This window comes from Magnolia sinica, chromosome 18 (assembly GCF_029962835.1).
Source record: "Magnolia sinica isolate HGM2019 chromosome 18, MsV1, whole genome shotgun sequence".
NCBI lineage: Eukaryota > Viridiplantae > Streptophyta > Magnoliopsida > Magnoliales > Magnoliaceae > Magnolia > Magnolia sinica.
In genome coordinates this window covers 7916859-8061037 of record NC_080590.1, presented here as the reverse complement: position 1 = coordinate 8061037, position 144179 = coordinate 7916859, and the positions used below count along the sequence as shown (strand labels likewise).

Below are 144179 nucleotides of genomic sequence, written 5' to 3'. Positions count from 1 at the left end.
AGAATTCTGTCCGGGGTTATTTCCGAAAGGATCAGCACGGATGCTTTGGTTATGATAATTTCCTAAAATATTGTAATGACCCGGAAAATTTTGTGCTTTGACTCGAGTACTACCTCTATTTTTCCTTAGAAGTTATTTGTGGGTTACTTAGTGCTAAACTCGATTGCTTGTGAAATTTGTATCAATCACTTTAAATTTGATCTGCATGACTCAAAATATGTAGAATAGTTAGCGCTAGGTTGCTCTAAAATCTGGGATTCATTGCTAAATTCAGTTGTTCTTGGAAATTTTTGAAAGTTCTGGATCGAACCTGGACCGCGCGTCGTAAGTCTGATGGCGATGATCTTAAGCTGTTTTGGTCACCATGTTGGACTTGGCCATCACCTCAAAAATTAAGTCCAGATGATGTTCTGGGTCGATTTGATTGAGTACGGAGCGAAGAGTGTGAGAACGGTGGAAATTAAATGTGATTTTATGAAATCTGAGTCGTGTCGCTTGCGCGATGATTTTAAGCTATCTGACCGTTGGATTCTGACCCAATTTCACCCTCTGATCAGGGAAGGTGGCCCAAGCATGTCGTTATGCTTGTGGACCTGATCGAGTTTCGGTGACCGTTGAATTGAGTGTGGTCCGTCATGACTGATCTGAAGATCCGGTCGGTACAAAAACTCAGCTTGACCAAAATCCATGGTCAGTGAGCTTAAGTCCGACCTTTCGTGGAAAAATGCCCACCAGAAGTGCTCCGTTGGATCGAGAGAGGCCTGTTTTGGTTATAACCTAAGTATACCTTGGCCCTGGAATTATTTTCATCAATGTTAGGCCTATATATAGCCCTTAAAACCCTAGCTCTCTTTTCCATACGAATTTCCTAACCCTAGCTAAGAAAGAGAGAGGAAAAGAGAGAGAAAGTGAGAGAGAAGTTGGTGAATCATCTTAGATTCTTTCTTGTTCTTCTTCATCCTTAAACCTTCGCTTTAGAATCGTTATTCCGGCGATTCTGAGTTCATCCTTAGGTAAATTAACCTAACCCTAATCTGTGTTAGAGCTTAGAATAGTCTTTGTGTTGTTGTAGCTCATTTCTTTTCTTGCTTTAGGTTATCTTGTCGTCGTTAACGAAGACATATTGTCTGAATCAGTTCGGTGTTCTATTTCTGGTTAAGGTGCGGACTTTAATCGTATAGGTTATGGTTTTCAAGGCTTTCAATGTTAGCTAATGGTATATTCTTGCTATGGATGAGATTTCACATGTCAAATGCTATGTTTATTTTGCATTCCTGATATGCATGTGTTATATTGTGATTCGTGTATTCTATGTATATGTAGGAAGTACCGTATACGTATAAAATATGCACATGTGTTTGCCATGATTATTTGTCGTGTATTTATGCTAGATGTATGTGTGTCAACTCCTTGGCAAAAGGAATTGTCCAAATGCGTGTATTTTAACATGCATCATGTATGTTGTATTATGTATTCTAAGTGTTTGTAGAAATGTCTGAATGATCTAAAGTGTGATATGTCAACCTAGTATGGGCGTTGAGAAGTGATTCTCAACTCTCCTATTAGTGTGTATGATTTCCTTCATGCAAGTTACATTCTTTGTTGTTTAACTTCCAACATTACTTATGTGTAAATCTATGTTGAGTTGATATTCTTCAAGTGCTTACATACCACATGATTTGAGTTGTTGTTCCATTGCTATTCTGAATTGTTATTACGCATATCTGTTGTAGTGGAATGTGTTTGGGACTATGAATAGTCTAGGAAATCGGTAATCGGCCCTGAGATCGTGGTTGAGGTTGCTTTCGCCACAAAGGATGTGATTAGACGAACCTGAGTCGTATTAGAGTTGTCGGCAGTGGTTTGGCCACACGAAATGTTTGCGCACTCTATGTCGTACAACCCAACGTGCGCTCGTGTTAGTCGAGTTCGTCAAGTAACCCGATTGTCCGATGTATGTTCACCATGTATGGACGCTATTGTTTGAATCTAGGGTACCAAACTTACCAGTGCAAATCCTATAAACCGTTGTACCTTGATCCGCTAAGACTCATGAGCCAGACATGGTGGTATGGGACACCGTGGTCTAGCTGTCGGCCTACGCTGGGGTGACGAGTCTCCCCGTAGTGACCAGTGAGCAACCAAACTCGTGAGCCGATTATGGTGGTATGAGACACTATATTCGTGCTATTGGCCTACATTGATTGGTGACGAGCCCTTTGTAGTGACCTCGAGCATACCTGGATACCGCATTGAGGTGACGAGCCTTATTGTAGTAATGAAGGCATGATAGGCGTGCATTGATTGGTGACGAGCCCTTTGCAACGAACTGAAAACATATGATCGTATGAGATTGTCTAGGACTGACAACCATAGTATGGATCACTGTTTGGATGGTGATATGAGGAAGGTACCTTAGCTTTCCAATCCTGTTGTATGAAAAGGACTAATAACAACTTGGTAATCATGTTCATGCACCGCATTTGCATGTGCTTTGTAGATGTGGCGCACTTTGAGGCGATGTCATGCGTAACGTAAGATGAAGACGCTGAGGGTGTACGCGCGAGGGCACGCATCATTCTTCATACATCCTTGCATTAACAAGAGTACTTAGGACATGTTTGATTGTTCTGCTTTATCATTACTGCTTAATTGAATTGATAACATGTTAACCTGTGCTTTATTGTTCCACTGAGTTGATCACTCACTCCCACGTTCTGGGCGGTGTTTAAAAACCCACCAAACTCTGTCTTAGTTGCTGATGTTGCAGATATTGATGCGGCTCCTGAGGCAGAGCAGGAGTTTGATGATGATGAGGCCGCTTTCTCTTTTATGGAGTTTTCAGACGGGTTCTAGTGAGCCTAGTTCTGATGTGCGGGATGCTGGGATTTCTTTTGGGAATTAAATGATGTAATTTGATACTTGTAATTTTGATAGTAACACTTGTAAAACGACCTGGTATATATATGTTTTTCAGGGAATTGCACATGTACACATATGATTATATAAGTCTTCCGCTTGCATTTCTCACTTATCCCTAAATTATATTTGCAGTTTGGCTTAATCTATTCCATGTTTTATGTACTCATATAGACAACATACATCCATCATTTAATATGTTGCATAAGTGATGTTCTGAAACTCGGGAGCTAAGTTATGCTCGACCCCCGAATTTCAGGGCGTTACAAATATAAGCACACACAAGTGCTCTGTCTTGGGCTTTTGTCTATACGAGTTTGCATCGTTGCTCTACCATGGGCCATCTCCTAAAAGGACAAGTACACAGGTTTTTCTCCCACTCTTGTTCTTAATATTCTAGGAAAAGCTGTGTTAGAACAATTAATTCATTTATATTCATAAATAATAAATAATTAATTATGATTTTAAATCTAATACTTGCCTTATTTTAATTAATGTATTAAGCTTATATTTAGTAACATTTTTTAAAAGTTTCAAATCAGGATTAATGTGATCTTATTGAGTTGTCAACTCATTCTGTTTTAACCATTTCAGGATATGAATATTTCGAAGATGTTGGATGCTACTATTAGTACTTGGAGCATTGGATACGATTGGTTGCACATGATATTTCATCGTGTACGGAGTTAGTTTAAATTTCTTTTAGAATTATGTATATAATAAAATCTTAGATTTGAATTATAATTCTCTTAATTTGAGTTGAGTTACATGATTATGGGTTGAGGTAGTAGCAAACTATGGAATTATTTATATTAGTATATGGTTTGGATTTTAATTTTGTGCAAAATGTTGTGAGGAAATGAAATGAATGTTTCTTAATGATACTATATATATATATATATATATATATATATATATATATATATATAAACTTTATAAGGCCCGTTATAATATTTTTTTTTTGCCATCCAACTTATTAATAAGGTCACACAAACCTAAATGAAGGGATAACATCAATGTCAGCTTGATTTAAAACTTATAAGACTATAAAAGCTTTTTAATAGTCATTCACCTTGTTTTGCATTGTGTGGTCCCCTTGAGATTTGTATTGCTTTATCTTTTGGATCATGCCATACAATGAGTTCGTCAAAAGGAATGGATAATGCAGATATACAATGCATACATTGACATGAGTCTGGGTACCACCTACACTATTTGTTGGTAAGTTTGCAATCGAGTCACATATGAGTTTATGGACGTTTATTTATATGACTAGGTTGCCTTTTTGAAATGGCCACACAAAGCATTTTTTAAAGTGGTTTGGTCGAACATATACTTGAACAACATTAGTTCACCAGCAATGTGAGCGTCAAATTGGGGTGGACCAATCAAGTAGTGTCAAGGGTTAACCAAGTAGCGGCTCACCAAATCCACTCCCTCAATTGAGAATGTGACGGGAAGAAGCTATTGGACGGTAACCCAACCACAAGTATCTTTGCATCCTTAGTGACCGCGCTGAGTTTACCCACCCCGATGTTTGTATATCACCCACACCAAGATGGGCAATTAATAACACATTTTCGTTCAGAGATGACATCGTGGCATTAAAAGGACCATTATATGATAGACCCATGCATCCGTGTTACATGTGGCATGGTAACCTGCAAATCATTCCTAGCATTGATGAAACTCATGTTAGATTAAAAAGGTTTAAAAAATAGATTTGAAAAATCAAAGAAATTGATTTTTTTATTTTTTATTTTTACCTTTGTTAACTTATTATTATTATTATTTATTTATTATTTTTTTAAAATTGCATTTTGTTTAGTCTCATAATAAAAAGTTGCTAAGAAAATTAAGCATTTATATTAAAATCTCTCATTAATTTTTTGTACTGGAAGACAATGGTATATCATGGGAGCAATCTCACACATCTGCGCACAGGACAACAATGCAACATGGTGGGCTCATGTTTAGAATCAATGCATGACGTTAGTGTAATTGCGGTCTATAAAGAACTTCAAATAGAAAATTGAAAAAATTCTCATTTAAATTCACGACTGTCTAATTAAAATGAATGGATTAAATCTACCAAGGGATGAGTCAAATCCTTATTTTTTATAGGGCCCATAATTATTAAAAGAAATATTTTCTCTTTTCAAGATGAGCTGCAAGGGACAGCTATGACAAATTTCAGAGTTAAAAAAACTTAAGGACATATGGGCTCATGCCATAACTATGTCACAATACATGACTACTTGCACCAAAAACCCTAGTCCCGTCATAACTTACCAATACACAAACTTCTTGTGAAAGTCTTTCCCATCCCATGGCCCAGCTGAAAGACTAAATGCACATGTTCTTTTGTACCAAAAATATGAAGAATAATTTTTTCCACTTTTAGCTAAACATTACACAATATTTGCACTTTGCTTATAACGAGAGTGAAAGAATACTAACCATCTAAGAGATAGCTTTTAGTCATGGACAAGGCCTAGACGTGATTGTTTGTGAAGCCCTTTCTAATGCATCACATTAGTAAAAGTCAGTATTTCACATGTACATGTATGCCACCGTTAATCCTGAAATACTAAAAGATGCTACACCTATTGTAATATGCATATATAAATGTGCTGCCAGCCAATTTTTAAGTTACACATGCCACAATTTAATCTATGTTTTATGGCATTCGACAAATAAGTAACAGATCAGCTAGTTAACAACATACACTTAGATGCTCAAGTGGTAGACTGAGTGAAAGATATTTCGTTTCAACACTGAGGTCTTGGTATCGATTCAGCTCATTCAAGAATCTGTTTATAGTGGTGTTGCCCACTCGAGTTTTGGATCTACCTCATGTTGAGGTTTATATGGCTAAATGAGACAACGAAATAGATGGACGGAGTGGATACAACACAAACATCACAGTGGACCCTACAAGTTGCTGGAATCTACTGTAACCTCGGGTTACAGGGAAGTCGCGTCCCTTCGAGATATCCATGAGCCGCAGAAATAGGCCATCGATTGATTAGGTTTGGCGAAGCATGTACGTCGAATGTGTACAGCTGGCAAGTCTTTTCGACCTTTCCATTCTTGTCGAGTAAGGGTGGCCCACCTGATGATCAGACCAACTTGATTTTTTGCGTATGGTCATCTTAATGGTGGGGGCCACCTTGTATATGGTTCAGATGTTCCAGGCACTACTAACAGCATGTAGGGCCAGCCAAGGATGTTCAGAAACAAAATTTTGAACAGGTTATGCTAATCTAAGACAGTTCAAAATGTAGGCCCACTTGAATCAAGGCCCAGCCCATAGAGAGAGTGAGTTGTTCCTGGCCTAGAATTGGACTGCAGGGCACCATCCACATATTCCCTCGTGTGGACATCATATAAAGTCTTTCAGTGGGCCCCACCAGAGCTTGGAACAAGATGTGTAGGGGTGGCAATGGACATGATATGGCCGAGGACAAAGCTGGGAATATTGGTTGGACCTAGGCCCAACCCAGCCCAACTAAAAACTTGATAGAATACCTACTTCCCATTTGAATGTTCCTAATCTATCCGTTGATCAAGTGGGCCACACATTCACAGATAAATACACACTTAGATGAATGAAACAAGTATTTACATGGCATAAATGCAGGATTTGAATGGCATAAATTCCGGATATAAAACACGGAAACATGCGGTCAGGTTGGGCCCATCTAGGCCAGGCGTGGTTCGACAAAAATAACTCCATCCCAAGTCCAGTCTGAGATTTAATTGGGCCATGCATTGCTGGCCCATGGAGCTTTTCTAATAAGTCCAAGCCTTGCCCAAAGAAGGTTTGGGCTTGTTGGTCCATCAGAGCTATGGACCCCAATGCCACCCTTAAGGATGTAGTTGGGAAGATCCATGAGAGGGAAAATGAATCAAAACCCCATTGTAACCCCATTGTTTCAGGTCCCCAAGATGATGAAGAAATGGCCTGGCCCACAAAAACTGTCTCAGGTGGCCCTTAATACCATCACCACCTGTAGCTCAGATCAATTTGACAAAAGGATCGGGCTATGGGTAGAAGAGTGTTAATGAAACATGACATCCTAGTGGGCCATGCCATCAAGGAAAGGCTGGACGAAGCACCTTGGTAAGAAATGGAGGCCCAAGAACAAACGAACTGAGAAGCTCCAAGGTGGGCCCATGTTTTGGTGGCCCACTACATAATGGTGCATTTGGATTGCAGCCCCTGTACAGTTTCACTATAACAGATGAGCACCTGACGCAGGGATGAACGTGATGAGGATAACTACCCCGAATCCACGGAGCTTCTCTGGACTCCTCACAGAGACTTCTCGAATCCACGAGGAAAAGAAAGCAGAAAATAGAAATAAATTCTAATAAATTCGAAATTGATTAATTGATGATTAAAAACGAGTTAACAACCCTTTAAATAGGGCTACCAAGCAATGGGAAAGAAATTAGAAGCAAACTACAACTCAAACTCTTAGAATCCGCGACTTACTATAAATAGTAAACTTACTATTTATAGACGGTCGTGATGTCTACTAGTGCGCAAGGTTTTCGGCCAAAAATAGTAAGTGTCCTATTTGGCTTCACCAAACCGTTCTCCTAATTATTCTAAGCTCTTTTCACGTTGGGCGCAACTCCTAAAGCCCGACGGATGAAGAGTTATAATCAAACTAAAACTTACTATTTATAGTAAAAACGAAATTAAAATGGGGAAACGACCATCGATTCAGGGGTTTTTCGCAATTCCAGGCTGCGTAACCCAGCGTAGCAGGGTTGGTTGGCTTCAGTAGCTCGTTCTACCCCAAAATCATATATTTTACGTCAGATAACTCATTCCGGATTGCTAGATACGCCCAATTTAAGGTTCGATGGTCTGGATCACTTCTGTCGTCGACCGGGCCTTTTCTAATCCATCTTGGCCATGTAATTGTCTGCGACCCGCTCTACATCAGCACCGCATAGATTTTACCCGCTCAACTTAATTACACAAAATTGTCTAGATGCTCCGCACTTAGTGTCTGGTGACATTCTTTAGTGACGTGCACCATTCATTTGATGGGCCACAAAATAGATGGTTGGTAGCCAAAACATTCTTCAAGATTATAAGACTCTATTGATGACCCACAAAATAATGTTGTAATATATACTCCATGTTGAAAAAATAAGAGTTAAATGATAAAAGTGTTAATATATTTCAATTGGATAATTTATTGGAGTATTGCCGGTCTAAATTGAAGGTCATTATATAAATGGTTTTGATCATTAAAAAATATTGATGGATAAAGAAATTTACATTTTTTTTGGGGGGTTAGTTTGTTAGTGCACACCCATGTCAGTACACACCCTACATGTTAGCCAACCCCACTAGGGATCCATACCAAGACCTCAAGTGTTGAAACGAGGTATCTCCACTCAATCTGCCAGTTGAGTTATGGATATGGGTGTTAAAGAAATTTACATATAGATATAAGATTAACCATACTTTATATGATAAAATATGGGTAATTAATGAACAACATGTTTTTAGAATGAGCATAATCAAAATAAAGATGTTGAGACCCATGAGTGGGAAGACTTGAAAGGATAAAAATAAAAAACAAATGCATTTGATGAAACTTAAAACTAACAAAAATAAGTCATAAGATGAAGGAGAGTAGAGTTAGATGATTTGGTTACTGTGCTGGTTAAAAAAGGTGAGGTACTTCAAATCAAAAGCTCTTGCAGGAGGACACCGGAAGATACATAGGAAGAGAGGACAAAAAGTAGTTGGATTTAACAGAGGACATGGTTCATAATAGGGTAGAATGGTAGAAATGAATCCATCCGATTTAACAAAGGACATGGTCCATGATATAGTAGAGTGGTACAAATGGAGCCCATGCATGTAGTTACCCTAATTAGTTGGGATTAGACTATGATGATGAAGATTATGATCATTGAACCATGTCTTCAATTCAACGACAAGGGTCCCACGTAACAACGACTAACATGTATCATTGAGACATTTTCACTACTACATTTTCTCCCATGTCTTTCAAGTCACTTCTCTTTTCATATGCATTGAACGTCACTAGTCAAATAATGAGGACTTTTGAAAGCTAAATTTTAAATTCTAATTAATCTAAAAGAAATCTCCAAATCACCCATAAAACATGTGTTGCTATGAAAGGGTCCCCCAAATATTTTATACATGTTGGATACATAAGTGGGCCACAATCTTCGAGTCAATACCAACAGTAAGTACAAAACCGAACAGCACCGACATCACAAGTTGTGCTTGCATAAGAAAAAAGAAGAAGCTATTAAAATAATTTCACAATGGCACCCCAACACTAAAGATGATTAAACAGAAGTTCAAATTTTGGTTTTTTTTTTTTTTTTGTTACAAGAATGCTTATTTTCAATATATTGACTCTTTTTAGTCCCAAAAATGCTTATTTTGATGTGCAATGACTCCAATGCCCTTGTTTTTTTTTTTTTTGTTTTTTTTTTGTGGTGTACTGTTGTGGGCCCACTTGGTGTGTGTATGACATCCAACATGTCCAACAAATTCACATCATGATGATCTGACATACCAAATAAAGCCAATCCAATCATCTGGTGGGCCACATGTGAATTTCATGGTTTTTGGGTGGTGTGCATTGATTTTTATGGTATGGCCCACCTGATAATATGATAATCGTGATTCTTGTTAGTTTGATCATCAGGAACACACGTACTAGCACGGTTGGATGTCACGCATACCACATGGACCCACAACAGTCACTCTATTACCTTTTCAGAAGAAAATAGACAAGGCAATCAGGAACATTTCACCTCAAAAAGCACACCCTGTTACTTCAAAAATAGTAAATGCAGTGTTTGGTAAAATCATCATTCTAGAGTGATTTTGTGGTAGAAATCCCACTCGACAGGACAAAAGAAAGGAGAATGTTACCTCAAATTACCAATAATTGCGGCTTTAACCAAATAGTGCCTCGAGTAATAGAAATTCTTGGACGGTGCTTTTTGAGGGTTAAATTACCAAAATAACCTTTTATTTTTTTTAAGTGATAAATTAACAATTGTGAGGCTCACTTAGTTGGTGTATGACATCTAGCCTGTCCAAAAGATGTACTCGACCTTGATGATCAGATGAATATCACAATGGGTTGCATGTGTTGCATGTCATATTCACAACATATGGTCCCCATAGTTCTTGATTTTACCACATTTTCCAAGAAAAGAAAATGAGGCATTTTGTTAATTTTCTCCTCTCAGAAAACACTGCCTTAGAATCTCGTTTCTTCTAATTGATAAAATCTGCATTCATAAGGAATTAGGCATCAAAACTCCTCACAAAAGGGTATATATAAAAAGAAAAGAAAGAAAAAGTGCCTCTCTTTTTAAAAGTAGGACAGATTCAAGATCTACTTTAATAATTATATACTAGAAAACCTACCTCTTCTCCCCATCTCATTCATCACATCGACCCAATAATAGAGTGGGACATTTGGTGGGTCCCTTTTGTTTCCAACCCTAACCATTTTTCTAATCACCCCTAGATTGTGAACATGACCATTCATCGCGATATGCATGTTATAATATTATTATGGTAACATACCCCTGCATGTGAAGATGCCAATGTCGGCAATATTTTATATCGTGCGGGCAAGACCCAATAAAAAAAGCTACAAACATGAAAAGAAAGCCCTACAAAATGATATCTTCTCGCCCTCTTAACTGTCCACCTTTATTTAATGGACTAGAGATTCTAAACTCAAGTGAAAACTGAAAATAAGCCGGCAAAAGGCTATCTACTCTCCCTCTTTGCATGTTGGGCTTTATTTCATGGACTAGAGATTTCTAAACTCAGTGATTCGACTCGAATCAACCAGAAATCGAGCTGAGTCACTGTGAATCAAATTCACCCAAGCTGGCTAACAACATTATCAGCTGACCACACACTGGTCCTATGGTCAAAACTGCATATTTTTTATAGTTATTTTAGGTGTCAGCTATTAGGGTAACTAAATTAGTAAATTATGATGTATAGCCGGTTACTAACATGTTCATGTCCAGGATGGACTAGAGAAGGTCTGATTGGAGGCGGAAGTGAGCAGGACCGTCAGAACCCTAAAACATGCATATCACAAATTGGAATAAGTTATTCGACATATCATATATGATTTTCAGGGAGGAGAAGCTACTTTAGCCACCCAACTCCGCTATGTTGGGTTGTCCACACCAAATTTGTGAGATTCCATCAGATGGCGGTCCAAAGTCCATTTTAATTTCATTTTTACTATTGATAGAAATTTTAGTTCGATCATAACTCTTGATACTTTGAGCTTTAGAAGTTGTGCCTAACATGAAAAGGGCTTAGAAAAATTAGGCGAATAACGTGGTTGAGTCAAATTGGACATTTACTATTTTTTGCCGAGAACCATGATATCTAGTACGAATCATGACCGTCTATAAAAAGTACATTAACGATTTATAGTATGTCACATTTTGTTAGGGACTTTGAGCTGGAGTTTGATTCTGAAATTTCTTCTAAGGTTTGGAATCACTATTTAAAGGATTCTAAATTTGTTTTTATTCTTTCAAATCAATCCTCGAAGAATCTTTATGAGTACAGAGAAGCTCCATAGATTCAGAGTAATTATCCCCTTGAGGAAGATAGTGATTGACATCATCAAGTCCATCCCTACGTCAAATTCCTAATTTAGCTATTAAATATCAAGTAAATTGATCAATTGAGTCTCTGAGTCAAAATGACCCAGCTGGATATCGAGTGGGTCGAGTTTTCAGGTTTTTAAACTATGATTTTTTAATGCAAATCCATGCTCTATTGTATTAAAGGACATGCACCCAAGTCTATGAACCATCTAAAGGTGTGGCTAAAAAGATGCCGGCACCATGTAAAAGACTCGGTCCACTCAGACAAACTCGTTCAATCATGAGTCGAGTCAGGCACCTGAGTTGGAGCTGAATCAGCCAGACGTGCCTGAGTCAGGGGTGAGTTATGGTATTGAACTGGCTTGGCCCTATCAAGTCCAAGTCAAGTGGGACGATGAATTACATCAGACTCGTCCGAGTTACATCAAGATCATCACAAATTGTTGGTCCAACAGCAATTTCAGATACAACCAAGTTGCCCCTTAGGAATAAGGGCCAATATTCAACAATGTGTAGCCAATCCCTGGAGATTGTATTCTCCACGGCTGATGTTAATGATTAGATTGTGTTTGGGTGTCCCTCAATTTGAGTTTTAACATGTTTTCGACGGGACCCGCCATTGTGGCAGCGACACAGCGGCAATGGGAACTCAACTAACATTTAGGGCCTGTTTGGATACCACCAAATAAGTTACTTTTTCTACGTACTTACATTAGTAGATAAGTAACTTATTTAAGATAAGTGAGTTTGGTTTATGATTAATCATAAGTAACCTTTTAACTTAAAGTTACTTAATCACTTCAGCTAATTTTTTTAGCTTTTCTATTTTTTCATAAATTGTTGAAGAGAGAATCAAAAGAGGTAGAAGAGAGAAGACTGCTGATAAGGTTGTTTATCAAACATACTTATATGCTTAATAAGGAGAAATCAAGATAATTACTTGGGGCATACGTAGCCTATCTCAAGTAACTTCCGATCCAAACGGGCCCTTAATATCTAAGTAAAGATTGTGGTCTTCAAAATCATCCAACGAGGATGGTTTCTTAAGAGGGCAAGTAGGGTGAACGGTTCGGGTTTCAAACATGTGTCCCACATTTACATGTGTGCGCCTCACTATACTTTAAAAAGCTGGGAGGGAGCAGCTTTCACCACAAGTGCAACCCTTGCAGATTTGAAAATAAAAATGGATGGCACCAACCGATGTTTAAACATTAATATGGTCATAAAGGGTCCAAAAAGCTGGTTTAAGTCACTGTGAAAATGCTCGACTGGCTAACCTAATCTAGTTTTAAAACCTCAACCATGTGACATATGTGTTTGACGAGTTAGTCCACTTTTAGACCAGGACAGCGGGACCTGTTGCTGGACCATTCTCACAGGTTCATGAATCAACCACTAGATTGGAATCTTTGATTAGTTCATTTATAATTGCAACGTACGGAATTCAACTGTCTTTTGACTAAATTGGAATCTTTGATTAGTTTCTTTTATAATTTCTACCTAACACAAGTTGGTTATCTTTCAGTTTCACTAATTTAACTCTTCAATAACATGTGGTCCGGGTTCTTCCATGTGTGACACTTTCTTTTGACAGAAGAGGTGGTGGGTGTGAAAAAAAAGCAACGAAAAGGATAACCATATGTAAATGCCTTGAAATTTCACACGTGGTAAAATGTATGAAGAAAAAAAAAATCAATTTGGCGCCATTCGGCTCTCATGGGCATTTTCAGGAGCGGAGAAAAAAAGAAAAGAAAAGAAAATCAATTTTTGAGTTCCTACTCTTATTACAATTTCAAAGCCCAAATGGGGCTCTTTATTGTATTGTAAAGAAAGCTCTTTTCACATCCTCCCAATGTATCATTCACGATATTTTGAAAATAAGGTGGGATCCACTATGAAGCTTTGTACATCTAGTATAACCTACCTCACAATGTGTGGGGCCTACTGTGATGTGAGCATGACATTTAATCCATCCATCCATCCCTTCTTGTGTTCTCCTTGATACTCAAAAATTAGGCTGATCCCAAGCTCAGGTAGACATCAAAATGTAAAATCATGCCTAAAAGCTCTTATTAAAACACGACTCACCGAAATTGAATGCCCTTGCTTTTGGGGTGTACATTCGTCCTCATTCATCTTCTAAATGGATGGATGGCATATGAAGAATAGGTGCACCCCACACATAATCTAAAAGGTTTTTAATAATTGGTGCCCTCATTCCAACCGTTTCATGTGGTTGATCCACTTGAGTTTTGGATTAGCCTAATTTTTTATCACCGAGGAGAAATGAATGGGTGCATCTGATTCACGGATTGTATGTCATACACAAATCATAGGAGGCCCCACATTTCGCAATGTAGGCTCTCAACTTGGAATGCTACCACAAAATTGGTAATAATTTTTATTTTACTAAATAATGCATGCACAATTACAAATGCTAAGGAGACGCTTTTTGAAGAAGGAAATTATAAAAATACGCTTGTCTATTTTTCACCTTAAGAGGAAGTGAAGTCAAGATTTATGAGGCCACATGATGAGTATGACATCCAACCCATCCAATATATGCATCCCACCATGGTTATTTCATGAACCAAAAATCTGGTTGATCAAATGATCAAATAGGCCACACCTAAATTTAGATGCATTTGAGTGGTGTATATTATTTTTCATGGTTTGGCCCACCTTATGATTGGATTAACAATATTTTGGTTGGTCTAATAAATACTGTGGGGTGCATCTATCAGATGAATTGGATATTAGATACATATCACGTGAGCCCTATAATTCTCAATACCCCGCTTTTAAAGGAAAAAATAGAGGTCATTTATGGAATTTCATTCCTCAAAAAGTGCGACATGAGAGATTGAGTTCCTCAAGGTACTATTTGGTAAAATCTGAATTCTGGAAGGAATCTTGCAGTAAACATCCTTTTGGGAATTATACTCAAACCCAATATAAATCTCAAAATTCACAATTATTTTTCTTACAGCTTGGGGACAAATGCAGCACTAGGTTCCATGTGATTGAAATCGAGACTCACACTAATCCTCTAGAAGAGAGACTCTTATCTTAGTGATGTGAGGGAGTTGCATGTGGGAGTCCAATTTCATAGCCGTGATTTTAGAATATCGCCGATACGAAGCATATAGGGAACAAAAGTATCAATTGATAATATACACAACAGATGGCCCATGTCTTCCGATTTTATTTTTTATTTTTAATATCTTAAGGCGGAGAAATGATACAATAGGTCATGACTCACCTAATATGGTTGAAATCCAATCAGAGAGGGGCAAGTGGAGTTTAAAAACAATTTTCAAAATTTCTCCTTCAAAGTTTTTCAAAAGTCGCACATTGGAGATGAGTTGCCGCCTTGGTATCCATTGTTTGGCATCATGACCTAATGTATCATTTCCCTTTGAAGGCAGAAACTATGTTTACCCACTCCTAGTTATCCAATTCGAGAAATTGGGTGCAAAAGTGAGTAATTTGTAAGCCGCGATATATATATGTATATAAACAAAAGAAGAGGGCCATTTTTTTTTTCGGACCATTTTAGGGCCTGAGGCCAAAATTGAAGCATATCCAAAGCTCAAGTAGACTATACCACACGAAACAGTGGGGGTAATGACCCTTAAAACCTTCTTAGGGTCCACAGTGATGTTTATTTGTCATCCAACCTATTCATAAGGTTACAAAAACATGGACAAAGAGAAAACACAAATATCAATTTAAACAAAAACTTTCATGACAAGTTTTCAACGCTAGGTGTTCAATTAAATTGTTTCCTGTGGTATGGTCCACATGAGCTTTGGACATAACTTCAATTTTGGGCTTATAACCTACAATAAGCTGGTAAAACAGATGAACAGCCTGGATACGACACATATATCACAGTGTGCCCCAAACAGTTTACTCAATACACTATAACATACTAAGTAACTCGGTAATCATGAAGATCACCTTGGATTGTCGAACCTACGATTACTCCCCCAGAACAGCATTGCAAGAAGAATGCCTCTCTGTGGATCAAAATGGCCCTTAAAAAAAGAAAAGAAAAGAAAAGATAATTGTCAAGATCTCTAGTTGTGTAGACTAGATTTGACTAAGTGCAGCCAATCCGAAGATTGTATTCCAAACAATGCATGTTTATGATTAATGTTTAAATAAGATGGGACATGAACAAGAAAAGGTAGTTGTTTGTGTTGCTGAACAGATTTTAATAATCACAAGCTAGCTTAATTATCTTTAACCACTATGCTATTTTTTGTCGATTGGTCGCATTTGCTCCCCAGTCTCTAAAAGCTGGGAAGGTGGGACCCGCGGCCGACCATTCTAGCGCAATCATGAATTAACCACTAAAGTGTAATTAAATTGGAATCTTTGATTTTTTTATTTTTTTATTTTTATAATTCCAACATCATGGAATTCAATTATTTTTCAATTTCAATTATTTTAGTCTTCAATTGGATGTGGTCTGGGTCCACTCCCTTATATACACTTTCTTTTGCTGGAGGTGGAGGTTGTGAAAGAAAAGGAATGGAAAGAATAACCAGTGTAGGGGTGCTCTAAATGAAGATAGTTGAGAGCTCACAATAAATGTGTAGGGCTCGTTTGGATGCACCCATGCACTAAAGAAGTGTTTGATACCTGGATGCCATTTTCAGCCTAACTACATTTACATTGTATAGTTGGATGTTGTTATGGGGAAATCTGAACCGAGTCGAATCGAGGTTAACTCCGACATCAGTGATCGGGCCCCTGAGCAAACACATATCCGACCCGAGGCGAATGTCCGATCTGAGGATTCTGGCTAAATGATGACACTGACCCTGGACTCGAGATAAGTTATCCACCCTACAAGATAGGTCAGGCCTCAGAGCTGTGACATCGTGCCCGATCCGATTGAGACAACTCGGAACGTGGGAGAGCATCTGTTCAACCATTTTACTACCAAGCCGAGGGTCACTGTCCTGAACTGAGGACTAGTATTCCGAGCCGAGCTTCTTTACTTAGTATATCAATAGCCCACTTCCATACATCTGTACACTCGGATCATCGAGTAAGGTTCGGACTGTGAGATCGGCTCGAATAGAGACTAAGTCTCAGCAGAGGCAGTGCTCGCGCCATGATCAGGTAGTGCTCACGGCACGATCGACATGATCTTGGGATAACTATCAATTACCGCGCATGCGTAGCCCTCGCGTAGTGGCTATGACCACGCCTACATTATCGGGCACGTCCTAAGCGACACTCAGGTATAAAAATAGTACATTTCTACGGGAACAGGTATACAATATCTCACACCTTCTCTACTCTACACAACTTAGACCTAGATTCCATAGCCTGACTTAGGCATCGGAGGGTCCCCTGCTTGAGCCAGGGTCTTCTTTGCTTACCCTTCTGTGCATGACCAGGATTTTTTCCAAGCGCTCGGAGCTCAGCAGAGGGTGGTCTAGATTCTTGCATCAACAGATGCACTTTCGTAAATTCTTACATTATCCTCTGCTCAATGAAATCAATGCTTAAAAGCTCAATTACAAAAAATCAATCTAATTGATCTTTGGCGAGTTGACCAACCGAGCGGGCAAGAGTTTTTTTTTTCCTGCAGAAACCTCCTTTAGCAATGGTTGCATCGAAACCGGTGCTCATTTGTACCTCCTTCAAAAAGACCATTTGACCCTTAAATAATGTTTTGAGCCAAACCTTAGTTTGCTTGATGTATTTGTATGCACTTTCATGAATTCCATCTAATTCTCAGCTTGAAAACTGATGTAGAGCGGGTTGCAAACACTTTCATGTCCAAGATGGATCAGAGAAGGCCCGATCAGAGACAGAAGTCATTAAGACCGTCAGAACCTTAAAACAGGCATATCTTGCAGATCAGAACGAGTTACTCGATGTACCATAATTGATTTTGGAGTAGGACGAGCTACTTTAGCTAACCAACCCAGCTATGCCGAGTTGCCCACGCCGAATTTGCGAGATTCCATTAGATCAACGGTCAAATTGCATATTTATTTCCATTTTTACTATAAATAATAAGTTTTAGTTTGATTATAACTCTTCATCCGTTAGGCTTTAGGAGTTGTGTCCAACATGAAAAGTGTTTAGAATAATTAGGAGAATAATGTGGTTAAGCCACATAGGAAACTTATTATAAAAGGTAAATTTAATATTTATAATAAGTTACAAATTTTTAGGAGTTTTAGTTTTAGTTTGCTTCTGATTTCTCTCATATTGCTTGATATCCCTATTTAAAGGATTGTGAACTTGTTTATTTCAATTAATCAAAATTTTGAATTTATTAGAATTTCTATTTTTTTGCTTTCTTTCTTCGTGGATTCAAGAAGTCTCTGTGAGGAGTCCAGAGAAGCTCCATGGATTCAGAGTAGTTATCCTTAAGGAAGATGGTGATCAACCTCATCACATTCATCCCTGCGTTAATTGGTATTATTGTGAGGACTCTCCTCGGGCCGATGATAAACAACAAATGTATGAACCAAAATCCTGTAAACGGTGATTTAGGGATTCATTATCTTTTAGAAAGAATGAAAGTTTTCCACCGGGAGAGTTAGTTGACTATGTATGGGCTGCAGGCAACTCTCAACCGTATTGCAGATGCACTAATTCCGCCTTGAGCCCAAGACGATGCTCAAATGCCTGTGGTTGTTGTACGAAGTAACCCCAATTTTCACAAAGTACCCATCGATAATGGTGAATCGCAGGCCACTACCATGAACATGAGGAAGCCATTGTACATGTCAAAAGTAGAGATAAATTTACAACTACATAACATCTTTCAAATAAGGTGCACTGCATGCCAAAAAGTCTGCAATATGATCATTGATGTCAGGAGCGATGAGAATTTCGTGTCGAAAATAATGGTGGAAAAGCTACAACTGAAAACAGAAAGACACCTATCTCCATACACGATTGGATGGATCAAAGAGGTCAACAAAACAGATGTAACCGAACGATGTTGTATATCCTCTTCCATTGGTAAATATTATAAGGATGAAGTAATATGTGATGTAGTCGACATAGAAGTTTGCTATATGTTACTTGGTCAACCCTAACAAAATAATATTGATGCTACACATAGGGATTGGGATAATCTATTTATATTTATTAAAGATGGTAAAAAGATTATCCTTGCCCCTATGGGAAGGGAGAACCAACCAAAGACTTTTAAAGTTAAGGAACCGTCTCTCACAACTGAACAAACCTTTGTTAAACAATCTAATGAAACAAAAAATATATATGTATTATTTGAAAAGAAAGAATATATGGAGCCTGTGAACATCCTAAGAGATTTGAAACCAGTGTTGCAAGAGTTCAAGGTGATTGTGCTCGATGAACTCCCTAATAAATTGCCTCCCATAAGAGATATATAAGACCACATTGATCCCGTCTCAGGGGAAAGTTTGTCTAATTACCCATGTTATTAGAAAGAATGTAAGATCTTAAAAGCAAAAGTGAAGGAACTGATCCATACTAGCTAAGTTAAGGAGAGCATGAGTACGTGTATTATGTCAACTTAAGAGCCTAATGTCATGTCCAAGAAAATGGCTAATGAACATCGGCATCAAAAGTTATCTCAGAATCATTAATCAAGTTCCTTGAGTAACTCGAGGATGAGTTTTTTCCAAGCGGAGGGGTCTGACGTATAACATGTCACAGATACATTCCTAGCATGGTTGGACCAAAAGAAGGTGGACCGTAAATTGATTATAACTTTTGATCCGATTATCATTACGGCACACCAAACCGAGTATTATAAACCGAAGCAGCACGAGAACTCGGGGACGGGTACTTTTGAAGTGGAGGGGACTGATGTAGAGCAGGTCGCAAACACTTTCATGTCCAAGATGGATCAAAGAAGGCCCGATCAGAGACAGAAGTCATCAAGACCGTCAGAACCTTAAAACAGACATATCTCGCAAATGAGAATGAGTTACTTGACGTACTATAATTGATTTTGGGATAGGACGAGTTACTTTAGCCAACCAACCCGGCTATGCCGGGGTACCCACGTCAAATTTGCGAGATTCCATCATATCGACTGTCAAATTGCATATTTATTTTCATTTTTGCTATAAATAGTAAGTTTTAGTTTGATTATAACTCTTCATCCGTTGGGCTTTAAGAGTTGTGTCCAACATGAAAAGTTCTTATAATAATTATGAGAATAATGTGGTTAAGCCACATAGGAAACTTATTATAAAAAGTAAATTTATTATTTATAGTAAGTTACGAATTTCTAGGAGTTTTAGTTTGCTTCTGATTTATCTCATATTACTTGGTATCCCTATTTAAAGGGTCGTGAACTCATTTATTTCAATTAATCAAAAATTTTCAAATTTATTAGAATTTACTTATATTTTCTTGCTTTCTTTCCTCGTGGATTCGAGAAGTCTTAGTGAGGAATCCAAAGAAGCTCCGTGGATTCAGAGTAGTTATCCTTGAGGAAGACGGTGACCGACCTCATCACGTTCATCCCTGCGTCACACGGCCCTAAAAGGATTATTTGATTGTTATGTTGACTAAAGAATATGCATAAAAGCCCCTTCTGCTAAAACCCATTATGATAATATCCAATGAAAATTTCTTAAATGCGTAGAAGATTCAAAAGATTGAGTAATACAGCTGTAGCATAAGCTATAGTAGGACCATTTTCACCAACATAGCATATACATGGAATATCCCATACTTACAAAAGGTAGGCTATGCTATGATGAATAACTGGTATAAAATCAGGCCAATACACAGGTCAGGGCATTTACATCAAAATCCACTGAATACGATGGTATGACTGTTGTGGTTACCCGTGCCTAGGTTTTCTAGGGCGGCTATTATCATGGTGTACGTCTCAATGTTTGTACATGTAGGCTTTTCTACATTAGTCACGTGTTGTTGGTGAAAGAAAGGTTGAACTATAACCATTGTATCTGATCGTTTCACACGGATGATTAGACTGCGTTTGGGTGATGGCCATTTCAAAAGCAGAACAGAAAGAGATGCGATATGGTAGGTGGGAATAGATTAGGTGTTACCCTTACCATGGCCCCACCTTGATGATGATGTGTTCTATATTCAAGCCGTCTATCCTTTTTCCCAGCCCATTTAAGTAGGTTCTCTCAAAAAGTAAGCAGATCCAAATTTCATGTGGACCGCATGATAGGAAACAGTGGTTATTGAACACCCATCATTAAAAACCTCCTAGGGCCCACCGTAAGTAGATCCATAATGTTTATTTTACATCCAACCCATTGATATGGATGAATGGGAAATACAAAGATCAGAATGATCCGAAACTTTTGTGGCATAGGTCATTTACCACTTTATCCAGTGGTGGCTCCATTGGAGATTTGCATCTACTTAAATTTTGGGAACGTCCTAAAATGAGCTCAAAAAACAGATGTGCCGCATGGATATACAAAAGCTTCATCAAGGTGGGCCCCACATGGTAAGGGTAACACCCACCTAATCCACTTGATGGTAGAGCTGGTTGAACCCAAACAAAGCAGAGCCATAATGAACCAATGCACGTCACATCCAAAAAGCACTTAAAAAAAAAAAATCCTGAGCAGAAGCTTTTAAATTCTACTTGTCTGGAGGGGCATGACACATCTGGACTAGGCAAACTCAACTTGTCCAACTCATTCAGACCCGGCTGGACTTGATCTTAACTGTGTGGGTGAGTTGATCCAAACCGAGTAGACTGTCTAATCTGAACTCAAACCGAGTTGAATTCGGGGCACCCAGTAACTCAACTCAACTCGACCCGAAATCCAACTTGGTACTAACTCTACTCGAGTTGAAACCCGACTCATATGTGTGTGTGACCTTAGATTTGATGTTTTAGATATGAGATGTTGTGTAGTTGACGGAGAGGCTGCGATTCAGGCAAGGTTTTGAGTTGTGATTTCAACCCGTGAATACCCGCTGCACCCGACCCGACTCGGTGCCGACTTGACCCGACTCAGTATTTGTGACCGGTTCAGACTCGGTCTGGATTAGTCTAGGCTAGACCTGGACTTGGATTGGGTCAGGCATGCTGGACTCAAAACCGAGTTAGGTCAAGTTTGGGTCGTGTCTTTTCAAAACCTAATCAAGTTAGGTCAACCCTAAGTCGGTCTGACTCGACTCAATGCCCAGCTCTATACTTGTGGGCTTAATAGTCCATCAGCTCTACCATATCATCTCTAGAAGAAAAAAAACGCTTTTGAATTCCATTATTTCATATCTGAAAATGATAAGAAAAGAGTCTGTATTATCCTCGTCTAAATTGCAAGTGGAGAATTGTGTGGGCCCAGTTGATATGTCCATGACATCCAACTCGTTCAACAGATGCAATCCACATTTCTTTACACACACTCTCACACCCACACACACCACAATAGATACTCGAACAAAGTTGTGTTGAAACTCTTGTGACTCTACCATTAGGTCATGAGTAAGAATCAAGAACCAAGCTTTTGGATGATCTATAATAGAGGGCTGCACTATTGAAAAAACAATTAATACCACTCAAAATATCCCAATTCAAGTGCAGTCCATCTGATGATTTGATCAACAAGTTTTTTATTCGTATAATTCATTGTCATACAAATACCACTTAGGTCCAGAATCCTTGACTTTCCCTCTTTTCAATGGAAAATTAATAATAATTGAAGGCATCTTGGTATTTTTGCCTCTCATAAGACATGGCCAAGAAATTTAGATAGACAGGGACATTACTTGGTAAAATGAAATTCAGAGGATTTTTACGGCAAAAATTCCTCAAACATAATACCATTGTATAACCACATGGCTATTGCATCGTGATTTTTGTGAATTTTCCTTAGAATATAAATCCCAAAAATCAAAAATTATTTTTCTTGAAGCTAGAGCCAAGTCAACTTGTAGCTACGGCATGAATTTTTTAATTCACAAGATAAGCACATATTTTATTCATTCATTCATTTACTTTGTGCATGATGTCGAATGCATTAAATGTAGAATTTTGAAATTTTGAAAATTTGAAAACTAATGGTTGAACTTGAAATTTTGTAACTTATCTCAGCCAAATAAATGACTCAGCACCGTTCTGAAAATATTAAACAAATGAACCAGAACATTCAATGCAAGAAATTCATAATATAAAGGATGCTTGGTTGATGTTGGCAAGGATTAGGTCACTCCTTTAGACGAACCAACCTGAGCCAGTGTTAGGTTTTTGGGATTTGGGTGGGGCTTCGTAAGAAATCTTTAACATTTAGTCGGGTTTGGATTGGTCATAGACCAATCAGACCCACTCAAAGATGTCTACAAACTAATAGGTATGCCATGTGAAGAAAGGATGAGAGAGAGAGAGGGGATGTAGATACAAAAGATTGAGGTTGTGGGCTACACACAAATGAGATTTGGTGCAAGCTACAAGTAAGAAAGTGGGAGAAAGAGTGCATGCTACTACTCTGCGAGATGAAAAAAAATAAAATAGTTATAGATGTAAGATCCTCACCTTTCATTAACATGGATTGGCAAAATTTGAGCCATCCATTGATAAGCATGTACTCTTTTAAAATATCATAAACTTGTTTGACAATTGTTGGAAATCCCTTCTGTTGTCATATTAAGTTTTTGGGGCCATTTGAATTGTGACTCTCCTGAAACACATATAATTTGACTAAGAAGTCCCATGTTTGGAATAGTGTAGTAAAATCATAATAATAATAATACCATTATACTATTGAAATGTCGAAGCAATAAGAAAATATATTGATGTCTATGTTTGGATAGATGATTTCTATTACAACACAATATAAAATTATAATGATTATAAAATTTTTTACTTGATTTCTATTAAGATTTGTTAACTTATGTATTTAAACAAATATTATAAAATCATAATGATGGTTTTTACATTACAATGCCAATGTCTTTCGCAATCCGTATACGCCCTCTGGAGTTTATGACTCTCCTAAAAATAACTCAAGGGCAAATTTGTCTATTTGCCACTCATGTTATATATGATAGAGATTAATAAGTGGTGTTCAACAACTATTTGCTTGCTTTATTGGTGACTCTAGTTTAAGAAACTACTCATGGGTTAGGCCTGGTCATCTCAAAACTCTATGCTTTTGGAATTTCTATTATTAGATATCTGAAAATGATAAGATTGGGTCTTTGTTGAATTGACATAGGGTTTTTTGGCGCAAACTTCTCAAATAATTCTAATTTTACCAAATAATACGGAGCCTAGTCCAAATTGCAAGGAGGTGATTTTCAAAGGAAGTGTTTTTGGAAGGAAGATACGATCAAATGCCATTTTTTCTTTAAAAATTGGTAAAGTGGAGAATTGTGTGGTAACACTTGATATGTCATTCCAACAAATTCAACCCACCATCCAATAACCAAAAGTTTGGATGATCTAATAATATAGTGGGGCACATTATAAATAAAAGTAAAAATAAAAAACAATTAACACCACCTAAAACAATATTTGATCAGCAAGATTTTTGGTTTGTATGGTTCATTGTCATACAAATACCATGTGGCTATGGAAAAAATAAATAAATCTGCATCTTGGTATTTTTGCCTCTCATGAAGAATCATCCAAAAATTTAGATTAGCAGAGGCATTATTGTAAAACGAATTTTACAATAAAAAAATCTCATATACGGAGCACTATTGTACATCCACATGGTTATTGCATCATGTATTTTCGGAATTTTGCTTGGAATATAAATCAAAAAAATGCAAATTATTTTTCTTCCAGCCAAAGCCAAGTGCAGCTTGAAGCAACAGTGTGAATTTTTTAATACACAAGTAGAGCAAGAAGAGCAGATATTTTATTCATTTATTTATTTTGTTCATAGTGTCAAATGCATCATGCGAAATTGAAAATATCAAATAGTTGAATTTGAAATTTTGTAAATTATCTTGACAAAATAAATAAGTCAGCACCGATTATAAAATACTTAACAAATGAACTAGAACATTCAATGCACACAACTTTTACAGTAAAGGATGCTTGGTTCATGCTGGCAATGATTATGGTGAACCAATCTAATATAGTCAACTTAAAAGATGGCTGGTAAGATAAAAGTATGGTTGGTTGATGTTTGCAATGATTAGGTCGCCCTTGGGCGAACCAATCTAGTCAGCTTAAAAGATGGCCGGGTTGAGCACACGGGATTTGAATAGGGATCAGGTATGAAAATTTTGCCATTTAGAGTATATTTGATATTTCAATGCTGGTGTAAATACCTTGTAAATGGATAATTATTACTGTTTAACTTGTTTGAAAAACATTTGGAATTTCTGCCTTGAAAACCAGTTCAAAAGTGGTAGTTTAAAATTTTGATTCTAGTGGTGACATATATGACACATTTGTTCTGTACATCGGTTCTACTGCAACATTTTGAGATATACGCTGAAAAATAAAGTATATCCAGCACTCAACTGGCCCACACTAGAAGAAACAGAGTCCCTGAGAAGTTTTTAATGGTAAGTGTTTGATTCACTTTAATGGTAAATAGCATGATTCAGGATGCATGTGCCATCTGCAGATCAAAATGAACGAACCAGATTGGTGGCCCACTTCCTCAACGGTTTTTTCAGTAACTCGTATAAAAAGAAGGGTCCACTACGTACATTGGCCTACTGTCTTTTACTCTATTTATATAGATGGGCCACCTAGACGGGTATGTTTAGACTTCAGTCTCCACCATTTCTTAGATGAGGTGGGCTGTTATGGTACCGGTACCACAACTTGTAGTGGTACAGGGCTTCTGTGGGGCCATGTCAACTTTGGATTCAATCCACTCCATCCATCGTCTTCTCCTACTGATGCTCATCGAACGAAGCAAAAATCAGGTGATCGGCAATATAGGTGGGCCAAGCGGCAGGGAATAATATAAAATCATGCCTAATACCTCTAAATGCATGTGGTGTGAAATGGCCTATTTGGCATGACCGTTCATCCCAATGGGACGCGATGAATGGATTGGATGGCATATATACAACATGGTGGGCCCCTGAACACCGGGGAAGATTTCATTGGTTGGGCATCTCCTCCCAACTGTTCCTCATGGTGTGGCCCCCCTGAGTTTTTTATCAGGCTATTTTTGGTCCCATGTCTTGCATTAATTAAAAGGGTATATCTAATGGACGGGGTGGATCTGATGCACAGTTGACATTGCCCCACAACAGCCATATGAGTAAACCTTTGATTAGATATCATGCAACTCAATCCGAACCATCCAAATCTCGGCCTATCGCGAATGTAGCGTAAACATCTTAACCCTTGACAATATTCTTTCTCACCATCCAGTAAAATGGGCACCAAATAGATGGTTAATATTGCCCAACGAGTGTGATTTCTGGGACATGCTACATCGTGCCATGCACACGGTGGAAGAATCATACCACCATCTCAAAAATAGCAGACGAACGGCAGACAGTGGCCTGGCCCAATATGAAAATGGCATGTTGGTCGTTCGTTGGAAATTCAAAGAAGCACATAAAAATGCAGTACAATGGAGAAAGGTGCAAGAAATAGAGAAATAGTGGTTGGTATTGCTAGCTACCAATTGCATAAGGTTATAGATGCTTTTAAAGGTTCTTTACTTTGTTCGGTTTTGTGGTCCACGTGTAATGCAGAAACCATGGGTCCGCATGCTCCTTTTGGGGAAAGCAAATGGGTCGATTTACAGGGAACCATATGAGTTCATGGGTCCCATCACTCCACCGGTAGTGGCATGCATACTCGAGCTGGGAAGGGCCATGTTCCATGCACTTGTAATGATAATACACCGGTTGAGGTGGAAGACCAAAAAAGGCAAGAGAGAGAGAGAGAGAGCTTCATGCGCAAGGTTTTCACAGTTGCTCAGTGACTTTGTTTTTCAGTTTAATTACAATTAGTCATCATCACCGATTCACTTATAGCTGGAACCCTAAAGCTGACATTGACAACTCCGCAAAATGGGAGAATGTTTTGAGTGAAAAACTGTGGGGGCCACCATGATGTATGTCTCATGTCCTTACGGCCAATCTGCTCCACCAGCTCGTTTTAAGGCATGAGCCTCAATAATGTAGATTTAAAGCTCAAGTGAACCACACTACAGTAAATAGATGCTTACCGTTGGTAATTTCGTAGGAGTTATAGAAGTTTTAAATCAAACTAATATTTGTGTTTAACCATTACTCATGTTAACATGACCTTATGAATAAGTTGGATAACAAATAAATATTAGTGTGGCCTTAAAAAGATTTTAGCATTCAACGGTTGAGGTTTGTTACTTAGGACCACTATCTCATTATGATGTGGTTCACTTGAGCTTTGGATTTGTCTTATTTTTGAACTCATGCTCTAAAATAAATTCGTTAGACGGATGGACAACATAGATATAACATATTCAACGTGATGGGCCTTGTAATTTTTATCAGAATATGAACACGAGGGAGACTGTTCACATATATAGATGCAGCAAGTCCTCCTGTGCACAAACAATGGTATGAAATAATCATAAGCTATTTACATGTATTTACAACACAATTGGAAAAATAAAATGGTCCTTAACGTTCACTTCCATGTTAAACTGTCTAATGTCAACAGTATTATAAGAGAAAGGATTAGGTAGACAGATCTTTGATTTCATGCCAACTTTTTCCCGAACACATCACTTGTTTAGTACGTCAGCGCCATGAAAACGATAGGCACCAACATGATGATTGTCTTTCTAGAAAATTAGGCTAATCCAACTTACTACGTAGGCCATACTTGGATGTTGAGTTATCGGTTGTCCACTGATTTCATTGGTGTGGCCTAGTTGATGAGCATACCAACTTGATTTTTGTGGGAGGTGTGAACATCATGGCGGGGCTTACTGCTTTCATGACACTGATGTTCAAAAGTTCACCTGATCAAAAAATTTAGTAGGCGATAGTAAAGTAAAAGAAAATTTACTTCCATTAAAATTTTGAATCAAGCTAACTTTTTATCCTTAAAATATAATGAGGTAACTTATCTAATGGACAGTTCAAAAAATTTACTTCACATGTCAAAAGGTACTTACAAGTTCTCGTGAAAACTGGTTCCATGTGAGAATTACTCTAGTTTATTGTACTGAGGTTTAAAGTATTGTCCAAAAGTGGTACATATCATTTAATACATGTCAGTACTGACACGTCTATATCTGCCTATATTGGCCCAAAATAACCCGAAACAGTAGTGATATGGAGCCGTGTCAGTGGTAAATGATATGATACTTGATGCATCAATTTAAAACCTTCAGTCATATTAATTACCCTTATAAGGCTCTTTCATGCCGACACCGCGGTATCATTTATGTGCAATACCAATACATATAAGGCAATACTCTATACATCTTCCATGGTGATCCATTCTCAAGTCATTTGCATCGAATTTTCTAGATAAGTTTAATGAATTCTTATAAGTGGAGACCGAAGTCTGAGCATACCCGTCTAGGTGGTCCATCTATATAAATAGAGTAAAAAGCAGTAGGCCAATGTACGTAGCGGACCCTTCTTTTTATACGAGTTACCGAAAAAACCGTTGAGGAAGTGGGCCACCAATCTGGTTCGTTCATTTTGATCTGCGGATGGCACATGCATCCCGAATCATGCTTTTTAGGCATTCCTATCCAACTGACGAATGAATATTAAAGCAACGGTGGAAAACGCCTGATTTATAATTTATCCTGCCATGTGCGCCACGCAGTGGATCCTAGCTGTTGGACACTTGATTTGGCCAGATTCATGAAACAAATCACGTGCTTGGTAGCAACAGCAAACGTGTAGTTCGCTCACACGCATGGTTCTTACGCTTGGGGCCATCGTTCGTCGATTCAAACCGTTGAAATGATGGGCCTCGGAGCCTATTATGTCAAACGTCGGCACTACCGTACATAGGCTCCACTTGACAAAAAATCATTTAACGTCCACAGTTTGGGCCCACTTATGAACGGTCTGGATCTTCTATTGGAATGTCCAATTAAAAAATGTGAGGAAGATCCAAACCGCTCATCAACTGGCCATGGCTCCAAAATTGGATGACCAACCAATCTGTTGGAATAGGCCTCAAAAGTAGACGGTGGACATTTTTCTCTAACAATCCTAGATATTAGGAACGTCCGGTCAACCTAATTATTGGACCATCTGTCGGTGGCCCAAAATTACAAGCGGTCCGGATCCTGTACAGTATGCAACGTGTTCCATGCGGATTCTAAATGGTAAGCCGTTTGAATTTTGCAGTCCATGAAATATCTACAGTTTACCTGCGCCAAGGGGGGAATTATTTCATACTCCCGGAGAGTGTGATGCTTGATACTCATGCATTAAGTCTTTGTATAAGTGTCAAAATCTAACTCAAATTAAACCGTTCATATTGCATTAACTGCTGTGGATGGTTCATCAAAAAAAATTCATATAAATTAGATGATTTTAAAATCCAATTAATGGTCGATCGTTCGTCTGTCAAACTAGGACTATTGAGTTTTTCTAATCCAACCGTTGTGTTACTGTTTTTTATATGTTAAAACCAAGTAAGTTTGTGTTTTAAGATCCATCTAAAGGTATACCCACGATTTGGACGGTTTAATTGAAGGTCTCTATGATCCAAGTGTCAGTTCTTAGTGCCTGTATATCAACAACCAGCATACTCGGAGTATCAAAGCTTTTCTCACGACGAAATGACTTACCATGCTCGGTTGGCGCCGTGCGTACGAGACTATAAACCTGGACGGACGCGGATTAGTATTACCCCCGCCCGCCTATAGCCACGAACGGTCAGTTTTGTGGGCACGGTGGGCCCGCCACAGAACTGCCTCTTCGTGACGGTCGAGCTTAGTATCCAGTACGCGTCCTAAAAACCTTTTTGTCGTAAAAAGTTTGCCAACCCATGCACACGTATCCGTGATATCCCATTCGCCACGCGTCATACATGCAATCGTAACATACGTGTACGGGAAGGGCGTGGATTAACCGAGAAGTGTAGCAATAAGTGGGCGAGGCACCGACCTTATCGTCAGGCATCCATTTTCTCATATTATTTCAGGGCAATGTCAACAAACGAGGCCGATCCAAATCTCAAGTCGACCATACTCCAGGAAATGAACTCTCACCGTTAAAAACTCCCGGGGAACATAAAAGTTTTGGTTCATGTGTGTTCGATGACAAATAACTATAACAGCGGGCTTGGAAAGTTTTTAACGACCAGCATTCAATCATCACTGTTTTCCAGTGATACGGCCCACCTTGAGATTTGGATCTGCTTCATTGGTGAGATATCTATAAAACGGATGGGCGGCGTGGATATACTACGCATACAGCGAGGTTAGCCAACGGTCAGGGCCTTACCATGCCTCACGTAATCCGCGCCCCAACCGGAACCAAGATTTCAGGTGGGCCCCAAGACAGGATATTCCACTCATCCAAAAACGGATAACAAAAAAGGACGCGAATTTACCGGCGAAACTGACTGACGGAGTGTATGTCCCACGGAGATCTCGGTAGGCCCCACATATCTTACGCCCTGCAAGCGGAGGTCACACGAAATTCGCGCAGACATGTAGACCGTCCAATAGCCCACGGCCGGACGCGGATTTCCTGCGAAAGCACGAAGTTGCAGCGCCTCCGTGCAAGGTGGGGCTAACCCTGATTTTGATGAGAAATCCAACCCGTCCATCCATTTTTCGAGCTTATTTTTAGATTATTATGTAAAAAATTAGGAGTATCCAAAACTCAAGTGGCCATACGAGATGAAACAGTGGGAAAGGAATGCCTACCGTTAAAACCTTCGGAGGCTCTACCTTTATTTTTATGTGCCATCCAAACCGTCTACAAGGTCATTTTCACGGGGATGAAGTGAAAACACCGAAAACTTAGATCGATACAAAACTCGTGTGGTTATACAAATGTTTCAACGGTGGTCACTAAATCCCCATTGTTTCCTTGGTATGGCTCATTTGAGTTTTGGATCCTCCTCAGTTTTGGTAGGATGTTCTGAAATGAGCTCTAAAAATGGATGGACGGGGTGGATTTCTCATAAAGATCAAAGTTTACCCTACCTGTGTAGGAACTTCCCGCGAAAGGCATGCGGAGGTAATCCGCGTCTCCCACGGGGATTGTAATCACGGTAGCCGGTCTATTCACGTGTGTAAGACTACGAAGGCTCTTGCCTCAGTTTTTCTACCCTTTTGACCTCAGTCGTTTTGAAGTTATATAAAGAAATCACAGCCGTTAGATCTCATCGCCCAAACTCTACCGAGCTCCCCGCTCTTTCTCGAAAATACACCGCCAACGTTCAGATCGAAACCCTCCTCACATTTTCCTTCCTTTTGACCTGCATCGTTGGGCTGTTATATAAACAAATCACAGCCGTCGGATCTCATCGCCGAAACTCTACCGAACTCTCCGCTCTTTCTCGAAAGGTACACAGCCAACCTTCGGATCGAAACCCTTCACTCCGACTGCTTTCATCGTCGAAACTCCAACGAACTCCGCGTTCTTTCTCGACAAGACACCGCCTCAGTTTATATCGAAACCCTCTCGCCAACGTCTCTATCTGCAGGCGCCGGCGATTCTTCCGGCGGATTCTTCGTCGGGTAATCGCTTATCCGATCTCTCTTGATATCTACCTATCTCCGATTTGATTGTGTTGGTTTTATTTTTTCTCGATTTTTCCGGAGAGAATGGATTAGGTAACGAGATTTCTAGGGTTTCAATCTCTTGAAGTTAGAAGATTTTCCGATTTTCGTTCCTTTTGTTTGAAAGAATTGCTGGAATTTTGTTCGAGTTAAACCGCTACTGAAACATCTAACTTTTTGTCATTTTTTCAAATTTGGTACGGAAGATTTTTTTTTTCCCCCCTAATTCTTGTTGAGAACAAAGTATAGAAACTCGTTTCTTGAATTATTTTCTGTTTATTTTTTGTTTTTTAACGAATTCCCACTGATCAGTATTAAGATTTTTTCCCTTTCTGAGTCGTTCTTGCCTATAGATTAGGAATGATGTTCGGCAACATGGCCCCACTGCTTTCTGTTGAGCACTGAGTTGTTTGTTTTTTCAACTTTTGTTTAGTCTTGCATTTTCTGGTAATTGATGGTCTTAGGTTTCATCCACTCCGAAATGTTCGTTGTAAAATTATATTTTTTTACAAAAAAATCGGAAGTGCAGAAACTGTAATGTTTCATCGTTTGTTTGGAAATGTTTCTCTCTCAGATTTGATTTTTGCATGAATTATCCTATTTCTCAACTTTTGTTTTGGGAACTGATTTCTATGCCGTCTGTTTCCTTTTTTTTTCTTTTCTTTTTTCGTTTGAAAATTCAGGCAACCCTTCCGTTCATTTTGATGCTATTCTAGTATGCGTATATCCTTTCCCCTTTCATTTTCTTGATTTTTGGTTATCTTGTGGTTTTCTATATTTTATTTCTCTTTGCTGATGATGGTTATTGGTTTTTTTTTTTGCCAGGTCGCTATGTCTCCAAGATACTGTTTTTGAAGCCTTGGCTTTTATTATTATTCCTATTTTCCTTTGGTAAATGGGCTGCTTTCAGTCAAAATCTAGAAAACAGTTCCCAGGACACGAGGATCCCATAGCACTTGCTTCGCAAACAGCTTGTAAGTCAAAATGGGCTCTTGGAAAAACTTCTTCAGACTGTTGTTGGTCGTTTTCCATATTTATTTATCAAATCAAGGATTAAGCACGATTGATAATAACTGTTTTTCTAGTCATTGCGGGATTTATGTTATTTCAGTGGATAATGTTGTTAGGATTGGAAGAATTACAACCTGGTAGACAAGGATAACTAGAAATACCACTATTCTTTAAAAGGATCTTTCATAGTTGTGTCTTCAATGGTCACCGTTGTCATCATCATCTAAGGCCGTGATAGGATGCATAGGCATAAGCTACTTGTTTGCTGATGGAAGCAAATCAGTTGCTTATGCCACAAAAGTTAGTTTGGTAAACTGTCAAACAAAGAAAAGAAGTAGAAAAAAACTGTCAAAAAAGGGACAAAAAAAAAAAAGAAGATGTTGAACACCGTAATATTGCTTATGGCCTTAAGCAAAAAAGAAAAACTTGTTTTTTGGCTTTTGCTCAACACCTTCTTCCCTTTGTCATGGCTTCTCTATTTTCATTTTTTTAAACTTAGGGTTTCAATTTGAGAGAGAGAGAGAGAGAGAGAGAGAGAGAGAGAGAGAGAGAGAGAGAACGGAAGCTACCGTTGGGTTTCAACACTCTAGCGTGTTGTGATGCATCAAAGACTTTGATATTAAATTTGAAAGATCATAAAGATGTTTTCTGAGGCATTGTCAAGTTTCAAAGTGAATTTGGAAAAAAAGTGCTTTGGAGAGGATCGAGCTTTGGTGTGGATCTTGAAAGATGCCTCACCTGTTTATTAGGTGCAAGTTAGTAGAGTGGTAGATGATATATGCTTGGGCTTGCTGATGGCGATGCGGATGAACTCTTGATCGAGATCTATTTGATACCCAGTGAAAGCAAAGTTTCAAAGTGATTGGCTTCTTGGAAGCTTATTACCTCTATTGCGAAGGGAACATATCCTCACTTGCCAATGTTCTACCAACTTCCTATCTCTTCAAAATCCAGGGGACTGTCACAGAGAGATTAGAGAAGATTCAAATGAACTTATGGCAAGGAAGATGTTTGCCATCTTTACCACCTAATAAAGTGGCAAGATGTTCAAAAAGGAAAAATAAAAAAATAAAATGAAGAAGAAGAAGAAAGGGAAGGGGTTTAGGGATCAGAAAGATTTAGTAGAGGAATTGGGCTTTGCTTTATTAGTGATAGTGGAGATTCGGCTGAGAAATAAATGCTTTGGAGAAGCATCATTCATCCTAAGTATGGGGAGCATATGGTGGCCGGAACCTGGGAGGAGTTGAGGCAACCTCTGATGCTTCAGTTTGGAAGAATATTTGAAGTTGTTCTATACTTTATAAGGAGAGGAGTCGCACCTTGAAGGAAGTAGGGTGAGATTTTGGAAGGACATATGGGTGGGAAAGGTGGTGTTGAAATTTGCCTATCCAAGGTTTTATAGAGTTGTTGTCACCTAGATAGCAAGCGTGAAGCAGTGTTCGCATTGTCGACGAATTGTCGATAATATCGCCAATAATATCGGTGTCGCTAGACTAGCGACACCGAAACCCCCATTTTTCGTTTCTCTCTGGATTATCGGTAAAATATCGGCGATATCTTCGATAATTTTGGATTTTTTCCGACAAAATAGGTAAAAAGCGAAAAAAATCGAAAAAAAAAAACCTTTGATTTCGATAATACCTGGTTGATGGTTGATCAGAACTCGGAAGAAAAGAATCTCGTGGGTAGCAATCGACAGCGCTCGTCTCGTGTGACTCACAAATACATGATTTCGGCGAAAAATCAGGGATTTCGGGAGATTGTTTGAAACCCTCGGTCGAAAATCGCCCCTCTTCGCCGAAAACCCCTCTTGGCAGACAAAATCCCCTTTTTTGTTTTTTTTTCTTTTATGCTTCAGAACTACGGAAGCAAACCGGGCGCATGGTGCGCTTCAGCATACTGAGTAAACTTTTTGGGCCCACCGTGAATGAATGTGATTTATCCACGCTGTCCATTCATTTTTCTAGTTCATTTTAGGGGTAAATCCCAAAATTAAAGCATATCCACAACTCCAGTGGACCACACCACAAGAAATTATGAGAATAATGATTTTCACCGTTGAAACCTTCTTAGGCCCCACAGTGATATTTATTTGTCATCAAACCTTTTTTTTAAATATAAAAAGGCATGGATGAAGGGTTAAAATAAATATCAGCTTGATTTAAAATTTCTGTGGCCACTAAGAAGTTTTTAATTATATGCGTTCAATTCACACAGTTTCCTGTTGTGTGGTCCATTGAAGATTTGAATGTGGTTCATTTTTCGGATCACGCACTAAAATAAGCCTTCATATATGATGAACAGTGCAGATGTAAGGTACATACTTCATAATGGGTCCCACAATTAGGGATCCACCAGAAGCGGATTGGCTGTTGTACCTCACACCAGCTATATAGCTGTTGTAGGTACGTGTCGTGCGAAGACGAGCATTGACACTCCTCGAGCTCCGAGTTGTATGAACGGTTCAAAGGAGATCAAAGTTACATCGGCCCCACAGTGATGTATTTATTATATCTACACCGTTCATCTGTTTTTAGAGTTTATTTTAGAGCATTATCCAAAAAATGAATCATATCCAAAGATTATATGGACCACACCATAGATAGCAGCGGAGATAATGATTTTCACCGTTAAACAATTTGTAGGGCCCACCATAACGTTTATTTTGCATCCAATCTGTTCATAAAAACACAAATATTTGAATGAAGAGGAAAAACAATTTTCATATTGATCCAAAACTTCTGTGACCCCAAAAAGGGATTCAATGGTAAACGTTCAATCCCCCACTGGTTTTTGCACTGTGGTCCACTTGATAGTTATATCTATCTTATTTTTCATCTAAAGGCTTAAGACGAGCTCTTCAAATGGATGAACAGTTTGGATATAACACATACCTCATGATCAAACCCACATAACTTGATGACGTCAGTGTGAGATACACCAGCCAATCCGCTTCCAGACTGCGCCAGAACGAAAGTGAATTGCGTACTGAGTAAACTCAGTGGGCCCATTGTAATTGCATATATCATCCACTCAGTCCATCCATTTTATTAGATGATTTTAAGGCACAAGCCAAAAAATGAAGCATATCCAAAGCTTGGGTGGACCACACCACATGAAACTGTGTGAATTGAATGCTTACCATTGAAAAATTCTTGGGGCCACAAGTTTTGTATCAACCTGATATTTCTATTTTTTATTCATCCATGTCCCCCTGATCTTATGAATAGTTTGGATGACAAATAAACATCACTGGGCCTTATGAAGATTTCAATGGTGGAAATTATTATTACCACTGTTTCATATGGTGTGGTCAACTTGAAACTTAGATAAATTTATTTTGGTTATTATTAGTATAATTTCTTATGGAAATGTATGCTTTTTTGGGCCCCATTAAATGAAAACTTATTATTTAATACATTTTTTTTTACAAATTTTTAATTTCTAAATATGCAAATGTGTATTTAGGCATGTCCTGAAGTTTCATTAAAAAATTTCACCGTTATCTCCATGTTTTCGCGTTTTTCTCCGAATTTCCGGTTATCGGTGATAACGATATTATATCTTTATCTCTGGCCAGCGAAACTTGTAGCGATACCGACAACTCGAACACTGGCGTGAAGGACAACAATGAGTTTTAGGTGGCTAGTTTGCAAGAACATCTTGAAAGGAAATTTGAAAGCAGATGAAATGGGGAATTTTGAAAGTCTTTTGCAACTGTTGGAGAATGTCTTATTCCAGAGAAGGGATGGGTAGAAGTAATAGGGCATTGGAACATGAGCTACATGTTCAAATAGAAACGTTCTTGGCTAGGACATCCACTAGGATGAACAATACATCCCTCCTTGTGCTTGTGTGTGGGAAACCACCACTGCCTAGAGTTCTAGCTATTTGTTGGTGGGTGAAAAAATGCTTATTCTCAACACCACATACAGCATCACCATCACCACCTTCCTAAGTCTCTCAGAAGAGTCAGTAAATCAACTCTTTGTCAATTGTAGTGTTGCTGTTTTTATTCAGAATGAGTCCTTCAAGCTATTTGGCTTTGTTTGGGTTAGTTAGGATTTGGTTTCTGACATTTTCCAAGACAGGAGATAGCATTCCTTTCAAGGCTAGGGGTAATGTGTGACAGAAGCTTACCCTTATGGCTATCCTTTGGTGCTTGTGGAAGGAATTTCAAAATTGAGGAGAGGCCTTTGATTGAGGTGTTCACAAACATTTCCCTTTTTAGCTGGGTTCTCCCATCTGGAGAATTCGTATGCGTTCTTGGGAGGTATCATCTCTCCAATCAGAAGGGGATAGCCAGGATAAATTGGGAAGTCTTCTGTCCAGTAGTGATCAAGGTGTTCTATAACGGTAACGGTGGCCATAGCGGCCACCACCATTAGTCTGTTACCTTTACGATACGGGTTGTAACGGCTGTTACGACCCCCGTAACGGCCATTACAGTCTCCTTTTTTATTGAAACAAAAATCCCAAAAACCTGTATCTGCCCCGTAATGTTGATTAAAAAGTATAGAAAACCTGTATATTACCCATAACAAACAATTACGGGGTTGTTATGGCTTTTATAGGGGACATAACGTGCTGTTAACGGCAATTACGGGTCATTTTTTTTTTCCATAACGGTTGTTATGGCCGTTACGACCCCGTAACGTGTAACGGTTGCCCCCGTTACCTTTACATAATGGCCTTTACACCACACCATGGTAGTGATGCCTTCGAGGTTGTGGAAGCTTTTGTGTGGCCAGTTTTTCTTACTTCATGATGAGCCCATCTGGTCTTATTGGCATCCTTTATGACGGAGAAGGATCAAGATCTCCTTCTCCAATTGTTGCGGGAGAGGGAGATTCTTTTGAGGGAGAAGCTAAAACACTTTGGGAGGCACTTCACTATCTTTCCAGCTTTCAAGGTGATACTGTTATGAGGAATGCACCTCCAATAATAGTGTTTCTGGGAGAAAATGAACTTTCAGTTCCATGGAGATGGCCTTGCTTTTACAGTAGTTTGAGATGGTGTTGATGTTTAACATTTTGTTTTCCATAATATCCAGGAGACAGAATATAATGGTTGTCAATTTAGCTAAAGAGAGGTTGGATGATTGTTGCCTTGTGTAGGGGACTCATTCGCCCCTTTGTAATATTTTCTTTTTCTAAGTAAGACCTTATTTGTTAAAAAATGTGCAAATAAATTTCCCATAGAGCTACAATATGTATGAAATGGTTTCTGTAAAGCTTTTCTTCTGAGGTTCGCATCAACTGCAATGATATTTGAGGCAACCAGTGGATGGTGGTCATGATTTATATCTTGTTAAGAAGTGTCTCAGCCACTGTTGAATTAAGAGCTTGCTGAAGAATGGACCATAGCTCGCTGGATTGTGGATGGTGGTCGTGATTTGTGTCAAGAAGTGTCTCAGCCACTGTTGAATTAAGGGCTTGCTGAAGAAGGGACCATAGCTTCCTGCATTGTGGAGATTATACAATCAGTTCTTGTCTTACAAGAACAAAGTGGCTTTCATCAGTTAGTAGATTCGAAAATAACAGTAAACACACTTAAAAAAACCATTGTGAGTATCCTTAAGGAGTATCATACGCTTGATGTATACTGGGTTTGTTTCCTATTTTTAAACTTTCTCAACACAGATCTGTTCTTGCAAGTGAATGGTTGGAAAACTATTTTCGTGTGTTTAAGTATCTCACAATTGGTAGGTTATCTCTAATTTCGTTGATGTTTTTTTCTGGTGATCCTTTCATGGGAGACCTAATTGGACCACCTGAACAGTCAATTATCATGCTTTTCCAATCTTCCATGTGGAAATTTATTAGGACTGCCTGTTCTTAAGACCCAACTGCAAAATACTCTACCAAGGCATTTAGGAAGGTATATCTGTGACTAATTTGCTGTTTGATACTTTGTGGAAAATGTGCTGACCTTTCTTGTCGTATTTCCAGTCAGCGTTAGTGAAGTTGAGGCACTGTTTGAGCTGTTCAAGAGCATTAGCAGTTCTGTGGTTGATGATGGGCTAATAAGTAAGGTAATATAGAGCACAGCATATGCTTTGTTCGTTTTCTCTTGTCCTTAAATTTCTTGTTCTCTCGGATGCATGTTTGAGCCATTCTGACTATGTTCTCTACTGTTTGTTTCTTTTTAAAAAATGCTATAAGTTGTCCCTAAATTCACATCTAGTTTGTCTGTGCTATTGGCAATTCTCTGAGGTGTTCAGCATTTAGCAAGGGTAAAATAATGAGAGTTTGGAGGGTTTTACTGTAAAAAACCCTCCGTGTGCAACAATTGATCTCATGGCGCATTAACCATCTTGAAATTGCTTTTGGACTATTGGAACATGATTCTGAATATTGGTATCGAGGGGCGTATCAGCCTGGCAAAAAAATGATGTGATACAAGTGTCTTGTATTGCTATTGGACCATATCGGCCCCTACAGGTCGAATTTGTTTTAAGCCAAAGAATTAAGGAAAAAAGAGGAGAAATGAGATATTTAAGAATCTTTTCGTCTTTTTTTTTTTTTTTTTTGGGGGTATTTTGGTTATTCATCTAAAGGTTGTATCAAACAATTCTTTAATAAGAATGTTGTATGTCAATTTGACTTGTTGAAAGTCAACTGAATGGGCCCTAGTTTAATACAAATTAAGCATGATTTAGTGAATTAGGGCACATTAAATTGAAATACAACAAAAAGAAGATGAAAACATAAAAAAGAAAGTGAAGGTTTACCATTCTTTCCAATTTTTTCCATAATGGTCCACTTCACTTCAATTTGTTGAATCCCACTCAAATAATTTGTTTTCATCCCAAAATAGATCTCAATGTAGCCTAAAATGGCTTTCTAAGATCCATTCATGGATTAAATGGAAAAAAATAGAAAAAGAAAAGAAAACATGAATGAAATTTCGAAAAATAAATTTTAAAATTGGGCCTTTATGGGTGTATCAGCGCTAATACAGGTATTGGCTCATACGGCTCATTTTTTAAGGCTAAGCCGATTTGGTCCTGTATCATGTATTGTATTGGCCCTATACTGATGCGATATGGCCGTATCAGTCGACATGATACCAATATTGAAAACTATGTAGTGGAATCTGCTGCAATACTTCTTTGCCTGCAATCAATATATAGTATTTTCTAATGATGGTGAATTGTCTCAAATTTGAGATTATCATCTTTGTTTATGTAAATATGGTTTTCTAATATATGAATATTTTTTTGCAAATCTCAGCATTCAAGAAATATAAACTACTTGTTACCGATCAGAAATGCAAACAATATAGGATAAGCCTTCATTGGGATCTCATTGTCGTTTGTATGTGTACAGGAAGAATTTCAGCTAGCTCTGTTTAAGAACAGAAAGAAAGAGAACCTCTTCGCCAATCGGGTATTCTGTTGTTACTGATTGTGTATCCTTGTTATAATAATCTGTCTTGTTCTGTTTATTTAATTTAAGGAACCATGTGGATGTACTAACGTCAACTTTGTTCATGATACTGATGTCTTCGCCATGTGTGTAACAGCATGGACTGTGGAAGTCCTGGTGGATATTTCTCTATTTCTTGATTTGTTCTTCATATGTTTGACTTTTGCATGTCCAGATATTTGACCTATTCGACACTAAGCAGAAGGGGGTCATTGATTTTGGTGACTTTGTTCGAGCACTCAATGTCTTTCACCCGAATGCTCCTCAAGAGGAAAAGATTGATTGTAAGTTTATAGTAATTTATTTATTTACCTTCACTTGAATAGCATCATATTCTTATATCAGCTTTATGATTTTGATGGAACTTCCAGTTTCCTTTAGGCTTTATGATTTGGATGGGACGGGCTTCATTGAACGACAAGAGGTGAGTTGAAACTAGCTTTTGTGCTTACGTGCGCGCACTCATGCACATGTATGTAATTTTGTCTCTGATTCATGTTGTAACATTGGATGACTATTATCATCTCCTTAACAGTAAGTAATATGGTTTGGCAGGTCAAGCAAATGCTAATTGCACTTTTATGTGAATCAGAAATGAGATTGTCTGATGAGACTGTTGAGATAATACTTGATAAGGTAATCCACCTAGGATTTAGGAAACTGATGCAAGGAGAATCCAACTGTTCTGCTGTTTTTCCATCAGGCCTTTCAGCAAAGCTGCTTAATGACATCGTTTTATGTAAACAGACATTTTTAGAGGCTGACGTAAATCACGATGGGAAGATTGATAAATCTGAGTGGCAGAATTTTGTCTCCCAAAATCCATCATTAATGAGGATAATGACTCTTCCATATCTCAGGTAAATAACTTCATTCCATTTTCCTCTTTAAATTATGCATTTCATGACAATACAACGGAGCTCTCAATGGCTCCATGTTGTTTTTTACATTTGCATGCAAACTCGTGCTTTTTGTGTTGATGTGGGCCCAAAACACTATCATGGGTTTTGTGGTTTGGGCCTCAGTTTGATGCCCTGTTGAACTAAACTGCAATAATTAGTTCAATAAAATGGAAATGATCAAATTGCAATTTGTCTTCCTTGGATTCATGCTGAGGGACAAGGCTCATACTTGCCATTGCTTTGCAGAGGAAATTAACTGCAGTTTGAGGCCTACTTGTTTTGAATAGAAGATCACTGCAATGTGGTGATTTCCTCCCTATTGAATAATTATTGGAATTTAATTCAATATTGCACCTGCAACCCCATCATCATCATCATCATCTTCTAAGCCTTATCCCAATTAATAGGGGTCGGCTACATGAATCCTGTTCCTTCAGACACCTATGGAATGGTGCATCTGCAAGTGCAATTACTGAAATGACTCTGATTGTGATAAGGAGACTGGCTATAATATACTCTGGTTGTCTTTTTAGTTTTAAAACAGCAACTGGGGTAGTCAGTATAGTTATTTATTGATGCCCACTGACTAGTAAAATAATCGGTGCCCAAAAACAAAAGGCAATGGTAAAATAAACTTAAGGGTACCTGATGCAGGACATGAAAATTAAATATGATATGCGAGATTTCAGGCTTAAGATCACGTTAGTTCAGAAACAATTACACAAATTCCATATCCCACATGAAAGTCCAAACATTCAATTAAGGGGAATCTATGCGGGTCCAGGCCTATACATGATAGGGCTGGATCAATAAAAATTATGAACCAAACGATACTCAAAGATAAGAAATAATCATCCATACATGCATAGTAATCAGTCCCTAATCCAAGGGATTCATAAATTCTAATTCGAGGAACCCTAGGGTAAGAAAAGGGGCATTAAAATTGGAGATTTGGGTAATTTAGGGTTAGGTTTAGGGATTTTGGGTGAAAGCGGAGTGAAAGAGAGGAGAGAGACGAACCAGAGGAGTACTGCATGCGTGAACAACAACAATGGCCCAGACGCACGTGCGTGTGATCCCAGCCCCACGTGTGTGGGGCCTACTATTCAGAAAAAGGCCACCTTGACCCTGGTCGGCCAGGGATGGACTCCAAAACCCTCAAATCTCAGTTCGATCCAATGTACGGTTTGTGTATGATGCTCTGCCGAAGTTTCAGCCCTCCTGTAGGGCCAGATTCTGAAATTCTGTTGTGGGGAGGAGAATTGCTGCAATAGATGATTGATTCGAAGTGTAGATGATGGGGTGAGATGAGAAGAAGGGATGGTAGAAGATGGGTAATAGAGATGACGATGGATGGGGGCGAATCGGGATAGATGTGGCTTCGCACCACGGTAATTAACCATTCGATGAAGGGAGGGCTTCACACCTAATTAGGTTTTACAACTCAGAGAGTAGGAAAACCCAGAATTTTTATTAATCTTCAATCAATCAAAAGAACTACAAGGGGTGCCTATTTATAGTAAAATCCTATATCCCAAAACTCGTGCCATGTGCGCAACCTATTACTTGGCGATGAAGTAAACTGAAATAAAAACCAAACAAAGAAATCTAAAACGTTCATGATGTTCTAAATAATAACAATAAGCAAAACCTAAAATATGAAATCAATCTAATTAGTGGGCCACGATCATGAAATCCCATGATGAGCTTTTTTTTACTAACAGGCCCACTCTTTTGAATCAAAACTTCGTCTTCTAGATAGGAGGTCCTCCCTAAACGTCATTATCGATCTAGATCGACGGTGGGGCCCTCCTTCTGGCGTACGAGCGTAGGGGGGGTGGTGTGCATGAACGACGTGCGCGAGACGTCCCCATCAGTACCCATGCCTGCCATGGATCTGGTGTGGACCTGGATCTCCTTGGCCCATCTGGTATGATCTGGTTTAGGCTTGACTCGTAATCAAGCAAGGCTTAGGTAGAGCTCATTGGTTTGTAAGGTCAGGCTAAGCGGGACATATCAGCTGGGACAAGGCTATGATAATGATGATGATAATGACCCTACGTAAGCAATATCTATACAAATTGTTTGGTCCCTTTGTATTTATGTAACGTATGAAGTATCGAGAGGCTCTGTTTCAACACTGAGATCATGGGATTGAGTGCCCATGTGCTGTGTGTGTAGAGGTGTGCACGAGTCGAACCGAGTCGAGCTTGGCACAGCTTAACTCGGCTCGGCCACTAGCTGATCCTAGCTCGAACTCGGCTTGACTCGGTCCTCGAGCCTGACTGGCTAGCTCGGCTTGGTTCGATCAACAACTCGGGCCAGTTCGAGCTGAGTTCAAGCCACAATCGACCTGAGTTCGTCCGTGTAGCATTTTCACAAACACAGACTGCACCTTCAAATTCTCACTGTATGTAAAACAGCAGCAACAGTTTTATAGGTATTTCATCAAACACCTTGTAGGCAACATCAAAATCAAGAAAAAAGGGTATTTGTTCCATTTACATACCTTCCTTGCCACCAGCCGACACTTCATTGGGTCATTCCATCAAACACTTGGTGTGCAACATCAATATCAAAGTAACCGAGTCACCGAACTAGTTCGATCCGAGTCGAGTTGAGCTCGGGCAAGCTCAAACTCGGTTCGAAATTTTTTCGAGCTCAAAAAATTAGCTCGACTCAGCTCGAACTCAGTTCCGAATCGAGTCGAATTGAGCTTTTTTGAGCCGAGTCGAGCGAGCTAACCGAGCTAACTCGGTTCGTGTACAGCCCTATGTGGGTGTGTGTGTGCGTGTGGGGTGTGGGTGCGTGTGTAAAAAAAAGAAGCTTTTGTGGTTCTTTTTTCCTTTTTTAAAAAAATGCATATCATTGTGTTAATGCATTTTTAATGGTGATATCTGTTGTATCGGTGCATGTGCTATTATCTACTTATATGCATTTGCGTTTTTGTGTCTATGCATAATGTATGTATGCATGTATATGCACGTATATATATGGTCATGTATAATCCTACTTTCTTTGTTATGTTACCCATGGCTCAGTGCATTTCAACCTTGAGGCCATGGGTTCGAATCCCCATATTACCTTTTTAAAAAAATGTTAGGGTGTGTTTGGTTGTGTTTTCGGATTGAATCGCAAATATTGGTCTAAAAAAAGCAGAAATAACCAACTTGTTCCTTAGGATTCCTTTTGGAACACCCCAGGCTCGAAATGGCAATCATGTTATATTGAAGATTGACTAGAAATAAACATAATTGCAATTTGATGGCTACTTCCTCATTATGCATATGCAGGTAATATCAGTAATTTCTGTCATTTCCTTGTGATTAAGCTGAATGTTTGCAATTCAATTCACTCATTTCCTTGTGATTAAGCTGAATGTTTGCAATTCAATTCACTTGTGCTTCCAAACACATCCGTAGAGCTAGGGTGTTTGTAAGACAATATTATATGGTTATTTTAAAAGTTGCGATGCTGTTGCATGGAAGATCTGTTTGCTGTCTGCAAAGCCATCTGATTTTCATGTTATCAACGCATGTAGGGACATAACCACCACATTCCCGAGCTTTGTATTCAATTCAGAGGTCGATGAAATCGCTACCTGATAAACTGCCCCTCAATTCACTGTGCCATCCCATGCCAATCGGTTTTTAAGTTGGGTTTGAAGATGGTGAGAGGAAGCCTCAAAAGGGGTCTGATCAGGGGACTAAATGTGCGTTCGTTACCAATATTGTTGGCACTCATTTGTGGGCCCCACTGGGATTTCTCCCACGAGTCTCACAGGAGCATATTTGATATTCAACTGTTTGCATGCAGAGTAGGTGAATGTTTTTAGTAGATGATTTGCAAAAGGGGGTTTGTATCTAATTCTCTCTAGCCAATCAAATTAGTTGTCATTTTTTAAGGAAAAGAAAAAAGTTCTTAAAAAAAGGAAAAAAAAAGAAATACAGAACGCAACATATTAGAAAAATGGACTACTTGTCATTTTATTTTGACTTTTAGGCATTTCATTTCATTCTTTAATTTATAAAAATTCTGAAAATACAGAATATAACATATTCAGAAGACAAAGGAAGTGTTCGGATACAACATTATATGCGAACTTCCACATACTACGTTCTTTAGTATCTCACTTGAGTAGAACACCTGAGCCATGAAAAGGTGGGCCATATCTACACGAGTGACATGTACGTAAGTGATTTTGTGTTAAAATTATTGTTTTTGACAAAAATATTCTTATAACTTTTTGTAAATGACTACGTTGCCCTTTTTCTAAGTGACTTTCCATGCAAGCTTTCAAAGCATCCGGACGGTCGTACCCAGCTAGCACCATTCACTTGGCAAAGTTCTATAGCCCCACCTAGTGTTTGATGCATCGGCATTATTAAAAGTTTTACTAGTTGAGTATACGGAAACAATATTGATATTGTTGATAATTGAAAATGCGGGAAAATATATGAAAAAATGGTGGAATTTTTCAGTAAAATTTCAAGAGATACTTTAAATATGCATATTTATATATTTAAAAATAAAAAATTTGTAAAAAAGAAAAAAAGCATAAGTAATAAAATTTCATTTAATGGTACAAAGGCAGGTGGAATCATAAGAAACCAGTTCAACCATCCCATCCACCTTATCTATCCAACCATCCCATCTATCTACCATTTCATCCAAACATCCATTAACAACACATAATATTTTACTAAGAAATCGTCAACAATCCGAAAGGAAACAAAAACAAAAGATTGCCATCTTGATATCACTTATGCTGCAATATTGATAATATTACATACACTGCATATAACCATGTGCCTATATAAGCAAATTTGAAATGAAGGCTTCTTTTAATAAACATAAATGCGGTGATAATCTGAATGTATAACCTATACATCCAGACAATCCAATGAACAGAACCAACCAAACAATGGAATCGAACAATCCAATGAACAGAACCAGCCAAACAATGGAATCAAACTAACTTGTATGATGGTACAATCCGAAACCTAAATGTATAGCCTATGCATCCAATCAAACAATTTAATGAACAGGAGCAAGAGAATGCATTATATGAACAAAGTGCACATTGAGAATGCATTATATCAGAAATGAAGCTAACACATGAAAGCTATCAACTGGGTTTATAGTGCCACTACAAGCTGAGTCTATAAAGCCACACAAAAGTTAATTAATATAACAATCAACTAAAATTCAACCACACTATTAATAATTATATCAATTGTAATGTAATCATTGAAATAGTGGAGTGAAAGAAATGAAGATGGATAGCAAAAAAAAAAAAAAAATCATAAAAATTGCACGACACCCACATGTGCCATATACCATCCATCACATATTAGCTTCCAAAGTTGGATTTATATTTATTGATTCTACTTCATCCAGCACTGTTATTACAACATCCCGATGTCCTCTTCGAAAGTACTCTAAATGTAGTTCCGCTAGAAGTAGAAGCCTGTAATGGGGATGTTCCATTTCAACATCAGATTGGCATTGTCCCATCCCCTCTTTTAGCATTTTTCATGATGACTTGTACTTCATTTCTGTTTTCTCATTCTTTGAGGACTACATGCTCGACAATTTAGGTCCATAAAAGAAGTTGTCTAGGTCTAAATCAAATTAATTCACATTTCTACCAACATACTCTTTGATGGGATCATCCCATAATTTCCTTCCTAGTGTATTTGGATCACAACAATGTCCGCAAGTGAAGCCATCTTAATCACTTATATGAAAACACAATTTAATCTATTTCGATGTGGATACTAATATCCTAACTCTACATTTAGTTTCACTATTTAGCCCATTCAGTAACATATCATGTACTATTCTCTTATAATTTATATGTAAGAAAAAAATTCAGCAGCATCTCTCATAATTCTCTAAATATATGAATAATTATTCACAAATAAGGCATTAAATCAGTTAAGAATTATATTTCTGGAGAGTATTATGGTGGTCTAACGAATCTCAATATCACATGTAAATTATGATGAGAACAACCTATGTACAAGATTTGGTACAGAACTGTCCACACTTTGAACAGTTTAAAAATCTATACAAAGCAAACATCTCTCAATCCAATAGCATCTCTAAGTTATATACATTTGTTTTAGATATTGGACTATATATGGTGTTCTATAAGATTTTTAAATGGGTAAATATATTTAACGTGAATCTACACCACTAAGTGGCCTAACAGAATGAGATGCTACACTAAACAAGGTTAGAAAGTAATGATTATACAACACTTATCAACCATTTAGATATGTATGAAACGAGGCATTCGGTGCATACACTTGCAACATTACACATGTTACATAAGATGATGGTCATGAGTGAATACATACGGTAAGGCATACAATACAACAGTTACAACAGAACACATGTTACATAATATGTCAACCATCTAGCTATAAATGAATGCACACAGTGCATTGTAAACGAGGCACATAGTAAATTAGTTTTTTAACACGTACTCCTCACACACACCCCACACCCACCCACGCCGTAGTGAGATTTCACCACTTATGGGTACTCGAACTCTAGAGCGCGTGTTGAAACTCCTGGGAGTCTACCACTGAGGCAAGGATAAGGACCAATAAATCAATTACAGTAGTGCATATGTTACATAATATGTCAACCATCCAACCATCGTAAAATGCAAATTGTGCATTGTAAATAAGGCTTACAATGCATTCAAATAAAACCGCATACATTTTATATAAGATGCCAACCATCCAATTCATACAGTTACAATTGCACACATTTTTAACAAGAAGCATCAAACCATATATCAGTTAGAAGAAGCAGACATGAAGTGAATACAATTACATGAGAACGTACATATATTTAGGTATATCATCATCAGGAAGCACAATTATGAGTAAGAGAACCATAAAGTGCATACAGTTACAATAGCAAACGTGATACATTTTGCCATGTATATTATAGTCCCCAAATTAGGGTATCACAATTCCAATTTAGGATATCAAAATCTCCAAATTAGGGTATCAAAATTCTCCAAATTAGGGTAACAAAATCTCTAATTTAGGGTATCAAAAATTTCAAATTAGGGTAACAAAATCTCCAATTTAAGGTATCAAATTCCCCAAATTCAAAGAGTGGTTGAAGTATAGAAATCTCCAAATTAGAACAATGGTTAGGGTACCAAAATTTCCACAATCAAATTTCTTAAATTTTATTAAGGATTAGGGTACCAAAATCTCCAAATTCAAAGAGAGAGGAGGCTACAAAATCTCCAAATTCAAATAGGAGTTTTTTCCCCAAGTGCCACCTTTATTTTGTTAGTGTGTGCTCGGGTCATCGTATCTCACGCAATGCATTATGCCGTAAAAAAATGATAGAGTCCTAGGGCCCCTGCAAGCACAATAACACATGAAGAAAATTTGTAATACTCAAACGCGACATATGCTGCCAGTGCTGAAAAGCATATGGGCCTACACACAAAAACAATATTTATAAATATTCACACCATTGCAGCCACACTTGGCGTTTTACTTTTCTAGATGAGTTCATAAATAACTCTAAAAAAATATTAGTGATATCAATACATCAACTATACAAGCCACACTTGGAATTTATATAGTTGAAAATATGAATGATACTGGTGATACATTGACGATACCTAAAATTTATGAGACTGCCAAAGTTATCGGTATGTATCATTATTGGTGTTACGGTTGAGGTGGAGATATAGATGATATTGAAAATATTTCGATAATATCAGAGATTCCTGACCCCATCAAGATATATATATGTTATATCCACGCCATCTATCTTTTCTTTTTTTTCCACATCAGTTTAGGGAAAGAGCCCAAAAATGAAGGATATCTGGGGCTGACGTCGACCACACCACATAAAGCAGTGGGGACAATGATGCCCACTGGTAAGACCTTCCTATGGCCCACTATGATGTTTATTTGCTATCCTTCTCATAAGGTAACATAGGCCTGGATAAGGGAAAACACATCGTGATGGGCCCACAGAACTCTTTCATGTGAACACAGTACCAACCTGTGTGCTATGTTCCACACTACGCAGTCGAGTCCGAAAAAGCCCACCAAACGGGGCGTTGAAGACGAGTGTGACCTGGCCACCTGGATGTATTATATTCTCGCCGTCCATCCATTTTTGTCTTATCATTTTAAGGCATGAGCCCAAAAATAAGGTAGATCAAAAGCTCAAGTGGACCACATCATAGAAAACATTGATTTGACGTTGTATATCTATCCATGCCATTGGTTTTGTCAGCTTATCCCAAAAATAAAATAGATACAAATCTCATGTGGACCACACCACATGAAACAGTGGTCATTGAACGCCCACCATTAAAAACTTCCTACGCTCCACTGTACTGTTTATTGGACATCTAACCTGTTGATAAGTCACACAGACATTGATGGAGGGAAAACACAAATATCATCTTGATCCGAAACTTCTACCACAAGAAGTTTTCAATGGTAGGCGTTCAATCCCCAGTATTTTCTGTGGTGCGGTCCACTTGAGCTTTGGATCTGACTCATTGTTGGGCGTAAGTCCTTAATGATCTGAAAAACTATCTTTTGAGACAATAAGAGCAAATACAACAAATTAATAATTTTCCGACATTTGCGGTTGGCATTTATTTTCAGATCCCAGTATCTTTTTCTTTTAAAAAAAAAAACTTCTTTTTCAGTTTATCAAATAGCTCCAGGTCCAAAACACATGCTATCAAGCAGATTTTACTGAATGGATGATTCCGATTTAACCCCGTTTCTACAAGCCATGGATGGGATGGTTTCGATGGTTCAAATTGCTGGTTGGACCTTTTGTGTGAAATTATTCGCATGCGTTAGCTTTGTTGATGCTTTCATTGTAAGCCATTAAATGTTTGCTAGATCAATGGATTTGACTTAGTGCTGTTAATGGCTAGGCTTGCCTGTCGGGTTCCTGGGTTTGGCCGTCTTAGCTCTAGAATTGCTAGTATATGTGGCCCAAGGGCTGCACCCAGGCCTAAAAATGAAGCCCATATATTATCTAGGTCAGCATTTGGCTGCCTATGAAGGCCTGTCAGCCTTATCCATCTATGGTTTCCTTAGGGTAGATACAAAAATTCTTTACCTTGTATTTTCTTTAATTATTTAATAGCTAATTTGAATTTGATAGAAATAATCATTTTCTATCCATTGCCCATCTTCCAAACAAGAGTTAAGATGTGTTCCTAATTTAGAATTTCATTGTTAGGCCTGGAAAACGGACGGCTTTATTTGAATTTACAAGAAAAGCTCAGAGCATTGATTTGGAAAGCCTTCCCTCTGGGCTCACCTTGGATTTTCCATCTTCCAACCTTGAATACATCCTAAAAATAGTTCAGATACCAATACCTAGGAAGTTCTATGTATATAGAAAATCCAAGGTGATTTATAGACCAATCCATCCGATGGGGATGTCAGCCTTGATTTCCATATCTCAAAGGATACTGATCGGGTTGGAGGTCTGTTCCATCATCCTAGAAAGTCAGAGCCATGAATCACAACTTTGGTTGATCACCCTAAGAAATGAATCACGCTGGACTTGATCCTAATCGAATAACGATCTAGACCGTTCATCGTTGTGGTTGCACGTTTGGTTGTCATCATCTCCAAAATAACACATGCAATTAATCAACCTTCCAATCAAGGGTGGTGAGAAAATGGCCTGTCATAAATATTTATCATAGCAACGGCAGAATATAGACCAATTATGTGGATCCTGATTTCCCAAATAACCAATTTCTGTAAACTTCCCATCGTTGGTGGCGGCAGAGGATAAACCGGTTACGTTTACGTTTCACATGCAACATGCATTTGAGTTGGGTGCATTTATATAGCAAGCGATGGGACCACAAGGGAGGTGGATCACGACTACCATTCAATGTCATATACATGGGATGGTCAGGAGAAAAAAGCCACATTTAATTGGATAAAACGAGCAAAGCAAGCTGCCCACGACAATAGTCATTTGGGCCCAAGAAAACTGAAAACAAACACAAACACACCATCGAGTGTTTTTTTGCTCTACTTTGAGAAATAGGCGATGTCAACAATCACGGTACCCTGCCAGACTAGCAACAGATATAATGGAGCCAAACAAGGATGGAGAACCACATATGACCAGGACGAAACTGTGCAGTGTCCATCAGCATATCAGTTTTGCTTAATAATCCATGGCACAAACAAAAATACAAGTCCAGGACAAGGGTCAAGCCATATATTCAATAGATCACATGCCCAATATCGAATCCATAATCTTATAAATCAATGCAGCTGTTGGTAAAACAAAAGCTTGGTCTCTGTTCCTAAAGGTATGTAGTGGGCAAGAAAGCACATGAGCATTTGAAATTTCTACCGGTCCAAGCCACTGCAGATGACATTCAATATCAGTACACAATACATGTGTACATATCAGGACTTCCCATCAGGTGGCCTTGCCTTGCATGGACTGGCTCAAAAAAAAAAAAAAAATAGCCATCAACTGAAGCAGCATTCCGATCGAGTACACATGAACCATGCATACAGAGATCCACGTGCCTGATACAAGATTATCACCTTTCCAACATAAGGTGCACCATTTCTACTACTTGGCCAACGGTGTATGGTACTGAAAGATTAACCATTTTCCATCTAACTGGCCAGCACGACCATTTTCCTTCTACTTGGCCAAGATAATAATAAAACATGCAAGAAAGAGTATATGCATCAAAAAGACAGGTGTCCATGTCAATACTGTTATTAATCAAACAAATGCTTCATACCAATTGAATTTTTTTCCCCTATTAACCATCCAAAATGTAACACAAATGTCAATTCAGGCCAGATTCTGATTTAATTTACAGCAAGCTTGGAATTGGTACAAGAGGTTCTAAGCACACGAGGAGAAAAAAATAAAAATAAAAATAATAAAAATGAGACATTTACACATGCAAAGGCATCCCCTAAAAACATGGTACCTGCCACAAAAATCTGGCTTGTCCTCAACAGTCAAGTGTTAGCAGTCCCTTTATTGAATATTTATAAATAACAAGGTCAATTCTGTATGTATATTGTATATATGAAAGTTATTTGACGACCTTCATAATGGCTTATCAAATGAACAGTAATGGACGCTAGGAAAAAAAAAAAAACCATAGCTTTGAGATGTTCAATTACAAAGTCGCATGGGAAATAACACTTCAATGCTCACAAACAATGTTGCAGAACATCTTTCATGGCAAGGTGAGCCAAGCAAATCGTGGGACCCACCATAAAGATCAACCAGGGGCACACCAGCATCGCTGATTCTGATGGAAACAGTGCCACAATCAATCGATGACAGGCTGCCCAACTAATAAGTGGACTTCCAATTTTTGTTATTATCTTCATGACATGGCCCACCGTTTTCACTGCTCAGGATGCTCTGCCAACATTTGAATTAGCAGAAAACAAAAACAAAACAAAAAAATGCTGTTTGTTGAAGTTCCCATGTGACGATTACGGGGACAAGTCTCCTGAGGCTATGCTTCAACATCATGTGTCCTAAACACATACCTATAAAATTGGAAGATCAATGTAGTCGACCAAATGGCTTAACAATACTACCCATGCCTATAACTTCTTAGGATTACTTACAGACAACACTACACTAAAAAAACTCAATCAGAAAAGCATGGTTTACACAAGCTTCAACTTCAAAACAATGCCTACATCAAACCATCACTTTCTCCTTTGCATTGTAAGATGAACCATATCCATAGAATACACAAACTCTCCATCCTATCACACTGCTTTTTAGTAAAGCTGAGACTGATCTCATCGTAATGTTCCAAAAGAAAAAGTTGCAAATGTGTGTCCATCTGCATTACCAGCAGTTCAGACAATGGTGACAGATGCAGAATGCCATGCTCCTTTTCTCTCTTTTTTTATTCAGCACGCCAACCTTCATAATCCTCACATCCAAAACACCGTCAAGTAATGGTATTATTCCCATCAAGGATGTCTTGGTAGCATTATATCCATGTTAAGGTGGTCCAATGATATCTGAAAACAAGGCCCATGTATTCTCAAGGACACTGTGCACTGAGCTAACCATCAAAAAGATCTAGAATCCAAGAATAGACTACTGTCTTGAGCACATAGAAGCTCAGCAAGACTTCTTGAAAATTGCAAAATAGGCTAACGCTAGCAATATCATCATTTGTATGAAGCAATCGTATCAAGTCAAATCAAATAGCCTGTCTATCATCTAGAGGTTTGGACAATAAGGCTAGCAATGGAGATGAATCTCCCAGCTTCACAGAGCTGAGAATGCATGGAATATCAGGGTATGAAGCAGATGGCACAATGTCAGTCATATCTTTAAAATAATAACTGCACCTATGACGCACTGCTTGGCAACGAACTCCCATGGAACAGAATGTAGATTTATACAGCGGTTTATATGGTTTTGATACTGGTTCCTAATCTCAAAATAATAATAATAATAATAAATAAATAAATCCAGGAAAAATAGCACTGTTCCCCAACACACCCAGAAAAGCCTTACTCGAGGTCACTGCTTCAACAAGAATCTATGGTAGTTTAATTTTTCAACCCTCTCTAGACCATATTCTTAACTCACCTCCATCCAAGTGAGTATACCTTATAAAATTATAGTCATCATAATTGACAGGAATAGATGGACTATTACAGGAAAGAAAGCACAGTAACTGATAGGGGTATGCAGATGGTGCCAAATGAGAGTTAGTTTTTCTTCAGACATCCTAATTGCTTCAACTGCCGAGCAACATAGGCAAAGCCCACTGCAAATTGCTGGTAGAAAATAATATTATCCAAATATAATTTTCTTCATACCTTCATGCATATGTCGTGGGAGAATTTTAACTTATCCGGCGCAGTTTAAAAACCAATGAGCTGCAGCATGATTTCCAAAAGTCCCACGACAGTATATAATTCCAGTATGCATTGGTTAATCACATCCACGCTCCACAAGCTATTAAAAGAACCATGTTCAATACATACAGACAGGTGAAGCCCATCATATGCATCTATCTCGATCAAAATGTTGATTTTTTAAGTGCAGTGAAAGGCTACTCAGCCCAGAATCCAACTTCCATCAAACATGCTTTGACCAACAAAATTCTTTTGGTCCATGAATTGTCAGCTATTCCCACCTTTATGTGCTAACATAAACTTGCCAATGCAAACATGTAGGCAAAAGGTTGTATCCGAAGAAAATGAATCATGTCACTCAATATACAAACATCGTTGGAAGTAAATATTAGATCAGTAATCCAAGTGATGCAACAACTCATCGAAATTTCTTCCAATTTCGATCAACACAAGGTGATCATCACAGGAATCTTTGATTCTACTCATGCCACTGAAAACATTTGTTGTCAGATTAGATGACTGTAATAATGCCCCTTCAGAAAGGCAGGTAATATAAAAGTTCAATCCAGGATGTTCAACCATACAAAGTATATCCAGAAGGCCTGAAATAGCATTATGGAGCACCACCATCTTTAGCACACTCGTAGAGATTTGAAATGCATTAAACCACTTCCAACCATCGGCAGAGTTCTTATAGGTACCGAAATAAATATGCATTGCATACATACCACACTATGGTTCTCTGTTTAATATCCAAACCAAGGATTCAGTTTTCCTAACAAAGCCTTGAAAGTGATCCATGTCTGGAAAACTACCCTCAATCAACAAGCCCACAGAGTCCTCGCCATGTAATTCTACTCCAACTCATCCCTACAAATACTTCAGACTAAACAGATGCTGACTATGCTCGGTAGGCATCATATCCAAGAGGCTTCAAACAATTGATAGGCTACACCAGCCACCTGTGATGTGGAATCTGTGTCATGAAGACAAATCCATGTGACCAAAAGCTCCAAACTTACCACTCAAGACTGCTAGAGAAAAGCGAAGTAATACCCTCTTGCAGAAGATTAATCCCCAACAAGAACCACATTCAAATAGAAAATCCGCATATAGTTACACAGGCAGCAAACCATATAAACAGAACAACAGAACATGAAAAGCAGTTCACGCACCTCAGTAGTAAGATCCAGAACCACCACTCCCCAAGTATCCACCACCACCGCTCAAGCTCCGACCAGAATATAGTGACGAATATGAGCTGCTGCCAACCTGCAAACAACCAAAAAAAAATATTTTAACATTGAATAAGAAGTGGATGGTAAGTACCACATCTGTTTTAGAGCAAAATAAAAAAGCATACATCAGGCCCACGAGACAGATAATCACTGCTGTAGCTTGTAGAGTACATTCCAACGTCGCTGCTGCTAACAGAACCTAAAAGCACCAAAAAGATGTACATCGTAGATTCAGTAACATAAAACAAATCGATAGAAACAATTCTACGGTCACCAACTTCGCATACCTCCATAACCCATGCCATGACGACTGCCATACAGAGAATGAGGTTCCTGTGAAGAAAGAGAGCTCCTACCACTACCATATCCCAGGTGAGATCTCCCAAGCCTAAAATGCAAAAAGTGTGGAGATATTATTAGTTAGCTATTGCAAACTAAAGCACATTTCACAAAACTCTGTGGTTGCGACAAGCCACACAGTCAAGCAAGCCTAACCTTTCAGCATAAGCATCCCCATATATGGAAGCACTGCCGCTCATCCCATAGTCCAAACGAGCCCTTGACTGACGAACGCTGGTATCAGCATACCGTGGAGGAACATCATCCTTAACAAGCATCACAATTTTCAATAATTTAGATCATAGTTTTAGGTTTTTTTTTTTTTTTTTTTTTTTTTTTGGGGGGGGGGGGGGAGAACTGTAAATGAGTAATACTGACCAACGCAGAATACGGACGCTTTGACCCCGATATGGAGTCATAATCACGACCTCGTCCCTCCCTATAACTTGCAGGAAGCCTTTCAAACCTCGGGTCATAGTCTTCATCCACATAGGACCGCCTTGAGGCAGTGCGAGGAGCACTACGAGGAGCAACATCAGAGTAGCTGGATCCACGGGGAGTATAATCATCTCTATAAGATGGTCGTCTCTCAGCAGCAACTCTGGAACCATAGTCTACAGCAGGCCTGCTTCTGGTAGGAAGCTCTTCATATCTTCCATATTCCCTCTTTGAGCTGCTCTTGGGGTAACGAGGAACTGATAGGAGAGAAGACATTGCCTCAGAATAGTACATAAAAGCAGCCAGAAATCTTAAACAGTTATGAGGTTGCCATAAAGAAAAAAGGACATGGAAATTTACTTGGAGGCCTCCTGTCATAAGACCTTGATGGGGGAGGGAAATGCCTAACTCTCTCAGGTGCTGCCATGACCACACGTCTATCCCTCAATCCAAACGGCCTCTTGAATCCACGACCAGCCATTGTTGCCCCACGGCCTTCAAATTCTCTGGAGCCCCGACCAGGGAACCTGCGAACAGCCACACCACGCCCCCAAGATCCCCTACCACCTTGCATAGCCCCTCGTCCAATCCTAAAATCACCCCCTCGAACACCACGCTTCAATCTACCTATCCGATGGGGTCGTGACAGCCTAGCCCTTACTTTTACCTAAAATGAATTAAATAACTCTAATGTAACGCAAAGAAAACATAAGGAATTTGATAACACATCTTTTCAACACTTATAACAAACAATCAACAAAGCTGGACAAACCTTGTGATCTCCTTCACCCAGCTCCGCATTATTAATGCCTTCAGCACAGGCCACTGCCATATCATGGGAGTCAAAAGTGACAAATCCAAAATCCTTTCTCTTAGCTGAAGGCATATTCCGTGCAAGCTCGATCTTTTCAATCACCCCAAATTTCTTGAGATGCTCCTTGACACGATCCTCATCCCATGATGCAGGCAGACCATCAACAAATACCGTCTTAACCTGAAATCAAGATGCGCTAACTCAAAATTCCTTGAACATAAACAATAGAAAAATATATACTGCATCAAGCATGGGGACAACACAACCTCCATAAACCTGAAATTAATGTTGATTCTTGCAAGAGGGAAGGCACATGACATAAAAGCTAAAACCTTTCCTATTTATTGTATTGTGCCCATAGCTTAGTCAGATGATAAGTTGCATTAGACCCATGAGGCTAAGGGTTCAACCCAGCTTAAATATGAAACAAAGCACCATCCCTACATATATTTTTAGCACCCAATATGCTATCCAACATTATGATGCATATAACAAGGTCATGCATATGTTTTAGGACCAAAACAGTCACGTCTCATATGCTGCAATCAAGCAGGCAATTACAATGATCCAATTATGTAAACTTGTTTAAAAAAAAAAAAAACAGTAAGGAAACCTGGGATTCAAGGATACCTGTGACATGATTTCATCATCTGGTTCAATGAACGAATCTGCAAATGCAACTTTCGCAGTCCTATCAACTCCAAACACAATATCCCTCTTCTGGAGGCGTTTGTAAGCATCCATTGCATCTGAACGGGATGGAAATTCCAAGAAAGCAAACCCACGATTCATTCCCTCATTGATAGTATCTTCAACTAAATTCAAATCCTCAACATTCTCGATTCCATAATGTTTCAACTTTTCTTTCAACTGAAATCATGTTCACATCACATAGTCAGGATAAGGGAATCCTATATATGACTGTTTAAAAGGAGAACCATGGACCATTTAAGTGTCCAGCCTACTTACAGCTTCCTTAGTCCATGTCTTGCATATGTTTCCCAAAAAAAGTGTGTCATTATCTTGACTTGGGGCAACACCACACTGTTTCCCATTCACCTGGAATCAAGATGTAAAATTCTTAAAAAGAACATGGAAAAACCTTAGCCACAATTTCAACTAAAGAATACACAAGGAAAAAAAATACCATTGGGCTCTTAAGCTCTGAAACAGCTCGTTTTGCTTGTTCTACAGTTGCAAAACGCAAGAACGCAAAGCCCTTGTTTTTCTTCGTCTGGGGATTCATCATCAGTCTAACCTCAGTAATTTCACCAACAACGCTAAAGACTTTATTCAAATCTGCTTCAGTTGCATCCTTGTCCAACCCACCAACAAATACTTCATACTCCTTGCGTTTACGCCTCTCCTTGGCAACTTCATGGTGCTCCTCTTCCTCAACAATATCTTCATGTTCCTCTTCATCATTCTCACCATCTTCTTCTCCTTCACCACCATCTTCAAATTCCTCTTCAGCCATATTGCCCTCGTCTTCTTCACCTGCATCACCCTGCTCACCCTCTACCTCAATGTCATCTCCATCATCTTGACCATCCTCATGCTCAACTTCCTCATATTCCACCCCAGGGTCTTCTTCCGGCTCATATTCTGGTTCATTATCCTCCAGATCTAACCGTTCGCCTTTATCATCCTCATCAAAAGCCCCTTTCACATCCTCTTCTTCTGTCATGAAAATATGTAAATACACATTTGCAGTTCAAGAGAATGGGAAAATAAATTTACCCATGTCCATGAGGCCAATTCCAAATAAATTTGTCATTCTAGTTCCTCTCCAACAGCACATAAATCCACTTATAACCTACACCTAGCCAACATGCTGTCTGATAAATCAATAACCCAGCATTATAGCTTCAAATCCAGACTAGCAAACAACGCCAACAGAGGTAGGTAGTTCAATGTTTACAAGAAGACAATTACAAAATGTAGCTACACATTCTGCAAAGGAATATAACCCTATTCAAACCAATCAAACATTTTCGTCCCCATATGTTATAACCAAATTCAGATGCTTCATGTACAACCAATGTGATTCCTACTTGGGCAGAATACATCAATTTACCATCAAGATTGTTGCATGAAGGCGAAAAAGGACATTTCATTTAAAATATCAAATCCTCATTGAATGGAAACAATAGAAAACAAAACTTCCACAAGATTCTAACTAAAAGAACAACACAATCAAAACTAAAACAAGAAAAAACACTTACCAAAGAAACAATATGAAAATCCTCAAGAAAAAATGAGTAGAACAGAGGAACTTCTTCCCATTTTCAATAACCCATCAAATAAAACAAACAAAGCCAGAGATTAAGTACCAAATCCCCATATGGGATAATGGTAGACACGAGTTTTTAAATGAAGCGAAAATAGAAAAATCCAAACAAACAAGCCTATAACCACAAAAAAAGCCAGAACCAAACTGATATATCTAGCAAACCAAACAACCACCCACCAAACAAAACACGTGTAAATCATTTTCTTTTATAAATATAAAAAACTTCAATGAATGCAAACTGAGAAAAAAATCTTGATATTCTAATTTTGACCAAAAGCAAGAAATTTTTTTGACTGCCAAGAAAACAAAACTAAGAAAATATAACCCTTGCAAGCATAAGGAAGGACCACATGCACACAGAAAACCACAAATACAACGCAGTAAAGTTTCTCACATTTTCAACAAACCCATCCTGCAAAACAACCCAACAACACAAAAAAAAAAAAAAAAAAAAAAAAACAAGAAGAAGAACTATTTTACATCAATCTACCATATGAACCCATCACAACCAAAGGGAAAAAAATATGCATCCATCAAAATCACCAATAAAACTAGCACGATTGCGATGAAAAGTATAATCATTTTCCTAAGTTCAACAACCAATCAATCAAAACAAACCAACAATTCAAACCCGAAACCAAAACGGGTCATCAATCTTTCAGAAAAAATACAACAGGAATTAAAAAAAAAAAACAAGAATAAATAAAATTTATAAACAAGCAAGCATGAAGAAGATAAACACAAAAAGATCCAAACTTTTCTGATCTAGGCAGGAAAAAAAAAATTCAGATGTAGAAAAAGATACCTTTCGCCGCCAGTAAGCCGTTTGCCTCAGCTTTCACCTCCGGTTCGGGTACTGATGGCTTCTCCACAGGTGGCTCTTCTTCAACAACCTCTTCCACCTTAGCCTCTTCAACCTTTATCTCTTCTTTCACTTCCTCGACGAAAACCGAAACCTCTTCGGTCTTCGTCGGCTCCTCTGGAACTTGGGGCGCAGATTTCTTCTTTGGCGTAGATTTCGCCGTCCTAGCGGGGTTTTTCTTCGGCCCCGCCGCACCGGCTGCCTTCTTCACCGTTCGAGGAGGCATCTCTGCGAGGTTTTCCAAAGATCTATGCCTCGCAGACCAGAAAGCAATTAAAAAGAAAAATAAAACCTAGATCTTGATAGGGAGATGAAAGAAACCCTAGAAATCGAGGGGAAAACCCAGAAACCAAAAACAGCCCTAGAAATCTAGATGGGGACAAAAATTAGAAATAGAAAACCCTAGAAATCAAGATATGGGAAAAACCTAGAAATCGGGGGAAGAAGGAAGATGGAAGAACGATTTGATGCCAGAGATAATGATATACGAGGAAAATAAAAACAAGAACCCTAGTTTCTTCCACCATATATAGAATGGAGATATGCTAGAATACATCGCAACGTATTGATATATGATACGTCGGGACCTTTAACGTTTACATCTCGGTCATATTTAAATGATCTAAACCCTTCATATGATGGGACATAGCTTGAATGGGGAAGATAAATAAAAAATTCTTATATTTGAATATTTATACCCTCTGATCCTTAGACCATTCATCTTATTTAGATGGTCTTCTAAATATTTATGGCGGTCGGATTTTTTCTTAAAACATCCAACAAATATCCACACAACTGTCCAAGCAAATAAGTGTCAATTTTACTTTTATGATACATATGAGCTGGGACACGTTACTTTAGCAATTAAATTTTGAAATTCTTCTATACGAAGTTAACATTACGCAGTGCCTGCGTATCATCCATTGGACTCCCCCAGAAGTAGAGTAATCAGAGGTTGGGGAGCTAAGCTCACACGCGTGTACAACGCAATTCATGTACACGGTAGCGGATTTCCTCTGAAAAGCCTTCCGTGAGAAGTTCCTTACACTGGGAACGTAGGTGAGGAAACCGTGATGTTTGTAAGAAATCTTCTCCGTCTATCTGTTTTGCAAGCTTTTTTTGAACCATATTCAATACTTAAGTGAGCCTAAAACGTGGGGATTAAACATTCACGGCTACAATATTCGTTCGGCCACCTAAGTTCTGAAACTTGTTAATATTTGTGTTTTCAGTTCATCTAACAGAAATGATGTTATTAGCAGAATGGGCGCCATATGAACACAACTTTCAGCCTAAAGAGGTTTCAATGGTAGGAATTATAGGAATGTATTTCTCACAAACATCACGCTGCAACTTCCTGCGAAAGAAGCGGGCATTGCGTGCTACCCCGCCTGTCTGTAGCCCTGAACGGGCAGTTATTTGCGCAGGCCATGCTGGTATCCTTTTCTCGTATCATTTTAAGGTACGAAGAAAAAAAAGTAGATTCCGCGCTCAAGTGGACCACCATACAGGTTATTCTTGCATTTAATGCAACTAGCATTTAATGATATGTGCATTTTAATGCAACTAAGCTTATTATTTGGTGCGGTCTACTTGAGCTTTGGATCTGCCTCAATTTTATATTCATGCCTAAAAATGATCCAAGAAAAGAGATGGACAACATAGATGAATAGATATATCACGATGGACCCACCCATAGAACTGCCTGCTCAGGGCTAGAGACGAGCAAGGGTAGTACGCGATCCAAGGACGCAAATTAGACAAGTTGAGTAGCGAGTCCACTGTGAAGTGACGTCACCAATTCCTTTGGGGCTCACTATGATGTATGTGTTATATTCACACCGTCAATCCATTTTGAGATATCATTTTAAGGCATGAGCCAAAGAAAGAGGGAGATAAAATCTTTAGTAGACCCTGTCTCAGAAAAAAGTGAGGAGAGTAATTCCCAAAACTGAAACTATCCTAAGCCCCACCATAGTGTTTATTTGAAATCCAATCCGTTCACAAGTTCAAAAAAAGACGTCAAGGAATGGAAAAAAACAAATATCAACTTGATCTAAAACTTTTATAACCACTAGAAGTTTTTAATGATAGGTCACTATCCTACTGTATTCTATGCTGGGTTCACTGGAGCTTTGGATTTAACTCATTCTTTGGGTGTTACCCTAAAATGGTCTCTCGAAATGCATGGAAGGCATGGATACAGAACATATATTATAGTGGGCTAAGGAGCTTGGTGACGTCACTTAGCAGGGAGTTTCGCTGCTCAACCTGCCAGTGGCCAATCCGCGCCCGCAATCCACGTCCTTGCGAAAGCCTTTCGCAGAAAATCCACGTTGCATGTACACGCCCCCACATATACCAGCACGGTACTTGTCAGGAACCTGATCCACCCTATCTATCCTTGCTTTTAGTTCATTTTAGAATAAGAAATTAGAAAATACTAATGATACTTTTTAGGCTCCACCTTAATGTTAATACGCCATCCAAATTCTTTATAAAGTTCTTCGGTGAAGTGAAAATGTCAAAAACTTATTTTGATATAAAACTTTTGTGAGCCGTTGAACGTTTCAACGACAGTTATTAAACATCCAGTGTTTCCTCTCATATGGACCAATGTAGTTTTTGATCTACTTCGATTTTCGTCCAATGTTTTAAAATGAGCTCTCAGAATAGACAGATAAAATAGATTTATCGAAAACATCATAGTAGGCCCTACCTATCAACCCAGAAACTTAACGAAATCCACGTTCTGAAAATGTGCATCTGCCTGTTTATTTTTTAAATTTTCAAAGCAGATGATGACACCCACCGGATGGACGGATTTGATCCAAGGTTCGTATGCTATACTGGCACGTGAGATGGCGTGTACAGGAACTGCTTTCTATGCACGTGCGGGCGTAGGCGCTTAGCTTAGCAAAGCTCCAAAAGATTCGATTATCTCGACCTGGAAGCCTTTGATTTTGGTAATTCCCGCAACGCCGAAAAAGTCCTGACGAATAAATCTAATCCCACTCGCGTGTGCAAAACACCTCATGTACACGTTGCACATGTGCCCAGCATTAGATGTTTTTCCAAAAATAAATCCGGCCCACTCAGCAGATGGGCCCCGACATTGGAAGCAGGTGCACTGGTCAAAAAACTTCAGCCAAGTTCTTCACGGCTGTCTATCTGTTTTGCAAACTGCAACAGCCCTGACCAGTGGATCAACCTGATTCTTGGGCTCCAGCTTGAATATAGCAGTGCCCTTCTGATGGATTAACTGGATCTCGGAGATACGTGCCATGCTGGCACATGTGTGGCGTGTAGATGATCAGCATTTTACACGCGTGTGGGCTTAGCAAACCTCCTATTGCAATACTTCGGAACGTATTCCGGTAAACATTGTAGAGACACCTTCACGCGCGGCTCACGTGCCAACCTTGACCTCACAGGCGAACCAGATGTCCAACGTCGGGATGGCATGTCGCGTATGATGCGTGGAAAGGTACGAGTAGGGCGAGCACTGACGCGGATTTCCTCCGGAAGCCTTCGGGGGCCCACCGACATGTTTGTGAGAAATCAACTCTGTCCATCCATTTTTCGAGATCATTTTAGGACGTCCAAGCAACAATGAGGTGTATCCAACACTCAAGTGGGCCACACGAGAGGAAATAGTGGGAATTCAGTAAGCACCGTTGAAGCATTCTTATGGCCATAAAAGTTTTGTATCAGGCTATCTTTTTGGTGTTTTCACTCCATCCCACTAAGAATGACATTATAAACGGTTTGGATAACATATAAGCATCAAGGTGGAGTCCAGGAAGGTTTCAACGGTAGCAATTTCTTTCTCCAATTTTCCCTATCATGTGACCCAGTTGAGCTTTTTGTCCACCTCATATTTGGTCGAACATCCTAAAACTAGCTCATAAAACAGATGGACGGAATGGATTTCTTACATACATCTCGGTGCGCCCCACACAACATCCTTGCGCGAAAGGCTTTTAGCAGGAAATCCACGTCCGGCGAGCACAAGGAAATTTAAATCGTAAAGGACAACGGGACTTGGCTAATGGGATGCCGTTCATCAATTGGGACTCGCGCGTAGATCGATCTATGTCCGTCAATCTTCCTCTCCTGCTGTCCATTTCTTGGTACCCAACTCATGGCAGGCCACAGCGTATACCTTTGATCACGTGGTTCACGAACCATGTTAACCCCACCCACCTTACTCGATACCCACATAAGGTTCGGTGAGAAGTACGAGTGCAGCTTGCGTGCGTTAGGTCAGATTGAGAGTGAACCCAAGCCTGACCCAACATCAAGAGGATCCAACCCACTACTTGACCTAAATAAAAGTGATTATTTCCAACCTGACCTAACCCAATCCAAACTTACTCAACCCCAACCCCACACCCAAGGACCTTGATAACCAAACTCAGGTTGGATCAATCAGATGCAGGTGCAAATATTTTCCTTTTTTTAAAAAAGAAAACTGAAATTTATTAAACCACTGGCAAAGCGAGAAAAGAATACAAAGCCCAAAAAACAAGCAGCTAAAGGGGAAGAGGCAGCTGAAGCTGCCGATACAAAGGAGATTGATTAAAAAGCCCAAGAGAAAGGGAAAGGATTCTCAATACAAAGATGTGGGCAAGATACCCCAGAGGATGCTAAATTGACAGCTGCCTGATTAGAATCTTTGGTTGAGATAGAAAACGAAATGTTTGGCACCCCAACCAAAGATCTTAATCACTTTTACAATAAAATCTACACTCCAAGGATGGTTCTTGGCCCCACTGACCTAACAGTTAGCATCTCTGTCTGCTTCCCTGATAGCACAATAAACAAGCTCCAGAACAAGCTTCAGCTTTTTGCTGGGCTGAACGGTAAACTTTATATAATCGCGGCTGACACCCCAAGGAATTGCAGATGACATAGTTTTGATTGACAAAACGAGGGACTTGGTAAATAAATGCAAAGCTAGAGCTAAGGAAGGATGCTTTAGAATTTCAAAAAAGATCAAGAACTGCATTGGTGTGAAGGTGCAAGTGGGTTCAAGTTGGATGGCAATTTTAGCGGGAAAAGCAACAGATGCAATCATGAGATTCAGCTTGGAGAAATATCAAAGACATGGGAGCTGATCGGTAATTTAATAGTGTTACTAATAATCGCAGTGGGATGGTACTCATGCAAGACCCCCCCCAAAAAAAAAAAAGGATTAATTTCAGCATTTAGTTGTTGACTTGTTCCATGAACATCAATGTCCTCTTGCGAGTTCAATCAACAAAACAAATAAAGAATGTGCATCCTCTCATCCACACTGTGTAGTGGACCATTTTGAGGATATACTAGATTACCCCATCCACAAAAAGCATCCCAAATGGGAGTGGAATTATAATAGGTTTCAGTTCTTATCAAATATCATCCCATTCTCATTCCCATGGGCACCAGATGCACACCACATTTTTATCAAGGATCCAAACTAAGCCCTTAGATTGTAACATCAACAAAAGAAAGATGTGAGGAGAGTAAACCCCTGCAAAGATGGCAAGCACCGTCATCAATTATCGTATAAGGTAGCTGTATACTTAAAAACAAATAGAAGCCAAATCCAAAACTGCATGGCTACAAATCCATCTGCAGAGTGAAGTGGTGCATGCTAGCCTCTGAAAAAAGACTAGAACAAGATACAAAACCCAAAGCAACGGCGATCAAGCCACCAACCACAACAGTTGACTGAACTGCTAACCTTCAGTGCTTTGAAACAATGCTTCAACCTCTGCAATAATGCTTTGAGCTTCCTCAATCTCAGGACCTTGCTGATTCGACTCCTTCAACTCTTCCTGAAATAGAAGGATATGTTAAGGGCCCATTTCATTAAATCACATTGCATCTAGTTTAGCTCAGTAGGTTATACACACCAATATTCCTTTCAGGTCAGCAAGGGAAGCCTCCAAGCGCTTGTGGCAGTCGGGAACCATCATTCTCGACTCGGCCAACACATTCTCCTGTTGGAACGAAACAAAAGCTACTGAAATTAAGTAAAATGCTATCACTCAAGTCTTACGAGTTCTAAAGAGTGACCGTCTACACGTTTGATGTTCTATAAGTTCCCAGATTGTGCACCATAAAAACCAGCCTGCCTAATTAAGTTACAAGCCAATAGCTATAACACTAGATAAAACTGCTTAGATATATTTATATCTATGTGACAAGGACAAATAATCATTTTACAAAATGTGTCATCATGGCAGGTTTTGACATCACCACATCTGTCACCTTGTGGTGCATGTGTCTAAGCTGAATTGTGCTCAACAAAACAATGAGAAGTTGTGATCAATTCAATATGAAGATGAGTATTCACAATACAATGGACTGAGAGAATTAATACAGGCCATCAATTGGAAAAATACCAGAGTTGTTAATTTCATTTTATTTCGGCTGAAATGTTTCCTTTCTTTAAAATGAAGGTGAAACCACCCTGTTTCATTTGGGCTGAAATTCCAACAAGTATCAGACTTATGCCAGAATGTTTCTAGGACAATTTTTTTCTCTGTAGTTTCTGATTTTCAGCCATTTGAGCTGGTATTTCTCAATGCCATTAGTAGCACTTCACCTTTAGGGAAAAAAGGAAAAAAAAAAAAAAAAAAAAAAGAAGGATCCTGAGTGGGACGGATAAAAATTAGAGAACACACCTTTTAGACAAAGAATACAAAAAATTTAGAATAAGGCCCCCAACCAACTTGACCCCAGCACTATGGATGGGAGCAACCAAACTCTTAACCCAGTCTAATACATCAATCTTTACCCCCCTGAATACATCCGCAACTGACTTGTGGCTACCCTAAAAGACCAGATTGTTCCACTCCCCCGACAAGCCCCACAAGATTGCCACTAGAACCAGCCTCCAGGCCACCTCATCTTTCCTCCCTTCTCCTCCCCCATGCCACATGAGGAAGAGCTCTTCGATGGACCTGGGCATCACTCACGAGACCTTGAAGACAGCAAGAAAGCTTCCCCATTAATATGTGGGCAAATGTGCAATGGACAAACAAGTGGTTCACTGACTCCGCGTCCCTCATACACATTGGACAACAGTTTGGGACCACCAAAGTTGAGGATCACTCTCCTTTGGTAGAGAGGGTTTCCTATTTTCTCAAAAATGATTGAGACCTTCCCGAAAGACAGTTAAGAAAATGGATGACATGTCCAATCACAAAAAACCAAAACCAAAACCAGCAATACAGAAAAGGAAAGTAGAGAGTTGTGGCCAAATCAAGAAGTGGCATGTTGCACTTAATGCAACATCCAAAGCCAAGAGTTTCAACTAGAGTTGCCATGAAAGTTGTGAATTGCCATAAATAAGAGTGGTATGCAGAGAAGCCAATGGATTAAGCAGAAAGGATTAAGGAATCCCATTCAGAAGTTCACAAAGCATGACAAGAGAAAGATGGGTAGAAACTTAGCAGCAAAACATCACAATGGTTTTAACCACCATGGAGCACGTCACTTTAACACCATAAAAGAATAAAGAAGAAGAAGAAAACTAGCATGTCAAACCTAAGTAGAACCGTCTCTATATGATGATGAGAACTGAACTTGTAATAGACAAAATTAGGCCACTCATAGTGATTCGAAGAACTCAAAACTACATTTTGATAACAAATCCAATAAAAAGAATGGATATAAGAATGCAACAATTTCTCTACAATGTAAGAGCTGCAAAACAGCAAGTCAAAAACAGGCATGGATAGGATGTGTATGGCTCACACTTTATCTAAAAATGACTTTGAAGTGAAGTTTGAATAGCTAGATTCTCACCAAGGATCTCAAAAACAAGCATCGATAGGATACCAAAGACTAACACTCCAGAAAATCACTAAAAACATGGTACCATTCCAAACCCATTGGTAAGGATGATAAAATTGCACATCCAATGACCAGGACATCTCTGAGGCTTTAGGTGCATACCTGTTGCTTAAGATCGTAAGGATCAGCTCCTTTCTCTTTCATGTCTGCAGTTTTTGCAGTTTCTTTCTCAACCTCTTTCTCATAAGAATGAAGTTCTTTAAGGATGCGTTTGCATGTACCAGTTTTGATTTTCAGGTTTCTAAGAGTTGCCATATTGAGCTGCACCAAAGAGAGGATGTCCTCTTCAGTTACTAGTAACCTATGAAAGCACAAAAAAGAACGATGCTTTTCCTTTGAAGAGACATACATTCACAAGGCCAATCCATGCAATTAATAGGCAACAGAGGGGGGAAAATCCAAAAAAAATAAAAAAATAAAAAATTGCTCCAATGCATTTCAGTTGCGAGCACCAGTAGTAACAGTTCATATAAATGCCTAACTTAAGTGTTAGGGAGCCACTATTCACACATGTCATCACTGATAGAAAAGAAAAACGATGTGTATTACAATAGTACAATATTATTGTATTAGCAGAAGCAGAAAAGAATGAGCGTATGCATCAATCAGGGAGGTGGGTGCAGATATCAATTCTCTACCTGTTACTATTATTAACTGGACTTTTCAAGTGATGTAGGGCTTGGTACCAACTGTCCATGACATAAATGATGTACCCAGTTCAGGTGTAACAAGATGAGTTTCATATACACCAAACCATAACAAGTAAATGGCTCATGGACAGCTGACAGATGTAGAGTACAACATTGACATGTGATGCAACTGTATCTCATCCCACACGTGCACGCTCCACACATATGCACAAGAAGAGGTCCAGAAGAGCCCACTTAAGCACACATGGCAGGAGTCCCTTGCTGTAATTTCTTCTTTCATTTAAGCTTCTTGGGGGATTCTTTTTCTCTTTTAGAAAATCCAGTTTTAGAATATTAGAAGTAGCAATATTCAATGACTTATAAGTATGCTCTTATTACCATACATATATAGAACTTTTCATGAGAATTTCTTCAATAAGAGTCATTGAGAGTTTTTCTTACAGTAGAAGAGAGCGGGGTTTGTGATCTCTAGCATAAAGGCTAGATGATTCTTGAGCCTTGCTCTCAATTTTTATTCTTCTTTTTATCTATCTGTGCATGTGGATGTTTGAGCCTAGCCTAGTAAGTTAGTTTCAATTTTATTTGATTCTAGTTGCATTACTTTTGGTATAAGAGCAAGTTCTGCTCTTGGGAAGGGCTTTATTTCTCCACTCTTTCTCTATTCTTCTTCCCCTTTTCATTTTTTTTTTTCTCTAAATCATTCTTTCCCCAGCCAAATCAGACCCAACTAAGCCTTCAAAATAGTCCAATTTGTCCCATATCTCATCCCATTCACAGCCCCAAATCTGAAGCGAAAAGAAAAACATCCCTCGACCTGCTGAAATTTAGTCCTGAAATCCGTAACCCATCTCTCTTCAAATCTGCCCTGTATCTGCTTGCAATTCAGCCTCATTGCAATCCAATTTCTGAAACAAAAACAGTCCAGAAAGTTGCACTATGATCAGTCGACAAAACTTTCCCATTAACTATTCCCAAAACAGTTCATCATGTCCCAATTTTCAGCCCCAAAATCTGTCCCTAATTTCAACAATAGCCAGCCCAGGTTTCCGTCCAAAATCTGCTAAAAAATCCAGCCATAAAATTCAGCCTTCTTACGCCCGGAACATTGACCCCAAAACCAGCCTTCATAAATCTCTGCTTTCCTTCTGTTATAACTCCTAAGACATCTGTAATACCCATTGTTTATTCCTACAAGAGGTTCCTATAGTCCTACGAGGCAAGGGGAAGTCAAGATGATATATCATCGATACTCAAACAAATTTTGGAAAGATTGGACCGGATGGATGGCCGGTTTGAGAACATGGAAGGTCTGACGACCATTCTAGAAGGCAACTATAAGAATGATGATATTGATGCCCGGGTCAGAAGAAAAGCTAAGGAGCATCTGGCATCAGAAGCATGGATAGAATCAGGTACTACCACTCATCAACAACCACCTATCACTCAGACTCCAAGGAGACGCGACACTAATTTCAGATATGAACATGAGGCTTGTCCAGGATATCAGCAGCCCCAATATCCTCAACAAGGATAACAGGCACTTGTAGCTCCTCATCATGACTATCCAGATCATGGCTACCCCATCAACTCACACAGAAGACCCAACCAAGCATGTGAAGGTGGAGATCGCGGAGTACAGTGGTAGTTTAGATCCTGACATTCTGCATGACTGGTTAGAGTCAACAGAAAATTATTTTGAGCGCTTCCAGCTCGCCGATGCAGCCAATTTTCAATTTACAACATTGAAATAAAAGAGACCAGCCCTAAAGTGGTGGAATTCAGTGGGAGAGAGAATTGCAACACAGTAGCTTTCAACCCAGCTCAAACTAGGAAGAGATACGGCAAGATAAAACAGAGGTTTCTACCATCCAGTTATTATTATTATTGTTTAACTTTTTTGGGAACATTGGAGAATTTTATCAAGAAGGCAGCAACCAAAGAATACACAAAAGAAAGAAAGAAAAAATTACAACTCTAACCAACTAACAAGACACTGGGCAATAACTTTAGACACAACCCTCCATTCCATCATATGCATTTTAGGCCCTACAAAGACCTCTAAAACATGCCCTTGCTGATTCCTGAAGCAATGATTATTCTTTTCTCTCAAAGGAACCAAATCCCCACAACTAAGCATAGTCACCAAACTTTTTTCCCAATCTTTCCTGAACCACCACCATGCCACATCAAAAAAAAAAAAAGGACCAGTGGATCTCCACCAAACCCATGCAAGTCCGAACAAATTGAAGAAACATTCCAACATCCTTCTTGCAAAAGGACAATGAAGAAATAGATGGTCCACCAATTCCTCATCCCAATAGCACATTAGACAAACATTTGGAAGGATTATCTTCCTCTTGCGAAGGTTGTTGACTGTTAACACCTTATTGCAACCTACAACCAAGCTAAAGCAACAATCACGGGAGGAGTACCATAATGCCAAACATAGGTAGACTGATTGACTCCAACACTGGATCCTCTTCCACTAAGCATTTTGAAAAAAAGAAAAAAATTTAACTGAAAATTTACCAGATTTCTCTAATAACCAAAGCAGTGAATCCGCTTTTGACAATACCAGGTCAACTTGGAAAGCAGCTTTAACAAATTAACCAACACTTCAAGCTCATCATCATCTCAATTCCTTCTCCACAGCGGAGCTTAGAAAACTTCCTCACCTTGTACATTGAAAGAGCTAGCAACCAAAAACATTAACCTCTACCAAAAGCCTTGCAAGCAGCCAGAAGACCTCACTCAATTTTTTGTTTCTCCACTAGGGGTGTCAATGGGCTGGGCTCAAGCCTACAAACATCAGAATTTTGAATAGGGCAGCCCAACAGCCCGACCGAAAACAGTTCAAAATACAGACCAAGACCAACCCCAGGCCCAGCCCATTGACAGCCCTATTCTCCACCCATACGTCCTCCCAAAACCTTATTTTTCTACCATCCGGTTATAAATTCAAGATGTTCAAGAAGCTTCTAGATCTGCTACAGCACAACCTAACTGTTGAGGGGTAGACCCAAAAATATTATGATCTTAAATTAAGGTGTGATTTCGCAGACTGATGTGTGGCAGGTAGCTTGCTATTGTAGAGGGCTCAGGAGGAGTATACAAAATGAGAAGATAGAGGTCCAGACGAAGGCTGTAGATGAAGCACATCATATTGCAAGCATAGGAGAAGCACAGTTGGGCGACAGCTGGGCATAGTTATTTACAGGCTTTGATATCCCGAAAGATGGCTCCATGCAGTCCTGGCCATCATGACAACAATAGGGTCCAAGACACGCAATCAGGGAGCAATGGCAGTAATTTGCGCCCACACACCCACAACAAAATTCTGAAAGAAGGGCACAGCAGTTGCCACTTGCCACAAACCGAGGCAAGGCCACTAACAATTGTTTCAAGTGTGGTGGCCAAGGACACTTTGCCTCAGTCTGTCCTATATGGAACTTAAATTTATATGAGGAATGGCAGGAGGGATGGTATGATGTGGAAAACGACGTGGCCGATGATTATGTTGATCAAAGAAAGGAACCAATTACAAAGGATGACAATTTGGTGCTTGATGGTCTAATAGAGAAGACTATATCATGCGCAGTTAGGCATATTATGATGGCACACAAAGAAGTAGGGCAAGAAAATTGGTTCCAACCCAACATTTTCCACAAACGTGTGAAGTGCGAAGGACTTTTGAAGGTTATCATAGATGGTGGTCGCAGCATAAAGGTATCCTTGCAAGGCGTGATCGATAAATTGAAGCCCGAAAAAGAAAATTAGCGTAAGCCTATAGAGTTGCTTGGTTTGATGACACTTTATTCTAGTTACGAGGCAATGTTTGGTAAACTTATCTCATAGGTTGTATAAAGCATGTGGTGTGACATTAGCCCTATGAAAGTCACACACATTCTAGTGAGTCGACCATGGTTGTATGACAGAAAAGTTTACCATTCCAGTCGCAAGAGTATGAATACCTTCACATATAAAGGTATTAGTTAAGCATATTACTCTTAAGCCAATGAAGGATGATGAGCCCCAAGGAGAAACCACAGATTTGACAATATTTGGAATATCTTGGTTTGTTGAGGAAAGCCATGATCAAGGAGCCATTGCGCTTTAATGGGTTGAGAATGTGAATCCGAAACAACTCATGATGCTACAACAACACGACCTAAAGTTCAGGACTCACTATCTGAATTTTAAGATTTGGTTATAGATGAGTTGACACTTGTGTTTTAAATAGTGCGTAGCGTATTGCATAGCGTTCAACACTCTATAGCGTGTAGCGTAGGCTACACGATACTTGTATTTTTTAAAATTAAAAACAAAAAAAATATGTATATGGTAATTAGTAAGAAAAAATATGATAAATAGAGTGGTGGTCGACATGATGGACCAAACAGGCTGAATTTCATGCCATACACACACCACAGTAAGCCCACACAACAAATTATTGTAGAACAAACTTATTCTACAATATTGCATGGTACTGGTGGGGGAGAATCAATACATCCTGTTGGACCACGCATTGGGCCACATTATAGAAAACAATGGCCAATTGTGAGCCACCTAAGAAATTCAAGCCTATCTAACCATCATGTGGGCCAATGCCATAAAAAATAATGCACAACCACTCAAACACCTCCATTAAAGCATGGTAGCCCACGTGATGGTTGGATGGGTTGCATGCCATGCCATATGTACACTACAGTCAGTTTTCAAAATCGTTATCATATCACAAATCGTAATAGGGATTAAATCGTATTGAATCAAAAATCATTTTGTAAATCGTAAGATTTTTTATGATTTTTTTTTCAAAAATAAGAAAATAGAAATAAATCAGAAAAACATGTGGGCCAATGCCATAAAAAATAATGCACAACCACCCAAGCACCTCCATTAAAGCATGGTAGCCCACGTGATGGTTGGATGGGTTGCATGCCATGCCATATGCACACTACAGTCAGTTTTCAAAATCGTTATCATATCACAAATCGTAATAGGGATTAAATCGTATTGAATCAAAAATCATTTTGTAAATCATAAGATTTTTATGATTTTTTTTTTTTCAAAAATAGGAAAATAGAAATAAATCAGGAAAAAAAAATTTAAAAAACTTAGCAATCATCCTTTGCCATCAATATGCACCAAGTAATACCATATCATGATAGTGTAAAAGATTCTTTTCTTTTTCTTTTTATCTTTTTTTTTTAGTCTTTCAAGAAATTTTCCTTACAAACCCATACAAGGATCCTTTAATAATTTATGTTCTTGTTACCTTTCTTGAATGATGAATCATATTGGAAAAGCATCATTTGATTTTGTAGACTGACGAAAAAAAGATATTTTGATTTCTAACCATCATTCCACAATACATATAAGTCAACATGATTGTAACCATCCATAAAAGCATTCCAGATAAGTCATACATCAATTTGATGTTTCAACCAGTTAAAAAGTAAGAAATCATAAATTAAATAAAATAAAAAGCTCTATGATTTAACATTGAAGAGAATATATATATATATATATATATATATATATATATATATATATATATCATTTGATCTCTTATAAAGAACAAAATAAAATACTTTATCTTTTCTAAACAATTCATTTTTTAAAGGTTTTTTTTAAATGATTTTTAAAGCCCCCACCAATTTAAAAACATAAAATGAAAGCCAAGTGAAGCTTAAAATAGAAGAAAATAAGTATAATTTGAATCGTGAATCGTTGGATTCAAATCATAAAATCATAAGATTCATATAAAAAGGGATTCAATGGTGGGATTCAAATCGTTTTGCTTACGATTCAACTCAAATTGTTAATCGTGAATTGTAGGATTTTGACAACACTGACCACAATAGGCCCCACGTAGAAAAATGTTGTAGAACAATCCTATCCTACATCATTACTTAGGAACCCGCCTTCTAAAATGGAAAAATAAAAAAATAAAATAAAATATCCATAAAGAAACAATTGAAAAAAAACAAAAAATTCCCTAAAGAAACCATAACCGAAATGAAAAGGAATCCGCAAAGAGATACTAAGGGGCAATAACGTGCCTCTATCAAGCTCGAGAAGAGATTCAATTAATCAAAAACTGAATTTTTGAGCTCCACAACCGTACAGACGTGAAAGGGGAGAAATTTGATTTTTCACCTTCGCTTGAGCTCCAATACTCTTGAAAACAAAAGGACCTTCTTGTAAGGCCAATTGATCGGCCAAAATCTCTTCTTCAATGGCTTTGTGGATCAAGGAATCGAAAAAACAACTTTTGGGACTGGAGGGGTGCTTGCCGTTAAGTATTAGGGTCCCTCTTTCAAAATCCATTAGTTTTAACTTTTAATGCATTGTGTTTAAATGTGAGTTTTGCACCATTGACAACATTCATAAATCCTCAATCGCACACATAGAGGCCCTTTTACGGATGGTTAAGATTGTCTGATGTGGGTACATGAACAAATATTCTCCATCTACAGTAGGATCAAATTATTTGGATGGTCTGGATATCTCTACATCATTGCCATGTGTGAAAAGGATTAATCCCCATCATTTTATATGAGCAGTTGAACTAACAACTAAATGTCTCTCTTTTTTCTTTTTTTTTTAGTAAAAGTGCATTTAAAAAATCTATATATATACCTACTTATTTCAGAATTTACAATCTGGTGCCTTTTTCAAAAGGGTTTTCTACATAAATTACATTAATTTAAGTAATTATCATTAATTATCTTTCATTACATTTCTTAGAGGCGGCTCGGGTGGGATGTGCAAGCAAAGGGGTCAGCGGCTCGGGTGGGATGTGCAAGCAAAGGGGTCAGCGGCTTGGGTGCGCCCCACTATAATATTGATGTGAAATCCACCCCCGACCACCAAGTGTAGGTATGAATTTTGGATTAAGTTGATATTTGTGTTTTCCCTTCATCCAGGTCAGTGTGACCTTATCAACAGGTTGGATGGCAAATAAACATTACAGTGGGCCCTAGGAAGTTTTTAATGGTGGGCGTTCAATCACCATTGTTTTCTATGGTGTGATCCAGCTGAGATTTGGATCTACTTCATTTTTGGGCCCATGCCCTAAAATAAGCTGATAAAATGGAAGGACGACATGGATATAAAACACATACATCACACATGGATCCACCGACCTTGGTGATTCCTCAGATCCACTGAATTGGCTCTACCATGTATTGAACGTGCCAAATCCACTATGTTGTATAATTGGAGGAGATCCAGTAAACTTGGAAGGACAAAAATTTTCATCTTCCCACTTTCCCTGATGATCCAAACCATTCATTCATCAGGGAGAACTAGAATAGGCCACAGACCAAATATCAGCGCAGTCAGACAATCACAACCATTAAAAAAATATGTAAAAAAAAAAAAATCAGTAGAGTTTGGACAATGATTGAGATAATTGATTGGAGAGTCCTCATCACTTGAACCTTCAACAATCTGATTATCAGATCAGGATGGAAAACGCATATTTAAAAAGAAATGCTGGGGTCATTTAACAGACGATGGATTGAAGAGGTGAATGATAGCGGTCCTAAGCAAAAATCGAGCCAGTCATCAGGTCGGGCCAGGTGAATATGACATGCACAACAATTCAGGCCAGTCCACTCATGAGGCGGGCTACACGTACGATGAAAATGGACAATCGGAAATAAAATTAACCAATGTTCCACATCCAGTGTACTCGTGAGCCCCACCTGATAAGCGAAGCCGCCTGATTTTTGGGCCAAGGCACATTCATGGTGAACCCCACTTGATGTCTGGTCCAGATCACATACTAGCATGCGGCGATTCACTGATTCGATATCTCGTCGTGTGGATCATGGAAAGACTGAATGGGAAAAATAAATCATATAAGCAGCTGCAAAGAGTTCAATGGATTATTTCTAAATGGAATAATTCAACAGAAAATGAAAAAGAAAAGAATGAATAAAATCAAACCCTAATCAGAGAGATCCAAGTTCTCGCGGCGGGATTGCGTAGAATCGGAGCAGTGAAATGGCGGGAAGTTTTGAATGGGAGAGGAAGATGATTTATAGGGGATGGGAGGGGAAGGCAAAATCAGCTAGTGGGCGTCGGTTTAGATTCTGCGTCGAGGACGTTCGTCACCACTTGAAATACGAAGGCGGATTGCCTACTGACGCTGCCAGTAGCGAGTGGCTACTGGTCGGTGTTCCGTGGGCCGAACCATGGTGTATATATTTTATCCACGCCGTCCATCCATTTTTCAAGATCATTTTATGGCATAATACAAAAAATGAATTATGTCCAAAGGTCAGGTACACCACACTATAGGAAACAGTGGTGATTGACGCCACCATTAAAAACTTATTGGGGCCACAAGAGTTTTGGATCAAGCTTATATTTGAATCTTTCCTTCATCCAGGTCCCTGTGACCTAATCAACAGGTTGGATGGTAAAAACACGTTACAGTGGGCCCTAGGAAGTTTTTAATGGTGGGCGTTCAATCACCACTGTTTTATGGTGTGGTCCACTTGAGATTTCTTTGTGCATCATTTTTTTGCCCCATACGCTCAAATGAGCTGGAAAAATGGATGGACGGCGTAGATAAGACACATGTGTGTTCAATCCATGCCTTCCATCCGTTTTATCATATCATTTTAGAGCGTGCGGCCAAAATTAAAGCATATCCAAAGATCAAGTGAACCGCACCCACAAAAAAGTGTGAATTCATCACCTAATGTTCAAAACCTCCGGTAACGGAGGGGTCACTACCGAATCCGAGTCCCTAGTTTATTCTACCTGCACGTGTTAATGAGCACGCGTAAGAGATTATGATAGTTTATCAGGTGGGCCAGCCGGTAAAAGTTGGCATCCGTTGATAATCAGTGCTTGCCAGGGCGTGGGCGGAGGTACCCAGCGCAGACTGGGTGCTTCCCCGCCTGTCTCGAGCTCGGGACGGTATCCGAGGGGGCCATTGTAATGTATGTATTTTATACACACGGTTCATCCATTTGGCCGTGTCATTTTGGGTTATGAACCCAAAAATGGGGAAGAACCAAGATTTAAGTGGGCCACACCACATAAAGAAACGGTGCTAATGATGCCTACCGTTGAAACACTCCTAAGGCTCAACATGATATTTATTTAACATCCAATCTGTTCCTAAGGTCATATAGACCTGTATGTAGGGAGAAAAAAAATATATCAAGTTGATCCAAAACTTCTGTAGCCTTTGTTTTTAAACTGTAAGCATTTAATCCCCATTTGATCTGCATTAATTTTCAATTCATTACTTAAAATGGCATGAAAAGGATGGACGGACGGTGCATCACGCGGCCCCTCAGAGAGTACCCAGTCCACATCCGGAGGTACTACGAAAAGATTCGAAGACAAATGGTTTGCCTGAAGGTATGGTCAGTGATAAAGTGGAATGCATGAATTATGATGATTGATTGATTCATAGCTGACCCCGGGCCATCTGGGAACCGCACTAAGTAGATGAACGGTTTGGATCCATTGAATTATGATGATTGTGCCCAGCTCATTAGGACTCGAGGTTATCAGGTCAAAGAGTGGGTCAGGCTACAGGGAACAGTACGAAGGAGAACCACCATCATGAAAAGCTTTTTAGGCCCACCGTGTTATTTATATGCCATCCAATCCATTCATAAAATACCACCATTTTGCACCCCTCAAAAAAGAGAACTAAACACTTGAGGTCGCGGGGCCTTACTCTTGGACCGGTGGTAGACTCTCGAGACTTGGATTACCCATAGGTGGTGAAAACCAACTACGGCCTCCATGGCAAAAGCCACTAAGTGCATTTTCCGCCACAAAATTTATAATAATTAAAAAAATATATCAAATATCTTTTATTCCGCAAAGTTCCAACTGATTTTTCATGACCAAAAATGCTCTGTGCAGTTCTTGCTATGCAGATAGCGACTGGGAATCAGTTCTCCAAAAAAATGGGTACAAGCTCCACAGTCATCATCTAGGGAAACAGTTCTCCATAAAAATGGGTACAAGCTCCACAGACATCATGGTGGACACTCGATGAACAGCCTAGATCCAACACACGTGCAGCATCAGCATGTACATGGAGGCATTTCGGTTTGATGCATGGATATAAGTGACTGCAAATAACATTTTTTCCACTTGGTCTTTTACACTTTTACCTTCGAAATAAAATCATTTTCCACATAATCCTACTCTCCCATAGAATCCTAATGGACAATGGGCTGTTCTTAACTTGAAATTTGAGGGGGAACAATGGAATTTCGTATTTCCGATACTCTATTTTCCTGCCACCCCTTCTTGCTTTCTAACAGCATGTTTGCAGGCCACCGATCAGCTGGTTAGGATCCACTTATCGGCAGTAACTTTCCAGTCGGGACATCCATGGTGGGACCCAAAGGATAAGATTTGTTTGCTTTCCAAAAACAATGCGGATTCTAGCAACCAGAGAGGAAAGGAGAAGAAAAATCACCAAATAAATCTTCAAGATCAACCTCTGCATCTGTATGTTTCCACTGGTAAATCACAGAATTTCATTACCACCACCCCAAAAAAAAAAATTGATCTCGGGTAGTGGATAGATATCAGAAGAAACCGTTCAGACAGGATCCTCTGCACAGCTGGTATTTGCGCATCCAGCTTTAATTACTATCAACTGTTGTGTAATTCTCTAAGCACGACGCCTTTGAGGGGAAGACCGCCTATGTGCTTACAGTACCTCCATATGACTGGTGATAACATCTGGGCATGATGAGGCCTGCAGTAGCTCCAATCGAAGGAAAGGCGGGCCAAACTGCAGGATGTAGTCTTCATCTAAACCAATCATACAAGCACTCCAAATAGTCAATCACTCACCAAAAACTGAAGCTCAGTAACAATGGAAGAAGGAAAAAAAAAAAGGAAAAAGAAAGTCAAGGCGAAACCCAACTCTCTTTGACTGTTCCGTACAGCCAGCACAAGACCTCATCCGCAAATGCCAGGCATACTCCTCCCTGAAATTGGCACACGCAATCTTCAGCATGAAACAGATCCCACTAAATCTGGAGAATGCCTCACTAAATTTTTCACAAGGAGACGCATTACTTTTCAGAGGTTAAGATGTATTTGGATGCACCATCGAATTAAGATGCAATTTGGGTCGAAGAAAGGGAAAATAACTGAGAAATTGTAATTTCCATACCAAGTTGCAATCACATTAGTTCAGGTTGGCTTTGAAATAAAGGCAACTGTAATTTGAGGGCAACATTGTCACTAGACAAAGTGCTCCAGGTTATTTCCTCTTGATTAATCTGAATTCTTACAATATAATTCACCTGTGCATCCAAACACATATCAAACAATTCTCAGAAAGCCCTTTGTTGGAAGCATGCAATTCATATATGCTAAACCCAGTTTAGGACCCAAAAAAATGCATACAGATCTCTACCACCTAAAAATATCATGGAATGCAATTGAAAGATGCACATCTATGATGACATGGAACGCATGTATGGCATCCGCATCACTCAGCTAGCCCTCCCCACCATGGATGGGAAACTGCCTAATAATCGCCCGTCTGGTAGAGAGAGGCAGTTGAGTAATTGTGGATCAACAGTTGACATCAAGTGAATAAAAACATCAATAAATTAGTTTGATGTAGCTGTCCATCATAAGACCCACCAGAAGAATTCTCGGAATCTTATTCCACTTGTTCCATATCCCCATGTACGTGTCACAAATCCAAGGACGTTAGCATTCCCAGCATGCCACCATATCCCACATCTAGAATGTGGACTCACTACCATATCCATAGAGTGAACTGTACTTGCACCAGACTAGCAGTTGTCTTAGTAATGTACTTAGGGCTGCAACTTGGGTTCAGGTCAATCTGCACCCAATTGACCCAACCCAGTCAGGTTGGGTTGGGTTGGGTTGTCAAGATCCTCGGGTTGGCTTCAGGTTGGAAAATGCACATCCTATTTGAATTGCCATTGGGTTTGGGTTGAGCAAATTCAGGTCGGGTTAGGTCGGGTTGGGAACCATCATATACATTTGGGTAGGGTTAGGTCAGGTCCGGTTGGGTAAATTGGGTTGGATTGAGCATAGAGGACTGGATTGAGTAAAGAGGACTTAGGTTGGGTTTGGGTTTGGCACCACGGGTTGGGTCGGCTTGCAGTTTGGGTCCTCTTGAGATCAGGTTGGGCTTGGGTTGACCCTCAACCCGACCCAACCCGCCCGAGCTGCACCACTAGATGTCCTAAAGTCCTAAATGACACACGGGATCAATCCCCCAAATGAATTTAAGCGGAACAACTTCCCAGTAGTGACTTCTAAAAGAATAGGAATCATGGGATGTATGAGACTTACAGTGTGCAAAAGAGAAAGAAGGCAGAAAAAGAAGATCCGAACACTCAGTGAACTTCGCAGGAAAGGAATCCAAGTACCTGCCAATAGTTCTTCATCTTTACCCTCTGAGTTATGTCTTTGGTTCTTAGTCTCTCTGTACGGACTAATCGACCTGCATCATCCCTGCTTGGGCAAAGATGACGTTACTAATTATCTGCACTAATCTGAGAAGTATATAAGACAACATGGAAGTTTTGGCTAAGATATTCAATGAAATAGCAGCAACCCTATTAACTAGACATTGACATGTGTGACGGTCTCAAAGGGGGACAACATGTCAAACATGAGACCTGTTACACCCAGCATAGAGACACCCTTACAGATACATATGATAATATAGAAACATTGCCATCATTGCCTAGGTACGGCTAATTGGGACCGGCTTCTTATTGTATCATGGCAGATGTCGGACAACTGGTTGTCCACCTGACATCAAAACTCCTATCTGCCCAGGCAGAGTGCACACCAAAACATAAAACATAACAATAAGAAGTGCACTTGAGCCTGTTGCCAGGTCAGATCCCACCAGTGACCCCTGGTCATGCACCAGTTTTCTGCTCAAAGTTCACCAGTTTTACATGTGAAACAGGAAACCAGAATGCCCATATAATGGGACACAATATTTCATATGTCATGTTAATTTACACTTCTAATCTGGTTGACATGGGTCACTTGATTTCCTATGTACATCTACTCCTTATCATGAATTTCTCTCCATTTTCTATCTGTTTGCACAATTTCAATTTTATGAAAATAGTCCAGACTGTTTGTTTCTGATATGATAAGCTACTAGTTTGTCAAAAAACTGGATAAGATACTACTTGAATTGGAAGGATCTGAATATGAAACGAACCATATAGAAAGATACTGTTGTATAAATAGTACTTTTTTTGGTAGGGTGTCAGAGCCACTGCCTCACCCAGTGCCAGTGTCAAGGCTCAATCCCAGGACTACCCAACTTCAGGAGAGCATATGCTACCAGCTGGGATACCCAGCTGAGTGTGCTGTATAAATAGTACTTTGTACATGCATAAGACAAAAAAAGAAACAAGAATCAAAAGGTATGAATGTCATGCAGGAAAGTGTGAGCACAAATTGAGACTGTATTGAGCCTTTCCAAAGACATAATTAGGTACATCACCTTGCCAAAAAAATTTCTTTACTACGTAAATAGTATAAACCTGTAAAAATAAAAAAATAAAAACAAGGTTTTTCTCACACACACACACACACACACACACACACGCAGAAGTGTTGACATCTGACCGGCATGTTAAACCAACACTGCAACTTTAGAGGGAAAAAAGAAACAGGTTGCCCTTATTACAAGAAGGAAGAAAAGGCTAGATATGTATGGCTCACAGCATTCCATGGAACTTTTCAATAGTCAGAAAAAGTATATTATTACACAAAAACGAAAACACATGTTATAGGTAGTGGAATCACCTGAATCCAACAACGATGAATGGGACATCGGCTAGAAATGACTGTATCTGCAATATCACAAACATAGATATTACTGGACGAAACAAATCAAAAAAATTCAAAGAATAAAAAAATTTCAAGAATGCTATCCAGATGATCAATAATTCCCTATACCCAGAATTTCAGCAGTTTCTCTCTTTCAAATCTTTCCTCCGTATGATAATCCAACTGTGATTAGAAAGGAAGAAGAAGAAGAAGCAAAATCACTACTAGTAAGCAACTCCAAAAATGGGGGTAAGTATCAAAAGCTCATATACCCAATGGATGAAGAAATAAATCAATGTAGCATGAATGCATTTTATATAAGATGGCTGTAGAATAAATGTCAACCTCACGACTTGTTTTCAACTCCACATAGAACCTCCTCCCATCATCAGTCGAATCACAGCAGTCCATCTCAGCACCCATAATAATACGATGAGCACCTAATTTGGTTTTAATCACGGAACAGTATTCAACATTTGCATCAATGTGATGTAGCCCGTCTGCATCAGTGCTCCCGGAGTCCTCAGTGGCAAGATTCTCAAAAGAGTATCCCCAAAAGCACCTATTTAAACAGGGGACAACTAAAACTTGGTGAGATCTGGTAACCTGTGTCATTAGGAACAGAACACACCAGCTGCTGTGCGTGCATGATACAACATCCATTCATGCATGCATGCACGCAATATGATGTGAATAGGCAGATCCACTCTATGTGGGACCCAAAATAATTTTGATCCAACACAATGGAGTCAAGCAAATGTTAAGGCTTAGGAGCCGAATCTAACTTGGGCATTTTGCAAAAACATAGTGATGCAGGCCCACAGACCACCTAGGCCCATGACACACCGCAGGGCCTAACATGTACTGATTTTGGACTATTTATTTATAGATTTGGGACCTAAATATCAATATTTGTAATTTAATATTTGTGGAAAGTATAGGAGCTTATGAGTTTGTAGATAAGGGAAGATATGATTGAAAATATAGGAGCTTAATGAGTTTGAAGATAAGGGAAGATATGATTGAAAATATAGGGGCTAATTTGAAGATATGATTGAAGATTTGGAGGATTATTTTGTAGATTTTCTTTTACTATTATTAGGCTTTTACCATCTTGGGTAGATTAGATTGATTCGAAATCACTATCTTAGTTGGAGGGATTCTCATTGAAGATTCATTTAGGGTCTATAGATGGGGGTGGTGTAGAATGTAGGCATTCCAAAAATTTCTAAGTGTGAGTTTCTTAAGCTTTGCAAGAGAAGAAGTTTGATATCAATAAAGTCATTTCTTCCTCTTTACTCAAATATTCTTGTGGGCATACTAGTGTCCATTTATTTGCGATTCGAGCATCGAGATCTTATTGACTTGATAATTGGTTGCACCGCATAGATCTGTAAGTCTCAACTCAAACATATACATCAATTGTTAAGTTGAAGAGGTTCACAAGTGTAGACTTGTGACATCCTTCAATTGAATCAATTCTTTCATATTACTTGCATGTCTAAACTTTAAAAGTACTACCATTTTCTTTTTCTTCCTTCTTTTTACAAGATGGATAATTGCAAAGGAGACTAAATGAAATTTCAATAACCATCAAAATCCGAATCTCAGAATGACCCACTTAGTGTGAATGCAAAGTCATAAGAGATTATAAAAAAAAGTCCAACTTGTGCTAACATTGCCCAACTACTCTACGTTGGGAATGCACTTCGAAAGAGTGATTGGTGAAGACACAATATCACACTCAAAAAGGCCTATACAAGAGTAGTTCAATTTTATCAAAATGTTCCCAGGCCTTGGAAAGCAGGGTCGTGAGATTCCAGGATTTTCATGCTATGATGGAAAGCAATTTCAAAACTGCAATGTCCATATTATGGGGACATCAACAAAGTCAACAAATTGATAATGCATAGCTGAACATGTTAAAATATTCAAGATACTCTTTAAAGGATAAATGGTATCTGTGTACAAACAAAGAAGGAGTACTTCAGTACCTTCGACGATCTAGATCACTTTGTGGCCTTTCAGGGAGTTTATGCACATCAAGGTAAACAACCCCGTTTCTCTTATGCACCCCCATTTCCCATGGCTCATGTTTGATGTATGCAGTAGCCATTATCTGCAAACAGCAGCAAAAGATTGTTTACTTCCAACAATTTCAACCATCAATAAGATGATAAATGAAAGAGGAAACTGCTTCAAAACTGGGGATTCCAAACATGATAAGCAGTTGAAGTTGAAATGTACAATATTTTTTAAAAATTTTAAAAAAAATGGAGAACTTTCTGGGCATTAATAAAATTAAAAATTAAAAATAAAATAAAAAAAGACCAAATAAACTACCATCAATTGCCCAGAACAGCAATAATTTTAAGTGGTAAAGGATGTAATGCATTAGATTTGCCATTACCTTATTAAGGTTGTTGCGGAAAGTCTGTGAAAAAGATAACCATATATCAGAACAGAATCCAAGTTGAGAAAGGTTTGTCTTAAGACCTCAGGCATTTAGTGCAAATAGAAGGAAAGTTCACTTTAACACCCACATTCAGAACCCACAGAAGGCTTAGGCCACTTACCACGAAATGAATATTCTGCAGTGGAATATTTTTGTTTCTTATGCAAGCGAGAAGATCACCAAATCCCTGACTACCTAAGTCTGGTATCCAGAGAAGAACAAGAAGTTGCCTACATAAGTCAGCACTCGTACACAAAGCACTAAAGGAGTAAAGTTTCAACTACAAGCAGTAAAACTAATCAAGTATGGAAAAGATAAAGACCACAGTGCAAGGAAAATAACCAGCCACAAAATGGTAATAGTTAAACCAGAGAGTTCACAAGTCAGGTTGTAAATGTTCAGCAGTAAATGTTTTTATTTTATTTTCTTTTTCTTTTTCTTTTTCTTTTTTTACAGTACCAACAATCTATGCAAAAGGAGACTCCATTTTCTTAAAACTTGCTCGACAGACAACAAGTCAACATGGATATCTGGAGAAAAAGATCTTAGTCCTTTTGCCTTGTATTTCGGCAGTGATTACTACTTGAATGATTCTGATGTACTTCAAGTTACGCATATTGTTTTTTGCTATGGCGCCTTTGGCCAATGGATAAACGGTGGAGTCATTTTTAGATTCTCACGCTGCACAAGAGAAACTAGCCTTGAGGCTATTCTTATGTTATGAGAGGCGTAAGCCTCATGTAGCAAAGGGCATATGCATCAGCCTCCACCTCAAATGAGACGTAAGCCTCGTGTATTTGGACTTCTTCTTTTCTTTCCTTTTTCCTTTCTTCTTCTTCTTTTTTTTTTTTTTTTTTTTTTTTTTTACAGTTTTATGCCCAGCTTTTTTCATGATCCAATCAATCAACTTGGATCACACTTCAAAAACACACAAATCAAATTATTCTAACCATCCAACCAATAGCCTATAAAATGGATGGTTAAGTTGATTTACAGTAAGTAGATCGCATAATCAATATGAACCAACCATTTAGAGACTGTAACTTGGATCTCTTTTGATTTTATAGATTCATCTGAATCAGTCCCATTTGTGGCTTAGGAAATGGCCAGATAGAAAAAATATATATAAGGCCAACACACGGTTGGTTATGGTCCTTTGACTGATGTGGTCCTTGCTTGGTGGCCCATGACGTGTGTGTGGACCAGACCTACTGGAATTACTCAAATCAGTTGATTGGGTCATGCATATGTACCAATGCAAGTCAATGCACTGTAAGTTATTATCCAATCACTAGATTATAACTACTTAATATGAAATATAATGTTACCCATTATTGTAATTTGGACATTATCTGGTGGGCTCATCATGGATTTGTGATGCAAGAAATATATCCTTGCTTGGATGATTCTAACCCTTTTATTGATATCCAGTTTTGTTTACTCATTTTGTTATTTATCGCATTTGTCTTTTAGTAAAAACTAAAAACAGATCCCAATTATATTACGAATCTATAAATTAATTTCATAGATGATGCATAATATATCGACGTGTTCTGCAGACCTTGTGCATATTATATTTATCACAACTTATTTTTCAAATTATTCTACTTTTTACCTTTTCTCCTATTATTAAATTTTTGTTCATGTAAGACTACACCTCATCTAATTTGGTGTCACTGCCTCAAGTACTATCCATGCCTTTAAAGACATTGATCGCAGTATCTCCCCCACCATAAACTGCAAGGAGAAAGGATTCACCTCAAGAGCCAGACTCTTTTTCATAGAAGTTCTTGCTTTTTGGTGAATATTACAATAATTACTTTCCGGGGGTTTGCTTCTTCAGCATTAAATGCTTTGTCCAAGAATCACACCGATTGGATGATCCTAGCCCTATGAATGAGGCCAATTTGTTCCGACCGTTTGTTTTTTACGAGCCATAGATCACATGGACGGAATTATCAAATGAAAGTGCTATTATAGAAGTACCATTGGGAGCAAGCCGTGGTGCAAGAATCACACCGATTGGATGATCCTAGCCCTATGAATGAGGCCAATTTGTTCCTACCGTTTGTTTTTTATGAGCCATAGATCACATGGACGGAATTATCAAATGAAAGTGCTATTTTGGAAGCATAAGAAGTACAAAGTGGGGATCTATTGGATTTATGGTTCAAGGTTATGATTGGATCTATTTAGTTTCTCCACTCAGTATTGACTATTCATTTTCCATGCCATTGATTGGATGATTAGGATTATTTGATTGTCTTGATTTTTGCAACATAGTTGGTCCCCCTAGTTGTTTGAATAAATGGAGGGTTCAAATTGTTGATTGGGCATCTCACGCATCAATTAAAAGCTTTGGGGATGTTGCTAACATCCCCAAGAAAGTAGGGACATTAGCAAAACCCATATATGAATGCTTTCTGAATGTTGGGGTTTCTAGGGGGTCCCCAAGATGGGCACATTGTGACCATATCCTACACCAATGCACATAGTCTGTCCAAATTACACATGTACCAAATCAAAGCTATCAAAAAACAACTTATTCAAAGGAGCAACTCTAACATCATATGGACTCATCAGTCATCGAAAAGCCAAAAGATAAATCTCAAAGACAAAATCCATGCCACCTTAAGTATGGAACATGACTACAAAGGGCAGGACCTAGAAACAAAAACGGAAACAGAAGTATTAATGGCCGTTGTCTTCTTCACATTTCCAAGCACACCAACAAATCATGCAAAAACATTGTCGCGTCATTCCTTTTTTTATTAAGAATGAAGAGTTGTTGTCAAACTCATCATTGCCATTGATGCTAGTTGAGTATCAAAGTGCTCTGTAACAGTAATGGTAGACATAACGGCCACCACCGTTACCTTTACGATACGGAGCATAACGGCTGTTACGGCCCGGTAACGGCTATTATGGTCTCTCCTTTTTTTTTTTATTGAAAAAACTCCCAAAAAACATGTATCTGCCCCGTAATGTTGATTAAAAAGTATGAAAAACCTATATATGTCCCGTAATAGACCATTACGGGGCTATTATGGCCTTTATAGGGCATGTAACGTGTCATTAATGGCAAATACAAGTCATTTTTTTCCATAACAATTGTTACGGCCGTTACGACCCCGTAACGTGTAACGGTTGCCACCGTTACCTTTACGTAACGGCCTTTAACGCCCCATAACAACTTTTACGGCACACCATGCTGAGTATGGGAATGTATTTAAGTATGGCAAGATCAAGTCCAGTAAATTGGTCCAAATCCCAAATTCTTGAGATATAGGTACAGGATGGAGTGGTTGCATTTTGTTTATATACCTAGTACTGAATTTCTTCCTTTCTTTCTTTTCTTTCCTTTTCTTCTTCTTTTTTTTTTTTAAAACAATATAGTCATACTAAAATATTATATACCAACAATATCACAAGGACAATATCGAATCATTCTGAATAGTGGGAAATAAATTTGTATTAAGAGAATAATAGGAGATAATTGCATCCTTCTAGATAATCCTTTTTATAGTAATACACCATGAGTAAGTAGACATTAACAAAAGCATAGATACAACTTTAAAAACATAAATCCTACCTTTTTTCTCAACAAATGTCTCAAACCCTTCATTTAGATCAGCACCGACATATTCACCAACATGGCGCCTAAAAAGTCTCTACCAGCACAAACAGAAGAAAAACAAAACCAGATTAGAAGAATCAAGCACATCCAATTAACCCTATTGAGTTAGCAAACAATGCGCAAGAGAACCCATGAATCTAACATATAAGAGGCATCAAGAACTGCATGAGTAATCCTCAAGAAAAACAGGAATGTTCTTGAAGCAGAAAAAAATTTCAATCTCGTCACAGATAGAGTGAGCATTCTAACTACTACATCAACCAACCCTATCGATATCATGAAATCCAATTTAAAATTGTCTTAATGAAACTGAAGATTGTATACATGGCAATGCTGAACTTGAAACAAAACAGCATAGATGTTAGTGGTAGGGTTAAGCTATCAGAAATGAATGCATCAGTAACTAGAAACATGGTGTTGGATGGCTTACCAAGCTACGATCATCAAAAGAAACATCTCCACCTTCAATGCGACTGTAGCATGCAAGTTCCAAGGGCTTTTGTTCATTCTCCACATAATTAGACACGTTAGAAACATATAATAAAATAAATGAATAGAAACGAATCCCATGACAAAAGAGAGGCAATTAACTTACCTTTTGGAATTGAATTTGTTTCCGAGATAAAGTTTCTTCACTCTTCGAAAGCTTTAACTCCGAAACAAAACGAGGGTCATTGCGCCCATTAGCATGTGAAAATTTAGAACCATAACCATAGTTCTGCCGTTGATTATAACCTCCAGGCCGTGGGAGGAGAGGTGGGCCAAATCCTCTATCATTTGGATACCCAGACCCCCAACGACCGCGTCCGAAATTTCCTCTACCCGGGTTGTTAGTATTTCGAATAGCAGGCAACACTGCAATATGATTTGTAATGCAAAGACAGACAGTAAGTTATAAAATAAAATAAATAAATAAAACTCCAAAGCACGCAGGAAAATATTAAAGAACAGTGCAGCCCACTGCAAATACGGATGGCAATGTGATGCAGGACAAACCATTGGATCATCAATTTGGCCGCTATTGACCAAAGAAAGATCAAACCAATATACATCATCTGATTGGACTGTGGAGCCCACTAGTCCAACCAGATGGTGAAAAGAGTGAAGTGATTGGACTGTGGGGCTCATTAGTCCAATCAGATGGTTAAAAGAGTGAAGTGATTGGACTGTGGAGCCCACAAGTCCAATTGGAAGCTATTATTGACTGGACGTACAATCCATAGAGGAGTTTCCTTTTTTTTTAATCGCAACCATAGAGGATTCTTGAACTCCATATGTAAAATGTATGATTTTATAAACCTTTTGGCTCTTTGTAACGTTCCATAGAGTTGATATATAATGGCATCTATTGAGATTTGGAGCTTTAGTATAGATTTCCTTTTTTAATGACAAATTGATACAATTTATGAACATTTGTTGCTTGGTGGCAGTAGGAAGGAAGATAAATGTTAAATTGGAGTATCTCAGATGGTATTTGATCTTCGAAATTGGTGCATATTCTTATCCTGTTCTAGTACATCTGGTTCAATCTTTTTTTTGGGCCCCATCACAATGGGTCAAGTTCAGATCTGAACAGGGTTAGCCGGAGCCAACTCATTTCCTAAATGGACCCAGAACCCAGGCCCAAGCATGACCGATGGCCTGAAATGAGATGACCAGGCACAACCTGCAGCGAGATTCTTAATCCCATGCGTCGCCCAACCTGACCCACTTATTAAACAAGATATATTTGGCAGGCTCAAACCAAGACCTTTGACTAGGTTCCCCATGCCACCACTAAAGCAATTATGCAATTGTGAGATTACATATTTATATAAACCATATATGGATGGGTTGGATCAGGCCAAGGTCAACCAAGCCCAAGCCATTCACTTTAAAGGGCCATGCTTTCTAAACCAACCCAACTTGACACCCAATAACCTCAGCCTCAGCCTGACTTTTAAGCAGGTCAGGTTGGTTGGTTCTTAGGTGTCAATCCTAACTGCAACTAAGGAATGCTGGTGCAGCAAAAGTACATGTGTGCATTATTTCTCTTAACAGATTAACACCTTTACACACAAGAGAGAGAAAAAACTTGGACCATGAGCTGGCATTAAAAGCAACCCGAATAATCCAAGCCCCAATTGTAAATATGATCTGGCTTTTTACCAGCTCGTGGAGCCTGCCACAGACAACCTAGAGGACCTGTTCGTTCAAAATTCAAAGTAAAACCATTGCTCCAACAAACCAAAACATAAGAATGAAACACAATAACAGTGGCAAAAAAAAACAACAAATTTCCATTCTTTTTTAATTGGTTTTGTCATTTCCAACAAGTAGAATAGGCCTTACACATCTGCACTTGTGTATTTCAAGATTGACGTAATGTGTTTGATCCCCAAGAAGTTGAACCAGGCAGTTATTTATGAAACAGATAGTTCTAGCTTTGACATCTCAAATTTTCTTATGACTCACCTCATTGCCATCTTACACAGTCAATTCTTGACTTCTTCAGCCATGAAATCAACACTACAGTACATCTCTGGCTTCCTAACTCAGTTCTTCCAATATCTCAATACCATCTCAGACAATCAATCAAATTAAAAAGAAAAAATAAAGTAACAAACACGTGTGCAACCAAAAAAAAGGCCCACCAAACAAAAATCAAAACCATTGAATTGCATTTTTCTAGTTCCAGTTTTCTAATCATCCTCATCACAAAAGTTAGACGATTTCACTATGAAGACACCAAACATAGACAGCTGCAAGCAATAAAATACGAAGACAATTATACCAAAGACCACAAAGAATCAACACCCACCAACCAAAATCACAACCAGATAACTTCAACCTTGAAAAACAGGCACCACACTTCAGTTCCTACTACAAAACATCGTTCTTCCAATCTTCTAATCATGCCCATCGCAGAAAATCAATCGAAATCACAATAAAAACATTCGCCTACAATTGCAAGAAAATACAAAAACCCAGATACCGAAAATCTATAGCCATGTCCAGAAATTCAAAACCAGACAAAGTCCATCTCAGAAAACATTACCAGGAACTGGGAAAGGGCTGAAAGCCGCCATTCTGGAATACTCTTCGTTATCGGACCCGAAAAGATCTTTCTCATCGGACCCGCTTCCCTTTTCTCCATCGACTTCGTCGTCGTCTTCCCTATCGCTGCTGCTGGCGCTGCCGCTCCCACTACTGCTCTCTGCATCACTGCCATTAGAGGAAGAGGATGAGGAAGACGATGAGGATTCCTGGCTGTCCTCTTCTTCCTTGCCTTGCTGCTGCTGCTGCTCTTCTCCCTGCTCGAAATCTTCTCCAAAAACATCAACATCTTGCTCAGAGAAATCCATCGTCTCTTTTCGAGGAGAAAATCTACGATCGGAGAAGAGAGAGAAATCTGATTCGATTGAGCTCGTTCTGTGTCAGAACAGGAAGATTTCTACTCGGGGGAGCTGAATCGGTGAGTCGGATGATTGCGACTCTCTATCTCCCTCCGTTGGTCAAAACACAATATAAGAGAGAGGCGGTTCTACTACAACTAGCTGCCTGGGAATCCACACTAGCATTTGTGTGTCTGGAATGCGAACCGTCCGTCGGGTTCAACCCACCGTCAAAATGCATACCCCAGAAGTTAGGTCAATTCAATCCTTCAAGTGGGCCACGGCCTAAATATGGAGTGCTTTGGATGGTTGTCGTATTTTCAATGGTGTGGCCCACCGGATGATTGGATGGACCGTGTTGCTTTCAAGATGGGTCCACTGTTCTGTACGAGTCCGATAGCCCGCTTCACAGACAACTCTTGTCTGCGACAGTAGCATAGGAAGCAGCCGAACAAACAAGGAAAAGAGGGCCTTTGCTAATGTGCAGCTCATGTGTGTACGGCTATGAATGCATTGGTTCACATTCAGGCACGATTGCATTTTCAGGGATGTCAGTAGGCTAGGATAGGGGCGAGACAAGCTCTGTTCAAGCTCGGCTCTGTTTTATGTATACGAGATCTACTCCAACTATTAGATGTGTGATCTCGTGCTAAGCCAAGGGAGAAAATATCAGGCTTACTTCTGATTTGGGTGGGCCATACTAAAGGAAACAATTGCAAAAGAGATGTCAACCCTTAATTATTACAAGGCATGCCATGATGATTATATAAAATCCACCCCAGCCATTAGATGCCACGCCAATATTTATGTATAGATCATAAACATCAGTCCAATCCACGCTTCAAGTGGGCTACATCAAGGGAAAGAATTTGGAGGGTGAGCCTTGCCTTATATATGGTTACCAATTGTGTGGGCCCTTGAATTGACGGTGGAGCTGACTTTTGTGCTATAGACCTAGCATTGTGTGACACACATGATGGACGGGGTGGATTTCATGTCAACACTTTTTAAAATTTTGATCTTTTGTATTTTTAAAAACTTGTATTAAATCAATGTCAAGTAATTATAAACTCCATTTGTTCTTTGTGTTTTGCATTAAATTTTACGGAGCTATGGCTTTGATTTTGATATTAATTGGTTTTTTATGCTTTTATTCTTGAAAATTTCCTTTAATTAACTATCAATTAAGACTAATTTTGAAATTTTTAGGAGTGTTTGCTGAAATGATCATTTCATATACACTCTGTGTGTTATGTATTTAATTCGAATATATTTGCATTAGTTTAGTCAAGCAACGCATAACTTGGAATCCTATGTAAAGAAAATTTATTATGTGCATTTTTTTAAATGTTATAATTTAAAAGTGTATATTAAAATCATTTTTAACAATTCATAAAGTTTTATTCAAAATTCAACCTTTTTTTTTCAATATTTTTTCAACTTTTTAAAAATTTGTGATAATTTATTTGATACAAACATACATATATGTATCCCAATGATGTGATATGTAACACAATATCAATATTTCAAACACTGATCATATGTTAGACTCGGATCAAGAAAATCAAGTTAACCCGTGATTCACATGGACTACACCAATGAAACATTTGGGAGAGGGAGTCCACTCTTAACACTAAAATCGCCCCCTACGATGTTCATAAAATATCCTTTCCAACTATTAGATACCACAAGAAAACTTAGTCTCGAGGCCCCGACATCATTCCTTCCATTATTCAAGTGGGCAATAGGAAAGGATGTTATTTGGAGAGTTAGAGTTGTTGTGTACATTGTTTCCAATGGTATGGTCCACTTGAAACACTTATGGGGTTGAGCTTTGTTACATGACCCTAACATTTGGTGACACACCATAAAGTCCAGGTGAATTTCACATGAATACTATGGTGAGGACCACCTTGGCTCGTAAATCTTCTTACTAGTTTATCTCTCTTTCTTTTATTACCATTAATTAGTGCATTTTAAGTCAAAACCAGTTGGAAAGGATGAGGCAGCAGATTAGGTGATGCAGGGTACCAGCTTAGTAGGCGAGGCCCTGACTGTTGGGCCACCTTGATGTATATGTTGTACGTGAAGTCATTCATTCGTTTTGCCACCTCATTTCAATACTCAGTCTCAAAAATGGGCCCACCGAATGCATGAACCTAGCTTCACCCACGTGTCACCTATAGATAAAACCTCATAAAATGAGCCAAAGCACATAATAATAGTATACTAAATTTCTCATATGTTCTTACGTTCTAATAATCAGTCGAAGCTAACACATGTATAAATTAATCTACTACAAATATAATATTCATCATTATATAGGGATTTGAAGTGATCCACTAAACGTAGCCAGTCATCGAGCCTAATAAAAAATTCCTATATCCATGAGTACTCACACTTGTGTGAGGTAAGGAATTCACTGATTCACAATTAAACCTAGAGTAAAGATCTTTTTCATACAGGCTTTTCATCGATTTCTTTATGCAGGACAACTACATCAAGAGTAACTAAAAAATCATCCTCTAACCTACTAAATGGTTATGGTCAAACAAGATATTGATTTCATGGTCCACAGCTCTCCATTAGCTGGTGGCTAACATTTTCAATCTCAAATACACAAAGGCAATTATAAAAAGGGAAATGGTACTGTGAGGTTGACCTCATGGAAACTTCTCTCGAGGTCGACTAGTGTGGGCCCCACCATGTTGTGTGTTGAACATCCACCCCATCAGTCAGATGGACCATTCCATGGTGGACCACAGGTTTAAAAATCTAGTCAATTTACGACTTGGGTGGGCCACACCACATGTAACAGTTCAGAGGGGTTATCCTCACATTAAAACATTCATAATCATTTATTGCGCCCACCGAGATGTGGTTCACAAATCCGGCCTATCCATTGCATGTGTCCCAATTGGTTGAGGGGCCAGTCCAAGTTTCAGCCGCATCCAAAACTCAAGTGGACCCACTAATTGCTTTTATATGTTTTAGACACGTCTTCACGTGGTTTTAAATGGTATGGCCCACCTGAGTTCCGTATACCGCAGATTTTTGGGATATCCAATCAAGTGCACGGTGTAGATGTTCGACATGGTGGGGTTCCCGTGAGGTTGACCTCATAGTACGGCTTCCCTTATGAAAATTCATCTATTTTATTTACGGTCACACATGCATTACGTCTATTTTAATTTTACGCACATGAAACTATTATACAAACCAAAGTCTATAACATAATCCATGCTAGGACCTTGCGAATGGTTGGGCGTGATCTGCATTTACATAATCCATGCTAGTACTCTTTAAAATGCGTTTAAACGTGTCTCCAGATGCATATTCCGGTCCGCATGATCACGATCCGTGCCAACGCGGCACATGTGGCCATGCCACACGTGTGCTAATGTACGCACGTACCACTGTCCATTTGCACCGCCCCACGTGTGCCGCACGAGTCTCTGTACGTCTTGATTCATCACTTCCATCTCCGCTCGCAGAACCGACCTCCCAAACAACCAGAGAGAGAGAGAGAGAGAGAGATGGAGGAGAGGAGCAGAGCTCTGAGCAGCGCGGCCATGGAAGGAATATCAGAAAGGCTGTCTTCCGTAGAAGGGCTATACTATCCTCGCTCCGTCGGAGACGACGCTTTCCAACCCTCTCAGCGCAAGGCTATTCTCCATAACCTCCTCTCCAGAGATGCTGCCGTCTTCTTAGGTCATCTTCTCCCTTCCAAATCCTAGATTTTCTCCTTCTTTCCTTTCAAATCCATCACCAGGCTTTCAATTTCTTATTCCACAATAGAATCGACAATTCCTGCAAAATCGCAGTTATAGACTTCACCTAAACATTTACGCGGGCCCCATCATCAACGACACACTGTATGAAAACCCCATCACCGGCAATTCCATCAAGTCGCCCTGTGGGCCATCAATTTCTATTCCAGGGGTACAGACTTGGATGGCTAGGATTGCACGACCACCATGTTATTTCTTTTGCGGGCCTTCCATGCAAGGATCCACTGAATGGACGATCTAAGTTCACTCTTTAACTCCTCCGCCATACAGTCGATGACATGTCGCTACGAATCAACATGAGTTAACAAGAGTCACCCCTGTGGGAAATTTTTGCCTGGATATCTTACTTCAAGTTTTTTTCCCTACATTACAAGCATTTCGAAAACATGAGCCCACTTTTATGGCCCACCTGTTGATTTGTTTAGCCTAAGAATCAACCAAACTATTCATTTACATGAGCTTAATAACATGGAATAATTTTATCCAATCTTTTTTACGTGTTAATCTGATTTTTCAACGATTCCATATTTCAAGATCTACTTAGCGTGAATATGCAACTTATTACCTGTAATAAAGTTACAAGTTATCCAAACACAAAAAGTAAGTTACCTGTAAGTAAGTTACAACTTACAGCCGAACAGGATTACCTGTAACTTTCTTTCACCGGTAAGTAAGTTACATATAACCTTTTTACAACTTAAAAAAGTTACAGGCATCCAAACAGGCCCTAAGAGTTACTGATTCTATCGTGCAAAAGGCATGTAAGGAATGAATGGCAAGGATAGGTTAAAGAGAAATCACAAGCATAGGAAGCTGCTTCTACCAAATTCTGCATTAGCAGTTAAAATCTCAAATTGGGACATTATTAAAATGGACCAATATCAAGGGACTGTTTAAAACCAGATATCTTAACACTTCGATGTACCCTCAATTTCTCACCATTTGACAACAGGCAAGAATTCAGATGCAAATGGAACTTGGGACCGTTTGAAACCGGATATGTTAACAATGCAGTGGGCACTCAATTTCAAAACACCTGAGGACGTGCAGGAATCTCAATGCAAATAGAAATTGGGAGTGTTTAAAAAACCATATGTTAAAACAGATTTGAGACCTACTTGGGGACAAGTTGCATTGACCAACAAGCCCCACTTATACAAAATGAACAATGGAATGACATTGATATAAATTCTATACATTATGTCACCACTGTTTCATGTGGTGTGGTCCCACTATGATGTAAAACAGGTTTGGGCCCCACCATGATGTATTTGTTTTATCCACACCATCTATCCATTATTCTAAATCATTTTAAGTCATCAGCCCAAGGAGTGAAACAAACATTACAGTGGCCCAAGGAGTTTTTTAATGGTGGACTTTCAATCATTACTATTTTGTGTGGTGTGGTCCACCTGAGATTTAGATATGCCTCATTTTTGGAATCAAGCCCTAAAACAATCCAAAATAATGAATGGACGGCATGGATAAAAAAAATACAAGATGGTGGACCCCACAGACCATTGGACCCCATGCCTCTAGCCAAACTGCCTCCGTCAACCCGACGGAAAAAATAAAAGAAAGAAAGGAAGGGAAAACCAAAAAAAAAGGAAAGAAAGGAAGGGGTTTTCTAACCCTGCTGAAGCTGGATCGGAGAGGGAGAAGGAGACTGGGAGAGGACGAAGGAGACTGAGAGAGGGAAACGGAGGCTGAGAGAGGGAGATGGAGACATTGGAGAGGGAAGCTGCAATTCTTTCCAAAAATTCTCATTTTAAAATTTCTAACCGTTACCTGTATCTACTTGAAAAACGACTCAAGTGCCTGTATCATTTTTGTCGCCTCTTTCTCCTGTAAGAAAGTCACAGGTTCATAGAAAATTACCTGTGACTTTCCTCCCCCAAACACCAACTGCAAGTCTGTAACAAAGTCACCTGTAACTTTGTTACATCTTAGAAAAGTTACAGGCATCCAAACAGGCCCTTACAAACCCGCACATCATCTACAACACACCATACAAAACTGCTTAACTGGCGATTCCATCCTTGTTTGTTTGGTGGACCCATACCATTAATTCCGGGAGCATAGACTTGGATGGATAGGATTGCACAATCACCGTGGTATTTCTTAATGGGCTCTCCATGTGAGAACCTACTAGTCCACTGCGTCTCCCCCGCCATTTGTTTGATGGCAAGCAGCTACGGACCAACACGGATTATTTGCCTTTTCCACATTAGCGTTAATAAATTTGTCCATGCACATTTTCCTTTTATACTGCTCGATTCCTTGACACGTGATGCCCTTCACACGACTGAGTTTCTGCTATTGTATAACTCCAGGCACTGTATATTTGATCTTCTTCTTCTTCTTTTTTTTCCCTTTTGCATGATAGAAAAACAGAGAAAACTTAGCTGAAAGAAGGATTTTCAATCTGAGTCGTTGGTATATGGATTGCAAGAAACAATGTGGTGCAAAACCCACTTAGAAATAAACTTATTTTGCATGAGTTTCATAACTTAATGATGATCAGATGGTGATTGATATTAGCTTTGCTGAATCGACCTCTTGCAATTGATGGTACATGTGGTCCCAGTATTGCATCATCTGTCAGATCATGCAATGAAATTTTGTTGCGTGTTTTCACCAGATCATTCCTTGTAGGTCACAGTTCCCTTGGGCATTTGAACATTTTTTATAGAAATCGTTTCCATTTTCCATGTCAAGTATAACCTTTTAAAAAAAAAAAATTTAATTGGCCAGTTTAACCAGGTTGCTTTACTAAGTGTAAAATTGTGTTTTTTTCACCCTTACATATATTCCAATGCAAATTTTTTTTTTTTTTTCCTTGGTTACGTTGTTTGCCCTAAAAAACAATTTTGAGTTGTTTGTCAGTCGGTGATGCCAATGCTTTATTAATTCAGAATGATATGATACACAATTAACCTTTTATTTATTTATTTTTTTAAAACTTTTTTTATTGACTGGTTTAATTAGGCTGCTTTACCAAGTGTAAAATCGAAAATTTCCCCCACATATATTATTCCAATGCAAATTTTTTTTCTTGGTTAGATTGTTTGTCCTAAAAAATAGTTTTGACTTTTTTTTTTTTTTTTGAAAGGTTATTTTTGAGTTGCTTGTCAGTCTCTGATGCTATTGCTTTGTTAATTCAGAACGATATGGTAGACAATTAACTGATGCGGAGCTTCGGGAGTTTGAGAGCTTGAAAGATGATTATGAAATCAATTGGCATTTGAAGCACCTCCGAAGCTTGCTCAGTCCGACCACAGAAGAGATTCATTCTCGGTCTGTGACAGTTAAAAACCGTCGTCGTGCTTACTTAAACAAGCTTATCCGTGACGGGCAGTACTTCTCAGAGGATGCAATGAGAGAGAGGGAGCCATATCTACATCACGAGTATGTTGGGAAGTTTCAGGATCCCACTAGCAGGAGTCTATCTCGACCAGGGGAACGTTGGTCTGAAACTCTAATGCGCCGCTCGGAGGAAGCCATTTTACTTGCGAAGATTAGAGGAGAACAGCAAAGGCGAGGTATTCTTGAAAAGGATTGGGTTGGTAATGAGGTAGAGGAGCAGCAGCAGCAGGAGGAGGAGGAGGAGGAGGAAGAAGAAGAAGAAGAAGAAGAAGAAGAAGTAGAAGATGCAGAGGAAGGAAAGAATCAGTCAACCTCATCCACGGTTAACACTTAAGACCTGTGCTTATTGTTTGTTCTATCAACTTGTTGTTCATATGTTGCATCGTTGTTGAATGTTCATACTACTTTCCTTCTATTAACATTTTGCCTTTTGTACCTCAAGCATTCTCACTCCCATAAGGTGCAAGAGTTAGAAGTACTTAGTCTCATTGGTTTTTTTTCCTGATCAATCTTCAGCCTTCACTATCCATGACTCATTTATTTTTTATCATGTTTCCTGCTAGTTGGAGATTGTAGTGGGTGAGAGTGGTTCATAAGAGAAGTTAAACTACTCAATTTGAAAGAAACAACTACGATGAACTGTGAGCTAACACTTCGCTCATGAATCTGACATGTACTCGGGACATCGTGATGGATGCCATGTCAAGCACAACAATCCAATAAAAAATAATACCATTTCCACTTAATTCTTGCCACTATCCAGCCACATTCATTATTTCTTTATTACATGCATGCATGAGTTGCAACCCGATTATCGAACTAATGAGACCTCAACACCCAAATTTCTAAAGAAATAAACACATACGCACTCAAGAAATATTTGAGTAGAGGGAAAAATAACTTTATCAATATTCAAACTTATTCTCTTATGATATTAAAAAAAGAAGCTCACAACTTAGAGAAACGTGGAATGCCTACCTCCTACCAACCTCCTGTCAAATCATTTTTAATTGATTTCAAATCAATCTATAATATATTTAAGATAATAAAAATCCCAACAAAGATTTAGTCTAAAATAGAAAAAATAAATTTACTAATTACCCCCAAAATCTTCAATCACATCTTCCACATCAGCCCCCTATTCTCTACAAATGACAAATGTGATTTCTAACATTAAGGCCCCAAAATTTGCAACAAACAACTCAAAATCAGCACATGCTGGGCCTTATGGTGGGCAGTGGGCTGACATCATTCTATCTAGGTTGGAAAGAACTCGACTTTGACGAGTTTGACACTTCATACAGGTGATAGAGGTTTGGATCCAATCTTTTCAATTTCATGCCCGTGATCCATGTGCATTCAGAATAAAGCCGCTTCTTTCATTTCAAAGTATTACTTGTATTGGCCCTATCAAGTGTTAGTAGTCTTCATGCTCAATACTTGCTCAAGTTCTTCCTTTTTCTTTGAGAGTTGTTTATCCATATCGATAATGACTTTATCTTGCACGTCAAACACTTCACCATGGTACTCGAACAAACTTGTCATCCTAAAAGTCAGCGAGATATCTAAGCCATCAGGCAACTTGATCTTATAGGCATTGTCACCCAATTTTCTTTTGACTTGGCATTTACTAATCTTCTTAGACTTGAGTTTGTTGCAAGTTTCCCTTGGTAACCTTTCTTTGTGCAGATAAATCATAACCAAGTCACATTTTAATATATATAGTCCCGCCATTCGCTGCTGTTTATTTATAATTTCTCGGTACTTGGCGTTGCTCTCTTCAATCTTCTTCTTCATTTGAACTTACAAGTCTTAGATGTGCTTGGCGAAATCATTGGCATCTTTGCTCACTTGATCTTGTACCGGTATTGGTACCAAGTCAAGTACATGATATGAACTTATCCCATTTATGATCTTAAATGCGGATTTTCTAGTGGTTCCATTTACTGAGCAATTGTAGCCAAACTTGGCTTGGGATAGAGCCAAGTTCCACTGAGATATTTTCTCGCCTACAATACTCTTTAAGAGGTTACTAAGCCTTTGGTTGATTAGTCATCTATTTGAGGATGATATGCACTGGAGAATTGAAGCTAAGTCTCCAACCGCTTCCATAAAGTGCGCCAGAAGTGCCTCAAAAACTTCAATTCACGGTTGGAAGTTATGTTTTCGGCACCCTATGAAGTTGCACAATCTCTGTGAAGAATATGTTGGTGGTTTGCGTAGCGATCATCGTCCTTTCGCATGGAGTAAAGTAAGCCATCTTTGAAAAACGATCCACAAAGAAAATTGAATATGCTTCTCTCTGAGTCCTAGGATGACCCAAAAATCAAAATGAAGTCCAAAGAAATGTCCACCCATGGTATGATTGGAATGGGAAACGACACATAAAGGCCAATGTTTTGTACATTATTTTTTGGTGACTTGGCATCTGGAACATTGTGCTACGAACCCTTCAATGTTATGGCGCATACGAAGCTGGTAGTATTTTTCCTTCACCATGGTCTATATTTTATCTCTTCCAAGCTATTTACACCGCCCTCCTCCATATGTGGCTTAGATAAGAGGCTAGTAGTATTTTTCCTTCACCACGGTCAACGTTTTCTCTTTGAAAGTGTTTACCCAGTCCTCCTCCGTGTGGCTCAAATAAGATCTTTTCCTGTAATATATCGAACATACTCCGAGTATCCTACAGTTCAATTGGATTTAGTGCACTAACATGTACAATTTTAAAATATTGCTCCTCAATCATGATGGAATAAGGTGTTGGGGAGTCACTTGATACTTTGGTAGAGTGTGACGCCTGATATGTAGGCATTCAAAAATTGTACATGAGACATACATTAACTCAAATCTAGCTATCCAAATCTGACGATCCATTGTGATTCTGTGAATGGGTCTAGGTTTTAAAATAATGCTCCTTAGTCATAGTGGAATAGGGTGCTGTGGAGTTACTTCATACTTTGGAAGAGTGTGATGCTTGATATGCAATCATTCAAAAACTGTACACGAGGTGTGCATTAACTCAAATTAAACTATCAAAATCCAATGATCCATTGTGAATGGTTTATCATCCAATGTATTATTTCAACCATTCCAACCTATTATTAGTGAACACATGTTTTATGCACACTGGCCATTAGATATTTTCATTTCAATTGTCCATTAAATCTCCATAATAGGTTAAGCTTGGTAATCAAATAAGTATGATTCTTTATTTATAGGCTAAGTCGTGGTTGATGATTTGGATGGTTTAAGTTCAACTAGTTGTATGCCACTTGTATGATTTCTCAGCCCTTGCGCATCGAGATTTACACTATAGTGGAGTATGGAGGTTTTTCTTGTTGGGTGTTAACAAATGTTGGGGGTGTTTTCTTGATGCTTTTGCAAGCCTTGGGGGTGTTGCAGAATGACAATAGATTCAGAGGCTTTTCCATCCCAATACATTTTCTTTAGGGAGTTCACCAACCAAATTAATCTCTAGGATCAGCCAGCCAATTACTAGAAGAAGGAAAAGAAAAGAAAACATACAATGGTCCGAAAACATCAAACAAGTGCCCCTTTGGATCAACCACTATCAACTTCTGATCTCTAGGGGGAGGCCATGGTCACTTGGTTGGATAGCTCCGCTGGGCCTGGATTGGATGCGATGGAGTTCTCTTCTTCTTCGGGCACAAGGCTTTTGCTTTGTTGTTCATTTCCTCTTTGTTATTCTACTTCTGCCACATGGTTCTCCCTTTATTGTTTGGACAGGGGCCTTTGGATGACACTTGTATCTTGCTACATATTCCCCAAATTACAATATTGTGCATCTCTTTTCGCTGACTCTTGTTGAAATAGTTCAATCAGTAGAGCATAATATTCCTCAATTGTCATTTCCACTTCTTGAAGTAAAAGTGGATTCTCACAATGATCATTGAAGTAATATTGTGCCCTCAAAAGCCAAATCACAACTTTGTTATTGTGATAGAGACACACACATATATGGTTAATCAACGAGAGTATTTTTGTTATCATGTGTGCTCGCATCTATATGGGCTATACTCGATTGTATAGCATGGGTAGAACCATAAAGTCCCTCATGGATATTGCATCGGGTTGTGTGCATGTAGTAAGCCAATGACACAAGAGAGATAGGCCTGATGTTCTTTGTCCATGTAAATAGTGTTCACAACTGTTCATGTGCTTGGGCAGTACATGTGTGAGGTTGTCATGCAACTGGATGACTGCTAAAGTAGTGTGTTCCTTGTCTCGGGCAATTTGAGGTGTAGACTCATATCAATACATGAATGTGCACATCACTGGTAGTTGGCATATTGAACATGGGATTGAGTGAAGGAATGCTTCTAGGTCCCATTATGGGAGCATGCACTTCTTAGCACTCTGCTCATATGACCTTAGACTTGAGGACTAGTCATGGAGATTTTGTTATCTCATTGGGTGGCTTTGATACATGCTATGATTCTCCAACTGGGAATGACATACACGTGTGGTTGGGTCACTTAAATAGTCTTGTGATAGTTCAATAACGAATCTATAGACACACACATATTTGAAGTAGGTAAGTAGCATCAATTTATTAAAAGAACGCCAGAGGCGAAAAGAGAATGGACAAGGACTGCTACAACCCAAAGACCATAGACTATTTCAACATGAAAGACCAATTTGATTGGTTGATAGGCCGTTAGTCATGGCACATGCTGTCTTTTGGGTCCAAAATATTTTTGAAAAATGATTTTTCAAAAGAAAACAATAGTGTTTGTGATTTAAAGTACATGGGTTTTCTTTTGGTAGTGACCTATCAAAAATCCATCAATGGATCTTCAAGATCATCAAGTGGGGTCCACATTTAGGGCCTGAGGCCATGGGCCCACATGATGGTAGGGTGGGGATGATATGAAAGGATGTACAGATGGTGTATGTGCTGAGTGATAGAGTTTATGTGCATGAAGATCTCTTCATATGCAGGTGCTTAGGACTATTGAGAACTCTATAGTTATGAGACCCAAAGTATCCCTGGTTGTCTTTCTCCTCTCTCTTTTTTGTTGCATCTCTTCCCTGTCTAGGGTTTTAAAAAAGAGTAAAAAGGGTTCATCTCCTCGAAGAGCGAGGAATTGGGAACTAGCGGTGATCTTTCCTTGGAGGCCTGAGCTCCTAACAAGGGTTGTAGCTTAATGCTCTACTCATTGTTCCTAGAGGTCTGCTTGTAACTTTAACTTCTCTTTTGCTTCTGGAATTCAATGTTACACTTTGCCTTGTTTGAATTGATTGCACCCGGTCTTGTAAATGTGTGTTAGCATGTGCATGTGGATTAAATTCCTAACATAATGTACCACCAATTGTGTGGCACATGAAAATGTTCTATGAGGTCACTGATGACAACATCGACAACTTAACATGTAAGAGTATGGAGCTAGTGGATATGATGATTGATGAAACCAGTGTTCGAAATATCGGTATCGCGCAATGTATTGCACCCTTGGGATACAGATACGTATTGGTTATCGCATGGGATATATCGTTTGTATCGCTTAATTTATTGCACTTTTTGAGAAACATGGGGAAACATTGGGAAAATGGTTGAATTTTTCAATGAAACTTCAGGGATTATTAAAAAAGACCTTAATACACACTTTTAAATCATAAAATCTCAAAAAAGAAGTGCACATAATAGGTTTCCTTTGTATAGGGTCTAAGCTATGTGTTGTCCTATTGAACTAAGACAACTACATTCAGTATCCACCCCATCCATCTGTTTTTCCATATCACTTTAGGACATTATCCAAAAATTGCAGCAGATCCAATAATTAGGTAGACCATACCATAGGTAACAGTGGTGATTGACCATTAGTGGGCCACAAAAGTTTTGGATCAAGCTGATAATTGTTTTTTCTCTTCATTCAAACTTATGTGAGGTTATCAACAGATTGGATGCCTAATAAAATATAGGAAAAATTAAGGTGCACCCTAAGAAGTTTTTAATGGTACCGTGTTCAACTAATACTGTTTCCTTGAGTATAGTCCAATTGATAATTGGATCTTCTTAATTATTAGGATCATGTTGTAAAATGATCTGAAAAAACAGATGGACAGAGTGTACACAGAATACACACGTCAAGTTGGGCCCCACAGTACGGCTGTATGGTCTTGGGTGAGGCGGGGTCTTACCTAATCCTCTCCTATAGTACTGAGTAAACTTATTGGGCCCACCGTAAATGTACATGGTTTATCCTTGTAGTCCATTTGTTTTTCCGGCTCATTTTAGGGGTTGAGCACAAATTTGAAACATATCCAAAGGTCAAGTGGACCATACCGCAGGAAACAATAGGAATAATGATTTGCACTGTTGAAACCTCCTTGGGGCCTACAGTGATGTTTATTTTTCATCCAACCTCTTCATAAGATCACAAAGATATGGATAAAGGAAAAGAACAAATATCAGCTTGATCCAAAACTTCTTTGGCTCCCAAGGATTTTTTTAATGGTAGATGTTCAATTTGCACTATTTTCTGTGGCGTGGTCCACTTGAGCTTTGGATATGCTTCATTTTTTGGGCTAAAACCATAAAATTATATGGTAAAATGGATGGACAGAGTGGATAAAATACCTAAATTACGGTGGGCCCCATAGAGTTTATGTAGCACACTACTCATTACGCTATCCGCATCCCACCACACACTACGAAGACGGGCAGTGACGCTCCTGCAACTTGAGTGGTACGAACGGTTCAAAGTTACATGGCCCCACAATAATGTATTTATTATATCTACACCGTTCATGCATTTGGAGAGATCATTTTAGATCATGAGCCCAAAAATGAGGCATATTCAAAGCTCGTGGACCACACCACAAATAGCAGTGGGGCCGATTCTCACCGTTAAAACATTCGTAGGGCCCACCATAATGTTTATTTTCCATCCAATCTGTTCATTAGGTCACACAGACCTGGATGAAGAGGAAAAACAAATATCATATTGATCCAAAACTCTTGTGACCCCAAAAGGGTTTCAATGGTAAACGTTTAATCTCCCACTCCTGTTTGCAGTGTGGTCCACTTGATCTTTGGATCTGTCTTATTTTTCGGCTCAAGCCTTACGACGAGCTTGCCAAATCGACGAACGGTTTGGATATAACACATACCTCATGATGGGACCCACGAAACTTGGCGACGTCAACACACCAGTTAACTCGGTGGTGTGCAGTACACCAGCCAACTCAATTTCTATAAAAAGGGCTCAGATGCCTTTTTTTTCAAAGCAGAGAGGGTTTCGGCCTTCCAAAACCCTAAAATCTCTCCCAAATCTCACATATCTTCGGATTTTGGCGAGGATTTCTCTAGATTTCAGCAAGGATTTCGTCGGATTTCGCCCAAATACTTGGATTTCTCCAGATTTCGACGGATTTCTCTTCCAAATCGGAGATTTTGTTTGCACTAACCTACGGACGACGCTTTGATTCGAATGGCCCACCAAAGGGAAGCTTCCAATCATGGCAATCTCTTGTACAGGTATCGAAATCCACCTGTTGAAAGTTTCTCTATATATATTTTTAATTTTTCCGATGTTTTTTTTGGGATAATGACGCTGTCCCGAACGATATTTGGTGTTTTTTTTTTAAAAAAAAAACTTGGTATCTTTCGAAGGTTTCGTGTCGCCGGACTGCGATACTGATAATATCGGCCGATATATCGACCGATAGTATCGATATTTCGAACACCGGATGAAACTAAGGAGAGTTAAAAAAACCTTGCATACAGGAGCCTAAGTGGAAAGGGCCAAAATGCCTTTTTTGAATTGATTGCATCAGGCCTTATACATGCATGTGAGCATGGTATATGGGGATTAAATTTGCAACATAATGTACCACCAATTTTGTGGCATATGAGAATGATCTATGAGGTCTTTCATGACAACGTTGATAGGTAAAAGTATGGAGCTAGTGAATATGATGAAACTAAGGAGAGTAAAAAACAGCATGCAGGAGCCTAAGTGGAAAGGCGCAAAATGCCCTTTTTGAATTGATTGCATCAGGTCTTATTCATGCATGTGAGCATGGTGCATGGGGATTAAATTCACAACATAATGTACTACAACTTTTGTGGCATATGAGAACGATCAATGAGGTCATCGATGACAACGTTGACAGGTAAGAGTATGGAGCTAGTTGATGTGATGAAACTAAGGAGAGTTAAAATATCTTGCATACGGGAGCCCAAGTGGAAAGGGGCAAAAATAGAGAATGTGGTGGATACATGCTTTGATATATAGGGAAGGAAAGCAATAGAAATGGTGTGGGGATAGTAGTAGATAAAGATTTAGAAAATAAAGTTGTAGATAGTAAGAGAGTAAGTGATAGGTTTTCATTAATAAAGCTTGTGTTGGGAGAGGAGATAATCAATATCAATAGTTCATTTGCACCATAGGCATGGTTAAATAATAGAATCAAGAGACAATTATGTGAGGACACAAATGGACTATTGTAAGGAATTCCGAATGGAGAGAGTATATTTGTAGGAGGAGACTTAAAATAGTCATGTAAGAAAAGACAATAGAGGATATGAAATGGTTCATGGAGGATACATTTTTGGGAGAAGAAATGAGGTGGGGATGCTATCCTTTATTTTGCTATGGCATATGATTTGGTTCTTGCAAACATAGACATTAAGGTAAAGATGAACATTTAATAACCTTCAAAGTGGATCATATACAAGCTAAATTGACTTCTTTGTACTTAGGAAGACAAATTGATTGATATGTGAAGATTGCAAGGTTATACCAGAGGAGAGTTTGACTTTGCAACATAGGTTAATGGCTATGGATGTTTCTATTAAGAGATATGAGAGGGAGTGAAATTAATAGGTTTCTAAGGTGGTGGAATTTAAGAGAAGATAAAGTAGTGTCATTTAACAAGAAATTGATAGAAGAAGTGGGTGGAATGTTGAGGAAGAACTTAATGTTATGTGGAACAAGATGGTTGAGTGCACTAGCAAAGTGGTAAAACAAATCTTACTAGTATTTAGCGGGAAAAGCCACTCATATGAAGAAAGTTGGTGGTGTAATTATGGGTTGGACGGGCTATTAAAGAGAAATGATAGTGTTTTAAGGCTTGGTAAGCAACTAGAAATGAGAAAATTTTAGAGGAATGTAGAAACACCAAAAGGAATGTTAAGAAAATAATGAGGTTCTTTAAGGCATATGATGATCTGTATGAAAGATATATTCAAACTTGCAAAAATGAGAGAGAGGAAGGGTAGGACCTAGATCATGTAAGATGCTTTGAGAAAGATGATAAGAAGATATTGGTCAAGGATAATGAGATCAATGAGAGGTGGAGAAGTTATTTTCAAAACCTGTTAAATGGCAAACATTCTAAGAGCATAAGGACAGAAGGAATTATAAACTCGAATGATGTCAGCGACCGTAGATACTGTTGTAGGATAAGGATATTTGAGAAGAGAAAGAAGCTTTGAGAAATATGAAGACAAGAAAGGCCCTAGGAATAGATGGTATACCGACAGAGGTTTGGAAATGCACGAGATAATGGTTTATTTTGGTTGACAAAGTTGTTTAACAAGATTGTAGGGTCAAAGAAAATGTCAAACAAATGGAGGTACCAAAGCTGCACACTATCTTGAGTTTAAACTTCACCAACTATGTTGGGATTAAACTTATGAGGTAAGTGAGAGAGAGTGGGATTAAACTTATGAGGTAAATGAGAGAGAGTGGGATTAAACTTTTGAGGTAATTGAGGGAGGGAGGGAGGGAGGGGGCACCCATATCATCTTTTTTGACTTAGAGAAAACATATGATAGGGTCCCTAGAGAGTTAAGATTGCTGACCAAGAAGTACCCCAAAGTGACCATTTAGTTATCTTGTGCCAATAATTCATGAGAGTGGAGAGATTGAGAAAGTTATTGCTCACAGAATTCAAGCTGCATGGAAGAGGTGGAGATGTGCCTCTAGAATTTTACTTGATTGCCATGTCAATCAAAATAAAGAGGAAATTTCATAGGATTAGGCAACTGGTTATCAGACCAGCCATTTTTTGTGGGACAGAATGTTGGGCAGTCAAGGATGATGTTCATATAAGAAGAGCGTAGCTAAATGAGGATGTTGAGAAGGATGAGTGGCAGGACAAAGGGAACTTAGGAGTGGCATCAATTGGTAATAAGATGAGGAAAAGTAGACTCCAATGGTTTGGTAATGTGCAACGAAGACCAAAAATTGCACTAGGAGCAGTGGTTCAAGTTGAAGGCTCTAAAAAGACAAGGGGAAGTCCCAAAAGGATGTCAATGGAGGTAGTAAGAAAAGATTTGATGACCTATGGTTTAATTGAGGATACGGCCATTGATAGTGGAATGGCTGAAGGATTCTTGTACCTGACCCCAATTACTTGGGATGAGGCTTAGATGACAATGATGGTATATGCTATGCATAAAGAACCATTTCAAACATTTATTACAGCTCTAAATGTTATTAATTTAATTATTAAATATCGATTCAAGTCGAGTAAGTTATCTGAGGCCCTGTTTGTTAAATCTGAAGTCTAAAGACTGAATCAAAAATCTGAAGCCTGAATCTGAAATCCGAAGTCAAAAAACTTGTTTGATGATTATGGCTGAAGTCTGAAAATTAAGTATTGAATTTGAAACAACTGGTTTGTTAACAAACATCTGAAATGTCTGAAATATGTTAATTTGTCACATTTGCCCCTATTTCCTATTTGAAATGTTTTACATTATAAAGAAATTATTTTTTATTAAATGAAAATAAAATCATCAAATAAACTAAAATACTTAATAGAAAACTAAAATATCATTATTCATAAAAAAACAGATTAAGAAAATCACCACTTTTGGATCCGGGAACGTAGATTGTCTACCGACGATGGATGGTGTTGTGTTGCCCCCACCATGATGTGTGTTTTATCCACATCGTCTATTTGTTTTTTTTCCAGATAATTTTAAGGAATGATCCAAAATGAGGAAGATCCAAATCTCATGTGGACCACACCATAGGAAACAGTAGTGATTGAATGCCCACCATTAAAAGCTTCTTAGTGACCTCAAAAGTTTTGAATGAAGCCGATATTTATGTTTACCCTTAGTCAACAGGTTGGATGGTAAATAAACATTATAGTGGGCCTTTGGAAGTTCTTAACGGTGAACGTTCAATCACCACTGTTTTTTTAATGGCATGGTCCACTTGAGATTTGGATCTATCTCATTTTTGGTCTCATGCCATAAAATTATCTAGAAAAATAGATAGACAGCATGGACAAAACATATATATCATGGTGGGCCACTTAGCACTGTCCAGTAGCCACCACGCTGCCATGCAATCCGCTTCTAGATCCGAGATCCACCAAACCCACACCATCTAGGAAGCGGATTGCGTGGTGTGCTCGTGTCGATGTCACCAAGTCATGTGAGCTACTCCATAATGTATGTGTTATATCCATACGGTACATTCATTTAGCGACATCATTTTAAGACGTAAGACAAAAAAATGAGTCAGAGATAAAGCTCAAGTGGACCACAAAACAGAAAGCAGTGGGACAATGATTCCTACCGTTGAAACATTCTTATGGCCCACCATTATGTTTATTTGTCATCCAACTTGTTCACGAGGTCACAAAGACGAGGATGAAGGGAAAAAAACATATATCAGATTGATTCAAAACTTCTGTGGCCGTAAGAAGTTTTCGATGGAAGACATTCAATCCCCCTGCTTTTTTTGGTGTGGTCTACTTGAACTTTAGATCTGCTTCATTTTTGAGCTCATGCCCTAAAATTATCTATTAAAATGGGCGGACGGTGGGGATATAACACAGAGACCATGGTGGAGTCTAAAAAACTTGTGACGTTAACGCACCAAGAAGTTCACCGACACAATCAGTTTCACAAATCCTATTTAGGGGGAGGCTGATTGCGTAGGGAATAATTCACTACGCTTAGCGTATTGAATAAACTCTTTGTGGTCCACCATGATTTACATACTTTATCCGTCTGTCCATCCATTTTAACAGATAATTTTATGACTTGATCCCAAAACTGAGACCACACCATAGGAAACAGTTGAATTGAATGTCTACCGTTGAAAAATTCTTGAGGGCCACAGAAATTTTGGATCAAGTTTATATTTGTTTTTTCCCTTCATCCATGTCTGTATGATCTTATGAACAGATTGGATGACAAATAAACATCACTACAGGGCCTAGAAAGGTTTCAACGGTAGAAATCATTATCCCCACTGTTTCCAGTGGGATGATCCACTTGATCTTTGGATATGCTTCAATTTTGGGCTCAACCCCTTAAGTTAGATGGAAAAACGGATGGACGGCATGGGTAGACCACATACATTCAAGGTGGGCCCAACTTAGTTTATTAGCACGATAAGAGCGTACTGAGTAACTTAGTACACAATCTGATTTCTATTTGGGGAGGGTACTACCAACCAGGACAATATGGATGCTCCTATGAGGGGCTCTGTGGGGCCTACCTTGATATATATGTTTTATCCACACCGTCCATCCATTTTTTCATAGCATTTTAGGGCACAAGATAAAAAAATGAAGTAGATATAAGGCTCACTGGGCCACACTACTATAAACAGTGGGAACTGAGAGCCTACCATTAAAAACTTCTTAGAGCTACAGAAGGCTTTGATCAATCTGATATATGTGTTTTCCCTTTATCCAGGTCCTTTTGACATTATGGAGAGGTTATATGACAAATAAACCTTACGATGGACCCTGGAAAGGTTTCAAGGATAGTTATTCAATTCCCCTTTTCTCTTTATAGCGTGGTCCACTTGAGCTTTGGATGTGCCTCGTTTTTAGGGCTCATGCTCAAGAATGATTTAGAAAAGTTGATGTACGGTATGGATCTAACACATAAGTCATGTTGGGCAATTTTAGAAGGAAAAATTAAGTTGTGTATTACAGATGGAATATCCTTTGCAATCTGCAAGGGCGCAAGGGCAATTTTAGAAGGAAAAAAATTTTGGTTTCACAATAATTGGCGGAGCGCATTCTGCATTCCCCGTTAAGCCAGACCTCTTTGGCAGAAAATATTCCGTGAAAATGATGGAAGTTTTTCTGAATTCAGAGTTAACAAACAAAGCTTAATGTGGAGCGCTTTCAGCGTTCTGCATTAAGTTAATTTTTTAAGCGTTAACAAACACGCCCTGAGTCTTCAAGTCACCCCGATCTGGCTGAACATCGAGTTGAGTTTTCTGGTTTTTGAACTTTGGTTCTATCTAAATAGGGGCCCATAATTTGGACCGCCTAATTTGAGTTAACTTGACACATTGTTTGAGGTTCCTTTGCTCGTCCCGAAGTGTATGGGGAACCGAGGAATAGTTGCACTCCCAAGAGACAGTATATGCTGTTGAGGACTTGTATAATAGTCACCAAGGATATGCATGTCATCTATAAAATTGTCTACAATGGCCAAATTTCAGTGGTCTAGATTATGGATCTGATGGGCAGCCCTGCCATGGATGTCCCGATCACTACAACTCTCCCAGATGAGACAGATACTTACCCTTTGATCAGTGGCCTGTGAGTTGAAGGTTGGGAAACAAATACAGCAATGGTCTACACTGAGCAGGAAAAAGAAACCAATGGCAGTGAATGCATAGAGCAATGGTCTACAGCTAACTGTATATTTCCGAATGCAACTATTTGTGGCATCTATTATTTTATTATTATTTTTTCTCAGCTGATTGCAACTGTCTCAAATTTCCGATATTCACATTGGTTTCAGGTGAATCATGTGGATGGAGGATCGCATAACAATGCCAAGGATGCCAATGCAGAGCATCATGAAGAAGCCATATCTGCTGCAGAGATGCAAGATCAGATGGAGCAATTCACACACATCATGCAGCAGAAATTTTTGACAGGAGAAGATTCTCAGCATTTGGATTATTCTAAGATAGACAACAATGAAACACTGGATGATGACTGGTTGAGGGAGGCCAATGAAGATGCTGAGGAGAAGTACTTTGCTGAAGATTAGATAATGTAAGTTCCAAAAGACTCAGATATTCAGAGAAGTTGTAAAGTGGCAAATGCCTTCTTTCTTGAAGCTGTTGCTTCTGTTCATTAGGTATAAGAGTATGAGCTCCGGACCTTTCATCCATTGGGTCCCGGTTGATGGGCTACCCCAAAAATTGCTCCATTTGTATGATCCTGGCTACTGATTGGAGGGCTTCTGAAGAGTATAGATGGATGCTGAAGTCCAATTTACGGTTGGGGTTCAATGGTTAACAGTCTTCCAATCGTGGCTATGATGGCTCAGCTGGTGTGACTTTTGGTATACTCTGTGTGGAGAGAGAGAGAGAGGAAGGGCCTAACCAGCTTAGAAGTTAGGGCTAGGGCCTAACCAGCTTAGAAGTTAGCTAGGGCCTAACCAGCTTAGAAGTTAGGGCTAGGGCCTAACCAGCTTAGAAGTTAGCTAGGGCCTAACCAGCTTAGAAGTTAGCTAGGGCCTAACCAGCTTAGAAGTTAGGGCTAGGGCCTAACCAGCTTAGAAGTTAGCTAAGGCCTAACCAGCTTAGAAGTTAGGGAGGGCCTAACCAGCTTAGAAGTTAGGGAGGGCCTAACTAGCTTTTAGAAGTTAGGGGAAGTTAGGGCTAGGGCCTAACCAGCTTAGAAGTTAGGGAGGGCCTAACCAGCTTAGAAGTTAGGAGAAGTTAGGGCTAGGGCCTAACCAGCTTAGAAGTTAAGGCTCAATTAAAAGGTCTTCCTGTTTTATTCCAGAGCCCCAAAATCAGCCCCATCTGTGATTCAGGTGGTCCACATGATTGGAATAGTGTACGAAGCAGAGCTCACCCTCCAAATTGTGGCCCACCTCAATCACTAATGAGCCTGATTTTGGGCCCTAGGCCTAAGGTTTACTGTGGCATCTAATAGTTAAGAGTGAATTCAATATAATCATCACGGTGGGCCCAATAAAAAATCAAGGGAGGGCGTCATGAAAACTACTATTCCTTCAAAATGAGGTTTGGGGTCCAACCGGCTGGTGTATAGGTCGAGGTCCAACCAGAGATAACTCCAACCTTTCATGTACTGTGACATCCCACCCATCTAATAGGTTGACCCATCATGATCATCACCTTTGTAATAGCTCCATGACATCCACTCAGTGAGTGGACCACACTTGTGTTTTACTATTTACCAATGTTTGGTCGTTGTTTTATATGGTGTGAGCCAGTTAGAGCTGTACATGAACTGAGTTAGCTCGGTTAACTCACTTGACTCGACTGAGAAAAGCTCGACTCGGCTTGGCTCGAAATTGGGTTCTAGTCAAGTCGAGTTGATTTTTTGATCTCGAAATTTTTTCGAGTCGAGTCCAAGCTAGACCGAGCTCAACTCGGAACTTGACTTGGTTCAAATCGATTTAACTCAAATCTAGTTTACGTAATATAAATAATATGTAAATATATTATATATTATATATTAAAAACCCTAAAACCTAAACTCAATCGTAGCTCGTAGGCTTGAACTTGACTTGAAAGATTGAGCTCGAGTTGGCTCGAGCTGCTGACCGAGCTGAGCCAAGCCGAGCCGAGTTGTGCCAAGCTCGACTCAATTCAGCTCGTGTACTGCTCTAGAGCCAGTTGATGCATAGATAGCGATCATCGTGGTGGTGCCAATCCTTTTTTTTTTTAACACCCCCACCCCCCTCGCCCCATCGATGGTGCCAATCTGTCAGAAGGGTTGGATGTCACATGCACTTAATAATTTGCAAGTTATCATGTGGTTGTACTATGGCCTGTGGTTCAATAGGTTGGTCTAAAGAACTTCCTTTTGTGGAATAAAGAGCTATTTGTTAGGAACAGCAAGGACTCAACCTTGATTCAAGTGGGCCACAACACTAGAAATAATTGCGAGAGAGACATACATTTTGTGTGTAAAATCTTGCCTGCATTTGCCGTGGCACCTCATTGGATCGAGTGATGAAGAACTTGGATATTAGTGTTTAGTGTTGGATACCCTCTTCTATGATTAGATTGTGGGAGAGTTTCACAGATTATGGACGCTAATTGTTTGTTTGTTTTGCCAATTACCATGCTGATTGATGTAGAGGAAAAGTGTCAATCTTATGATTTTACCACCGCCAAATCAAACACGGGAATTGTCGGTCAAATGCGGACTTATTCATGTGATAGTTAAAAGAATTTGCCATTATTGCACTTTTCATGACATTACACTGCCGATAAACCAAACATGGAATCGATGGTCAAATGTTGATGATGGGAGGCATATAAAGTAAATTGTAGTCATTGCAAATTGCACTTTTTCATGGCGGTAATGTGAAATTCTTGAATTTAATCAACGACATTAATGTATAATGTATCTTGGTGATGATTTGATATTGAAGTAATGTGAAATTATCATTATTATAATTTTATCGCATATAAATCAAACATGAGAATAAAATGTTGTCAGGAGATAAATAAAGTAATTTATAATCATGGTACATTTTCTTTACATTATCGTGGTCAACAGTGAAATATATATGCTGTAAAAGTTTTCCCTTTGGTCAGGAATTTGTACCCCTTTAAAAGTTGGATGCAAGTGTTTTTTTATCTTATTTTAGTTGAATGTTGTTTAGAGCCGAACTTCTGTATTTCTTGGTGCTTTTGAATGTGCTCTCTCAAACTCCCTATCCACCTCTACTCGTCCAAATGACTAAAACATTAACAGAAAAAGGAGTTGTGAAGAACCCTTTCATGGGTGTGTTTTTGTTTTTGTTTTTTTTTTTTTAAAAAAAAAAATTATTATTATAAAAAAAACTTTGATAATTATATTCATAAAATGGCTAAAATCACAAATTTACAAGAATAGAATACAAAGGGAATTAGAAATCCTGCCAACAATCTTGAAATGAAGAGTAATCTTGGATGATGCTAACACCCACGCCATGACATAGGCTTTACCATTACAAAATACTCGGGAAACGTTCCCTTTATGATTTCTAAAGCATTGATCATTCCTCTCAAACTAGATGGCTCAGATATCCGCCAATGAACTTAGTCACCAAAATTTCCTCCTAATGATTCCCTTTTGCAGGAGATATGTCCTAAGAATTGAGAAATTGACTAAGGGTAATCTCTAATTCGAAGGATAATTACCCTTTAATGTGCATTACGCATTCCAAGGTGGGGCAGGAACCGGCAGGTCCGAACAAATCATTAGGTGCCCCAAACATGAAGATTACCATGTGCAAAAGTCAGGCTTGTCCACTCATCTAGTGGCCCACCTCTCCATGAAAACAACGAATGGCTTCCACTTATGTTTAGTCAATGGATTGACCATCATCATCATCATCCCAGTGGAACGCTGTTTAGCTGCAACTAATCTGTTGCGACCTTGGATCCAGCCGGGTAGGTGCTACTCTGACCGTGGGGCCCAACTTGATGTATGCTTTTTATATCCATGTTATCCATCCATTTGCCAGATTATTTTACGGCATGGTCTAACAATGAGGCATGTATAAATCTCATGTGGACCACACAACAAGGATTGAATTCCACCATTAAAAGCTTCTTAGGGCCAAAAAAGTTTTGGATCAAGCTGCTGTTAGTGTTTTCCCTTCATTCAAGTCTGCATGACCTATCAACAGGTTGGATTGCAAATAAACATTACAGTGGACCTTAGGAATTTTTTAATGGTGGGTGCTCAATAACCAATGTATCCTGTGGTTTGGTCCACATTAGACATGTATTTGCTTCATTTTTTGGACCATGCTCTATAATAAGTTGCCAAAATGAAGGACAATGCAGATATACAATGTATGCATCGAGGTAAGCCCCATTGTCAGTGTCACACCCACCTCACTCACCTGGGTGGATCCTAGGACGCAGCTAATCCGCGTTCTTTCCTGGTGGGGGCGAGGGCCACCTTATGCTTGCGTTGGTAGTATGCTGCCGAAGCGGCTTGCGTCCAACCCCACCTAAACAATAATCCGTCCACATAGAAGTTCCTGTGGAGCCTACCGGGATTTATATGTTTATCCATGCTGTCCATCCATTTTCCCAGGTTATCATATCTTAAAATGACATGAGAAAATGAGAAAATGGATAAACGGCGTGAATAAACAGATACACCATAGTGGCCCCACAGGAGCCCCTATATGAACATATTGGTCCGTACACAATCCGCTTTGGTGTGCTGCATGTAAAGTCTCCTGCGGGGCATGGAAACCAAAAGCTAGTCATGAATCAAGTATGCGAGTAAATCAAGCATGCAATGCTTCCCAGTAGAGTTCAATGTAATGGAATCATCAACGTGGCATGGCCCATTCGCACATAATTCCCATACAAAAGTTGCATATAAAGCACGAGTCCATTTGCTGAGAATACAGCCATTTGTAGAGAATACAGCATGATATGATGTGACTCATGATGAGAAAAGGGGGGACGTTGATTAGGTACTGCCCCAGCCGCCATGTAATGGAATGTGATTGGACAATGGGCTGTTGTTAAAGGTAAGGCCCCGTGCAAAGTGCAGGAGCACAGATTGCGTCTTACCCTGCCTGTCTCCAGCTGGAACGACTAGGAGCTTTGAGTAGCAACTGTGTCCGTCCATTTTCCCCTATCAATTCAGGATATATGCTCAAACTTGAAGCATATCCAAAACAGAAAATGGCTACACATTTACGTTTAGGAAAACCTAAGCCATGGTAGAACTTTAGGAACGGTTAGTCATTGATTGGAACGGTAGATGGGGCGTGGCACAAATGATGGGGACCTACAAATGTAGTGCCACTAGATTGCACGTATGTTGTGTGGCTGGGTGCAGATAGCCCCGGTGCGGCTGGTATGGGTGGGGTGCGTGTGAGAAAGGATGATGGGTAGGTACGGTCAAGCACAGTAGCAAAAGCAGGTTTGAATTGCTTAATTCAATTATTTCTTTCTTCCTATCCATCGGGTCAATCACGAATGATCACATACGCTCAAACGCATGTGAGTTCCTGTGCGTTGGAGCTTCTGTGGGGCCCACTGTGTATATCTGGAATTCAAATTGTGCATCAGTGTCCCCCTATGTTCACCGTACTGCCCAAAAAATGAGGCTTATCCAAAACTCAGGTGGACCACACCACAACGAACAGTGTATAATCACATGAAATTACCGGCCCACCTGAGTTATGGAATGGCCTGATTTTTGGGATGTTGCGCATCTGGTGACATGGATTGGATACCATGTACATAGCAGGTTGGACCATAATTGCAATCTGGAAAATTCTATGGTAGGTCCCACTTACCTCCCCTTTGTTCCTTGTTCTGTGGCCCACCTGAGTTCCACTTCCCACTTAAAAAAGATTGGATGGCTAGGATCTGCAGTCATTATAGAACCGCAGGCGTACATATTGATTCCATAGACATCTATTTACACTGATATTGATTTATGTTGCCCACTCATTTCCGCATGATTGTTGCGTGCATCCGAAAGTTTACACGTGAAATCCAAGATGACCGTCCAGCTCACGTGAGATCTCCTGTAGTAGGTGTGCACACGTACCATGCATGTGTCATGGTTCACTGTTTCAATTCACAGGCAAGATCTTACTACTAAGGTATGTGAACGGCAGATCTTGAAGATTAGGACCCATGAAGAAAATCTCTAGGTGAATTTTGGTGAAGGACTGGTTTATAGGTCTGGACCTGGTGATCGGGTCTAAATGATCTATCCAAGCCCAGGCTAAGCGGATCAGGCCAGGTGGCCTGACTTGGTAGCTCGGCCCATTGAGGCACTAATGTGGATTTGAGGACAAGCAACGTTAGAATGAGAACTGAACTAAACGGTCCATTTTTGTATAAAGTACCTTTTTATGGTCACAAATTCGGTACAAGTCGTCCATTGGATTTTATTATCTTCCTTTAGAACATTTTAAAAATAGATAACTAGGGACACATGGTTCTGCAAGCAGATCATAGGATCTCAGCTGGTAATTGCAATTATTCTAAGTGGAATCCAGTTCAAGGTCTAACCTGTTCTGGTGTTTTTTATTAGCCTGTGAAATAATGGAAGTTGGGTTTATTTATTTATTGCCAAGCAATTCCCATACTCGAAAAATTCAAGAACACGTGCATCATGGCCCATCAGAACGATGGTCCAGATTGTGGAATCTCGAACTCATCCTTGTAGAAGACTCGCATTGCGCATCTAAAGTATGCACTTGTAGCACACGTGAAGACTGTGGAAGATTTGGGCCGTTCATTAATCGGGGCCTTTAATTCGGACGGTGGCCCAGAAACTATGGCAATGCATTGATCAGGTGGGACCCGTGTTCACGAAAAAAGTTGTGATGTAAAAATTTCGAGAAAGCCAAACGTTGGGTTCACGTGATTGGGGATACTAGTGAGTGGACGGTACTGATTTCGGTTCAGGGCACAAAGAAGGTGGGCCACACATGAGGAACGTCCAGGATCATCCACACGCTGACATGATGGGCCTGGGCCGGGCTCGAGCTTGTGGTCACAAGCAAGAGAAGAAACAAAAAGCAGGCCACACAAAAAGAGCATTTCCCAATAAAAGAACTCTTTAGGGCACCAAAAGGAGGGCGTCCGCCGGTGTAGGCAACCTCGTCGGAACCGGGGTGTGCGCATTTTCTTAACCTTAACACCCCCAAATCTCTCTCTCTCTCTCTCTCCTCTGCTTTCGTTCTCTTGGAAGCGAGAACCGAAACCGAGAGAGAGAGGGCTTTTTTCCTCCTCCTTTTCCCTCCCCTCCTACCATCAGAACCCTAACCGTAGCTCTGAAAACCTAGGGTTTCAATAAACACATCTCTCTCTCTCTCTCTCTCTCAACCCCAGTTTTTCCAGATATCTAGGTTTTTTTTTTTTGTTTTTTTTTGTTTTGTTTTTGTCTTGTTTTTTATTTTAGCATGTTGTATGAGAGGGGATTGCGTTCTATCTGAGAGATAGGATTTGGGTCGAGGAAGGAGATGTACAGAGACAGGGGCGGAGGGGGATCGAAGCCGGAAATCGGCTCCCTCGATCGCAAGCGTATCAACGATGCCCTAGACAAGCACCTGGAGAAATCGTCACCGTCGACCTCCAAGGGATTGAACAACAAGGACAAGGAGAGGCTATCCGTGCCTTCCACCTCCGCGGGGAAGCTTCTGCCAGATCACCGGGATACACGCTCTGCCTCGCTACCGAAAAATAAATGTTCCGATGGTCAGTTCCAATTTCTTCTGGTTTCGATCCTTTTTTGGTTGGTTATGTTGATTTTTGGGCAATTGAGATCACCCTTTTTGTGTTTTCCGTCCTTTTTTACCCTTCCAATTTTTTTATTTTTATTTTTTCATGTGGGCTGTCCTTATTTTGTGCAATTGGGGAAATCCCTTTATTTATTTATTATTTATGTGCTCTGGTTTTGTAAGCAATCAAGTAGCCTTTTTTGTTGTTTTATCTTTGACATTATGGATCTCTCGGGAGTTCCATCGATAGATTTTTTATTTTTTATATTCTGCTTCCCTTAGTTTTTTTTTTTTTTTTTTTAAGAACGAAGCGGCTTTTAGATCCCATCACTATGGCAGATAGTGATTAGATATAACTTCAGTATTATCTTCTTCTTCTTCTTCTTCTTTTTTTTGGAACTGGTCAAGGAGTTCAGAGGAGGGCCATGAACAATATCAAATCCTCCTTGCTAGTTTATGTATCCAACCAAGAAAAATGATTAAACTCTTTTAACTCTTGGTTAGTTGATCTGCCCCACGCATCATGTGGGTGGCAGTGTTTATGCCTGAGCTCTAGATTGGCTTGCTTATCCTCCTTGGACGGACAGCTTTGCAGTGGATAGGAACTCCGCTAATTACAGTGCCAATACATTTAGGCAGCCAATCCTTTCTATTACACAGGAGATAGAATTGTAGAATTAGAAAAAAAAATAAAATTGCTAGGATTCTGAGTTGTCTTGTCAGGGCCCAAACTGATTCTTAAGATCAAACGTCCATGGTTCCACCCAAAATATGCAGCTAGAATCGTCATGATTACTCCTGCTGAACTCGACATCCTTTATGGGGAGAAAATGCTCAGTCTCATGTTCCATGGGGAACGGGATTTTCTTGGTCTGAACAAAATTGATCTTGACTTGTTTACTAAACCATATAGTGGTGACAGTGACACCCTTCAGAAAGCAAAAACATATGGTGGCGACTCATTAGTGCAAATAGAATACAAACAAATTGAAACTAATTTCAAAACAGAGATATACGTACCAGATTGAAGCTCAATCCCACTCAATCAAGGTATTCTGTGACAGTAATGGTGGCTGTAATGGCCACCACAGTCACCGTTACAATACGGGCCGTAACAGCCGTTACGGCTCTTTTTTGTTTTTTGAAAAAAACTTGTATAAGCCCCATAGCAGACTGTTATGGCCGTTAAGACCCCATAACACATAACGGTTGCCACTGTTACTGTTATGTAACGGCCGTTACAACACACCTTGTAGTCTCAATAAATATCCACATGTGTAGGTAGATAGAAAGAAGAAGACAAGACCGAGAGCAGACCTCAGCAATCCTATAGCCTTTGTGCCAGAAATCACACAAACCCCTCTCGAACCCTTCTACTGTAGGAAATCTCTCATAAATTCTTATTTAAAAAAATCTCATAAAGTTGCTTCCGTACTCAAGGCCATGATGCCCTATTTATAGGCTTTGCATGTGTAGAATCTTTATTGCATATTGCTTTTCTTTCTTTCTTTCTTTTTTTTTTTTTTTTTTGAGAGGTAACATGAAATTTATTAGGAAACCCACCAAAAGGCAAGGAAAAGAATACAACCCGGAAACTACACAAAAAAAGAGGGAAGGTCAACAGACTTTGCTGCTTTAACATAAGCAGCCCATTCCAACACTACACATTTGATTTTGAAAATAATATCTTCAACAGAGGAGCTCTTGTTTTGAAAACAACGACTGATCCGCTCCTTTCAAATGATACAAAGGATTCTCATTGCAATAAGCCTCCAGATTGCTTTGCGGGATTTTCCCAAACTGTTTCCGTGCTAGGCCCGTAAAAGATCGACAACTGAATTCGGCATAACCCAAGAAACCTGGAAGAAGGTTAGAAAATGCTCCCATACCCTAGAGACGAAAGGGCAATGAACAAAAAGGTGATTGATCAACTCCGCATTTTTCATACACATCAAACAAATGTTAGGGAGGATATTACTACTCTTAATCTAACTAAAACTTGAACTTTTCAAAAGTGCAAAGAAACGTCTTAGAGAACTGAAACAAATAAGGAAACTTCTTAGAAATAGATGAGGACTCCTGCCATGTGTGCTTAAGTGGGACCCACCTGGGCCTCTTTTTGTGCACACGCATGGGATGGGTTCTGTTGCATCACTCTTCATAGATATCGTATATTTTTCATGAATCTTCTACTTAGGGTGTCATTGCTGTTTTTCCTTTTTCCTTTCTTCTTTTGGTAGGGCATCCACCGAACAACCATGGTAAGACTTGATCCCGGGTAGGGGTGCACATTGAACCGGTAGAACCGTGGAACCGGACCGGAAGCGACCAAACAGTCCGGTTTGGTCCAGTTCTAGAGTGCGCCGGTTCCGGTTCCAGTTCCAAAAATCAAAGAACCGGTTACATCGGTTCGGTTCTCAGCTTGGGGGTATGTAGAACCGAACCGATCCGTAGAACCAAACCATGGATCCAATCTGTAGAACTGAACCGTGGAGCCGAACCTGGAACCGAACTTAGAACCAAACCAAGAACCCTTTGATTGTTTCCATATTTGATTCATGATTTATGGTTTATAATGCACCATTTAATTATTTTCATAAATGTATTTTTGCACACCTTATACAATATCTAAACCATTCATCAAATGGACCACAACATGGATGGACATGGGCTAGATAATGAAATTAAACATGCAACTGGGTTGGATTATAAAAAGCCCAGAACCGTGGAACCGATCCGGAATAGAACCGGTTTTAATGGTTCGGTTCCGGTTCGGTTCCAGGGTGCCAATGGTCCGGTTCCGGTTCCGAATATCCTAGAACCGTTAGGAACGGTTCGGTTCTGGTTTCACCCCAGAACCGGACCAAACCGACCCGTGTGCACCCCTAATCCCGGGCCTATGCCCGTGTGCACCCCTAATCCCGGGCCTATGCTGCCTTAGGAAAGTGATACACACCAACTGAGATACTGAGATAGGTGTGGCTGTTGGATTCTTATCTTATTTTCTATCATTTTTTCATGGTTTCTGCAGTTGATTGTAGAAGTATAGAATATAGATCACTCTGATATGAAGATCTCTTGACTGATCTTCATAAAATCACGGTATCCCTCTCCAAATTGATAAAGAAATGTGCTTAGTATTCATTGCATCTGGAAACTCTGGTAAATAAGTTTGATCCTACCAGCATCCTCTGATAGGACCATCTGGAGACTCTGGTAAATAAGGCCGGCATGTGCTTATTTTGGGCTGTTTACGGTTAGATTTAGGGCTCAAATGTCAGAGATTACATTTGCCATTTGTGGAAGATGGGGGGTTGATGTGGAACATATGATTAAATATTTTGGGAGTATTTGGTGGATTTGATTTTGTTGCTTCAGGCCAAATCTTTGTTAATGAGATTTTTATTATCTCAAATAAATTATAGACTGATTTAAGATCAATCTAATGGTTGCTATTTGTTAAGATTAATTCCAAGATATCTTAATGGTCTTGACCCGGACATGAAAAATGAATTAGCTTTTAAAGATGCATTTAAGATGTCCAATGCATGAACACTTGCATTGAAAGCCAAGGATATGTTAATCGGGGACTTGGGAGACAATTTGGTGCCCCCCGAGGACTGTCATCAACCAGATAGATTGGTTATTTCTTTGTGATTCGGGTGTCAATATTTCATTGACTTGATAACTGGGTTGTACATTCTTGGTGAAACCTTTTACTCGACACTCCTTAGTTCTTAACTCCCTCAACCAGAGCTATACATCGAGCCGAGTCAAGCCGAGCTGTGCCAAACTCAGCTCGACTCGGCCCCACTCTAACACCAGCTTGAGCTTAGCTCGGCTCAACCTTTGAGCTCAACACGCTAGCTTGCCTTGGCCTGATGGTTTGAGCCGAGTCAAGCTTGGATTGAGTCGAGGCAAGCGAGCTGGTCGAGTCGAGGTGAGCCGAGCCGAGCTATCTTCAGTAACAACTAAAAGCCTAAAAACAAGATATGAACGATCCATGTAATTTGAAGAACAATAAATCCAAAAGTGTAATTCATTCAACACCATCAATATTTTAGAAACATATGTTTAACAAAATACAACAAATGTTAAACTAGTAATTTAAAAGTGTAATCCATTCGACACTACTAAAAACAACATAATATGGATAATTAACCTCCTTTAAACAGATGAAGGTACTCGCCTAGACTCTCGATCCCATCCTCTTCCTCATCCTTGGCATCAAAAGTGCTACTGCCCTAAATCGGCCGCAACTTATCTTGTGTACAAATAAGCGCTTTAATTGTTGTTGGTGCAAGAGAGCTTCAATACTTGCTCATGACCCTACTACTCATGTTAAATGCAGATTCTGATGCCATCATTGTAATCGGAATTGATAAAATGTCACGTGCCAATAACGGGAGTGTAGGGTATTTTGCTTGACGAGCTTTTATCTTCCACCAATTCAAAACTTCAAAATCTGTGCTTGAGGCCTTCACGATTGGCTCCTTCAAAAAGTTCATATCATATATATATATATATATATATATATAAAAGTCGAGTTGATCTACCTGCTGCTCGACCTCGACTTGTTTTTAATGAGCTGAGTCAAACCGGCCTTGACTCGTCCTGAATCCCCGTTTCGGGCTGAGGCGATCCGAGCTAAATCGAGTCGAGCTGAGCAAGCTTTTCGAGCTAGCTTGGCTTGTGCACTTGTCTACCCTCAGCACGAGGACTCTATCCGCTACATTTGGAGGGACCCACAGTCCAGAAGGGTCAAGAGTGGTGGCATTTAGTTGGTTAGCAAGTAAAAACAAAACTCTCTTATGCTGGATAACCTAAAAAAAAGAAGGAAAAATGGTATTACCAAATAGGTTTAGCTTATGCTTGTAGAATGGAGAGAGTGGACCACATATATTCTTGCATCGTGTTCTCACTCGGAAAGTGTGGGAGAAATTTTTTTGTGCTGCTAGAAATTGAGTTGGTAATGCCAAAGAAGATCAGGGATCTCTTCCTCTGTAGCACTTTATGCGGTTTGAGTTGGGCAAGGGCGACAGAATCAGATTTTGGAAGGATCCTTGGGCTGGACAAATTCCTCTTAAAGACATCTTCCCGTCGATATTTCGGTTGGCCCCCAATCAAGATATCCTTGTCGCTGACTGCTATTGCTTCAAAGATGGTAAGATGGAATGGAATCTCCGCTGTAGTAGAAACCTTGAAGATTGGGAGATTGGGAGATTCCCGAGCTCGTGAATCTGCTGGAGTGTATCTACAAGTTCAGTCCCAACATCGACGTTGCTGACAGAATCATTTGGAGTCGGGAGAAGTCTTCTAACTTCTCAGTTAAATCTTTCTACAATCAAATCCTCTCCTCTTAGAACCCCATCGCTGATAACTCCTTAGCCCATTTATGGTTTTATTCAGCTCCTCCTAAGATAGTGGCCTTTGCTTGGCTGGTTGTTAACAAAAAGATCTTGACTATTGACAACCTAAGGAAAAGATGGATGGTCCTGCTTAATATATGCCTATGCTGTATGAAGAACGCGGAATCGGTTGATCACCTCCTCCTTCATTGCCCCTTTATCTCTCATGTTTGGGCAAATCTTGTTGGGCGATTTCACATCAAATGGTGCATATTAGGCTCGGTGGATCTCTTTCTCAAAGCATGGCATGGCATTGAGATTGGGCAAAAGAAGATTCAGTTATGGAGAATGGTCATTCTCGCTATTTGGTTAGAAAGAAATGATAGGTGCTTTAGAAATCTCTCTTCTTCTGCTGAGGCTGTAGCATCCAATTTCAAACGTCTGGTGATAGAATGGGCCACCCACGTTGATTCCGTAAGGGATGTAGATTTGCTTTTTCTTGATATGTAAAGGTTTCCGCTATCTCAGCGAAGCCCTTTCTGTTTTTTTGTTGTTTTGCTGTAATGCCGTTTTTATATTCTCTCTTATTTATATATAAAATCGTTGTCTTTCAAAAATAAAAATAAATAGAACTATTTGGAGCATGGTTCTTCTTGCTGTCGTATGTGTTATTTAGCTTGAATGGAACAACAAAAACCCTTTTTTGATAAGTTATCTAATCACAAACAAGTGTTCCACAAAGCCAAATGGTCAGCCGTGGAATGGGCAAGGGCCACTAAAGTTTTTGAAGGGATCTTGTGGTGGCCTTTTTAAGTAGTTGGGGGTAGAGCTGTACGTGAAATGAGTTAGGTCGGTTAACTTGCTTGACTTGACTCGGAAAAGCTCGACTAAACTTGGCTCAAAATTGGGTTCGAGCCGAGTCGAGCTGATTTTTTAAGCTTGAAAAAATTCCGAGCTGATTTCGAGCTTGACTCGACTTGGAACTTGACTCGAACTTGACTCGGTTCGAATCGATTCGACTCAGGTCGGGTTCGCTTAATATAAATATTTTGTGTGTGTATATATATATATATATATATATATATATATATATATATATATATATATATAATATTAAAAATCTTAAACTCGAACTTAGCTCATAGGCTCGAACTCGAACTCGGCTTGAAAGATTGAGCTCTAGCTTGGCTCAATCTGGTCCGAGCTGCTGACGGAGCTGAGCCGAGCTGGCCAGGAGCTAAGTTCAAGCTGGGGTAGCCTGCTGGCTGAGCCAAGCCGAGCTGGGCCAAGCTTGACTCGGTTTGGCTTGTGTACAACTCTAGGTGGGGGGTGTCTTCTATGTTGTATTGATGGGATGACCTCTCATCATCCTTTTTGTCTTCTTTTCCCCTTTTGCCTTAGTAAATTTCAGTTGTCCTTCAATAAGAAAAAAAATCTAAAAATTGTGCAAACTATATACCTGATGGATCAAGCAAGATCAGACCATAGACATGGATGATGAATCTGAGCCTCTTTTTTTCAATTTCACTGCCAATTCTGCTGCCATGGACCTTCCTCTTTAATCAGAGAGAGGCTTTTATTTGATAGAAAAGCGAACGAGTTTGGGTTTGACAACCCTTCTCACGAGAGGGAGGGCTATGTTTGGTGTTAGTTTAAAAGTTAACTTTTACATTAGTATTACTTCTATAACTTGGCTCTATTAACTACAAAGCTAAAACATTAGCAAGGGTCTGACTTGTGAGATCAGCCATGATACACATCTGGTACATTTATTAATCAGATAAAAAAATTGAACCTAAGATCAGACCAATGGACCCCTAAATGGGGTCCAAACCAAGATCCAAGTCGGACCAGGTCCAGGAATTTTTGGGCTGATCGGTCGACCCAATTCACTTACAGTCTTATCTATAAGCATAGAGTAGTTGCTCCAGCATAGTACTTTTTTATATATAAAAAAAATTGATTGGTAATCCATAATTTTATTTGAAAAACAATTACAGAAGTCAGCTGTGTAGTAAGAGCCTAGAACAAGAAACAAAACACAGATTGACCAGGAGAAATAAAACACCACAACAGGTGATGCAAAGGCTTGTTGAAATAATGACAAAAGAACAAACCTGAACTCAATGGCACTTTTCTGTCATCTCCTGTTAGCAGCATCCTTGCTAAGGCCATCCACCACATCATTGGCTGCTCTGGCGACGTGCAAGACAGTCGCCAACTTTTGAACACAGATCTAGTTCTTCCACTATGTCAGCTACCCTCCACGGGCAGGATTCGGATATGGCCCAAGCAATAGTGTTGCTGTAGTCACCCTTGATGATGATGTGAAACAAGTTGGACTCCGAGACAACTTTGATGGCATGCGACCCTTCAAAATAAAAATAAAATAAAATAAAAAATTGATGGCCTATGACAGTGGAACAACCTCAGCATGATTGGAATCATTGATACCGATAGGCGATAGGGCCTGAGAACTCTAATATCGCAACACCACTGCTGTCATGCACAATGCTGCCCCCCACCATGGGCCTGGGGTTCCTATAAGAGCACTTGTTGGAATTTTCCCTGAGGTTGAATTGCTTACTGCCTGGATATCATTTTCAATCATGTTAGTAGGGCAGCCAACACCATTGCTAACACGCTAGCCAAACAAGGTGTTCTAAGCCCCCCTTTATTTGTGTTATCAATTCCAATCCATTGGAGGGATGTTGTGCTCTTTTCTTTCTCTGAATAAAATTCTTGTTGTTGCGGATCAAAATGACAACAGCAGCAACCATAATGATAATAATGATATTAATGCATACTGTGATAGTAAGAAGTTACTTATCTTCATTGAGCTTGAATTATGTTAAATTTGGTCGGAGTACCATTCAGTGTTTATGGTTTTTAGTTCTTTTGTTAGGAAGTTTTTTCCTCCCTTCTAATAAATTCTTGTGACTTCTAAAAAAAGCATTTCTGGTTATTAGGCCCATTCTTCCTTTTGAGCGCAACACCATCATGCTCTCTGAGTTGCTGATGTTGTTGTTTGCTTTAATGGCAGAAGAATCTGAAACAGACAGTGAGGAGTCGGACGTTAGTGGTTCTGATGGGGATGACACTTCTTGGATCTCATGGTTCTGTAATCTGAGGGGGAATGAATTCTTCTGCGAAGTTGATGATGAATACATACAAGATGATTTTAATTTGTGTGGATTAAGCAGTCAAGTTCCCTATTATGATTACGCCCTTGACTTGATTTTAGATGTTGAATCCTCTCATGGTAAGCTTCATCCCCTTTTATTTGGAATCACTTTCTTGAAGCTGTATTTTTGTCTTAAATCCATGATATTTAGTCCTAAAGGTTGTGGATGATCTGTGCAAGCTATTCTTTCTTATAAATAAGTTTGAGATTTATATGAAATTATTTGGTTGCCATAAAAAGAATTCCTCGCTTTTCCCTTTTTATCATTTTTTTTAGTGAAACAGTCTTTTAGTTGGACTGTCAATGAGGCATTACTGGGGTAACATGATACTATTTGAAAATTGTTTCCTGTTTTTATTGGTCGCTTCTTTGACAATGAAGAGTTGTAGAGGATGTGGCATCCTTGTATTAGAACGCTTTGCTTGTCCCTGGAACAATTTTAATATGTTGGAGTTGAACGTGGATAGAATGATATTGTAGATGCTATTCTTTTACCAATACTTTCTTATACATTTGGGAAATGACTGTCTGGCACACCTAAGTTTTGATGTATAGTTCGCTGTCTTCCACCTATTGCTCATGCAAGTTTGAATGAAAATGAATTTCTTGTGATGCAGCTACAGCCCACAAGCATATCTTTGTTGTTTCTCTTGGTAGCTTCACCGAAATTTCTGAAACCATGGAGGTTTCATCACATCTTGCAAATACATCTCAATGCAACCATTACTATTGATTTCATCACATCTTGCAAATACATCTCATTGCAACCATTAGTGTAGATCCATTGTTAACTTTGGGTAGAGATCAAGCTTTAAAATATCTTGTAAACTTGAATGTTTAGGGGAAAACCATATTGTTGCTAATGAACCAGAACATAGGCTTAGAACCAAACTCCTCTTGGTAGCTTCACCTTTTGAATTTCCATACTCTCCCTATGGAGGTGACATGTTTGTATCGCATTTACTGGATGATTTTGATCCTCGTCATCTTTACTCCAAGAGAGCTACCACTGTATTTTTTCAATATTCTTAGCAACTTTAGTTATTGAGCTAAAAATAGAGGGGGGCATGCATATCCAAGACAATGACTGCACATGTCATTGCATCAATGGCAGAATTCGTCATTTTCCTCAATAGATTAAAAGTGACTAAATTTCACCAATGATCGGTCCCAAATAACCTCCATGCTGAGACAAATTATCATTGGCAGGACTGATTTACATGATGGGGAAATGCTTCATGGAATATTCAACCTTTTTTTGCAAGATTTGGCAGAATTAGGGCTGTCACTGGGCTGGGTTTGGCTACCTGGTGGATCAGGTTTGACACGGCTCTGGGTCTAGATCCACGTTTCAGATCTATCGGGTTGCATCCAAATCCAATTCCAAAGACCCAACTACTAATCAATCATCTCCGGGTTCTCTGATTCGCTTAGATCTGAGTTGTGTACACCTCTGGAACATCAACAAGCTGGATTAACCTGAACCTATGGTGTGCACTCTTTCAGCTTGGATATTTGTTTGGATGCAAATTGGGGTTTGAGAGATTGGATCTGAATCTAGATATTTGAGTGTGACCAATGATTTTTTCAGATATGGGTCGATCCTAACCTTACGCAAATCAGCCCATCTTAGAACCAATGGGAAGTCATGGCTGGTTAGGGTTGTCAACAGGACCGGAATTTGTGGGTATCTCAAGGTACATGACCTGATTTAAATCGGTCTAGGCCAAAAGTTTTAGACTTCAGACCGATCAGCCTTATAGGGGTCCTTAAAAAATCTTGGCTAAAGTTCTTGCTGCTAGGTTTAAGCAAGTTCTATCTATACTTATCTCGGAATATTAGGATGCTTTCGTTGTGGAAGACAAATTTTAGATAGTGCCTTAATTGCAAATGAATGTATTGATTCCAAATATAGGGAGAAGTGGGATAGTTTGCAAGTTGGACATTGAGAAAGCATATGATCATGTGGATTGGGGTTTTTTGGACTACATGCTGGACATGTTACATTTTGGTTGGAAGTGGAGTGGTTGATCTGGTCCTGTGTTCAGTCGGCTTCCTTTTCCATCATGGTTAATGGGTCACCAAAAGGTTTCTTTAAAGCGTCCAGGGGTCTAAGGCAGGGGGACCCTTCATCTCCTTATTTGTTTGTGGTGATTGGGGAGGCCCTTAGTATGATGCTTCGGAAAGGGGAGGAGAACGGTTTGTTTAGCGAGTTCAAGTTTTCAAGTGATGGCAGTCAGATCAGTCACCTTTAGTATGCGGACGACACGATTTTGTTCTACGATGTGGAAGCGGTTTCGGTGGACGACCTTCAGAAGTTGTGTGTTTTGAAGTTGCGTTGGGGTTGAAGATCAATGTTGCAAAATCTGAAATGTTGGGGATTCATGTTGGTCTTGATGATTTTTGCCGTCTTGCTCATGTTGGGTGTGAGCCGGGGACCTTCCCTTCAACGTATCTTGGGCTCCCTCTTTGCATTGGAAAGCAGCCTAATCATATGCGGGAGAGGGTGATAGAAAGAATCGAGAGGAAGCTAATTTCTTGGAAATGTAGGTATCTTTCCTTAGGAGGGCGTTTTACTCTTATCCGGGTGGCTTCTCTGATATGCCGATGTATTTTATGTCTCTCTTCAAATGTCCCAAGTCGATGCTAGAAAGACTCGAAAAGTTGAGAAGAGATTTCTTTTGAAAATGTGCTAAGGAGAGTAGGGTGTTTCATCTTCTTGGATGGGAAGAAGTTTGTAAACCAATTAATGAGGGTGGAGCCAGTCTCAGAAGCTTGGGTGACATGAATACAACTCTCCTTGGAAAGTGGATATGGAGATTCAACTCAGAGGTGGGAAACATGTGGATGGAGATGGTGGCTAGCTAGTATGGGGTGCAGGCGGGTGAGTGGTTTGTGAAGAACTCTTAATATAGAGCTTCTAGCATTTGGAAAGCAATTGCAGTGACATCCCATTTGGTCCAAGGGGAATTTCTTTTGCTCCTGGTAATGGGCGCCATATCCATTTCTGGATGGATATTTGGTGAGGCGACTGTTCTCTTCAGGATCTTTTCCCCTAAGTGGCTCGTTTTGCCATTGATGGGTCTATTCTGGCGGCGGATTGCTCCCCTTGCTAATGAAGGAGACAAGGGGGTCACTCGTGATTGGAGCTTTTTGCTTCATTGTATCTTTTCTATCCCTCTTCTGGTTGTATACATTTTTGCATTTTTAATAGAATTTTAGTCCTGTCTTGTAACAAGAAAAAAGAGAAAAAAAGGAGATGAGATTGGGTTTTGGTGAATTTTTGTGCTTATATCAGTGAAAGATGGCTAGAATGACAACAACAGGGTACCTTAGGTGGCTGTTGTGGTGTGACATTGTGTGAACATTTTTCAGGGGCTATATTGTTGTTCATGTGCAATGGCTTATAGAATGGGCACAGATATTTGTTGGTGCCAGCCACAGATGCGAAGTGTCAGACATTGAGAGAAAATCCAACACACAGAAACAATGATACGAATGTTTAATGATTTTGTAGAACATGTTAGCAATGAAGTATGTCAGCAGATCATCTCGTTGTATTGGGAGCTTATCCTCTCTTGATGTTGGTTTTGTTTTTATGAATAAAAATGTGTTACCTTTAAACAAACAAATTTTTTTTTTTTTTTGAAAGATGACAATTTTATTAGAAGCACACAAAATGCATGAAACAATGATACGAATGTTTAATGATTTTGTAGAACATGTTAGCAACGAAGTATGTCGGCAGATCATCTCGTTGTATTGGGAGCTTATCCTCTCTTGATGTTGGTTTTGTTTTTTATGAATAAAAATGTGTTACCTTTAAACAAACAATTTTTTTTTTTTTTTGGTGAAAGATGACAAAATTTTATTAGAAGCACACAAAATGCGCGAAAAGAAAAGAAAAGAATACAATCCAACAAAAGCGGAAACACTAAAGTGAAAGGGGCAGTAGGGGCTGCCTTAATGCACACCGCCCAATCTGAAATGAGATTTTTAACTTTAAGGATATTCTCATTAACCTCCTGCTTCTCATTTCGGAAGTGACGACCATTTCTAAATCTCCAAATAACCGCCATAATCAATAGCTGCCAAACTGCTTTCCCAGACCTGCCCACTCCGTCTCCATGCCAAGCCCACAAAAGAGCATCCACAGATTGTGGCATAACCCAAAGGCATAAGATAGAGGAGCTTATATCAACAACTACAAACACACTGCATAATATTTTACACAGTACTGATGCACGGTATACAGACATGGATCTTGATACAGTAGAATGTCTGGGCGGTATTCTTTTAGCGTATCCCAATCAGTTGGGGTGAGGCTTAGATGATGATGATGATGATGACTAATGCATGGTAAAGATGAAACAAGATTTCTTCCTAATGTTTTTGTTGATGTATCTAGTTGACGTACATGTTCACCATGTATACTAGGTACATAAATTTTATAGAAAATTGAATGTTTCCACAGCTATTTACATTGATGTAACTTAGTTTTTCTGCCTTTGTCAAGTCAAAACCCGAGTTTAGTGATCATCACCATCATGTCTAATTTTGGTGATATTAGAAAAAAACCTAGGATGGTGAATGCTGGTTTGTTGCATATACCCCATTTCCAGTTTTTAACTCTACAGTGGGGTCACAACTTGTTTGGCTGATTGATTGATTCTGCAAGAGAATTCATAGCTGAATCAGTATCGTTCGATTTGCTATCTTTACTCAGTCTTTTCCTAAAACATGAGTTTGTTTTTTTTTTGTTTTTTTTGTTTTTCCTGTGGTTCATGAATTTTCTGTTACGACTTGGTCTGCTGTTGTCATTTTACATATGCTATTCTAATTCAGTATTTCTGAATCAGTCTATTTTTCTCCCCCTTTCCAATGACATTTTCAAATATATATTTTTTTCAATTAATTTTTATCATCCCCATTTTCTATAATATTAGATATGCATATGAATGAGCCAGCTTTTTATTCCCACCCCGTTTTGTAGAAACAACCTTCCTATCTGCTTTTTGTAATACAACAGAACAAGGAAGCATGGACCATAAAGGATGATTTTAGATTCCATTGTATTTTTAGATTCTGTTGTTTATTCATTGTAGGGTTGTTACAGAGCTGGAGTACAATCCATTTTCTCCTGTGCTTCATGGAACATTGCTGTCTGGCTTTTGTCAGATATGTTGTGTAAATTGGTTGACTGCACCTTTTGTTTTTGTTTTTATTGTTGTTGGGATGCGTATCCTTATGAAAAACCTATCTATGCAGGCATTTTGCATATATGTTCTATGTGTAACGTTAGAAATAGGTGGCATCTTGTTCTAATTGTGTTTGTTGTCATTCATTTTTCCTCTGTCAGATATGGCTTATGAGCTTGTATGATCTGTGAATGTGCGCAGGCGATATGTTTACTGAGGAGCAAAATGAGTTGGTTGAGTCAGCCGCGGAGATGTTGTATGGTCTGATTCATGTTCGATATATATTAACTAGCAAAGGCATGGCTGCAATGGTGAGATCATGCATTGAACATTTTCTTCCTTTGTTGCTGTTGACAGATCATCATCATCACCTAAGCCTTATCCTAATCAATAAGGATCCGCTTGCTGTTGACAGATGTAGTTTTGATTTCATTTGACAAATATAGTTTTGATTTAATGCGGTTGTTAAATGGTAACTTCTGCAGCTGGACAAGTACAAGAACTATGACTTCGGTAGATGCCCAAGAGTTTACTGCTGTGGTCAGCCCTGTCTTCCAGTTGGCCAGTCAGATATTCCTCGATCAAGTACTGTGAAAATCTACTGTCCCAAATGTGAAGATATTTATTATCCAAGATCCAAGTACCAAGGCAGTATCCTTCCATCTAACTCTAACAGTCTTGACTAAACTATGCAGACACGCTTCTTGTCATTTTGTTGATTGTTCATGCTACCTTCCTCCTTCCATATACATTTATCATATACACTTTTGCTTAACTGTTCATGTTATGCTGGCATCCGTGCATAATCATAAACAGAAACCAGATGTCTGGCCAACTCTGCCCTTGCATCTTTTCTTCTTCTTTTTTTAAATTATTTATTTATTTATTTTTTAAAGGAAGAAAAGAAGCTAAAGGTGGGGATTTCCACTTGTAATTTTATTGAGAAGAGAAGTAAATAAATAAAAAAAAAAAAAGGAGGGGACCAAACCAAAAACCCAAAAGAACTACATCGCAAAGAAAATGTTTGTGGAATTGATAAAAATAGAAGATCGAACATTTCCTGGAAGATTTACCCCTGCCAACCTGTGGGAGTTTTGTGCTCTCATTGCCGGTCCTTGGTCGGAATAAAAGAGGGTTGCATTAGGTTGTCGGCCAGTGTCAAACTTATGCCATAACTTTCATCGTGAATATGTTTCGAACTCATGCTAGGGCATTCCCTGTAAGAGACATGATGCAACAGAACCCAAGTGTAGTGAGTAATGGGCATTTTCCTAGCAATGTGTTATTCATTATATCTAGCTTTTTGATCCTTGTGCCTCCTTCCCTCATTGGCTTGCAAACCTTGTCCCATTTGAACAAATGGAACTTAAGTCTCTCTTCTGCATGTTGCCACAAAATTTCACACCGAAGTCTTTCTAGCCCTTCCAAAACCTGTTTGGACACTTGAAAACTGACGTGAAATACAACGGCAAATTTGCTAAGGTGCCTTGATGAGCGTCAATATTCCCCCAAACAAATGGTGCTGGCTTTTCCATCGAGATAACTTCCCTTCGACTCTCCCTATCACCTTATCCCATAAGTGTATTTCTGGGTTTCCCACATAATAGAATTCCCAAATAGGTCGACGGGAAAGTTCTGAACTTACCGCCGAAGACTTCTGCCAACTTACCAACCTCCTTCGAAGTACCAACACTGAACATTTCACTTTTAATGATATTTACTTTCAGCCTGGAAACTACCTCAAAACATTGGATAATTTTCCTTAGTCAACTTTTGCTTCAACTGCATCGCAAAAGAGAAGAGTGTCATCATTATATTGTAGATGGGAGATTTGGAGACTGCCGGTGGATGCCATCAATGAGGTCCATTGCCATGATCCTATCCAACATTTTGCTTAAAGCCTCTGTTACCACCACAAATAGAAATAGAGATAGCAGATCTCCTTGTTTGAATAGCCTTGCGAGTTAAAAAGAAAGAAAGAAATCTTTTAGCCACCCATTCACTAGCATAAAAAATTTAGTCAACCATATGCAAGCTTGGACCCAACCTCTCCAACACTCCACATCCGAACCTGCCTAGCATGTAATCCAAAAAATCCCAATCCACATGATTATAAGCCTTTTTTATATCGAGCTTGCATATGATGCCTCTCTTGTTATCTTACAAAAAAAACCTTTCTTTTGCTTCTTGTAATGACCATCTAAACACTCATGAGCAATCAAATGCACCATCCAATAACTTTCTACTAGCAACGAGCATACTTTGAGCACTTGAGACAATCAACATCTTAACAAGGATCTTGTAGGGAGCTCCCACCAAGCTGATTGGCTTGAATTCTGACAGGTTTTCTACTCCATCCTTTTTGGGAATGAAAGCGATGAACAAAGCCCCCATCTCTGTTGCAAGGTGACCAGTCTCCAAAAATTCCATTATGAAGGCCATCGTGTGTTTGTTTAATATCTCCCAAAACATTTGGAAAAATGCCATCGAAAAACCATCCAGCCCCAAAGCCTTATCTCTTTCCAAATCATCAAGTATCGCTTTAACCTCCTTTTCAAAGTCTAGAATTTGCAGACCAGCTGCCATCTCTCCCGGAAAAATTTTGAAGGGAAGACTGTCACTCAAGCATCGGCTGCTTCCTGTCCTCCCTGGACAATAATTGCTTGTAAAAAGATACAATTGCCTCACACGCAGTATCATTTCCTCTATTCTTTCCGCATCTACCAGCGCACTATGGATACTGTTTTTTCTTGCTCTTGCACTTCCATAACGTATGTTCTTGTCACTCTCCTTTATCCATGTTGCCATCGACCTTTTCTCCGCTTAATTTCTTCTGTAAGCTTCTTTTTATAATCCTGCGCCAAATTATTCCTAGCTGATTTTTCCTCTTCCGAAATCTCCATAGCTTCTTCCTTGATATCCAACTCTTGAATTTCACTTGGGATGTTTTGTGCCTCCACCTCCTGGTTGCCAAATACCTCCCTTTTCTAGTGATTTTGCCTTTTAACATCCTGATTTTCTGAAACAATGAATAGCTTGCACGATCCTCCACCTTAAAAGACGAACCTCCAATCTTTCTCGATATTGTATGATCCTTCCACCTAAAGCCATAGGAGCTCGAATATGAAATTGCGGACCCCAATTTTCCTCCTCAACTTCAAGCATTATATGGTAGTGGTTTGAAGTAGGCATAGGGTGACCTCTTTGAGAGATGACAAGAAACTTATCAACCCACTCCACTAACATTAGAAATTTTTTGTCCAACTTAGACTTTTTACAATCCTATCTTGACCATTTGACCATGTAAATTTGACATCCCCCATTGGAAGATCAACAAGCTCTTTCCTACGTATCAAGTCGGAGAACTCTCCCATACTCCTATTAAGTTGGCCTCCTTCCCTCGACTTCTCAAAGGAAATCTGGCTATTGAAATCCTGCCCAAGCACCACGTTTCCTTCCACCTATTGGGAGTACAATCTAACTCCGCCCAAAGGTGAGCCTGTTGTCCTGCAATGTTTGGGCACAACTCACCGTGAATACCCACTAAAAACCCCTGCCTTTTCTTTCAGCAAAACTAAAACAAAGTACTGCCCTAGCCAACTGTCCTCACAAGCCCACAACCTGGAATCCCAAATTACTACATTACCACCTCCTCTCCCAACTGCGTCCAGAGCAACCCACTCCTTGTGCGTCCCACTCCATACCGTGTCCACCACTGCCTGATTCATGGACTACATCTTGGTTTTTGTAGATGATTATTTGAGCTTTGAATTTTTTGCAAACTTTCCCTATTCGGAGTTGTTTCCGAGGGCACCCCAAGCCCCTAAGTTCTAACTAAATTTCTTCATTGGGCACTTCTCCTTGCTACTCTCCCCCCTTTTCTTCCCCTGGCTAAATCTCCTCATTCATAATTGATTGTTGAAACTAAGCTTTTCAAGTCTCTGTGTCCGTTGTGAGTTTGTTACCTTACCCTTGATTCATTGCTTGAAGTTTTAGATTTCCCCTTTCCTCCACAAATTGGAATAGCACTATATAATCATCCTAGCTATCCCCTAAAGGTACCCCTAACAGTCTTCCAGCATGCCCCCAAATCCTCCCTCAACCATCTTATTCCCTTGCCTCCGAACTTGGACCGTTCTCCCCCAAACCGTGAAAGGAACAATCGCAAGATTTTGCCCTCATACGTTTAACTGCCTTTTTGTTACCAGCATCGACAACTTGAAGAGTTTGAATATCCATGGCTTCTAACAGAGGCCTGGGAGGTCTATTACTAAAGCTATTTTCTTACTTAGACAATTGATATTGAAATATAGGGTGAACACATACGATAATGTTCATAAAGAGTTAATCTGGGTGGGTGTTGGGAAAGGAGTTTCAAAAGGACATCTTGACATTATTAAAGATATGTAGGAGGGAGTAGTAACAAATGTGAGGACCGCTAGTGGAGAGACAAAGTGAGTTTCCCAATTACTGTAGGCTTGGACTAGGGGTCAACATTGAACCTCTACCGTTCCACATTGGTTATGGACAAGTTAATGAGGCATTTGCAGGAAGAGATCCCATGTTGTTTGTTTTTGCAAATGATATAGCTTTGATTTACAACGTGAGGGCATAAACAACTAGATTTATGGAGGGGTGCTTTAGAATCTAAAGGATTTAAACTTTGTTGAACTAATGGAGTTTATGGAGTGAAATTTTAGTAACAATAGCATAGGGACGAAAATGCCCCTGCCCCTTTATTTGGAATTTATGGAGGGGTGCTTTCCAATTCCTTCTGACAACTCTTAAAATTTTACAGGGATAAAAATGCCTCCGCCTCTTTATTTGGAATTTCTGATTTTTTTAGAGGGAAACCGATCGAAACTCTTCTTCATTCGAAGCTTTCTCGGTGGGACCCACCACCATTATTTGGCGTTTCATTATCTGGCATTCCATTCTCCGAAACCCTTCATTGAAGCTTCCTTCACGGGACCGACCACCACTTTCTGACGAACCATTCTCCGAAACCATTTTTCTTTGAAGCTTCCTCCATGGGACCGGCGTCCACTCTCCAACGTTTTATTCTCTAGCAAACCATTCTCTGGTGATGACAATGGAGACCTATAGCACATGACAACAATGATGACAATGGAGACTAGTGGCACATGACAACGGAGATCCATAACACATGCAAATGGTGATGACAACGGAGACCTATAACACATAACAACGTTGATCCGTAGCACATGACAACGGAGATCCATAACACACGACAACAATGACTTATGGCACATGACAACAGAGATCCATAAAATATGACTATGGCGACTCGTAGCACATGACAACGGAGACCTATAACACATGAAAACGACGACCTGTAGCACATGAAAACGACGACCCGTAGCACATTACAATGACGACCCGTAGCCCATGACAACAGCGACCCGTAGTCATGTTTTGTGGGTCTATGTTGTCTTGTACTACAGGTCACTGTTGTCATTTTTTGTGGATCTCCGTTGTCATGTGATACGGGTCTACGTTGTCATCACTGTTTTCATGTGTTACGAATCTCCATTGTCACGTGCTATGGGTCGTCGTTGTCATGTGTTACAAGTCTCTGTTGTCATCACTATTGTCATGTGCTATGAGTTTCTGTTGTCATCATCGTTGTCATGTGCTACGGGTCACTGTTGTTGTCACTGGAGAATGGAACATTGGAGAGTGGTCGTTTGTCCCATGACAAAAGCTTCAAAAAAGTAGGTTTCAGAGAATGGTCCGCCGAAGAATGGAATGGAACGCCGAAGAGTGGTGGTTGGTCCCATGGAGGAAGCTTCGAAAAAGATGAGTTTTAGACAAAGGAACGCTGGAGAATGGTGGTGGGTCTCACCAAGGAAGCCTCGAATGAAGAAGGATTTTGGTTGATTTCCTTCTTTAAAAAATCAGAAATTTCAAATAAAGAGGCAGGGGCATTTTCGTCTCTGCAAAATTTCCAAACTTCTCAAAGGGCCAAAAAAATAAGGAATTAGAAAGTGGGGCCAAACACTAGCATCAGATTTCTCAAATTGACTACTTTCAATACTTTGGGTCAATAATTTGAGAGAGTTAAGATATTAAGAAGGATGTTGCCATTAGTTCAAGCTGGGTGGAAGAAATGGAGGTCCCTCTGGAGTTTAATGCGATCTCCGTGTGCCGCTCAAATTGAACTGGAAATTTTAGAGTAGCTATAAAACCATCCATGCTTTATTGGACAAAATATTGGACAGTTAAGGAACAATATGTTCATAGGATGTGTAGCTGAAATGTGGATGTTGAGATGGATGAATGGCAAGACGGAAGGATAGAATTAGAAATGACTGCATGGGGGAAACTTACGTGTATCACCGACATGTAATAACATGAGGGAAAGTAGGCTTAGATGGTTTGGTCATGTGCAACTGAGATCAAGAATCACGCTAGTTAGGAGTAAGTTGGTACAATTTCACAAGGCTCCAGAAGGGCAAGGGGGAGGCCTAAAAGGATGTGGATAGAGGTAGTAAAGAAAAGATTTGATGACCCGCGTTCTTACTGAAGGTATGGCCCTTGAGAGAGTGGAATGGCAGATCATGATTCATGTAGCTGACCCCAATTAATTGGTACAAGTCTTAGATAATGATAACAATTTACCCAGCTATGATTAGAAAACAGAACTCGAGATTCATAACCCCAACTTGCCAACAAATCAGCCACACTATTGGCCTTTCTAAATGCTTGAACAAAAGTGGCCCTAATGCTTCACAGAGTCGCTTCACTTCTGTCCACCAATGCTAGGATCCCCAGTGTCTGTGAGAGTTAGAATTTATGATGGAAACTAACATCAAAGAATCACTTTCTACAAAAATATTTTGAAAGGCTGCTTGAGCACTGTGCCAAATCCCATCATCTAGAGCTTGTATTTCTGCTATTTAGCTTGAACATCTGCCATAATAATGAGCTAAGTCAAACAACATGTTGCGATTGCTATCCCGAAGAATTCCTCCCCCTACTGTGTGACTCAGATTCCCCCTCGAGCGTCCCTGTACATTTAATTTGAAACTACCTTCAACTGTTTCACCCATGTAACTGGTTTTAATTTCATTATGTGGATCTTCCTAGCAGGAATATGCAAACGCTTGAGCACTAACTTTTTAATGGAAGTATATTCTTTACGAAATTGAATTGATTAAAGCACCCTGCCACCACTGAAGAATATTTGAACAACTTTGAGGACCAGATGGTTGGATACCTTCAAATCTGCATCCATTCCTCCTTTTCCAATTTTCCTAGATAACGAATCAGGGAATAATGCCAATAACTGTATGGAATTGATTAGAAAATGAAGCTTTAGCAAAAGAATGTAACATTCACTGATTGTTACTTTTGAGTATGATTTACCATAATGTTTAAAATCTGAGAAAATAAATACCAAACTTTTTTTTTTCTTTTCCTTTCTTTTTTCTTCTTCTTTTGTGTCAGATTTAATCTGCATAGCTACCTCACTGCTACAAAAAAGATGATTTATGTCCTCAACATGCGACCGAATTAACACATCAAGAACATTTCGAGACCAAGGTCTCACCTTTCCTTTGAATTGCATGATCTACTGACACTGCATCATTCGACACTCTCAAAGAAAATACCAAAAATTTCACTGGAGCCACCTTATGCCACAACCATTGAAATTCATAAATAGATTGTGATCTTACTAGACACAGCTCCCATGCACATTTAACTGAAAATATGCCATTAGCTGAAGGTTTCCATATCTCTGGTGCCAAGGATTTAAAAAATCCAGGTTCTCAGCGACTGTTGGGAATTTGGCCCCCAGCTGCCTCTCAATTCACTATTCGATTGCATCTTTACTTGGACCTGTTTTACACTTCGATTTATGATTTTTTTGTCATGAATTTTCTTGACTATTCCCTAGACATTGATGGAGCTTATTTTGGCACCACATTTCCTCACTTGTTTCTGATGACATATGGGCACCTCAAGCCACAGAAGGCGTCCCAGAGCTATGTTCCGAGAATATTTGGCTTCAAGATTCACAAGCCATGACGCTGGTCGCTGGAGTTGTCCAATCAATGCATCAGGGGTAAGAACTCTGGAGGGTATAATTAGAATGCTTGCTTATATTGCAAGGAATATATTCCATCTCGTACGAGTTCTGCCCCAGCAAGAGTTTCAGAAGCGCTTAAAAGTTATTACTGTTTCACCTTTTTATATGTGGGAGGAAATGTTTGAAAAGGAAATTGGCCTGCCTGTCATACTATTGTCTCTTTCTAATTTAGTTGTATTCAGAGAGCCTCTATGAGGTTTTCATGGTTGGGAATTGAAGTGCCTTTTCTTTGTTGGGTTGTCTTTCAGGTTTCGGCTTTTGGATGATTAATTTTACATGTTCGTGTATCCAATATCCGCAATGATACCTTTATTCTTGTTCAGTGAGGCATCCGCCCTATTTTCTTCATTTCCTTGTGAAATACCCATACCTTTTATTCGTGTTCTCCGGGGGCATCTGTCCCCTTTTTTCCTTATTTGTGAGACTGTATGGTGGATAGGGTTCGGAACTACTTTTGAGCTGCTTCCTTTTTCTTTTTTCTTCTTCAATTGTTTCTTAATCTTTTCGCATGACCCAGAATTCTATGATGCTGATGTGGTTATTAGTTATACCACCTTGAACTGTGATCAGATAGGCGGTGCAGGCAAAGTGATGGCATGTTGGTGTATTGTTTATACAAAGCAATGTTTTAAATAGCTTATGCTACATAGCCACTGGATAACGTAGCCTAGCCTTCGCTCTACATAGCTCATGAAAATAGCTTAAGTTGCATGTAGCTTACGGAACACACTACGTAGCACACACTACAAGCTATGTGGCTACATGCTATGTTGCCTATGCATGCTAAATAGCATCAGCTAAATGTTTTTCACTAGAACAGTAAAATTACTTAATGTTTTCAATGATTGTAGTGAAACGACATCACTAACAATATTAAATGTACTTAATGTTTTCAATGATTGTAGTGAAACGATATCACTAACAATATTAAATGAGTCGGTTATTATTTTTATCCTCGTTGTCTATTTTTCGTAATAGTTTAATTAAAAAATTAGAAGTAGCATGCTATGTAACTTATGCTTCATGCTTCGGAGGGCAGCGAGATTAGTGCCACACTGCTGTGCATCTGAAGTCCCGTGGTTTCCTGTTACTGTGAAGCTGGAGGGATGGCATTTCTATACAGGGCCATACCAAAACGGGACCTTTTGAGGGGATTCCCTTCGTTTGTCTCTCTACTTGGGAAGTCTCTGCCCAGTGTTAGTCCTAACTTACTGCTGCTGTGAGATTGATCCTCCTCAGTGCTGTTTGGTTTAAGCTGAACTTCAACACTGGCTCATTTGGAAATCCTGGCCCGGCTGGTGTTGCTGGTATCATTAGAGATAGTAGTGGGACGTAGTGATGGAATTCTCTGGTCCATGAGGCATTTGGGATTCCAGCTATATGCTGAGGCAGCTCCTTATTGCGAGATGTTAAATCAGCTGCTGATCACCGAGTGTGAGGAGCACTTTTGTCAAGTGGGCTGGAAAAGGTTCCTTTCCCTGCTGGCTTGCAATTCTTTTTGAGGAGGTGGAGGGTGTCTGCTCTTTGCTCTTGGCTCTTGGTGTCTAATTCTCATGTGCATATCCAAAATTTCCAAAGCAGACAGCCAGATGAAGAGGGGGCTAGGTCTACTGAGGGTTAGGGCTTCAGTTTTTTGTGTGTTGTTGTTGTAATGGGTGGGGTCTGGTGGTGTTTATTTTCTTTTCTTCTCTCATTTGAATAAAGTTCCATTCATCCCCAAAAGCAGCAGCAGAAGATAGGCATTGTCTTCGCACTTGAACTAATCAGGATGTTATAGCCACAAGCCCTCCCATATGGTAAAGTATGAAGGGTGTCTTCCTATCTTCCTCCTAGTCTCGACGTAAATGGTCTTAGTTCTTGCACAAGCCATGTTGCTTTGTGTTTTTCATTGATTTTAGTCATGTAGCATGCCTAGATAAGGTTTACATTTCATAGGATTTTGATCTTTAAAATCTTGAACATTTCAGGACTGGCCGAACCATTCCCATTTCCGTGTCATCGCTTCTAGCTTTGATGTCTATTCCCTCTGTTTTCTACACTAGTAGAGGACTATCAATCAAAATATCTCCACCCTTTATTGTAGTCACCATAAATGTAACAAAATCTTTCTTTTGAACTTGGCTCTTTTTCCTTCGTAGAGAGTTCTGGGATCGCTGCACTACTGACTCAAAATCTATCCTCGGAGTCGAGCCAGATCAACCCTAAATGATTGGACTATTGAGCTGGAGAGTCTTTCAAACTTGGATCTTGATTTTTTAGCATGGACGGTCAGAAACCTTGGACCGACAGTTCCTTTCACATCAACCATCAGATACCTTTGAGTGCGCTCCACCAAAGTTTGCAGCCATGAACTTTCTTTGCTTATTAGCATCAAAATTCTTCTACTACAAAACTTCAGAAACACGGCGTTATCATCATTTTATGGTCGTTTCTAGTAATGATGGTTTGCCTTTCTGCATTTCTCCATAACAGCGCTATCCTCATTATGACTGAGCGATGGCATCATCTCTAGAAGAAATTTCCTTGTCATTGGGAATCTGCAAATGAGTCTGAAATGCTATACCCAGCATGTCCCAATCTATAGTCCTATTTTTCTCAGAAGGGTTGACTTACAGGCCACAGATCAAACGCTTAGATAACTTCCCCTCGGTGTTGG

At 39.3% G+C, this 144179-nt stretch overlaps 6 protein-coding genes and 1 long non-coding RNA gene across 26 annotated transcripts; 3 read left to right on the top strand and 4 right to left on the bottom strand.

Annotated features, from left to right (window-relative positions):
* Positions 1–30843: 30843 nt before the first annotated feature.
* LOC131233991 (calcineurin B-like protein 1) lies at positions 30844–44581 on the top strand. The gene is made up of 9 exons (XM_058230928.1): positions 30844–31202; positions 32070–32218; positions 38207–38289; positions 39587–39646; positions 39861–39969; positions 40057–40109; positions 40241–40321; positions 40433–40545; positions 44129–44581. The coding sequence occupies exons 2-9, from the start codon at positions 32140–32142 to the stop codon at positions 44190–44192; spliced, it is 642 nt and encodes a 213-aa protein (XP_058086911.1). The 5' UTR covers positions 30844–31202; positions 32070–32139; the 3' UTR covers positions 44193–44581.
* Positions 44582–50770: 6189 nt separating this feature from the next.
* On the bottom strand, positions 50771–59999 carry LOC131233989 (heterogeneous nuclear ribonucleoprotein Q). Of its 6 annotated transcripts, none has more exons than XM_058230922.1 (12): positions 59438–59999; positions 57487–58019; positions 57309–57398; positions 56970–57209; positions 56298–56519; positions 55886–56192; positions 55466–55782; positions 55244–55353; positions 55036–55136; positions 54874–54947; positions 54686–54782; positions 50771–51084 (listed from the first exon to the last, which is right to left on the bottom strand). In XM_058230922.1, the coding sequence occupies exons 1-11, from the start codon at positions 59718–59720 to the stop codon at positions 54687–54689; spliced, it is 2373 nt and encodes a 790-aa protein (XP_058086905.1). In that variant the 5' UTR covers positions 59721–59999; the 3' UTR covers positions 50771–51084; position 54686. The 6 variants fall into 6 exon arrangements, with proteins under 6 accessions (XP_058086905.1, XP_058086904.1, XP_058086903.1 ...); XM_058230921.1 differs by having other exon boundaries at positions 50771–51003; XM_058230920.1 differs by lacking the exon at positions 50771–51084 and adding an exon at positions 54027–54472.
* A 4998-nt stretch (positions 60000–64997) lies between these two features.
* LOC131233992 (tubulin-folding cofactor A-like) lies at positions 64998–76160 on the bottom strand. Of its 6 annotated transcripts, none has more exons than XM_058230933.1 (4): positions 75949–76160; positions 67445–67643; positions 65395–65481; positions 64998–65316 (listed from the first exon to the last, which is right to left on the bottom strand). In XM_058230933.1, exons 2-4 carry the CDS (start codon positions 67595–67597, stop codon positions 65218–65220), a joined length of 339 nt encoding a protein of 112 aa, XP_058086916.1. In that variant the 5' UTR covers positions 67598–67643; positions 75949–76160; the 3' UTR covers positions 64998–65217. The 6 variants fall into 6 exon arrangements, with proteins under 6 accessions (XP_058086916.1, XP_058086915.1, XP_058086913.1 ...); XM_058230932.1 differs by having other exon boundaries at positions 67445–67603; positions 75949–76154; XM_058230930.1 differs by lacking the exon at positions 75949–76160 and adding an exon at positions 75705–75844 and having other exon boundaries at positions 67445–67603.
* Positions 76161–78456: 2296 nt separating this feature from the next.
* On the bottom strand, positions 78457–91404 carry LOC131233990 (NAD-capped RNA hydrolase DXO1). 9 transcript variants are annotated; one of them, XM_058230925.1, is made up of 13 exons: positions 90973–91403; positions 88531–88790; positions 88366–88431; positions 87891–87969; positions 84420–84499; positions 84254–84277; positions 83838–83962; positions 82189–82405; positions 81973–82026; positions 81820–81866; positions 80412–80496; positions 78917–78980; positions 78457–78801 (listed from the first exon to the last, which is right to left on the bottom strand). In XM_058230925.1, exons 1-13 carry the CDS (start codon positions 91277–91279, stop codon positions 78698–78700), a joined length of 1512 nt encoding a protein of 503 aa, XP_058086908.1. In that variant the 5' UTR covers positions 91280–91403; the 3' UTR covers positions 78457–78697. The 9 variants fall into 9 exon arrangements, 3 of the variants coding, with proteins under 3 accessions (XP_058086908.1, XP_058086909.1, XP_058086910.1); XR_009165451.1 differs by having other exon boundaries at positions 78658–78801; positions 80412–80537; positions 90973–91404; XR_009165450.1 differs by having other exon boundaries at positions 78658–78801; positions 80335–80496; positions 90973–91404.
* Positions 91405–94792: 3388 nt separating this feature from the next.
* LOC131233020 (uncharacterized) lies at positions 94793–112631 on the top strand. Its single transcript, XM_058229582.1, has 3 exons — positions 94793–95020; positions 98265–98788; positions 112232–112631. The coding sequence occupies exons 1-3, from the start codon at positions 94846–94848 to the stop codon at positions 112484–112486; spliced, it is 954 nt and encodes a 317-aa protein (XP_058085565.1). The 5' UTR covers positions 94793–94845; the 3' UTR covers positions 112487–112631.
* A 6378-nt stretch (positions 112632–119009) lies between these two features.
* Positions 119010–141871, top strand: LOC131233543 (casein kinase II subunit beta-1-like). 2 transcript variants are annotated; one of them, XM_058230299.1, is made up of 5 exons: positions 119010–119657; positions 128075–128290; positions 133612–133721; positions 133896–134061; positions 141332–141871. In XM_058230299.1, the coding sequence occupies exons 1-5, from the start codon at positions 119423–119425 to the stop codon at positions 141460–141462; spliced, it is 858 nt and encodes a 285-aa protein (XP_058086282.1). In that variant the 5' UTR covers positions 119010–119422; the 3' UTR covers positions 141463–141871. The 2 variants fall into 2 exon arrangements, with proteins under 2 accessions (XP_058086282.1, XP_058086281.1); XM_058230298.1 differs by having other exon boundaries at positions 119011–119657; positions 128072–128290.
* LOC131233544 (uncharacterized) lies at positions 140795–141031 on the bottom strand. Its single transcript, XR_009165274.1, has 2 exons — positions 140900–141031; positions 140795–140834 (listed from the first exon to the last, which is right to left on the bottom strand). It is a non-coding gene; the product is annotated as an uncharacterized LOC131233544 (long non-coding RNA).
* Positions 141872–144179: the final 2308 nt, after the last annotated feature.

Excerpts from the sequence above, each read along its gene's own strand:
- LOC131233543 (XM_058230298.1), top strand. The coding sequence starts at position 119,423 with ATGTACAGAGACAGGGGCGGAGGGGGATCGAAGCCGGAAATCGGCTCC. Across the intron at positions 133,722-133,895 it reads GCAAAGGCATGGCTGCAATG|CTGGACAAGTACAAGAACTA; the intron begins GTGAGATCATGC and ends TAACTTCTGCAG. Across the intron at positions 134,062-141,331 it reads AAGATCCAAGTACCAAGGCA|ACATTGATGGAGCTTATTTT; the intron begins GTATCCTTCCAT and ends ACTATTCCCTAG.
- LOC131233989 (XM_058230922.1), bottom strand. The coding sequence starts at position 59,720 with ATGCCTCCTCGAACGGTGAAGAAGGCAGCCGGTGCGGCGGGGCCGAAG. Across the intron at positions 58,020-59,437 it reads CGGCTTACTGGCGGCGAAAG|AAGAAGAGGATGTGAAAGGG; the intron begins GTATCTTTTTCT and ends TTTTCATGACAG. Across the intron at positions 55,783-55,885 it reads TTATGACAGGAGGCCTCCAA|TTCCTCGTTACCCCAAGAGC; the intron begins GTAAATTTCCAT and ends CTCTCCTATCAG.
- LOC131233020 (XM_058229582.1), top strand. The coding sequence starts at position 94,846 with ATGGAGGAGAGGAGCAGAGCTCTGAGCAGCGCGGCCATGGAAGGAATA. Across the intron at positions 95,021-98,264 it reads AGATGCTGCCGTCTTCTTAG|AACGATATGGTAGACAATTA; the intron begins GTCATCTTCTCC and ends TTGTTAATTCAG. Across the intron at positions 98,789-112,231 it reads ATCAGTCAACCTCATCCACG|GTGAATCATGTGGATGGAGG; the intron begins GTTAACACTTAA and ends CATTGGTTTCAG.
- LOC131233992 (XM_058230930.1), bottom strand. The coding sequence starts at position 75,791 with ATGCTAGTATGTGATCTGGACCAGACATCAAGTGGGGTTCACCATGAA. Across the intron at positions 67,604-75,704 it reads CAGGCGGCTTCGCTTATCAG|CTCAATATGGCAACTCTTAG; the intron begins GTGGGGCTCACG and ends TCTTTGGTGCAG. Across the intron at positions 65,482-67,444 it reads CTTACGATCTTAAGCAACAG|GAGAATGTGTTGGCCGAGTC; the intron begins GTATGCACCTAA and ends TCGTTCCAACAG.
- LOC131233990 (XM_058230925.1), bottom strand. The coding sequence starts at position 91,279 with ATGGATTTCTCTGAGCAAGATGTTGATGTTTTTGGAGAAGATTTCGAG. Across the intron at positions 87,970-88,365 it reads CTTTTGATGATCGTAGCTTG|AGACTTTTTAGGCGCCATGT; the intron begins GTAAGCCATCCA and ends TTGTGCTGGTAG. Across the intron at positions 82,027-82,188 it reads AGTTGAAAACAAGTCGTGAG|TTGGATTATCATACGGAGGA; the intron begins GTTGACATTTAT and ends TTCTAATCACAG.
- LOC131233991 (XM_058230928.1), top strand. The coding sequence starts at position 32,140 with ATGGGCTGCTTTCAGTCAAAATCTAGAAAACAGTTCCCAGGACACGAG. Across the intron at positions 32,219-38,206 it reads ACTTGCTTCGCAAACAGCTT|TCAGCGTTAGTGAAGTTGAG; the intron begins GTAAGTCAAAAT and ends TCGTATTTCCAG. Across the intron at positions 38,290-39,586 it reads ATGATGGGCTAATAAGTAAG|GAAGAATTTCAGCTAGCTCT; the intron begins GTAATATAGAGC and ends GTATGTGTACAG.